A 144,179-nucleotide genomic window follows, 5' to 3' on the forward strand; every position below is an offset into this window, starting at 1 on the left:
CATGAGAGACAGTAAGAATATATGTCTAACAATAGCAGAAGTAGCAAGCAACTTGAAGGAGCGGGTATTTTGGCAGGATAATGGGAAGCTCTCTGCCTGAAAGAATTTTAAGGAAAAGAGAGGCAAACTCAGAAGTGATGAAGAGATATCCTTTGAGTTGGAACATCTTCCCCACCCTACCCCCATCCTTTTCTTCCCTCTGGCTTATCTAAATCAGGGAAAGTTGCTAGTTACTATTCATTCACTTAAGTGCCCTGGGCAGATCCCTGGGAAGCACCCTCACCCACCTAACACTACATATTCATAAAGTCACACCTAGACAATTTATCTCCCTTGAATTCATCTACTTTTCTCTTACCCCTTTCCACCATTTCAGAATGGGGTGTCATCATCTGCTCCCTTGCTCTGACCCCAGCCTCGCCAGCCCCGATCCATCCTCCCTTGCGCTCTCTTAGGTTTGGCCACATGAAACTCTTGGAAATCCACAAACACTTATGTTCTCATCTGAGCCTTCCAGTGTCTAGACAAGCTTTTCTCCACATCACTACATATTGCCAAAGGAGGGAATATCTTGCTAAATCTACCCTGTTATTCAAATCATCGTTTAGCTGTTACTTCTCATAAATTTTCAAAACAAAACAAAGTTAATTGTCCCTGCCCCCACGCCCCACGTAGGCTCTTCCTCACCACCAGGCTTGCCTCTGTTGTAGCAGGACTTAAATTAGAATGTTCTTTATGCTCACGCGCGCGTGCTCTCTCCCTCGCTCTCTCCCTCTCTCCCTCTGCCTCTTTCTCCCTCTCCTTCTTTCTCCCCTTTTTCTTTCCCTGCCTCTGTGCCTCTGTCTCCTTCTAAGTTATTTGGTGGAATAACCCTGTCTTGAGAAAACAAACAGTCTTCAAGATGCTGAAACCACATGGTAAGGTAAAGTTTGGTAGAAACTGGTAGGGAAGGAGGGCAATGAGGAAAAGTAAGGAAAATCAGATAAGAAAATAACGGTAGTAATATAGGAGAAAAAAGATGAGGCCGTTGAGTACCCTTGATCGACATAGACCGGAGCATATATGAACCACGTAGAAAAATATTGGTATGACTTGGTAAATCATGTAATTAAAGGTACGACTTGAAGGGCAAGTAATATGTGACTCCAAGTTTCCTTTCTTAGAACATTATGACTATTGAGTCCAGCATAGTGGAAATTTTCAAAAAGCAGGAAGGTTATATATAACTTATAAAATAAACTACAAAATTCTCAAACAAGTACAGTATATTAACAATTAACATTGTTTAATTGTTTTAAAGTGAGGTTGATATATAAAATGGTTTAAATGTGTGGGAATCTGAATGTTTAATTGAGGCTCGAAGACAAATATCCGCATTTCTTCCTCATGTCCTTTTAAAAGAAAATTCAGTGAACAGGTTTTGATTTCCATTGTAACATGGGAGCATACAGAGAAACTGGAAAAGCTAGCAGGAGTGTATTTGTCACTTAAGGTCCTCTGTTTGTTTCCTGACCCCTTTAAGGCCAGTTTCTATCGTAGTATTTGAATCAGCAAAAATGTGCATGTTTCACTTATCTGGTTTTTGTGACCAAAGAAAAAGCAAGTCCAGCAATCCTGTCATTTGTCTGACAAATCTTGGATAGATTCATCTAGGACCTACCTATAGGAAATGATGGTGTGGTTTACAGTGTCCATTTAAAACAGGAATATTCAAGAAAGCTTCCATCCCCAAGGCAAGCACACTTCTCTGTCAGCTAACAAGGTGACTTTCTTTCATGCTTTGGTTCCTTTTGAAGCCTGTTCCTCACTATGCCCTATCCTCTCTCTACATCTGAATTAAGAAGCAATTGACTCTGACTTTTAAGTTCTGTCCACACCTCCTAGGGGATTTTCTTTAAACAGAAGGAGATTGCCAGGAACTTAGGCGGTTTTTTTGTTTTGTTTTGTTTTGTTTTAAATAATGAAACAATGTAATGAAAAAGATATGCTTGTTATAAGCATGGAAAGACATGCTTAAAATAAGATTCCAACAATCTCCAAGTAAGTTTTTCTATTTGTTTTTTTTTAGATTCAATGTAATGCTGACCTTACAGGTTTATCCTCTCCCCCAAGAAAAACATACTTATCTTATATTCACATTTTAGATAGCAACCTTTTTTTCCTTAAGATTTGAGTAATGCAATATGTGGTATAATCCCACATTATACTACTTAATATCTAAAACAACATTGGATGCAATACAGTTTGATCTTTAAATTCATGGAGCATGATACTTCTCCTTTAAATATTATTTTCTCAAAGGTTTTTCATTTTCAACTCACTGCCAGAAATAAGCCAATGGCTGTGTCCATGATGACATTTAAATTAAAATAAATTAAATTTAAGTTACTTTAATTTCATACATTCATCAAAACTCTTAAAAGTCTTTAGATCCTTGTCTCTGTAAACATGAGAGCAGAAGATTACCAGAGGCTAAGTAGGGATATTTATAATAATTTAGAGCAAAAATTGATTTACATTTTTGATACTATAATAATCTTATCATGTAAAAGTTACATTTATCAATTGCTTAACTATGGATAGCAGCATGCAAGTTTTGAACAAAAAAAAGAGAGATCTTGATCTTAATGAAAGAATCACACAGAAAATAGAAAATGAGTTCATATTCTGAATGTATGAAGTTACACAAGGAAAAAGAAACTAGGAAGCAAAGTAAAACAGCATTCAGGTATCCATAAGCTACAAATAAAAGGAATAAATTTCTTTTTATTTTGTAGGGATTTATTTGTACTTTGCATCATTAAGAGTAATTCTATGGATCCCCTGCATTCTAACTGGTCATCTGGAACATTTTGGCACTTATGCTTGTCTGCCAAGATTCTAAACTAAATCAGATGTTGAGACCACTACAGACATTTTTCAGAATATTTTGATGTTTTAAAATGTATGGTCAATAATTTCAAGGAAACAATAAGCTTCTCATTCTTTTGAATTGGTCCTCAGGAGTTTAGATTGAAACAAAACTTTTCTTCTGTTACAAATTAGATTTTTTTTTCAGATGATAACAAATTAGAGCCACATTATAATTTGTAATTCGTACTTCAGACTTGGCATGTATACACATTTCTAAGGACATTTTGGAGAAATATTCCAACTGTAACTTTAAAGAATATTCTTAGGTCTGTACTGAGCATTCTACTATGTAAATGGACTGTGCTAATGTGTTTGACTAAGAGTTATGGTTGGAATCGTTCTTAGATCCGTTCTGCTACTGTGCAAATAGACAGAGCCTTAGGTACCTTTATGCTCCACTAAATATTACTAGTAAAATTCCTTGTGTTATTAACATATCATAAAATAATATTTGCTTTCAGGCCCAATATATTCAGAAAACATAAAAACTGCACTACTTCAGATTTAATTGACCACAGGGTTAGTCCACATTGATAAAATCTGAATTATGGAAGAGTTTAAAAGAAATGCTAGTTGTTCGCTCTAGTGAAGGCCCCTAATAGATTATTAAATGCAATGAATATGACTGATTTGTTAAGAACCTTGCTGCAGTAATGTCCTTGAGTTCATGCCATGGAACTACTTTAAAAGTAAGGTCATTGTAGAATAGATTGTTTTGGTGACTTAGCAATTAACTGCTCTAAATACTGTCTAAGACTAATGTACCTCATTTTCTATCTCTAGTTAATAAAATGACATTAAGTTTCCCACATATTTGACATCTGAAATTTCTCTTTCTTTTAAACAATTTTTATAATCTATTCAGTTTTCCCATGTAGATAAAAATTATTTCAACCTAGAGCTTATAAAATAATCACACATTAAAATTTGTGTTGTCTAGATTAAGCTGTACCCCATTTTAATGCATTAACCTTGACAAAAGAACATTTCAGACTCCTTTAAAAGCAATAAATTTTTAATATCAACTGATGTTTACCAAGATTCTTGTTCTCAATGAAATTTTATTTTCATTAACATCCAAGTATACTCTTTTAATTCCTTTTGTGTTTTTAAAATATTCATAATGCCATTCATGAATCACTCTACGGCATCATCATACATTAACTTTGTTTTTTAATACAATGCCAGTAAATTTCCTCGTGTGTATTGCTTTATTTCAGCATCAAACCCCCAAACAAAACCAACAATAGAGTCAGCATCTCACTTCACAAATGAAAGTGTGAGTCTCAGAATCTCCCCCAGCTCCTCGGCCAGCTTTGGCTCCGGTTCAGGGCCATCTTCTGATGTAAACGTCAGAACTCATTCTGTGCCATCCAGTTGCTGCTCTTTCTAAAGAAGAGAATACTGAGCATGAAGGATGAGATGCATCTTTTAACCACCCTCTCCTACCTTAATGCTAAGTCTTAACATTCTGAAAAATCCTTGCGATTGTGGAATTACTGTATCTTTCCTGGTATGATTTACAATGAAACACATCTTTGCTCTGCTAAAGCATTCAAATCACCCACTTCAAATTGGCCGTGCCCCACTCTTTCCGGGTTCAAGCACATAGTCTAAAAAAAAACAGGGCGTGTCAGTCTCCCATATAATATAAACTTTCCAAGAGTGAGTGAGGGACAGTCTCTCTTTCCCTGTTGCCCAAAACAGGTTGGGCAGAAGTTTTGCTTTAGTTTGTGCAGCTCCAATATGGTGTTATTTTAAACAGAATTTATCACTTATACTCCTGTGAGGGAGCAAAGATGTGATGAGATAAAAGAAATGAAGCTTCAAGTTATCCTTCTAATCCTCCTACCTGGGATTACTTTCAAAGAGTGTGTTTGCTCTTATCTCAGGGGAAATTCTCCTTCCTCTGGACTACAACATTCAGGTAAAGTATTTTAGAAAACATGGTATACTGTTTGTGAAGATAGCAAAAATATCTATCTTTTGAGAGTCTCTTACATAGAATACTATATCAAATATATTTATTCTTTTAGCTTATTTCTGGACCCTTACTCCTTTTCCAAAGACAAAGTGTCAATGGAGAACAAATAAATTTTTCTTCTGTATGCTCAAAAGATTGTCTGAGGTGGGCTTTTCATCACAGCTTTCAGATTCTAGTCTAAGCTTTAATTTTGTGTGTGAATAAGTGATTACCAATACAAATGCAGTTCTGCCATAGAACGACCAACAGCTAATCAGTTATTCCATTAAGCACATTTTTAAGCTTACTTTGCCTTGAAGTAAGAGTATTTTATAGAAAGAAACGAACACACAGGTTATCTGCAAACTATATATCTCAGACAAAAACCTATTTTTCCATGAAAGAAAGTGGTATCCAAAGGATTAAAATTATACATTAGTTTACTAATCTTAAAAGGAGGAAGGTTTAATGCAAATATCACACTATTCTAAATAGCAAGGAAGAAAAAAGGCAACAGTTTTTAAAATGCCAAAAACTTCCTATTTCCTCAACAACATGCAATCAGAGACAGAGTTTCAAGGACAAAAAGCATGTGTGTGTGCGTGCGTTTCAGCTCTTAAAAGAATAAAAGAAACTTCTCACAGCTGAAGCACAGTAGTGTTCTAATCAACAGAAGGACATGTAGGGAGTTGAAGTAGATTTTCATTTCTGAGAACGCACATTTATATTATTTTCAAGAGATTTTTAATTTAATTTCATGTACATTTGTAGAAGCCAGGATTCTTGCAAACTTTTTTTAAGGTTTCAGTATATACCAACTTACATCACAATTTCTAGATTTAACTGAAAACCTTAAAGGAATTGAGTGAGAATCAAACATCTAAATAAAGATTTCCCTTAATCTTCCACGTTTTCATAGAAACAGCAAAGAAAAAAGTTGCTTGTTTCTGTTAGAAGCAATTAGTGAGCCATCTCATCTCGTTGAGGGTGAGATTTATTACTTGGCAGTTAAGTGTACCTTTCTTATTCATAATAACAGCCACCTGAAATATCTTTAGTAACTTAACACATACTTTGATTATAGACCTGAATTTGACTTGCCACATCACAACCAAACAGAATCGCTTCTGTTAAATATAATTTGGAGATATTGGTGTGTTTGCGGGTGTTTTGTTTAGACTTCATTTTAGTACATTATTTAGTGCTGATTTCACATTAATAGGCATTTCATTTTACCCCTGGTTCTGAGGTTTTAAAAATCATGCTTCAGTTTATATGCAAATATTGAAACAAGAATGTAAAATAGTTCTAAACTCTAAATGTTTTCCCTTATCAAAGTTCCAGAAAAATGCATCACTCAAATTGTATATAGTAAAAAATATATAAAGTTGCTCTTTCTTTTTCAAATTAAGATTAACCAAATTATCTTAGATATCACTGATACAAAAGTGGGGGGAACCAAATAGAAATCATCAATGTATGTGTTCTCTAAAATATGTTACTTTCCATTCAGTAAATGTTACGTACTTCTTCCTTAGAAGTATATTTCATGCTATGGATAGAAAGGAAAAGAATGAGTTGACCCCAACTCTAAGAAGTTAATAGAACAGCTTCAGTTGATAAGTGAAAGACACACACACACACACACACACACACACACACAGAGAGAGAGAGATAGAAAGAGAGAGAAAGGTTACTAAGAATAAAAGAAACTGTTTTTCAAAATGAATTGGAAGGTAGGAAGCGCTTGTAAAGGGTAGACTAGAATAGGTTCAACTTGGGCCATATCGGTCGAGAGAGACCTGGAAAATGATTTGGCTATTAACTGATGGATGATGCAGGCAGAAGAGAAGATATAGAAGACCACTTGTTGTCAGTTGGGTTCTCTGGAAGCAGAGGCTTAGATGGGGTTTGGGGCTCAGGATGTTTATTTGGAATGTACACTTAAGCAGGATTGGGCAGTGGGAGGAGTCAAACCATGGTAGGAGCCTGACAAAGCCTCAGCCAACCCAGCAAGATGTCAGGAACCTGCATGTCCCATCATAGCATCTTGCATCAGGCCAAAGTGGATCTTCAGACTCTTCCTGGGTTGATCACCAGGAGTGTAAAGGACTTGACCTTGGCCTAGTTGGCCTTCTGCAGCTGAGGCTGTCCCTGAAGTTTTTGAGACCTGGAGACGGTCGCTGATCATATTAACCATGGATAGGGAGCAAGTCCTTACTTGAAGGAAGATATGGGTGGCCCAGCCTCACATCTGCCATACCAATGCATGAGCAATAGCACACATCAGACATTGGAGGAAAGCATGAGCAAGGTGTACTTAGGGCAGACAGTCGCTGGTGACGAAACCCTGGAGTTGAGGGTCATAGCAGACCACAATCTCAAGAAAACAGAGCACCATGCTGGGAAGGTATTTAAATGCCGGTGTGAGGATTTTGCTCTTCATAGGGGAAGAAGTGTAAATTAAATGAGAATGTGGCAAAGCAGCACTTGGGAAAAATTTTGTATGTGCTTTTGAAGGCCATGTATCTATTAGGAGAATAGGGAGAGGTGAGGGAAGCAGGATGATAGTGCTTGTTAAAAATGACTTCTGCTGCCGAGCGTGGTGGCTCACACCTATAATCCCAGCACTTTGGGAGTCCGAGACGGGCAGATCATTTGAGGTCAGGAGTTTGAGACCAGCCCGGCTAGCATGGTGAAACCCTGTCTCTACTAAAAATATAAAAATTAGCCAGGCGTGCTGTTGTGCAACTGTAATCCCAGCTACTTGGGAGGCTAAGGCAGTAGTAGACTCGTTTGAACCCAGGAGGTGGAGGCTTCAGTGAGTCATGATTGAGACCCTCCACTCCAGCCTGGGCGACAGAGCAAGACTTCGTCTCAAAAAAAAAGTTCGACCGTGCGCGGTGGCTCACGCCTGTAATCCCATCCCAGCACTTTAGGAGGCCGAGGCGGGCGGATCACAAGGTCAGGAGATGGAGAACATTCTGGATAACACGGTGAAACCCCGTCTCTACTAAAGATACAAAAATTAGCCGGGTGTGGTGGTGGGCGCCTGTAGTCCCAGCTACTTGGGAGGCTGAGGCAGGAGAATGGTGTGAACCCGGGAGGTGGAGCTTGCAGTGAGCCGAGATCGCGCTGCTGCACTCCAGACTGGGCGACAGAGAGAGACTCTGTCAAAAAACAAAAACAAAAAAACACTCCTGCACGAAGCTATGAAAGATAGCTACACACCTTAAACTACCAAAGTTAGAGCAAACACACCTTAAACTACCAAAGTATTTCAGGAAAATATGCTGTTTAAACAAGTAATTTTGGGCAAAAGAGACCTTCGACGAAACAGGTTGTTCAAAACTTTTTTTTTTTAAGTTCATGTCTGCCCTGCAACCAGAAGTTGGCACATATTTGACTCATTCCAATCAATCAACTGGCCCCTCATTTACCAAATGTTTACTGAATACCTACTAAGCGAATGAATTTTGTTCCCTGTTATGAGTAGCTCACAGTGTAATGAGGGAGATAAAATGAATAGATAATTTGTAATACAGCATTATCACCACTGGAAATGCGCGGTGAGGGTGGCAATAGTTTCACCTGGAAGTGACTCTCCAGCTAAGGGCTTTGTGTTCTATGATAAAACGATAAAGAAACATTAAAGGAGGTAATAAGACTACATTCATATTTTAGAGAGGTGACCTGTGATAGTTAGGAGTTGGAAAACCAAGTTGGAAAGCTGTTGCAAGAGCTCAGATAGTACAGAAAAGATGCTAATTAAGATTTATTGAGCACCTATAATGTGCCCCGCTGTGTTCTAATTATATATATATATAAAAATATATATATTTATATATATTTTTATATATATTTATATATATACAATTTAATCTTCACAATGGTGAAGTTTGAAATGAGTGATATGTTGTTTGGATTTTTCTTATAATTATATCAACTCAATGTTGGCTTCTAACATTGGCAAACTCAGGTGATTAAGAATTGTGGTTGATGTCATCAATAACAGTTTTTAAAAAGGAAAGATAAAATTTGGAAAAAAAATTAAGAGGACCATGGTGAAAGATAAGTATTGTTGCTTAAGAGAAAGAAAATGACGTTAATAGAACAGGAAATATTGTTTAAGAAGTAAAAGTTAATTCTCTTGTGCAAAATTCAACTAATTTATAAAAATCACAAACTACACACCTTCACATACACACACTAAAATATTGAGGGAGAAGTATCAGTAAACATGGAAAGGAGGATATAAAACTAGAGTATGCTTTTAAACTCAATATGCTTGAGCAACAATAAATAGAATGACAACATATTTACAGAGGAACAAAATTAGCCTAAGGAAAATACTCTTAAAATACAGTGAAACCCACTGAAATAGTCACAGTCAGCATCCAGCCTGTGGGTGTGCATGTATGTGTATTTAATCTCAGTTACAAGCCTTGGAAGAGAGAAATGAAAAGGAAAGGATAAAAGAAAACACAAAAAATATTAATATTTGTAGAGAATTTAAACATAGTTTGCAACACCCATGAATACCATCACTCTCATCACTGACTTCTTCATTACATTCATCTCTAACATTATAAATATGCGAATTATGTGTGTATATATACACATGCAGTATATATAAGTGTATGTGTATATACATATATACATATATATACACATATATATATACACACACACACACATATACATGCAGTCCCTCTCCCCGACATCATAAGTTCCATGAGGCGGGGTTTTGCCATGTTCAAAACTGTGTCAATAATTGTGTCTTGGCACATGCTAGATGTTAGCATTCGTTGAATGCTAAATGAATGAGATGTACATATTATTTCTTTTTATTTTATAATTAAGAAATAACATAGTATTTCTTAAATTTTAAGAAAAACTGAATAAACTTACATTCACTTGCTCAAGATTGCCAAAGTGTGGAGCCAAATTTTGAACCCAAGTTCAATTGGTCTAATGACCATATCTTTTGCTGTATAAGCACTGCCTTTTGAGGTGTTAAAGAACCATCTCCCATTAGACTTTTCTTTAATTTGCCTGATTTGATTTTGTGTGGTATATAAAACGTGGAGAAGGATGATGGTGAATTATATAGGCATGGTGGCGAGGCCCACCTTTAGTCCTAGCCACTTGGAAGGCTGAGGCAGGATGATCACTTGAGCCCAGGAGATTGTAGTGAGCTATGATCATGCCACTGCACTCCAGCTTGGGAAACACAGCTAGACCCTGTCTCTATAACAAATAATAATAATAAAAATTTTAAAATGAAAAGGAGTTATGATGGTGTATTTCTTAGTCCATTTGTGACTGCTATAACAAAATACCATAAACTGTGTGGCTTATAAATAAGCATAAATTTATTTCTCACAGTTCTGGACCTGGGAAATCCAAGTTTAGTATCCAGTAAAGGACCCACTTCCCAGTTGACAGACAGTGCCTTTTAGCTGTGTCCTCAGTAGAAGGGGTGATAGAGCTTCTTGGGGCTCTTTTATGAAAGCAGTAATCTCATTTAGGAGGGCCTCTAAAGACCTAATCACCCTCCCAAATGCCCCACCTCTTAACACAATCACCTTGAGAGTTAGGATTTCAACACATGAAATCTGGGGGGTTCCAGGGAGGGGACAAACATTGAGACTGTAGCAGATTACCACTGAAACATCTTTAAAGATTAAGTTCATGGTTCACAGCAGCTTTATAAAAGAAAAACGGATTCTTGAAAACTAATTGACAATATGCATCTTTTCACTTTGTGACAAATGATGATGTAAATAATATTCTATTTTAAAGTTGTAATATGTCTATCTGCACCAAACATTTTGTTATACTTTAATGGTTGTAGAAAACAATCAGTGAATTTTGAATTTGCATGAAGCCAATCTTATGTATTATCACTTTCATGATAAAACATAATCAAGTGGTAAGAAGCAGAGATCTGAGGAATTTTTTGTGGTCATTGTTTTTAACATGCTGGGCAAATCGGTTCATTAATTATCTCTTTTTCATAAGTAACACCAAAGTAAAAGCACTTAGCTGGCTCCTCTTGGATGTTAGAGAGTGAACACAACTCCTGTGGACTTAACGCAGGCTGATGAATCCATTAAGTTATGAGCTCTTTTGCTAAACACAAAAAGGGATGCCCAGATGTGTCTATATATGATCATCTTATTTTTGCCAGACTCCTGATTGGTAGTAATTACTTGAGCAGAATGAATGCTGAGATCACTGTTGTGTATATTAAGACAGGAATCAATACAATGAATCGTAGTTAATGTATTTTGCACATAAGATGTGAACTGAGCTTCTCACACCTTTCTTTTTATATTTACTTATATTTGTCACTGAAATTTTGGGGATCATTCTAATTTAGTAGTGATCGTATAAATATATTTATAATTTTCATAATTTAAAAAATCAATTTCACAGTTGTTAATGTGGCTGCTGTTTTATTCAAATGAAGCAGAAGAGGTAAAACTGCGTGGTGAATGCATACACTTAAAACATTTCTTGTATACTTCCCATTGCTCTAATAAAACGAAAGTTATATTCTCATTTGTTATCTATGTCTAATGTCTCACAAATACTTTTTTTTTTTTTTTTTGAGACGGAGTCTCGCTCTGTCACCCAGGCTGGAGTCCAGTGGTGCAATCTCGGCTCACTGCAACCTCTCCCTCAAGCTATTCTCCTGCCTCAGTCTCCCGAGTAGGTGGGACTACAGGCATGTGCTACCACACCTGGCTAATTTTTTGTATTTTTAGTAGTGTTGGGTTTTCACCATGTTAGCTAGGATGGTCTTGATCTCCTGACCTCGTGATCTGCCAACCTCGGCCTCCCAAAGTGCTGGGATTACAGGCGTGAACCACCACACCCGGCCCTCACAAATACTTTTATACAGCCACTAAAGAATACTTTAGTCCTTTAGTTCGTATTATGCAGCTGTCTTTCTACAGATTAGCTTTTATTATTACCCATTAATTCTGCTAGAGTCGTTCTGCCCTTTTTGGAGGTTTAGTTTTTCTTTATCTCTAAAAGCACCCTGGTCACACAGGCTCATGCGTGTGCATATGCAGAGCATAACTGCCATGTTTTCTCTTTCTTCTCCTCCTCCTCCACTTGCTTCTCTTTCTCCCTTGCTCGTTATTGGTTGTTGATTGCATCTAGTATCTCTCCCTGGGATATTTTGCTAACGTATGAAGTGGTGTTGGTATGTGCAGTGCTTGGCCCTGTAATTGGTTAACATTAACAACCTGAGCTTTGTTGTATTTGTAAACATGTCTGTTACCTATCTACATTTATAAAGGTATTACAAAATACTTGCTGAATTTTGATATCTTTTTTTAATATTCTAATATAATTTATATTTAACTAAGAAATTATTTGTTTTTTGATGGCACTTGCATGTTGAATCCAGTGTTGCTAATTATAATGCTTATTACATTCCTTACCTAATTTCTGCTTACATTTTCCGAAAGTGACACCTGCCTTCTCCCTCCCTCCCATGTTTCAGAATATTTAAATCCCAGTGAGTCTTTTTGTTGTTGCTGTTGTTTTATTTTAACCTGATGCATAATTGGTGATAGTGTTCTGCCGTTTGAAATTTCACAAAAAGTTTGCACGATGTGCATTTCTTCAAAGCCACTTGCAAGTATTCCACTTCATTGAGATCAAGATTTTTCATCTTTTAAAAGCAGATACTGTAATAAATATTGCCTATCTCAAAGGGTCGTTATGAGAATTTAATAAAGTCATATGTGGAAAATACCTAATAAAGTGCCTAGCCTGTTGCTAACATTAGTTTTTACTATTTTTCTGTATGATTGTTAGGATCTATAATTTTTCAAATACGTAAGTAATTTTCAACAAAAAGTCACAGTCTAACACTTAAGGCCATTGGCATTTGTCAAAATTCAGATCTTTCTGTTTGATTGAAAGAGGGAATAGTAATATATTTTTTCCTGGAATATTTTTGAGTAATGTTAAATATGTGAGTCATTATTACCAGAAACTATGATGCTAAACGTTTGTATTTTCAATGCCTTACCAACTTCTTTCCTCATGTCAAAAAAAATGATAACCTCTGAAATTGGTAGTTTTATCTGGTCTAATTAATTCCTTCTGTTAAACCATAGTAATTATTAGAAAGAGTAATTCGGTGGTAGAGGGAACAGAAAGAAAAGATGACTCTGTATTTCTGATTTACCTAAGAAACAGAAATAAAAGTGTTGGCGGGGGAAACACACCATAGTAAGTTTAACTTTCTGTTGAGCCCTAAAACAGCTCAGTCAGTGTAGATCAGGTACAATAGCACCTCTTTTATCCCCATCTTTCTTTTTTTTTCTCCAAAAGCAACAAAAATGTATGCTTAGCTCCAGGGGAGAACTGCTTTCCTCAAGCTGGAATCCTGTACAACTGTCATCTCCAATACACTTCTACACCTATTTTACAAAGAAACTTCTTGCATTTCTTGGGTTTGTGAATGGTTAGTTTCAAAGTCCCTTTTAAAACAGCTTTACAAGACCTTTAACTCTGCATAAACCCACAGTTTCCTTCTCCAAGTTTACAAAAGCTGATCCCTGAGCTATGGGATAAGAAATAAGTCACCGTTATCTTTGTGTGTGTGTGTGTGTGTGTGTGTGTGTGTGTGTGTTACTTTGAACCTATTAAATTGGTACTAAAGGACTAAAGGTCAGATGCAAAAGCATTGGAAAAAAATCAAAAATTTTCTTTGCATTTTGAGTATTAGTTATTTCCCTGTGATAACTTATCTCATAGTGATTTTATTACATTAAGTTGTTGTGTTTTATTTATTGTATTTGAATTCTAAAAGTGGCAGAAATTTTACATAGTAATTCCCAATTCAGTGCATGTTTTCATTAAAATAACCACTTAAAAATGACATGTATTACCTGCCCCCTGTTTTAAGACTGAAATCAGTAACAGGGTAATAATTTCAGTGAATGTTCTGGATTAGATTGGTTCTGTACTGGATTACATGGATACATGATCCTAGGATCCATGAATATCTAAGATACAATAGTGATAGGGACAGGAGGCAGGGAAATTCTGGGCCCTACACTCCAGCCTGGAACCGCAGCCCAAAGTGAGAACGTACATTCCTGTTTTCCCACTTGAATGCTGCCTTTTCCAAAACCACCCATGGTCCAGCCCATCCCCCATCCTGTGCCCATAAAAACCCCAGGCTCTGCTGGCAGAGAGAGGAGAAGAGGAGAAGCAGATGGATGTCAGAGACTATGGTTGGATGTTGGAGAGAAGTAGCTTGCCTTCAGAGGGACAGCTTGACAGCGTGACTTCGGATAAGAATCTGGCTGGAAACCGCTAAACTTCAGGGGAAGATCACCTTCCCACTCCATCTCCTTTCCAGCTCCCCTTCCTGCTGAGAGCCACTTCCATCAGCAATAAAATCCTCTGCATTCACCACCCTTCAATTTATTTGTGCAATCTGATTTTTCCTGGACACCGAACAAGAGCTCAAGTACCACGGGTGTGGATGCAAAAGGCTGTCACACTGACCCTCTGCCCTTGCTGGCAGAAAGTAGCCACCTCACACAAAAAGGCAGAGGGCCCACTGAGCTGTTAACACTTTAGCTGTCCATGGACGTGGCAGAGCTAAAAGAGCACTGTAACGTGCATTCTGGGACTTCAGGGGTCATGGCACCCCCTGGATGCTGCCACGAGGCCACTATGGAGTTCGTTTCTGCCAGCACCCAAAAGCGCTCTCCCTGGCTCCTGCACCTGCTCACCTGCATACTCCCTCCTGTCAGGGGTTGAGCACAGAGGGCTCAAGTGAATGGAGTTTGCCCCTGCCAGTGCCAAAGCAGCTGGCTAGCTCCAGCACTCGCATTCCAGTTCCCTCCCACGAAGGAGCCAAGGGAAATTTCCTGTTTCAGTAGATATGTAATATCCATGAATATGTAATAAGTAATAGATTAATTTATAGATGAATATTGCCACACTGTTAAGTGCAAAAATAAATACAGCAATTGTGGGAGAAAAAGTCAGCTTAGATTTGAGACACCTAATCCTATGTCTGTGCGACCACTTCCCCTAAAAATTTTATGCCTGAAACCACCAAGAATCACCTTGCTCCTTATATAAGCTGCCGACAGTTTTTCTGTCTAGCTTTATTCATTTAGCCACAATAACCTTCACTCCGCTTCAAGGTTGCCCTGAGGCGCCTTATATCCAGCTCATGTCAGGATGTCTTGATGAAGCTTCTAAGCATGAAGTCTTGCAGCCTCCTGGAAGCTCTGCAAAGACAGCCGCAGGTGATTAGATGAAACGGACAGCAATACCTATAGTAAGTGCTTGAATTCCATGCCTACTCCAAAATATGTGCCCTAGGCAAGAACCCAATTTACTCCCCCTGGGGCCAACTTTGAACCATCCCTTTCCTCTGTGTTTGGGTAGAAATGTTGGCACCACAGAATCTGCGGTAATGTCGCATCTTTTAGAAGATAATTTGCACTCATTAAACACGACTATAATTTGTAACTACTGTAAATTAGTCAAATTTCTCCCTTAAATAAAATCATCACATTATGTTGAGGCCGAATGCAAAGTTTCAGTTGCCCACATTTTAATGAGTGGTGAGTTACGTGAAGGAGAGTAAAGATTTTGTGTAGACTTAATTCTTTATTTTTAACTAGCATAGTTATGTTGGAAATATGTAAGCACCGAGGTTTCAACTATCTGCAACTCAAGATGCGATATAAAATGTATTCTATTTAATGAGCTCTGCATTCCATTGACTGTTGAACTATACATCAATTGCATGCCACTTCCTTTCAACATTCAAACTGTTTAGCTCACACTAATAGGTACATTAAAAAGAATCTTGCTACAAATATGAACGCAGACATCATAGCTATATGCATTTCTGCCTAGGCTCACACTTTTTTAAAAGCTCCTAAGAGAAATCTTCACAAAGATAAACTGTAACCCTTTTTGTGCAGTGTTTGCTAATGGAGAAAGATATGATGTGCATTTTTTCTGTACACAGCTGAACTAGTGTACAATGATATCAACTAGAAAAAATGAGAGAGTTGGAATAATCACTGTATCATTATAGACATAGGCAATTGATGAATTGTTTAGCTCTCTTTATGTCTTTGAGTACCTTTGGTGAAAAAGTGTGAAAATAACACTATTTAGAATTGTAAATTGAATCACGATGCTATCATAGTACTTTGAAAACAATGATGGATGTTTTTAAATAGAAAGTGGGCTAAATGAGTCCTGAAATATTACAAAGGTAATCTATACTCGTAAGTAAACAGTTAATAATCTCAAAAGAGAGATTTAGAAGGCACATTATTCATTTGCTAGTGTTACAAATGGCCTTTGACTAGTTACCTATTAAGAAAGAGAAAATTATCTGAACTCCAGAATAAAATTCACGTAAATACTGTCTGCTAAAAAAGAAAAAAAAATGAAAGAAAATTACTCGTTAAAAAGACACTTAAGAAAAAAAGCTTACTACTTGTGTTTCTAACAGAGAATGTGAAAATAGTCCTGCTTTTACGTTGTTTTTAACATGTTTGTGAAAATACAACTTTGTAAATCAGCTTAAATAGTAGGTTTAATAAAGAGCATCTTTAAGAAGTCAGTATGAATTGTATGTTATTATCTTCTTGGTTGTGGATCTTTAGAAAAAAATATTTAGGTGAATATTAATACTCATAGCTAGTCACAGAAGAAAATATTTTATTCTTGCTTTGTTTCTCTCTCTCTCTCTCTCTCTCTCACACACACACACACACACACACACACACACACCCATACATATATAGTTTCTCTTTATTGGAGAGCTTATTGGTTTAGATAAAAATTTCACACAAATAACAAAATATGATTTTAAAGATTGTTAGTGGCATGAAACTAATTTCTTTGCCATAAAATCATAAAAGCACCTCCATAATGGGAGTAAAATATAGGAATGAAATCAAACTCTGTATGCTTACTAAAGCGTTGATTTTTTTCTTCTATATTATTGCACTTTGGTGTTGTATGCTGTGGAATACTGTATTTTGGACTTTGGACATTTTTGGTAGAGAGTCGAATATTTTCTATAGACATTGTATTTTGAAATTTGTGGAAATATGACAGTGTGGAAAAATAACATATCAGAAAAATGTGTTTATAAATCTGCCAGTAACACATACTTTAAATGAGTTTATTCTGCAAATGGTAGAATTTGAGTTCTCCTAGAATTTAAAATAAGTACAGATTTAGTCATTAACATTAAATTCCCTGGTAACCATATATATAAATACAGTCATAGTGTTATTTTCTTAAAACATGGAGAGTGGTTACACAAATACCTCATGAAACATATAGGCTAACCATTTCCCTTCATTTTGCATAAATTGGCCATGGAATTTTGCTATATAAATGTAACCTTCAATGTAATTTGATACCCTTTCAAATGGTTTCTGCAGTCAAAAAAAATCTTGAATTATATCATGTATGTTACTAATATTGGCTTCTCTGCAAGGTTGAGTAAACAGAAAATAAAATGAAAACATCTGCAGAAAGTGATCCCAGTATGAACTACTGCCATAGCATTTCATTCCAATCAGAATCACTGTTTACTTTCAATATTAAGACCAGCAGTAGGTAAGACCACTGGCTGAAAATTAAAAGCTAATCTATGGAAAATTGTGGCCAAGGGATGTGTAGTCTACATTTGAACATTTGTTAAATAAATAATGAAACATAAGAAAGAGGCCAAAACCTTTCAGAAATCCTTGGATTTTATTTATACCCTGATGCCCACATCAGCACGCTGCAATTCTCACAGTGGGGCCATTTTGACCATCTGGGGCCTGGAGTGAGCCACAGCTCATCAGACAGTGTCCTTCTCATTTGCTTAGTCAATTGTTTTTAAAGAGCTTTGAGATTTCTTTTGCAGGAAAGTTGATTTTTTTTTGGAACATACTACTCATTTTTGTTTTTTGAACGTCTTCTTTCCAATAAAACTGCTATAAAACCTCTTCCAATTCACACTGCAATTTGATGAATTACCTTCTCAGGATTTCATTATAAATGTGTTTGAAAGTGCTACTGCAGAGAATGAGGTGTTTGGAAATAACAAATAGTTACAGGGCAAATGAAAAGCTGTACATTGAAATGCTTTGAGTTCTGAGTATACCAATAAGCAGTTCATTTAATTCCTTAGAGCATCTGTGTACTACATTATTATTATTAGGCAGGGTTATTTTATTAATATAAAATAGAATGCATCTGTGCTGGAGAAGAATCCCACACCACGTGTATGACAGGCCTGACCTATGAGCAAACCACAGAATCCAGTGGAGTCTGGTTTGTGATTAAGGGCAATGATACATGACATCTTCTAGCCATGCAGTGAAGTCAGGTGACCTTACTGAGCTATGTAACTTCATGATTTTGTAATCATTTCTTTTAAGGGTTTAAAAGTTCATTTTATATTGCAAATACACTCCAGAATAAATGTACAGCAAATCTGTGTGAGATAAGTTTATTCTCCATCTTAAAACCAGACTTATCAAGGTTCCGAATTCCTCCCCACCCAATTTATTGGCTATTCCTGGTATACTCATTTTAATGAAATCTGAAGTATTAGAATTATACAATCGCTCATCTGCAGGACATGTGAGGGTTTAACCTGACCAAAGAGAACAAGTCTGTTATCCCATAACAGAGATCGGAGACTTTAAGACTGATTGTTTACTGTTTTCAGCATTATTACCATCAATTTTTTTTTTTATTTTAGTAAAACAGCATTTCATCTCAACCTAAAAGGTTTCTAAACGTTTACCATTTTGTGATGGTGTTTTAATATTTTTGGAGTTCCAGCCAATTATTAAAATCAGATTGGCTGTATAAAATGAAACAAGGAATTCAACATCAGTTTTAATTTGACTGACTTATTGATAGGGTCAGCGACTGCAAACCCTGACTTACCTGTGTCACAGTTAAACCACTTGTTTCACAGATCTGCATAGAACATACTTCATCCCTGAAACCAGAACGTGTGGTGCAGTACATGCGTCTCTCACCTGGCTTCCCGTAAGTAAGGTGACAGCAGTAGCAATATCTAGTGGAATGACATGTTCCTTAGGATTTGGAGTAACATGAATACAATGGGTGCAAAGGAGTCAGTGTCTAGCCCTTTCCCCTACTTTTGATTTAGAAGAGATATAAAACCAGGGCCCAGGGTAGGGTAGGCCTTCTCAAATTCTTGCTGAACCAATAAAGCAATGAATTAACTAATGCTTTATTTCTGAAAAGGGCTTTGGAATAATTCATATTAGGTAAAATTTTACTTAATTTATTAGAGTTTAAGAAGCAGAAGTACATTAATAATTATTGCTATATTTTTTTTTCTTTTCTAAAAATGGGTAAAGATACTAAAGGTTAGACAAGTTTAGTGATCTGTCCAAGATTACAGGGCCAGAGAAAGTATAAACTAAAATGCAGGATCCTCTACTCACAGTTCAAAGTACTTTCCTTTCCACTACATCCTTTTTTTTTTTTTTTTTTTTTTTTTTGAGATGGAGTCTCGCTCTGTTGCCCAGGCTGGAGTGCAGTGGGGTGTGATCTCGGCTCACTGCAACCTCCACTTCCCGGGTTCAAGTGATTCTCATGCCACAGCCTCCCAAGTAGCTAGGATTACAGGTGCCCGCCATCATTCCTAGCTAATTTTGTATTTTTTAGTAGAGATGGGGTTTCACAATGTTTGCCAGGCTGGTCTCGAACTCTTGACCTCAAGTGATCGGCCTGCGTTGGCCTCTAAGTTCAAAATTATTTTAATCTTGATGATTATCGTGAAAGAGACAGAAGTTAAAATGTCCAGTCTTGGAATTACTGAAGATTAACAATAATTTTAAACAAATATATGTGTTTTTTATATATATATAATATTTTATATAATATAATATATAATGTTTTATATATAATATATAATATATAATGTTTTATATATAATATATATAATGTTTTATATATAATATATAATATATAATGTTTTATATATAATATATAATGTTTTATATATTATATATAATATATAATATTTTATATATATTATATATAATATATAATATTTTATATATATTATATATAATATATAATGTTTTATATATATATTATATATAATATATAATGTTTTATATATATATTATATATAATATATAATGTTTTATATATATATTATATATAATATATAATGTTTTATATATATAATATATAATATATAATGTTTTTATATATATATAAACAGTCTATCTGGTATACATTGATTCATTCATTCATTTGATAACAACTTGTTGAAAAGGCTGATAGACAGTAAGAAACTCAAGAAATACAGACCTGTATTCACTGTGACAGACACTAGAATCATGGTTAGAAGGATAAGTCACAGGAAAGATGATGATAAATAAATGAAGATATTCAGTATTATTTTGATTGCTAGAAGACGTAAATGTCTATTTACTTTTATTATGACCCATTATCTTTACCAAATGGCTTTTATTATAAAGAACCCGTGTAAAACATAGATATATTGGAAAGTAAATTACAAAAAGTACCAGCAGAATAAAATGTTAGGTAGAAAATTACCAAACTCCATCGTTTTCAGTTGTGATATAGACCTAGCTGATCTCTGGTTCTACACATTGTCCAAGTGAACACAAAATATGTCTCTCCAGTTGGAAAGAGGAAACTTAGTTTGATTCAGACATTTCTCATTTTCTGTTGTGACTTTTCCTGTTTTAGCAGAATTATATATTTTTTATTTTATCTCCAGCGGGTTAGTGATGTTTATTAAGTGGGAGAGCTCCATGAGTAAGTTATACTGCATTTTATTTATTCTTTTATGGTTATTCAAATAATTCAGGATGACATAATTTAAAGACAAAAAACTCATAAACATTGCATGCCTATATGTCTGTTTCACAAATTACAACATATATAAATAATAAAAACTCTTTTAGCACCAAGAAACGCAATATTCATCTATTGTTATTCTTTTCAACTAGCTATTTAAGGTAACTATCAGATACCTATAAATATATACAATTATTTTTAAGCACAATATTATAAAATGCATTATACTAGTATATACATATATATATTGTCTCTTTCCCTCTGTCTCTATATATAGAGAAAATATATAAATATAAATGTATAAAACATATAAATATATATGTTATAAATATATGTATATTTATATGTTTATATATCCCCACCATAATTGGCTGGGCATGGTGGATATATACACAGAATAGATATAGATATATGTGTGTATGTATACATATATACATATATAGAGAGATCCTAAATACAGAGAGATAGAATATATATAGTCTAGTATTTTGGTGTACATCGGTTCATTCATTCATTTGATAATGACTTGTTGAAAAGACTGATAGTAAGGAGCCAGGAAATACAGACCTGTACTCATTGTGACAGACAGTAGAATCATAGTTAGAAGGACAAGTCACTGGAGAGAAGATGAAAAATAAATGAATATATTCCTATATATCTAGCTGTATCACATATAATAATGGAATATAATATATAACCTATATAATACATATAATATAACCTATATAATAACTGAAAAAGATGGAGTTTGGTAATTTTCTGACATTTTTCATAATATGTATTTATATATATAACATTTTATACAATATATAACCTATATAATGACTGAAAATGATGGAGTTTGGTAATTTTCTGTCTGACATTTTATTCTGCTGGTACTTTTTGTAATTTACTTTCCAACAAATCTATGCTTTACATGGGCTCTTTATAATAAAAGTTATTTGGTAAAGATAATGGGTCATAATAAAAGTAAATAAACATTGACTTCTTCTAGCACAGGGCTTTCCCTAACAGTGATTGCATTTTAAATTTCTGCAGTTAGGGTAGCACAAGGCCCTTATACAAATGTATTTTATTTTTAAGGGTTTGTTTTTGAAAGAATGACTCACCCAGCCTTGAAACTGGGTGGTCCATCAGACCTCATTCCAGCTAGCACAGGGCTTTCCCTAACAGGGACCTGTTTCAGAACATAGATATTTGTTTGCTTGTGACAGCTGCCTTTGGGGTTTTCTAAATACAGAGAGAGAGAGATCTTTGGTTTCTCTCTCTCTCTTTCTACCTATGTATAGATAGATAGGGGTGTGTGTGTGTGTGTGTGTGTGTATATATATATATATATATATGTATATATATATATATATTCAATTGTATATATATACACAACTGAAATAGTGACTCTATATATATAGATATGTATAGATATAGATGTGTATATACATATATATATATATATATATATATATATATAGAGAGAGAGAGAGAGAGAGAGAGAGAGAGAGAGAGAGAGACACTATGCTGCCCAGGCTGATCTTGAACTCCTGGCCTTAAGCAATTCTCCCACTTCAGCGTCCCAAAATGTTGAGATAACAAGTGTGAGCCAGTGCTCCCAGGCTAGAATATTTTTTATCTTCAAATAAAAAGCAACATATAAGCTCTCTAGTTGAACAAAAGTAGCTGAAAATAGAATATAAGTTTATTATTATGGAACATTGTCTTTTGTAAGTTTTATTGCATTCTGTGCTGAAAGATTCTGTTTCTGAAACAGTTTTTACCTTATGTAGCCTTATATAAGAGCAATACTGGTATGAAACAAAAAGCCTAAATAGGTTTTTTAAACTTTAACTATAGATTAAGGAACATATTGGCCAGTCAAAATACCTAGCGAGGGGCCAATTGTAAATGATGCAGTGACGTATACACAATGTACACCAGCTCACAACGCTTTTCTCCATTCATGGACCTTTCATAAGCCACAGCTACACCAAGGCCGAGGCCTATAGATCTAAAGGAGCAACTTACTTTTATATTCCAGTTTCTATCTTATTATAATATGACTATAAACCGAGTCACTGGCAATCACACAAAGCCTTGTTTACAGAGTATCTGTACATCAATAGTATTACTACATACAGGCCCTCTCCACAAACATTAAGAATGGTATGGAAATGAAATATTACTATGTAATATTTTTGTTTTGCATTTCCAGATTATTTTGATCATTCTATGGAGACAGAAAATGTAAAACACTGAGAGAAGAATAGTTCCCTAAAAGAACTTTTCAAAAAAAGTAAATTTGAATGAGCATATATAAATATAGATGTAGGTAGGTCAAATGAAATTAGCTACTTAGTGAAATGAATTTTTTATTGTTTGCTCTAGCAAACATCCAGAAATGGCCAACAACTAAGCAGCCAGAGATTTTTTTGTTGAGCACCCAAATTTATCTATTTCATTTTAATTTACCATACACAATAAAGTAATTAAGGCAATCACTGTTTTATTGTCTGCCTATTTCAAGGATTTAAGGGAAGTTAAATGAGGCACAATGGCCCACCTGCTAAAACATCTTGAACTTATATTGCATTTCAGAGCATTTGTTCCAAAGACCTGGCGTGCTTGGCTTAGATATTAAACACCCCATGTGTTGTATGTCTTAGTATCTGAAGATAACTTCCAATAAATTTAAAGTATAAAACAATCCGGTTTGGTATAAAAGTAATAACATCCTTTACTATGAAGCATGCAGGCTCTCTCTAAATACCTATGGTTCATGCACATTTTACCCACTATTTCAAAAACAGTCAATGAAAATCTGGCCAGATATCAGTATTTAATTTTCCCCATGCTAAGTTTCAGACTCCATGTTGAGTTCAGCTGCTGAGAACTGGAAACGAATATGAGATTTTTTTTATTGTCTTGTTTTGGAGAATGGAGACCACAGGATTCTATGACGTGAGCTTGTTGAACCCTCATCTCACTAAATGTGCACAGCTCTCCCTCATGACTAAAACGCACTGTCTGTTGTGAATGGCTTTGTTTTAGCCTCAGTTTTAATAGAGCCAGAGGCAAATGTAACAGTATTTTAAGGTACGTTTGCCTGGTAACTGCTGTAAATGTTTTAGAGGTATTTATAAGACAACATTTTTTGTATGCAAATTTTTATACAATCCACATGGTAAATAAGTGCATTTCCACATGAAGTCTATGATAACACAGCATTTTGATGTTCTCTATGAGTAAGAATGTCATAGTTCACCACTGATAGGCGTGTATGTTTTTAATTTTCTTGTCTAGCCAACTATTTGCTTTCTGCGGTGTTAACTATTTCTTTCCTTAACTTTTTATTCAGTTGTGTTGCTTTAATTCTTCCCCAAAGAGTTTGAGTATTTTATGAACCTTCACATTTTGACCTGTAAATCATCAATCTTACAAGCTTTAATTTGGAAAAAAAAATTACAAAGAGCTGAAAACTGACTTTCTGAACCAAAATTGCTTTCTTAACATATATTTTTAAAGAGGGAAATTACTATGACAGGTTGATTGCAATTTAAAACATCATCTTCTGTGGATTACAAGTATTTTAAGGTTCATAATTTCCATAATTATTTTTTCTGCCTATAAAATGCTTCAAATTTAATTGAAAATAACATCTGTATTAATTTCTATCATTTAGGATGAAAGTTGATTGTTTCTAGAGTTTGTAATTCTCTGAAGTGTTGCATATCAAACTGTGTTCTCTACAGAATTTAAATCATAAAATAAAATGTGCATATTTTCCCCTGCAGGAATTCTATTTGAATCAAGCCCATCTTTAATTCTTGTCAGAATGCACCATTAATAATTTATTAACATTTATTGTAGTTTATACCATACACCTTAATACACCTTAAGCTGTTTTAAATACATATAAATTACAATTTGAATATTATTTTATACAGCTTCTTCAGTGCTTGATTCATCTGTTACAAATTTAAATAATCTCCTCATTGTACTGGGCATTTGGGGATACTACTTGCAGGAACAGGGTTTAAGTAGGAGAAACTGAAGTCAAACTGTTAAGTGCCTGATTGCAGTAGGATGTGCCACTCTGTGATTTTGTGTCTCTTCGTTTGCTTTAATTAAAAAATATCATTCTTTAAAATATTTTGGGGCTGCTAGAGTGAGTATGTGGGAGTCAATTTTTGAGTGATTACAGTTTAAAATCCAGAGATAGTATAAAATGTAATACATTCATTACAAACAGTATTAACAATAGCTTTTGCAAGAAAAGGATCTTGGAGTAAAAGTTAATTTCAAATGGTTCAAGTGTTTTCATTCTACAAAATTGGGAAATGGAAGTGTGTATTAAATAATTAACTGGGAAATGAAAATGTGTATTAAGTTTATGACATTGTCTTCTCCTAAAATGGTAAATGATTAGCTATAGAAAGAATGCAAATAAGACTTCCTTTCTCTTTTGATGTGGTACTCCAAGATATCAGAGCACCATTCAAACAGGGGAATACTAAGTTTAAAAAATTATTTTTGCAATCTATTCCTACATTACAGAGCATACTGCTCTAGTTAATATATTTCAAACCTGAAGGATTTGTTACACAGAAAACAGTCTAGAGCAAATATGTGTATGTAAGTGTGTATGTGTATTTATTGCACTTATTTACATATATATGACATAGGTACATTTATATATGTACATATATTTTTCTACACTATTTTCTGCATGCACACACACATATATATGCTGTATAGGAAGTATTCTGGATTCCTTTTGAATGCTTGCTGCATGTTACTTACATAATTAGGGCCATCTGCTCTGTTATTACAAACTTCCGAGAACTGGCATTCTGTGATATGACTGCAAATCATTAAGCAGCCTGTTAAAAGAATAAGCATGCGCCATACTACTAAGAGATCCTCAAAAATCTTGCACGGATATAATATATGATCCTGAAGAAGTAATGGATTAGTGAATGATAATTATAAAACATTCTTTTATTGGTGAATGTTGTTTAACATTTTATGTATAAATAATGCTTATTTTCCAAGAGTAAAGAAAAATTTAGAGGAAGCTGCAAAAATAACCTCCCTGTCCTAAGAAGTGCATATTTAAAGAATAATATCAACATCATGACAGCATAGTTAAAAATATCCCAAAATGAAATTGTCTCTATTTATTGCTAATGTTAAGGCACAGCAGCACCACTCACCCAACAAGATTTTAGAATCACATACTATATTAGAAACCAAATAAATTCCTTTGTTGTTGCCTTCTACAATAATTGGCTTTTATTACAGATTTAGCTGGTCATATAAATAGCTGAATTCTGAATTTTAAAACTGATAAGGTTGAGGCCGGGCACGGTGGCTCACACCTGTAATCCCAACACTTTGGAAGGCTGAGGCGGGCAGATCACTTGAGGTCAGGAGTTCGAGACCAGCCTGACCAACATGGTGAAACCCTGTCTCTACGAAAAATATAAAAGTTAGGCAGTTGTGGTGGTGGATGCCTGTAATCCCAGCTGCAGCAGGAGAATCACTTGAACCCAGGAGGTGGAGGATGCAGTGAACCTAGATCACACCACTGCACTCCAGCCTGGGTGACACAGTTAGACTCCATCTCAAAAATAAATACATAAAATAATAAAATGGATAAGTTTGAAATATCGTTACCAGGTTATTTTTTTTAAATTGCTCAAGAAGCAATAAAATATTTATCTTTGGTTTAACTTGTTTTTTGGTTTTTAACTTATCGCAGATCTCAATACTCTTGTGTACTCACATGCAATGTAGGTTTCCCATAATCAACTTTATGCATTCCCTCATAGTTTATAGAAAAGTAGTTGTATCTACTTTTTTTTTTTTTTTTTTTTTTTTTTTTTTTTTTTTTTTTTTTTGAGAGGGAGTGTAGCTCTGTCGCCCAGGCTGGAGCGCCATGGTGTGATCTCAGCTCACTGCAAGCTCCCCCTCCTGGGTTCACGCCATTCTCCTGCCTCAGCCTCCTGAGTAGCTGGGACTACAGGCGCCCGCCAACATGCCCGGCTAGTTTTTTGTATTTTTAGTAGAGATGGGATTTCACCGTGTTATCCAGGATGGTCTCGATCTCCTGACCTCGTGATCTGCCCACCTCGGCCTCCCAAAGTGCTGGGATTACAGGCGTGAGCCACCGCGCCCGGCCATATTTACATTATTTTAAGTGTTCCCTGTTCTTCATATCGATACCATTACATTCAGTTTTAAGATGTGTTAAAAGTTACTCTTTCCACATACTGATGTCTTCTCATTGAGGGTACATTCCTTGGTCATTCTCTTAAGCACATTGCCATTATCTCTTCCTTCTATAAGGTGATCTAAAAGATGATCTTAAGAAACAATTACCATTCTCATTTTAAGGATTTCAGTCTGTAAAGTTAAAGAACCAGATACACGTGTAATGTTCCCCTGTTTGGATGGTGTCTGAGATTGCAACGACATTCTGAGCCAATTTGCTGTGCAATTCCTGACCGCCAACTGCACTCGGACCCTGGCCAGGCATCTTGAAAGTGCAGGACTCTAGACTCCAGCAGACAAAATGTAAATGGATCAAAAACTGTTTCATCACATTCACTAAACTATCTCCATATTATTACTATAATTTTATAGAAGAAAAAAATGTTTTATTTAAAAAGTCTTGTCTAGTAATAACCTTGATCAAGAATAACAGGATTTCTTCATAACTTCAGCTCAAAACATATGTTGAACTTTACCAACAAAATTCCCAAAAAGTCACACTTAGATTCTGTGGATAAATACTTATCACTTCCTCTGAAATGTTATTTGTCTAGGATATTGGCGAAAACTTTTACCATGGTTTGTTTTTTTTTAAATTACTTAGAATACAGTAATTTTTGGATGACAATACCTAGGGATAAAATCTATTGTCTGTTTATGAAGCTACAAGCATGGTAAGAAATGTTAAGGATTGAACAAGCAGCTTTTAGACTTCATTCAGTTTACAGAGATCTACCTTATATTTCTGCCTTGAGTGTTAAATGTTAAAAGCAAATGATGATCTAAAAAAAAATGGTGCTGGATTCATAATAACAGTGAAAAGAGATATATAGCACAAATTATTAGGGATTGGCTGGCTGCAGTGGCTCACACCTGTAATCCCAGCACTTTGGGAGGTTGAGGTGGATGGATCACCTGAGGTCAGTTCGTGACCAGCCTGGCCAACATGGTGAAAACCCATCTCTACTAAAAATACAGAAATTAGCTGGGCATGGTGGCACACACCTGTGGTCCCAGCTACTAAGGAGGCTGAGGCAGGAGAATTGTTTGAACTCAAGAGGTGGAGGTTGCAGTGAGCCGAGATCGCACCACTGCACAGCGGCCTGGGTGACAGAGCAAGACCCTGTCTCAAAAATAAATAAGTAAATAAAATAAATAAATAGCGATTAATTTTGTTGGGGTGGGAGCAATGAGTCATTATCAAAATATCTTGCCAACTAAATATATTTATTCAATGTAACAAGACAATCATATCACATTTACTGTAGGAGAAGAGTGCAGCCTATATTGAATTGTACAAAACATACTTCTTTAACCCTGGCTATATTTTTATAAAGGCAGGAACATGTACTTGGCCAATTTTTGAATGTTGTAGGAAGGAATTTATTCTTTCATTGGTGGGGGGAGTTCGGCTGTTTACAAGTTGTGAAAAATGGAACCTCTCCTTTAAGCATTGTGCCATCTTCTTGAAGAGCACTTTTTGTGTATTAATCTTTCATTAGACCTAATTTTGAAATAAAGATTATTTTTGGTCTGATTTGGCAGGAGTTGAAATCGTTTGAGATAAAAATTTGTGTTGGCTTTTGTGTAGTAATATTCTATTCTAGACTGCGTGCCGTTTTAAGTGTATTTGCACTTGGTTTATGTTTCTGTGCCTGTCTCTATACTATACTTGAAATATATGCATGGTGTATTAGTTCTATATTGCTACATTTTAAAAAATGATGCCAAAACTTGGTTTCTGTGAGTCAGGAATCTGGATGTAGCTTAGCTGTGTTTTTCTGGCTCAAAATTCTTGTGAGGCTGCAATCAAAGTGTTGGCCAGGGCTGCAGTCATCTCAAGGTTTGAACAGGAGAGGATCCTCTTCCATGCCCACCTCATGCCTATTGGTCACCTTCAGGTTCACACTCGGTAATAGGTGTGTGGGATGGGAATCATTCCTTGCTATGTGAGTCTTCCCATAGGGCTAGTCACGACATGACATCTGGCTTCCTCCAGAGTTGCGGGGGGGGGGGGGGGGGGCGATAGAGAGAGAGAAGAATGCATACCTAAGAGAGAGAGAATGAGAGAGAGAATATGCATACCTAAAAGAGAGAGAGAGAGAATGCATATGAGAGAGAGAATAAGAGAGAGAATGCATACCTGAGAGAGAGAGAGAGACAGATGCATACCAGAGAGAGAGAGAGAATGTATACCACAGAGAGAGAAAGAGAGGGGCCGGGCGCGATGGCTCACGCCTATAATCCCAGCACTTTGAGAGGCCGAGGTGGGCGGATCACGAGGTCAGGAGATCGAGACCATCTTGGCTAACACAGTGAAACCCCATCTCTACTAAAAATACAAACAATTAGCCAGTTGTGGTGGCGGGCGCCTGTAGTCCCAGCTACTCGGGAAGCTGAGCCAGGAGAATGGCGTGAACCTGGGAGGCGGAGCTTGCAGTGAGCCGAGATAGCGCCACTGCAGTCCGGCCTGGGCGACAGAGCAAAACTCCGTCTCAAAAAAAAAAAAAAAAAAAAAAAGAAAGAAAGAAAATGCATACCAGAGAGAGAGAATGCATACGAGAGAGAGAGAGACAGACAGAGAGAGAATGCATACGTAAAATGGGAACCATGGTCCTTTATCAATATAATATTGGAAATGACATTCCATCACTTCTACCGTATTTTATTAGAAATGAGTGAATAAACCCAGTTCACGCCCAGGGGGAGATTATATAAAGGCATGAATAGCAAGAGACAGGGATCACTGGGAGCCATTTAGAGGCTGCTTGTCACACATGATCAAAACTTACTGGTGATGAATTAAATTTCCTGAAACATATTAATAATAGTAATACAATTCAATGAAGATAAATTAATCATTGAGAGTGAGGGTTTAATATTGTTCCTTCTACTAATTAAATATTTGAGAGTATGAAAATAGTTTCACTTTTTGGGGCCTCAGCTAAATACAGGTTTACTTGGGAGCTATTGGTCGTTTGGTTTCAGACCACTACAATAAAGTGAGTATCGAAATAAAGCAAGTCACATGAGTTTTTTTGGTTTACCAGTGCATATAAAAGTTATGTTTACACTATACTGCAGTCTATTAAGTATGCAATCGCATTATTTCTAAATATAACAGTATACATTATATACCTTAATCAAAAATACTTTATTGCTAAAAAATGCTAACAGTCACCTAAGCCTTCAGCAAGTGGTAATCTTTTTGCCGGTGGAAGGTCTCGCCTTCATGTTGATGGCTGCTGACCGATCGCAGTGGTGCTGCTCAAGGTTGGGGTGGCTGCGGCAATGTCTTAAAATAAGACAACAATGAGGTTTGTCACATCAGTTGACTCTTCCTTTCGTGGAAGATTTCTCTGTACCATGAGATGCTGTTTGATAGCATTTTACCCACAGTAGCACTTCTTTAAAAACTGGAATCGATCCTTTCAAATGCTGCCTCTGCTTTAACAACTAAGCTTAAATAATGTTCTAAATCCTTGCTGTCATCCCAACAATGTAACCGTCTTCACCAGGAATAGATTCCATCTCAAGAAACCACTTTCTTTGCTCATCCATAAGAAGCAACTTCTCGCCTGTTCAAGTTTGATCATGAGATTGCAGCAATTCAGTCACATCTTCAGGCTCCACTTCTAATTTTAGTTCTCTCGCTGTTCCCATCATATCTGCAGTAACTTCCTCCGCTGAAGTCTTGAACCCCTCAAAGTCGTCTAGGAGGGTTGGAAACAATTTCTTCCAAACACCTGTTAATGTTCATATTTTGACTTCCTCCCATGAATCATGAATATTTTTAATGGCATCTACAATGGTGAATCCTTTCCAGATTGTTTCAATTTACTTTGCCAACATCTATCAGAGGAATCACTATGCGTGGAAGCTATAGCTTTAAGAAATGTATTTCTTACATTGGAAGACTTGAAAGTCAAAATTATTCTTTGGTCCATGGGCTGCAGATGAATGTTGTATTAGCAGGCATGAGAATAATACTAATGTCCTTGTATATCTCCATCAGGTTCATTGTCAATGAGCAGTAATGTTTGGAAAGGATTGTATTTTTCTGAGTAGAAGGTTTCAACATTGGGCTTAAAATATTCAGTAAACTATGCTGTAAATAGATATGCTATTATCCAGGCTTTGTTCGTCCATTTATAGAGCACAAACAGAGTAGATTTAGCATAATTATTAAAGGCTCTGGGATTTTAGCATGATCTGAGCATTAGCTTCACTTTAAAGTCACCAACTGGCCAGGCGTGGTGGCTCACGCCTGTAATCCCAGCATTTTGGGAGGCCGAGGTGGGTGGATCACCTGAGGTCAGGAGTTCGAGACCAGCCTGGCCAACATGGCAAAACCCCATCTCTACTAAAAATACAAAAATTAGCCAGGAGTGGTGGCATGCACCTGTAGTCCCAGCTACTAGGGAGGCTGAGGCAGGAGAATCACTTGAACCTGGGAGGCGGAGGTTGCAGTGAGCTGAGATCTTACCACTGCACTCAAGCCTGACTGACAGAACGAGATTCTGTCTCAAAAATAAATACAGTCACCAACTGTGTCAGCCCCTAACAAGAGAGCCAGCCTGTACTTTGAAGCTTTAAATCAGGCGTTGACTTCTCCTCTCTAGCTACAGAAGGCCTAGACGGTGTTGTCTTCAATATAAGGCTTTTTCATCTACATTGAACATCGGTTGTTTAGTATCATCACCTTCATCAGTGCTCTTAGCTAGATTTTCTGGATAAAATGCTAGTTTCTAACATCAGCACCTGTTGCTTCACCTTGCACTTTTATGTTAAGGAGAAGGCTCTTTTTCTTATGTCCCATGAACTAACTTCTGCTACTTTCCAACTCTCCTTCCCTCTCTCAGCCTACATAGAATTAAGAGAGTTAGGACCTTGCTCTGGATTAGGCTTCAGCTTAGCGGAATGTTGAGGCTGGTTTGATCTTCCGTCCTGACCACTTAAACTTTCTCATCAGCAATAAAGGTGTTTCACTATATTATTCATATTTTCACTGGAGTAGTACTTTTAATTTATTTCAAAAATTTTTTATTTGCATTCACAACTTGGCTAACTGGTGCAAGAAGCCTAGCTTTCAAATTATCTAGCTTTTGACATGCCTTCCTCACTAAGCTTAATCATTCCAAACTCTTGATTCAAAGTGAGGCACATGCAACTGTTTCTTGTACTTAAACACTTAGGAGTCATTGTAGAGTTATTAATTAGTTAATTTCATTTTTTTTTTTTTTGAGACGGAGTCTTGCTCTGTCACCCAGGGCTGGAGGGCAGTGCCATGATCTCGGCTTACTGCAACCTCCACCTCCCGGGTTCAAGTGATTCTCCTGCCTCAGCCTCCTGAGTAGCTGGGACTACAGGTGCGTGCCACCACACCCAGCTAATTTTTTTATTTTTAGTAGAGATGGGGTTTCACCATGTTGGCCAGGATGGTCTCAATCTCTTGACCTTGTGATCTGCCTGCCTCGGCCTCCCAAAGTGCTGGGATTACAGGCATAAAACACTGTGCCCGGCCAATTTCAATATTATTGTGTCTCAGGAAATAGACAGGTTGGAGTAGAGGGAGATGGAGGAATGGCCAGTCAGGGGGGCAGTCACAACACACACATTTGTTGATGAAGTTTGCTGTCTTATATGGAAGCAGTTCATGGTGCCTCATAACAATTACAACAGCAACATCAAAGATCACTGATCACAAACCACCATAACAGACATAATAATAATGAAAACACTTGAAATCGTGCAAGAATTACCAAAATATAACACAGAGACGCAGAGTGAGCACGTGTTGTTGGAAAAGCAGCCCTGATAGACTTGCTGGATGCAAGATTGCCACAAACCTTCAATTTGTAAACAACGGGGTATCTGCGAAGTTCAGGAAAGCAAGGTACGCCTGTGCTCATTTTTTGTTAATGTAATAAGATGGCAATGATCACATATAACCTGCTCTATGATAGTATGTTGTTTAGGTCATAAGTTTTTTATTGTGCATTTTTTCAGTTTTAATATTTAAATAATCCATTGTATTTTCTGTTTACATATACAAATTATTTTGTAGTTTATGAATGTCCTGGTGGCTTAGGTATGAAGAGTGCCCATGCAAAGTAATAAGACTTGATTGTCCTGACAGCTCTGGCAAGTACTGACTGCATGCAAGTGACTTAGCATTTTGCCCTTGTGAAAATTTGCTGAGAATGATGGTTTCCAGCTTCATCCATGTCCCTACAAAGGACATGAACTCATCATTTTTTATGGCTGCATAGTATTCCATAGTGTATATGTGTTTTTTCGTCTGTAAAATGTAGATGATAGTCTTTTTTTTATTATTATACTTTAAGTTTTAGGGTACATGTGCACAACGTGCAGGTTAGTTACATATGTATACATATGCCATGCTGATGTGCTGCACCCAGTAACTTGTCATTTAACATTAGGTATATCTCCAAATGCTATCCCTCCCCCCTCCCCCCACCCCACAACAGACCCCAGTATGTGATGTTCCCCTTCCTGTGTCCATGTGTTCTCACTGTTCAATTCCCACCTATGAGTGAGAACATGCGGTGTTTGGTTTTTTGCCCTTGCGAAAGTTTGCTGAGAATGATGGTTTCCAGCTTCATCCTTGTCCCTACAAAGGACATGAACTCATCATTTTTTATGGCTGCATAGTATTCCATGGTGTATATGTGCCACATTTTCTTAATCCAGTCTATCATTGTTGGACATTTGGGTTGGTTCCAAGTCTTTGCTATTGTGAATAGTGCCGCAATAAACATGTGTGCATATGTCTTTATAGCAGCATGATTTATAATCCTTTGGGTATATACCCAGTAATGGGATTGCTGGGTCAAATACTATTTCTAGTTCTAGATCCCTGAGGAATCGCCACACTGACTTCCACAATGGTTGAACTAGTTTACAGTCCCACCAACAGTGTGAAAGTGTTCCTATTTCTCCACATCCTCTCCAGCACCTGTTGTTTCTTGACTTTTTAATGATTGCCATTCTAACTGGTGTGAGATGGTATCTCATTGTGGCTTTGATTTGCAGTTCTCTGATGGCCAGTGATGATGAGCATTTTTTCATGTGTCTTTTGGCTGCATAAATGTCTTCTTTTGAGAAGTGTCTGTTCATATCCTTCAACCACTTTTCGATGGGGTTGTTTGTTTTTTTCTTCTAAATTTGTTTGAGTTCATTGTAGATTCTGGATATTAGCCCTTTGTCATATGAGTAGATTGCAAAAATTTTCTCCCATTTTGTAGGTTGCCTATTCACTCTGATGGTAATTTCTTTTGCTGTGCAGAAGCTCTTTAGTTTAATTAGATCCCGTTTGTCAATTTTGGCTTTTGTTGCCATTGCTTTTGGTGTTTTAGACATGAAGTCCTTGCCCATGCCTATGTCCTGAATGGTATTGCCTAGGTTTTCTTCTAGGGTTTTTATAGTTTTAGGTCTAACATTTAAGTCTTTAATCCATCTTGAATTAATTTTTGTATAAGGCATAAGGAAGGGATCCAGTTTCAGCTTTCTATATATGGCTAGCCAGTTTTCCCGGCAGCATTTATTAAATAGAGAATCCTTTCCGCATTGCTTGTTTTTGTCAGGTTTGTCGAAGATCAGATGGTTGTAGATATGCGGCATTATTTCTGAGGGCTCTGTTCTGTTCCATTGGTCTATATCTCTGTTTTGGTACCAGTACCATGCTGTTTTGGTTACTGTAGCCTTGTAGTATAGTTTGAAGTCAGGTAGTGTGATGCCTCCAGCTTTGTTCTTTTGGCTTAGGATTGACTTGGCAATGCGGGCTCTTTTTTGGTTCCAAATGAACTTTAAAGTAGTTTTTTCCAATTCTGTGAAGAAAGTCATTGGTAGCATGATGGGGACGGCATTGAATCTATAAATGACCTTGGGCAGTTTGGCCATTTTCACGATATTGATTCTTCCTACCCATGAGCATGGAATGTTCTTCCATTTGTTTGTATCCTCTTTTATTTCATTGAGCAGTAGTTTGTAGTTCTCCTTGAAGAGGTCTTTCACGTCCCTTGTAAGTTGGATTCCTGGGTATTTTATTCTCTTTGAAGCAATTGTGAATGGGAGTTCACTCATGATTTGGCTCTCTGTCTGTTATTGGTGTATAAGAATGCTTGTGATTTTTGCACATTGATTTTGTATCCTGAGACTGCTGAAGTTGCTTATCAGCTTAAGGAGATTTTGGGCTGAGATGATGGGGTTTTCTAGATATACAATGATGTCATCTGCAAACAGGGACAATTTGACTTCCTTGGATAGTCTTAACCTCATAATATTCTTGTGAGAATTGAAGAGAATTGAAGGTCCTACTACATGTAAACATTTTGAAAAGTACTTATAGATTAAGTTCTCAAGTAGTATTTTTCTGTATTTTGTGGAAATTATGAAGTAGTAGTGTGGTAATAGTATTAGTAACAACACTTTGGGAAACATTTTGAAATAATAGAAGCTGTCAGTGTTCAGCTGATAAATGGACCATTGGCTTTTAAGAAGAAATGAGGTAAAGGCTCTCATGTACCTGACATGTTATTAATGAGTTCCTTGAAATAATTTTGACCTTTTCTCCCAGAAAATAAGTTTATATGGTTCAAAAGAAACTACTACTTAAAATATTAATTTTATGACAACTAAGTGTCAAGCAAAACAAAAGCCAGTGTGGGTGATCAAATTCAGTTGTGAGGTTTCATGTAGAAGAAAGCAAACCTCAAACTGAAATGCTCTGCACAAGAGGCCCATCCTGTAGAAACCCTGTGATAGGGAGATCAGAAAATTCCTCTCTACGGAGCTGAGTCTGTAACATCTACCGTAGCACAGTGATACCTTAGAGGAAAGGAAGTTTTATTTTTAGCTTTGGCGACATTTAATGAGAAGTTGGTGTTATTTTATATCAGATCAAACAGCATTTAATTGATTAATTTTACTCTGCAACGTGAGCAGTGTCTACAGTGGCTGGAGGGTTGGTAAGCAACACCTTCACACTTTCACTTGGATATTGCTCATTAAAAACTCTGTTTATGGCATTTCAGATGACAAAAGAACACAATCATGTAAAAAATTAACTTTTAAAACCCACGGTTTAAATATTGTATTACTAAAATAGTCATCATCATTTTCCAAATTCTACCTTGTGTCATTTTTTTTTGTAATTTATTTCATATGTATTCATGAAATCTCTGAGAGTATCCTTGGGTTGTCTCAATGGGCTATTCATCTAAGTGTCTATCGTGAGTAAAACTGTAATAATCTACAATTAAAGGAACTTCTTCAGTGTCACGGCTTTACCATGGTGTAACATAAAATTGTAAGCCTGGAAATACAGTGTTCACTAGCATACCTTAATGATCCAACCTCTCCACAGTACACTCCATCAACAATTTATTCCCTATCCACATTTTATCTAGGCCAGGTGTGAAACTATTTTTGGAGTAAATCTAACACTTTCTACCTGCTTTTTCTTTTCTTCTCAAATCTAATTAAATATACAAAGAATATTAACTTTGGTTGATGAAGTGACTCTGTGCATTATTGTCTAATCAACCAACACAATGTAACCAATGTACTGAGAATCCAAATTAATGCTGTCATTAAAGCCAAGGTTGAAGGCAAGGGAATTTGTCCCCTTTCACTGAGAGATAATTGAAAGAGAGCCTGAAAAAGTTACTTTGCAGATAGATGGGTGCAGTATTAACCTGAATCAGAATGGGATCCAGTTCAGCCTTACTCCATCGACTACCTCTGTTAATTTCTAGGGCTTTATTGCAGCTGAATTGCTTGTATCTGTGGGTGTGTTTTATAGATTTTATGGTTAAATAAGCACATAGTCATTACTGAGATATACCGAGTTGTAAATTGGTTCATTTCATAGTTAGGAATAACTTTAGAACTGATTGTTAACAAAAATATTACTTCTCATCAGTCGCCTTGAGAGTTTAATGGATATAAATGTCCCCTAGATGAAAGAGGGCCTGTGAGTGTTTTCTGTCTGTATCAGTATCCTCACCTCCACACACCACCATAAGCATAATGTATCTTGCACACAGCTCTCCATAGTTCAGTGTGATTATTTCTCAGTTGAGCTTTTTAACAGTTTTGTTGATTTCCAAAAAAAAAAAAAATCCACTTTCTATCTGGCGACAGATCAAGACTACTAAGAAAAATTTACAATTCAGCCTTAGTATGAAGAGTTTACAATTTCATTACATCTAAAATCGTCTTCTAAAGTTAGTCTAGATTGACTAAGGAAATGAGCTACATTTATCAAATACTCCCGTCATGTCTAGACTCTTGAATTCTTTGTGGTATTATAAGTGACACATCCAAGTGTGATCATTTCTGTCTAGGGGCTGTGTCTCTCTTGTGGGACTAGGGCCAGTCCTCTCCAATGACCGTTGTCCAAGTGCTGACAATACAGTAAAATACCACAAAGATAATGTCTCAAAAACTGTGCCACAAAGTATGGGTTTGGAAATGTTACCTAGAATGTTTCAACTGTATCCTTTGGTTATATTATGCCATTTAAAAATATTTAGAAGAATTACATATCAGAATATAAAATATATAATACAATGATTTTTTCCTAACACATGAATAGTCTATCATATTATAAAATTATACATTCATATTAATTATTTTATATATATATTTCAATTGACTAAATTATCATTAGTATATGACCAGTGACAAAACATTTCATCAATTACCTGAACCATAATGATAATCATAATGATAATAATAATAGTAAATGTCCCTGTTGTTTTGATAGAGTTTACTGGAGCCTGTGTGGGAATTAAATTCTTTATCATGATGATCAGGGAGTTTATTTAGACTACATCGTTTTCTTTCAATTTGGGAACATTAATTTTTTTCAAAATGTATAGGACATTTCTCATGTCACTGAGAAAATCACGATGTATCAGTATTTATTTCATTTGCAAGCTCCCTGTAATTACAGTGAAAACATGCCAGATATATAAATAAGCTATAGTAAATTAAAAAGAAATGCTTTTTTTTGCACCGTTGATTTTATGAAAGCACACTAATTCCATCATATTTTAACCTTTATGAACAGCTCTTTAAGCAGGTGAAGGGAAGTGATTATCAGGCTGTAGAAAATGAAGCTGAGGCCTAGGAAGGTCAATGCCTCAGATAACATGCTGAACACCCCTAGAGTCTAGACACAAGCCCAGCGTGTGTCCAGTGCCACCATTAGCACTCTAAAGCAGGAGACGCTATGGTAGTTTCCGGATATCCATCAAATATAAATGCAGGTTCACAAAATGAACTCATAATTTCATCAGTATCCAGGAAACTGAAGAAAGCACTCACAGCTAGAATACATAAAATATACTAATTTTTTCTCATTCAGACCTTCCTCAAATAAAATTAACATTATATCATGTGCAGAATAGTATTATCTATCCATCCATCCATCCATCTACAGAAGCTTACATTTTTATCTCAATAGTGATTTGCAAGCTATTCTGAGTTCTGAATTAGGGCACGTAGGTCAGAAACTTTTAAAAGTAAAGTCATATAGACAGCTGTTGAACATTTGGATAAAGTTCCAATCACACTCATACACTAAAATGAATGTCCTCTATGCATTACCACTTAACACAAAGCAAGGCAAATTTATAAGAATTTCATTTACATGATGGGCTATATCTAGATCTAGAAAATGTCCCTTTGGGTAAATCGAATTAGTTATACAGTGTTGATTACTACAAATGCAAAACATAGATTAAATGACATGGATTTATTTAATGTGTTGTTTTTTACCATACTAACCATAAAGTACATATTTATAGCATTTTCCAATGACTCACTCAATCTTTGAATCTCAACCTATTTTTTCTATTTTAACATAATGTTTTATACTTGTTTTGAATTTCCTTCTCCTTTAGGTTTCATGCTTAAATTATTCTCTTAGGAAAACTGGATATTTTGAATACTATATTAACTTTTTCCTGCTTACTGTGGGGTCAGGTCAGAAGCCAGACATTTTTCTCCCTTTCTGTTGACACAATGGGCCTACACAAAACCAGCTCACAGTGTTTGATTTTATGATCAGAACCAGAAAAGAAAAATGGGAGGCTAAGTAAAAAGGAACATCAATGGAAAGAAAGAAAGAAAGAGAGAAGAAAAGAGAGAAAAAAGGTAGAATGAAATTGAGTAAATAACAGCATATAATGGTGAGCGATAGGGTGCTGTTAAAAAACCTCCCTGATCTTCCTTCTTACCCCTTTCTGAATATGTCACGTGTTCTTTTTGACACTAAATGGATCTTTATGGCTTCAGTGTGATCATAGCCCAAATCTGGGATCACAAGTGTGTAGAATTTTCAGGAAGAAAGGAGGAAAGAAAGAGACAGGGGAGGGAGGGAGGAAAGAAGCATGTAAGCAGTGCTTGTTCCACACATTTTTGGGGGCCTATGGTCAGTTGAGGTCACCTGTGTCAATGGCGGCAAAAGTAACAGGGGAAAGCTAGGAGAAGCTTGCCTTTGTGAGGTGGGGCCCCTCACACATCCTCAACAGGGCAGGTTTTGAGGACCTGTATTCACAGGACTTTGCAGTAGACTGTCTCCATCTCTGGGTAAAGGCCATTCCTCTGGTCCAACTGCTTTTAAAAGTTGGAAAAAATTGTCCCTGTTTGGGATCTCAATGGGATCACTGGCACCCTCTCTACCTAGAGGGGACAGGTGCAGTACTGCATCCCAGATCCTAATGAAGGTCATGCATGCCTTTATCTTTATCTGAAATTAGGCTCATCTGTGGTCTTTTCAATAGAATATTTCAGGGACTTGTAAACAGAGAACAAGAGAGCTTGAAGGACTTAACTTGCGGTTGTACAAGTTGTCCTGAGTTTGTTGAGTTGAGGGGGGCCACTCTTCTCTTCCCCAGCTATAAGGCCCCACCTTGAGTATATATTTATAGGACACATGACTGTTAGGGCCACTGTCCCGGCCACAAGGCATTCCCCTCTTCCCTGAAATTAACATTCAAATATATTTATTTCTAATGGTTCCTTTTCTCACACCATCAAAGATATTCGTGACTTTTTAATTAATTTTTCCAGTTTATTTTGTATTTTTACATATTACTGTGTTATTGTTAGATGAAATATAAATGGATTTTTAACTCTGAAAAAGTGCTTTTTATTGAATATATTTTTAAATCCTACTAATTGCATTATTTTGATTAACTGGAAGAAAAGGACAATTGTAGTGTAGACAATCAAACAGAAATTCAAAATATTTCTAAAGCAAAATGGGTAGTCACTTAAATGAAATAGCCATATTATAAATGCAAATGATTCATTTTGCACTTATCACTAAAAACAACACTTGAACCTCACAATATGCATGAAGATTGTGTTTCCTGTGATTGAATTCAATGGCAAGAATAAAGTTGGAGAAAAAATATACAGGGGAAAGAATTTCTAGAAATAAAATTCGGGCTTTCGGAAACAATGCACATTGTAACCAATAGCATCTCAGCAAGTGTGCCATCTTTACTGACAAAATACAAAGTAATTTTAAATATTTAAGCAAATAGGCAAAAACGATTGATGAAAGCACATTTGCTAAATTGAAATAATGGCCATTACCAGTGATTGTGAAACAATGAATCTTTGCCTAAAGCAGTGAGTGCAATAAGGCTTTTCATAACTTTTTGTATGCATAGTAAAGACTAAATTTGTTGCAGCATCCACAGAGATTTAAATTAATTTCAGAAAGAAAATTATTACATTAATTTGTTTTCATCAAATATAATTTAGAATTAGTTATTCAATAAGGGTTTTCCCAGTAGCCTTTAATAAAATGATAGAGATGGGCTTAGGGGGAGAGAATCTTAATTGTTCAGCATTCCATTTCTGTTTGAATCATTTTGGAACTTAGTTATTAGTATGAAGCAGCTTCAGTAAACTGGTGTTTGTAAACTAGTGTCTCTGACTCCCAGCCCTGCTCTCGTATTATTATTATTGTTATTACCTTTAAAGAAACACACACATGCAGATTTGTTTTAGCCTGCATTGTTTGAAGAACATTCTCCTTGTTCTTCAAAGCATAGCATAACCAGAAGAATGGATTTCAAATGCCATCTCAGTCTGTTAAAATTTATAACTCATTGAGGCACATCCTATGGGTTCCCAAGCATCCCTACAAATACACAGTGGGCACCTGGCGAATGTCCATTAAGTCTTTAGATTGCCTGACTGCTGTTCAATAAGATATAGCTTCCATAGACTAGATAAATGTAGCCTTGAGCTTGATGGAGTTCACCCCAACAATGCGGGTCTGCATAAACCTGTTCAAAGGAAACCGGCACTAGATAGAGAGTCTAATTATAGCAAGGTTGTATTTTAGGTTCTTCCAGTGAAGAAGACTTACATTAGACTCTCTTCTCTTTTATTAGACTCTCCTTTAGGTTCTTCACTGGAAGATTGCACCAAGCATATACCCTTGTTCCTTCTGATTTGTTGATGTAAATAAAAATTTTTTAAAATAATACATGTAAAATCATTTGCAGAACATTAAGTCATTATAGAATGATAGCATAGTTTGCAACAGATTTGCATCTGAATTCCAGTTTCTTATCTAAATTAGCTGGAAAGTTGGAGTCTCATTTGGTCAACAATTAATACATGATGACTGTTAGCAGAGAATTGGAGAATTGTGATCCACACTCTGTGCACAGGCTGAAGGCTGCTACTGCATCTGTCTCGCATATTTTTCTTTAGTAGCTGTTGCCCTCATCCCTTCAAAACACTTACCTGCTTGCTACCACTTCTCCTTCCTCTCTGCAACAGCAGGCTATGCCATATCTTTCAGCAAGATTAACAGAAGACTAGAGCTTGAGCACTTGCTGTGCCATTAAAGTAAAGTGTGCTGACCCTTGGCAAAAAAAAAAAAAAAAAAAAAAAAACAGACAATAAATATTGGGTTTAACTGTCTCAAGGAATAAGTGATTGAATAAATAAATGAATAGTGTAAGTAGCAGTCTACATTTATTAGGTGTCTGCCGTATATATGGTATCATGTTTGATACCATCCTCTCTTAAAAAAGTAATGTTTCTGGTCTCAAGTGATGTGACTGGCAGAACAAAGGCATACAAATGAAGAGCTAGCAATAGTCAGCACATATTCATGGATAATTGAGAGAAACAGTTAAGGGTAGTGGCAATGTGTGTAAGGACTAGTAGAATAAAGAGGAAGGAGAGAGCACCCCAAGCTTAAATAACTAGTGAGGCTTCCTTAAATAGAGCTTGAGGAAAAGACACAGACCTGGTGAAATAGATGGGAAATAGAGAGAACTTGAGGAAAAGACACAGACCTGGTGAAATAGATGGGAAATAGAGAGAACTTGAGGAAAAGACACAGACCTGGTGAAATAGATGGGAAACAGAGAGAACTTGAGGAAAAGACACAGACCTGGTGAAATAGATGGGAACAAACCACCCATGCCAGGAAACATGGTGGGATTAGCAAAGGTGCAGGAGCTTGAAGAAGGCATAGGGTGTGGTCTCAGTTTACCAGAGCAGGGCTTTAGTGTGGGAGCCAGTGAATTAAAATACTAAGAAGGGGTTGGGTTGCCGATGTCTAGAGTTCCCAGATTTGCACATTTGTATTTGCTTCTACATTTGTGAAAGTCTTTGAAAATGAAGGAGCTGTGCAAAATAGCGCTTTATACACATGAAGCTAGGTGCGTGCCTGGACGATGACTTCAAGTCTGCGGCACTGAAACAGATGTAGGAAAGGATAGTTCCATGAACCATGTGTAACATGCTCAGGGTATGGATTCTGGATGGCATCAAAGAAAGCAAAGGCAAATAAGCCTTTTTCATGAGACAGGAAATAAATGTCAGCAAGCTTTAGAAACGGATTGTAGAGTTTTCAAAAATTATTTGTGAATCGTATTGCCCAAAATATTGAACTGTTAGCTAGCAGATACTGTATCTAGTCAAAAATTTGGGAATTGTGGTAAAACATATGATGTGAGCAGATTTTATGGGGGTTATTTATTTGCTTGTTTTTTGTTTGTTTGTTTGTTTTGTTTTAGGGATTTGTTTTGTTTTTATTAGTGGATTTCTCAGGACTCATGGTTTTGGCCTTATGAATCTACAAAAGAGGACTTACATGACATCCTTTCTCTTAACGCCACTGGACGCTAACACATTTGATTACAAAAAAAAAAACTTTAAAGAATTAGTGTTTCTTGGTAAACATAATAGTGGGATGCCTCCCGCTTGTTTCGGAAGAGCAGGTGTAGCCTTGGTATTGGGAGACACCAACAAAGCTTAAATAATCAATCTTTATATTTACCTTGAAAATCTTCATATATGGTTTGAGACATTATCTTTACATTTTAGGGTGATATTTAATTTATTACCATTATGCCCAGTTAAAAAATTCAACCAATTCCACAAAACTGTTTAAATAGCAACTATTTTAAAATACTAGAATTTCACTAGAACCTGGTTTCATATTGGTTAAAATCCAATACTCACCTGGCAAACAAATACTATATTTAGGGTAAGGTTAGTCTTTGAGTTAGTAGTTAGTCTGTGCTTTTTTCATTTTTTTTTTTTTTTAAATATCGTGCTATATGCAGATACCAAGATTTCTCTTGAAAAGGAGGCATTCCATATTGCAGAGAAAAACATTTAATTGTCCAGTTAAGCATGTCAGCTTAATCACAGGAATTTGTCATGGTTTAAAAAATTAAGCTATTTGAAAATTACTGAAACAGAATAATTTGGCATATCAGTGTACAGCCCCTATTCTTAAAAAGTCTTGTTGCTTCTCATTACTTAACCTGAAATTTTAAAATCAATTTGGTGCTACTGAAAATAAATATGGAATCCCTTTCATTATTTATATTGGAACTCTCTTTCATCAGCAGTTATACATATTTATACTAAATACTAAGAGATTACCTTGCAGCTACAAAGTTTTAAAGTGTTCTTTGACTTAAAAAATATTATGTCAATGTAGTTTATGATAAAAATATTTATTCTAATTTTAATGTTTAGTACATTTATTTTAGAGGTGGCACTATCCATTTACAGGATCCTTATCCATGTTTATCCATATCAATTCAGTTTTATGAATATTCATTAATTGTTCACAAAAAGTATTAAGTACGGCATGTAGCATTAGGCAGTATTAATAATGCATGCAGTATTAGAGTATCTATTAATATTTTTGAGACTAACTTAGCTATTTCAAATGATTTTAGATACAGGCAGTGTTCCAACTGACATAAAATTGGAATTCTCCCAATAAAAGAGAGACTGCAAATCTACTTAGCTAATTAAAGAAGCTTATGTTAGGCAGCAGGTTCAATTCAAAAGACTGAGGATCACACCAATATTTTAAAAATCATAATGTATAATTTAGAGGTCTACGTTTTGTTTCCACACAAAATTTTCAGTATATAAATTGCTTTAGTTAGAATATTGCCACTTTAGACTTTGAGGTTATTTGCCATGCAAGGAAAAATTAGTAAAACTTTCAAAGTTACGTATAATTGGACACTTTACATTCTGTTTCTTATATGTTTGAATTAAGTCTTTTCTTTGTTAGCTAATCATCAAAGATCACCATGTCTCTATCTATAATGTGATTACCATGAATTAGTTCAGAACCTTCACCCAAATAGTGACTGGGGCTAAGGTAAGAAGGGCAGTAAATGAGATGAGGGTGGAGCTTCAGTGTCTTCATTTAGGAGACTTCAAGAAAGGACAGAGAATAATTTCACCTTCCTAGGTACTTTGTAACAAGGTACAGATTTTCATGTCTGTCACATGTATATATTAATTTCTACCAAAGGATATGACACATATGCAAATTATCCTATTCACATATGTTTATATCTCACATTCGTATTTGCTGAAATAATTATGCTTACTTTTAGAATTTCAACCAGAACTATTTACTTCATAAACTGAGATAATTGAAAATTGTGACAAAAATAACCTCAAATCTTTTTATTACGTAAGCTAATTAAACCAGATATAAACTTAATTTGTTAAAAAAAAAAGCAAAGAAAAATATGCTTGCCTTTTCAATCAAGTTATTCTCTCGCTTGCTAATCTGGAAATGTGAGCATCCACAAAGGGCATTTTCCTCATTATCACAGATCCACCAGGTATACCACACAGGGCTGGGGCACTTGGCTGGCACAGGATGGCCAAGCCTCTGAAGAGTCTTTTCCTGTTTTTCTGGTAGTGATGTATGAAGGTTAATGGGTTTTGGTCAGAAGTACTTAAAGCAATTTAAAAAAATTACATTTCAAATATCCCACCTGACCTATTAGTTGTCCTATTAGACCTGAAGTAATGAGAATAAAAACTGGAAGTCATAACCCAGCTCCCAGCAGTTGCCAGGTGTGATGCTGTTCTAGAAAGAAATCTTTAAAAGCCTCCAGCATGAGACAATAATACCACCTGCCTAGAAACTCTTAATGATGTAGAAACTGCAGCAGAAAAACAAAAGCAAAATTACAAAGGCATTTATTCTTGGTTCCATTTTTAAAAAGATAGTCTGTGGCTGATTTGGTGTGAGAACCCTTGTTAAATCTTCAATATCAACCCTACTTTAAGTCTGCGTTACAACCACATTAATGGGATGATAGGGAATCTATTCAGTTTCATGAAGTAGACATTTTGTAATTGCATGCTGTAATTATATTGAACTGTATCTTTTAAAAGCTTGAGCCTTCTTATTAAAAACCATTTTTCTCATTGCCTTCTTTGCAAGCTTTATTTGCAAAGTTAAGTTATCATTACCTGACTTAAAAAGCAACAGCTAGCAAGATGTAGCTTTTAAGTAACTAAGAGTCAATCGATCAGTTAAAACTAATAAATAGCCCTAGATTCATGGCCCTGGTCCAGAAGTGAGATAATCAATGAAAAGTGGGAAATGTATTAGGATAATGTATTTGTTGTCAAATCATATGTCTACATGTGCATATACCAATAGAAAATCATGGTATCAAGTAAGTTCTTCAATGTAGACAAATCTACATCAAAATTTGTAGAAGTAAGCTGTTTATAAGGCTGATGGCCATTTTACAATATTTTTCTATGTAACAATTTCTACATGGTATGAAATATGCAAGGTTCAGAAGTGATTTGATTACTTTTCAATTCTGAATAAAATACATGAGTAGTGTTCTCATACTCTCTTTTGGAAAATTCAGTATTTTGATAAAAAAAACCAGAGAAAATATGACAGTGTACTATTGTGTCATGGCAACAGAAATGTAACACAGAGTCACTGGAACATGCCCTCTCAACAAACACAATGAGGTCGATCCCCTCTGCAGTTGTAATTATCCATGCTCTGTCACCAAGAGAGAGAAACTGTCACTCTGTGGGACATAACTGTATACACATACGCTCACACAAACATGTACTGATCTAATTTTTAATATACTGTACAGTGTATGCTCTAATTTGCTTTTTTTCACTTTCCAATATATTGTGTATACTGTTTCATCTAATTTGATCTTCCTTACTTATGAGATTCTTTTCCATTACATATTTTACACGACCATATTTTATTCAGTGGTTCTTGTGGATATTTTGCTATTTTAAAATGTTCTCTAGTGGAAATCTGAGTACACGTATCTTTATATATTTAGAATAATAATTAAGTAGATTTCTACAAGTGGAGTTACCTGGTCAAATAATATGCACGTTTTCAAGGTGATGTGGGTGAGTAGTGTCAGATTGTTCTCCAAGTAGTGTGACTCTTCTCATTGAAGTTCACACTTACGGTGGATGTGAGTGCTACTTTCCCAATATCTTTGACAACACTAGATATTAAAAGATATTTTATAACAGATCTGGGCTATAGGACACTTGGCCTACTGTTGTTATTATCTGAATCATAGACTTTGAAATTTTCTTGTTTCCGTTTATGTACATAGAATTGTTGCTCAATGCATTTTAATTAAAAAATAATTCTCGAACATAATTGTATTTCTGAGAATATATTATTAATGACATATTCAGGTATAAGGTGGAAGTTTTCCAAACATAGAAGAAATTTTTATGTATTAAAGAAATACAATGGACAAGGAGAAAATTTAAATATTGAGGAACAGTATAGCTTTTAAAATCCAAACACAGAATGATACAAAAACTCTGAAAGAGAGTGTAGGAGTGCTAAGTGGAGTCGGTGAAAGGAAAACACAGAGGAAAGCTTTTTCAGAGAGACATATTCAATATATTCTAAATAGTGTTTCCCTGTAGGAAATCACATTAAAATTTATATGACTTTGGAAAGCAGAAAATGGGATTAACTCTCCCTCCCTCCTTTTCATAGATCTTGGATGCTGGGACCACAGAGATAATTAAATTAGCTCTCCTTGGTTTATTTATTTTTAATGCAAAAAAATGCACATGAAACAAGCATTAATTACCTTGAATTTGTACTATGATCCTTTTTTCTACAAACTTAGAGAACCTCTAGTTACTCATGTTTATTTCCCAGCAATTCACATGGCATAATTATCAGTGGAATATATGTTAGAAAGGTGTTGCCCCCTGTAAGGTGCTCACACAGAACCAAACCCTGGCCTCCTGAGAGCCAGTTGTCTCTTCACTGGACTCTATTGAACTCCACTCTGCAAAATATTCTACCAGAAAAGCAGTGGAAGAGTGTTGGTGTGGAAAAATCGATGAAGAATGGACATTGGTGTCAAACAGACTTGTTTTACGTTGGCTATTTAAAAATGTTCAGAAGGAAATTCTTAACTGCCCGTGTGTGATATGTGTGTTCTAATCACCACATGACCCTGAGCAAGCCTCCGTTTCTTACATATAAAATGGGGAGAAAAATAGGCACAGTTCAAAGGTTTACATAATGAAGAGGGTTGATGAATCTGCTTAACACAGCATCTTGCACATGGCAGGTTCTCATGTATTAATACATGTCTTAGTCCATGTAAGCTGCTATCACAAAATTGCCATTGACTGGGTGGCTTATAAATGGCAAACATATATTTCTTACAGTTCTTGAGTCTGCACAGTCCAAGATCAAGGTGACAGCAGACTTGGTGTCTAGCGAAGGCCCATCTCCTGGTTCTCAGAGGGCCCTCTTCTTGCTGTGTTTTCACATGTCAGAAGGGACAAGAGAGCTCTCTGGGATCTCCTTTATAAAGGCACTAATCCCATTCATGAAGGCTGTTCCCTTGCCAAAGGCCCCGCCTCCAGATACTTTCACATTGGGGATTAGTTTTCAACATATGAATTGCAGGGGACACAAACATTAAACTTAAACACAAATTTTAAATGTTTTTCTCCAACTCTGACCTTTCCATAAGCTTCAGCTTTGTATTTCCACCTCACTGTCTCAAATTCAGGACGTAAATTTTCAACTTTACCAGAAACCAACTTACTTCGGTTTGCGTTTTATCTGTGACTTTTGTTTTTTGCCATTCGACTAAAAGCAATTTAATTTTGCCCCCTTATCATTTTCCTCACATTGAGTTAATACACAAATGCTTTGGGGACTTGTGATCTTTAAATATGCTTTTCTTGTTTTCATATTTATGTAGTTATAACTTCATCTTATTTTTGTAATTCATAGATTTCTATCAAATCTCGTTCACTGATCCATTAATTCTGCAAACATTTATTAAGCATATATTGTGCATCGGATTGGTCCTTCTACATAAGTTGGTGCTATCATTTTGAGTGTAGGTGATAACTCTCAAATTTTAAGGCTCAAAAGAATACCTGTAGTTACCCCCAGTCTCCTTCAAATAAATTGCTACTTCCAAATACACATAGGGAAAAGGGAGCTATTTCATTGCGGGGAATTGTTCTTTTTCTTCTATGAAAGTGTGGTTCCCAGATGTAGTGAGATTGCACTTAGAATTTTGCTCATCACCCTGTACAAGAAAAGGAAAATTTCAGAAAAATAGAAAAGAAACATCAGTGGAATAACTTGATATGTTTTTGATTACACAATAATGAAACCTGGGCAAGGAGAGAGGTAGAATTACAGGCAATATTCTCAGCAAGCGGCTCTGTGGCTCTGTCCTTCTTTAAATGATGGGGAATTTCACGCCATCACAGACAATGCCATTTGGTTTCAAGAGGCAGCTATCATTGGAGATTCCATGTTTTAATCTTTTTGATGAAATAAGTATGTGTAATTCAGTTTTTGATGCTGTATTCCAAAAATTTTAAGATAACTCTTGAGTTGGTTTTTACAAGATTTTTATTTTTACTATAATTCCACAGGTTCTCTTTCTGTTTTGCTACAAGGGCTGGAATATAGAAAAATGTGATTTATGTAGAAATCTCCTTGGCATTGGCAGCATAATCCTCTCTTGAGTTAATGAATCAATCCTACTTTGTTTCTAGTGACTTATTACAGGGTCATTTTACATCTGTCCAGTGGCATAGTCTAAATCAATGGTTCCCAAATGTTGGTGTGAAGAATCTCTTGGAAAGGTTGTTATAAAGATGGATTTGTAGGTCCCTTTCCAAACTCTGTAAACATGACTTCACAGGCATGTACACTGATATTTTTAACTGGTGGTCTTAATGAACTCCAATTTTGAAAATGCTATGAAAGATTCATCAAGATTGTTTTCCCAACAGAACAACCTGCTTTGCTGATTGATACGGTGTTTATAGACTTGTTAAAAGTTGCTAGGTCATTTCTAGGAAAGAAGGATATTTCAGTTATAATTTTTAAAAACTCTTATAATTTAAAAGCATGGCAGTTTATGAGTTAATAAAATGGTTGAACTTGTTTCAGAATCTGTTCTTTATATTTCACTTATTTAAATAGCTTTACATGTTTATGTAAGTAGAATCACCAATCAAGTAAATAAAAATAAACATTTTTTTTTTTTTTTTGGAGTTGGAGTCTCACTCTGTCTCCCAGGTTGGAGTGCAGTTGCGCTATCTCAGCTCACTGCAACCTCCGCCTCCAGGGTTCAAGCGATTCTCCTGCCTCAGCCTCCCAAGTAGCTGGGACTACAGGCTTGTACCACCACATCCAGCTAGTTTTTTGTATTTTTTTGTTTTAGTAGAGACAGGGTTTCACCGTTTAGCCAGGATCATCTTGATCTCCTGACATCATGTTCTACTCGCCTCGGCCTACCAAAGTGCTGGGATTATAGGCATGAGCCACCATGCCCGGCCGTAAATAAACTTTTTAAGTAAATACAGTTAATTAGGATTTCAGACAAATTACCAACCTCAAGCAACTGACCCATTCTTTCAGGAAAAAAGTCTGGGATATAATAAATACTTTTCAGGTAAAATGTCAGGGATATATTAAATATTACTGATTGGCTAGGGAACAAAAATTAGGCAATAAAAGACTTAGGGCACTTGGCATATAAGCATATGAGAAATTTAAAATAAATATTCAAGACTGTGGCTAACATGCTTTTTCCTAGAGGGAGAAGGGAGGTCTCAGGTGCAGAACGTGAAACCAATCCACTGTTTAAGTGATTTTAGCAGAAGACATCAAATGCATTTTATTGGGGGAAGTCTAACATAATTACTCAATCAAGAATATGAAAATGAGGGATTATATGCTGACAGAATAGCCATTCAATACATCCACCAGGAAAGTAAATGGCAAAAAAATATTTTGTGTGAATTATTGAACACTTGATGTCAGGGCCAGTCTCAGTAAAACGGATGAATAAAGGAAATGCATTGAGAGAAAGTTAGAAATGTAATTGGTATTGAAAGAAGGATTTTTTAAACTTAGTATCTGATTGGCTTAAAGCTCTGTTATTAAACAATAGAATTTAAAGAGTCTATTGGGGGCTAACAGCAAAAGTATTTCTGAAACTGATTATTAGTTATTCAAAAATTACTGTGAAGAGGCCTCGCTTTAGATTTAGGCTGATTTGATGGCCACCCCACTGAGAACTACATGTAGAGTAAGCACTAGAAGGTGCAGTAAAGAGAGAAAAGCACTAGAAGGTGGAGTATGGAAGGCAAGGAGCCTTGGAAAGTAGGAAGAGAGAGAGAACGTTGCCTGGAGTGACCTCTTAGGAGAGAATCAGGAAGAAGCCTCACCACAGACACAGCAAGGCAAAAGAGTTTGATTATGGTCTCATAGAGAAAGTTCAGAAAGTTGTCATTAGCATTGTTAACATGGCTTACTGCTGATTCAAGAAAAATGGTAGAGTAAGGATCATAATAAATGTGTAGCCTATTTCTAATTAAAAAGTGTTTATATTGGACTAAAATTGTATGAGGATTAGACGATGCCATATTCTTAGAAAATGGCTTAAGCCATTCTTGAGTCTCACTTTCATTAGAACTTCTAATGTGATGTCCAGTCAATTCCATTTCCAAATTATTTGTTGCCAAATCCGTCATTTGTTTTCTTCTCCATGTCTACTGCTACTACCCCAAGCTAACACACCACCCTCTCTTCCATGAACTATTGTGATTTTCTAATTCAGCTTCTCACTTCAATTCCAGCTTCCCTCCAACCCACTATCCACCCACTATGGAAGGATCTCTTTTAGCTGATCATGTTCCTGATTAAAATCTTTTCTTGGCTTTTGATTGCACTTAGAGTAAGTTAGAACCTGATTGCAAGGCTTTCATAGGTGACCCCCGCTGACCTGCCCTGTCATCCAGCCATACTTCCTTCCTTTTATACCTCACCCTTCCCAAACTCTATTCAAGAGCCCCTCTGCCTCCATACCTTCACACACGCCCTGGTGCATCATTTGCTTGGACCAATCTGTCTTACTTTTTTGTTAATAGTTGGATATTTCTCAGGCATCTTCTAAATATCTAATGTATGATAAATCACCATTGTCCCTTTTCATAGTATTTTGTCTTTTTCCGTTACTGAATATACCAATGTGTAATTAGATACATTTATCTGATGATATAACATACTATATACCCCATGAAGAAAACATTCCTATTCTATTCTATTCTATTCTATTCTATTCTATTCTATTCTATTCTATTCTATTCTATTCTATTCTTCTACACATTCTATCTAGCACTTAGAATGGAGCTTGGCATATAGTAGATACTCAGTAAACATTGATTGGATTAAGAAATGCATAAATTAAAAGTAGAAGAGATTGGGTCAAGAATTAACTAAAGCAATAAGCCATCACCAAGTACACTGACTTATTGCAGGTATCTCTTTTGCAGAGGGAGAAGTGAGTTACTGTTTCACAGATGAAAGTGTTAACCTCAAGTTTGGGGTTTGCCATAGACCTCTGCACTGTGGAAAACACATGTTCATTAACATAGCAGAAAGGCAGTATGAGTTTTAATGTGAAATTCATAATTCTTCAGGTCAACCAATTACATTGATATAATATTTCCAGTGGCTGTAGGCTATACCACTGCGTGGATTTTGTATGGGTCAGATTTTTTTTTTGCTTGTTGATGATGGCCTGTATTTAACATACCTGATTGCAGCAACACTGTATGAATATCTGAATTTTATTCTTGAAAAAATACCACATCAGTAGCAAAATGAAAAGCTCGTCCTCTAAACCGTAAAAACATGTGATTTATGCATTCATTTGATAATTCTCGTGCTTTACCATTTCCTATAGTTATTGTGCGCTTGTCTTATTCTAACTACTGGCTTAGCAAATAAGAAACATTGGGGATTGGGAACTACCTCTTATACATCTTTTTTTTTCTTTTTTTTTACTTTAAAGAGATTTTGTTAAATTTATGGATTAATTTTGGGAGAATCAACATGTTAACATATTCAATTTTTTTATCACATGACAAGGGATGTCTTCTCATTACTAATAGCTTTTTAAACTTTACCTTGTATGTCCTTGTAAGTTTTATTAAATAAGCTATGTACATTTCTTATTAAATGTACTCTATTTAATTTTTTATTTCAAATAAAATATGTTTTTATTATATTGTCTAACTATCACATGGACACAGGGAGGGGAACCTCATACACCGGGGCCTGTGGGGGCCGGTGGGAACAAGGGAAGGGAGAGCATTACGACAAATACCTAATGCATGTGGGGCTTAAAACCTAGATAATGGGTTGATAGGTGCAGCAAACCACCATGGCACATGTATAGCTATGTAATAAACCTGCACATTCTGTGCATATATCCCAGAACTCAAAATAAAAAATATGTAAGGAGTTTTCCTCTAGACCAGTAATAACTCTTACACATGTTTATATACAGAACATGATTTAGTATTTGTTGAATTAAATGGATCTGACCTATAATTTTAGTAAGATTCTGCTCTTTAAAAACCAAGCAACCATCAGCTCTTATTGAATTTGATAGAAGATTTCTGGATTGTTGAGCCTTTGACTTCTGCATGTCCCCTACCTTGTATTTGTTTGGGTGGTTGTCATCATCCCAAGAAATACCCAAGATAAGAAAAAAGGATGTAATTTGAATGAATGATTCTTTTACTTGAAAATCTTTTGAGAAATGTTCAGGAGGTTCAAAAACACTTAAAATATTGACTTTAAATGTCACTTGGGAACCATTGTTTAATTCCATTTAGTCATGCTTCTTTGTTAGTACAGATGACCAACTTTTGTTCTGAATAATTATAATCCCTAAGATTTTTCATAAGTAGGAAGATTGAGGGAGAAAAATACCTTGTATGATTGCTTGAATCCTAAGTATATAACCTAATCTCTCAGCTTGGACACTCTTGAAGTTGCAGAAGAAATGGGAAGACATTTAACAATCTATAATGAAGTGAGTAGAACAGGTATAAGCTTAGGATTTAAATATATCTAGGTGTGAATGCTTCCTCTGCCGTTTACTAGCTGTGTGACCTTGTGGAAATTATTTTACCCCTCTAAATTTCAGTAGGCCTACCTGAAAAAATGAGACATTTATATTTTCATCTCTAGATTGTAAGCCCTTTCTATGAATTGCCTGCTCATATCCTTTGCCAATTTTTCTATGTGATGATTGGTTTTCCTGCTGATTTATATATTCTAATCTGTTTTTCTGTATTTATTTCTTAGTTATGTGTGTAGAAAATATCTTCTGTGTTTAGATGTTTTTTACCTTTGTAATTTTAAATATATATTTTCAATTATACTTATTTAATTTACAAATTTGACTAAGTTTATAAGTATTTCCTTTCATGTCTAGTTAACAATTCCTTTTATATCTAGTTAACAATTCCTTTTATATCTAGTTAACAAACTCATTCCCACCCACAATACTATATTTTGTCTTATTTCTTCAGAAAGTATTATAACTCTTTGTAATCTTTAATCTACCTGTTTTAGGTTGGATTCTCCTAAAAGCAATGCCTGAGGCAATGATTAGATTAAAATAAGTTTATGTGGGAGCTGAAGCCAGAAAACACTTATAGGGAAATGAGAATGCTAAACAAGGAAAGGAAAGAAACCTATGAAAGAGGCATTATCAAGCCGGTTATCGCTGTGGGCCACTGAGGTTCAATCTCTCTGGGAAATCCTGGAAGAAAAGTGTAGAATCAGAGTTATCCTTCCTGAGGGGCAGAAAATGGAATGCCTCACGTCCATCTGTCATTGGCTGAGGGCTGCTCTCAGGGGTATTAACTTCCAGGCACTTCTGGTCTGGCCCAGTTAGGTGAACAAAAGCCCACAGGCAGAGTCCAGGTGCTTGAATAGGATGCATTGGCATGGATTGAAATCTGATGCCAAGGGAATATGGATGGGGTACCCATGGCATCTGCTAAGATATTTGAAATTCATTTTTATGTATTTTGTGAAATGGGGATCAAATTTTACTGTTTTTGTATGGATGAGCAAGGTTTTAGAGTTACTTACTGAACGGTTGTTCTTCTCTGCTGGCCATGCAGTTCCATTTCTGCCATAAACCAACTTTCCATACACATATGGATATGTTTCTAAGCCCTTGGATCTGTTCTTTTGGTCTATTTTTTCTAATCTTTTACCAATTCCACAGATTTCAGTTAATATATTCTTATAATTGAAATTTTAAATAATGAAACAATTCAAGCACAGACAAAATCAGAAAATACATGTAAAGCTGACAATTGCTTTTCCCCCCTCTTTTACAGTATTTTCCTGATTATATTTTCCAAGGATGAGTTTTAGGATCAGCTTGACCAGTCACATCTGCACACACACACACACACACAGTTAAATTTTTTATTGCACTTATGTTAATTATAAACAGTAATGGCCCTCTCATCCAATATAAAAGTTTTCTCTTTTTATGCTTTTCATAATCATCTATTGCTTTGTAACTATTGCTTACCTCTTATTTTAAAATTGATTCCTGCTTATTTTAGAAGGCTTTCCACTCTTGCTAATGAGATTTTCATAGTAAATTATCTATTGGGTTTTTCTTGGTCTAAAGGAATGGTTTTATGCCTGAGAACTGCACTAAACTCTATTATTAGTAGACAGTATAGATTTTCTTGGACTTTCATTAAAGATAATCATATAAACTGTAATTAATAAATATTTTTCTTGCATTTTATCCTCATAGCATATATTTTCTTGACTTACTACAAATATATATTATTTCTAACCCAATATTAAACAGAGTTAACAGTAGATATTCTAAAATCATCTCCATTTATCATGATTTTCATATTGACTTTTGCTGGACTCCCTGTAACAAATTTTAAAAGCTTATTTATTTTCCTTGTTTACTAACGGTTAATATGGAAATCATTAACATTATAAACATTTTTTATCTGCATCTCTGTAGATGATTGCATGTTTCTCTCCTTTTATCTGTTAATGTGTTTGCATGCATTAATATATTTTTGAATGTCAAAGAGTTCTTGAGTTTCTGGGAAAATCTTTACTTTGTGGTAGCATAAGTTTAATATCTTTTTTATTTCACTTGCTAATCAGAATTTTTAAAGCCATTACTAATAATTTTCCTTTGCTCGAATGTTCTTGGCTGATATATGACATTATTTCAGATTCAAAAACAGAGTTGAGTAATTCTGCCTTTTTATTCTCTGCAATAATGTGCAAAAGATGTATATCATCTGGTTTTTGAAATTTTTCTAATTATGTAGATATGCCTTTGGTTTAGAAATATTCAGAAATGGTTCAACTACAGTAATAGTTGTAGTTCTTGAATATTATAGTTATTTTTTAAATTCAGTAAATAAAATATCTTTTTCTAAAACGTTGTTTATTTTCTCTAAGTTTTAATTATTGGGATAAAATTATTTATGCTATTTATTCAGTGTTTATTCATTTCTACCAAATCAATAATTTTGACCTCTTGGCATTTCCTAAGAAGCTCGATTTTGTTTTATTTCTATTTAGTTTCCATAAATATGTCAAAATGTTTCTCTAATAAAACAGTATTTTTATATATGTAGTTTTTCCTTTTACTTATTTGCTCTCTATTTTTCTGTGCTTTCCCAAATTTTAAAAAAAATTATGATCTTATTGGTTGGTATTCTCCTCTACTCTCATGAGTTTGGTTTTTATTATCAACCTTCCTTTACACGTGAATTTGTGGCTTGGTAATTTTCAATCTATCATACTTTTATTGGGTGAATTATGAGCTATAAATTTTCTTTAGCTGCATTTCTGTGATTTTTGATATGCAGCAATTCAATGATTTCATTTCTATATATTCTTTAATTTTCATTATAGTTGATTCTTTGAACCATGAATTATATAGTTGAGATTTTTAAATTTCCATATGAATGATTATTTGGGTATTCCTTTTTGGTATTGATTTTAAGTACCATCATACTGCAGCCCAGTAGTGTGATCTCTCTGTAAATATTTGGTAAATATAGAGATTCTTTGGTAAATATAGATTATTTGGTAAATATATAGATTCTTTTTAAAAAATATGCATATAGGTAGTTTGTGAATGGTCTTTTGACAAACCTGTGAGTCATCTAAACGTTGTTTGCAAGACTCTATGTATGTTCAGTAGTTCAATTTGCCAGCTTTGTTCAAACCTTCCATAGCTTCATGAGTTTTGTTTTTACTATGCTGTATTTACCAGCTGGAAATTCCTAAATTGTTATGTTTGTGGTTTTATCAATTTCTGTGTCAATTTGTGACAACTTTGGCTCTACAGACGTTGAGACACTGCTTTTAGGATCTAGATTGTTATATTTTCTCTGTGAACTGATTGTTTTAATAATCAATAAAGACTCTCTCTAGTCTAAAAATGTATTTTTTCATAAGTCAGTTTGCCTTTTATTAATATCATTGCACCTTTTTCTTTCAGTTGGTGTTTCTCTCACATATTTTTGTGTATGTCTTTAGATTGATTTTGCACGTGTCACTGTTTTGTAGTTTGTTTCCTTTAGCTAACATATATTTTAACATTATCCTTGATGTTTTTCTTTTCAAAAAATTCAACCTCAAAACACATGTTTCTTAAATAAATGACATAGTCTTTTTTTCACTTGTTTCTATTACCAATTTTACCATTTTATTACAGATTTTTATTTATTGTGCTTTTCGTTTGTCTTTTCTATTGTATATCAGTTATTTCATTGATTTAATTTATTCAGTTCTCTTTTTCTAATTCTGGAAGTTAGCAATATTATCATTACTCTTCAGTGGTTTCTCTTAAAATTGTAACTTTCTCCCTTGACTTGAGTAAAGTGTTAATCATTATTTCTATTATTTTCCTCAACAAGGCAAAGGTCTTAAAATGATTTGATTTTGATCCTATCCTTCTGTTTTATGGAGTTTTTAAAATATCTCAGTCTTTTGGAGATTGAATATCTTTGTCTTCTGGTCTCTGTAGTTGTTGTTGATAGGTCTGCTGTCAGTTATTTTTTTATTCCTTTGTGTGTAGCCTCTTTAAACTTCTGGTTGCTTTAAACATTTTCTCTTCATTTTAAATGATGTACAGTTTTATTAAAAAGGTCTAAGAATTAATTTTAATATAGATCAGTGTGTTTCTTTAAACCTGGAATCCAGCTTTCCCTTAGTTATAAGAAATTCTCAGCGAATATATCCTAGGATGTTACTTTTCTGTAGTCTGATAATAGCCTGTGTCTGGAACACTTATTAGATATACATTGGACCCTTCCTTTCACTTACATGGCTCTAGCTCATATTTTCCATTTCTTTTTCAAAATGGGCTCCATTCTGAGGACTCTTATCAGAGCTGTCTTCGAATTCATTACTTTCTCCAAAGTTCTATTTATGTGTTTAAAAACTTATTCATTGTATTGTGAATTTAAATATTTATCCTATCTATAAATTGTTTCTTTTTCACATTTGCCTATTTAAATTTATAATTGTCTTTATTGAGTCTATTGTTCTGTATATGCAGTCACTTGAAGCACAAATACTTTGTATGTCTTAAAGGATTATGCTGCCATCTCAGGTTCACTTAGGTTTGAATTCATTTGACTGTGTGTTGGTATACTGTACCCCGTAGTGATTTGTTTACCTGTATGGTTAAACGGTTTTTGTGACCTAATCTCCAGTGAGGTTTTCTTCCCCTCTCTTGTAGAAGTCCCATACTCTTTCAGTTGTAAAAGTGTATACAGAGAAATTCTGTACTTGTTGCTCTCAAGATCCCAGTGATTTCACCAATCTGGGACAAGTTTTATAACTTAATTTATCAATTTAGCATCTATTACTCCATAGTTCCTATAAAGTAGATTTTAATCTGTGCATAGCTGAGGTTTCAATTTCCAGCCAGAGGCAGGGCAGATGAAAGTCCTCCCTGATGCTTCCCAGAGTCTGACGGAGGAGAGCTTCTATTTCCCTTTAAGGGACCTCTAGGGATTTCAGCTTTGTGCAGGGGTCTTTCTTCCAGCTCCCTGTCTGGTGCAGAGAGAGAACAGTTTTATCTCTGTGTGGACATTAACATCTAGCTCTCAGCCAGTAGGGGCCATATTTGAGTCCATACCATTTGCACCCTTACCTCTGAGGCATCAACTCATATGTTTACAGCTCTGCCTTGGAGTTTATTCCTTCATTTTCAGCACCTAGATATTTTTCATTCTTTCTTTGATTATATCTATGTACAGAAAATAAGTGTTTATTATATTTTATTTAAAACGTCTACGTATTGTGAGTAAGTCGGCCTCATCTCAGTCTGCCATGTTTCTATAAGTTCTAAAACAATTTTTTTTAGGGCTGTCTGCCACATATCTGGAGGCCCTGCTGTGAAGAGAAAGGCAGAGGTTTTATTTTTTCTGGTAACTCAGGCAACAGGAGTTATGCTAGAATTTCCGGAATTTCTTTTCTCTCTTTACAGAGTTTTAAAAAGAGACAGAATGGAAGCATCTTGTGTTTTTGCTATTCTGAAAAATTCTTAACTTCAGGAGCCAATATGAGACCCCAGTGCCCTGAGTGAAAGAAATGAACCCAGGTCACAGATGCTGGGTCCCTCTCTCTTGCTTCAACAAAAAGCAATGTGGAAAATAAGCACACTCATCGTATCTAATATGATATGTGCTAAAAGAAAATCTTCCTATTTTTTCCTGTGCTAATTAGCCTGTATCTTTCAAATGGGGGAAACTTTTTCCTCTAAATGTGAGAAACAGCGATAAACATGTCCTGATCTACTGCTAAGGGGCGCAGGAATGAATCCTCACTAGTTTAGAAGATTACTATGTATGGCTTATTCAATTGTTGGCTATGGGGCATTTTTTACCTAGTCTTGGATTTTCCTCCCTCCAAAAAGGACTTGTCTAGTCTCTTCACACACACAGTAGCCTACATTCACGTACACACACGCGGCCTTGGACATACAAGCAAGCACACCCAGAATGAGAAAAGGAAAGAGCATTTCTATATTGTTGAAATGGGGGGAGTAATTTTGTTTTCATCTGAGTTCTGGTATAAAATTGAGATTATAAGAGATGGGGGAGCATGAAGATAGGGCATGAAAGAGAGAAAGGGGCAGACATAATTCTGGGTTGGACTTAACAGTGTCTAATAGAGGGAAGCTCATGGTGGAAAAGAATACAGCTGATGATGGATTGGGAAAAATACAGAAAATAAGTGATGCGAAATAAGCTGACCCAGCTTTAGTTTTAAAAACCATTTTGATAGGCTGTGCCACACACATGTCATGACCAAGGTCCACTACAATGTAGTGAGCCCCTAAGAGTCCCCAGCATGTTGTGTGAAACATACTGATTTAAGAAGCGTGAAGTAGCATATTGACAGAAGCTCATTTTTCTTTTTTTTTTTTTATTCCTGAAGTGCATCTCCAGTGAACACTGCTTTGAGGTGTTGTCCAGTTAAAGATACTATTTTTTTTTTTGACAGTCTCACTCTCTGTTGCCTAGGCTGGAGTGCAATGGTGCAATCTCAGCTCACTGCAACCTCTGCCTCCCAGGTTCAAGCGATTCTCCTGCCTCAGCTTCCCAAGTAGCTGGGATCACAGGTGCCCGCCACCACATCCGGCTACTTTTTTCTTTTTTTAGTAGAGACGGGGTTTTGCCATTTTGGCCAGGATGGTCTCGATCTCTTGACCTCTGTTGATCCACCCACCTCAGCCTCCCAAAATGCAGGGATTATAGGTGTGAGCCACAGCACCCGGCCAAGGATACATTTAACACAGGGTGATTCCATTATAAATGAAAATACATAGTATAGAAAGGAAGAAACATTAATATACCCTCTGATTATGACCGATGTGTGATTATTCACAAAGAGAAAAGGAAAATGGCATTTAATGAACAACTGCTATGTGTAAGGCATCATCCTAGGTCATTTATAACAAGACAGGTCATTTGTAACAAACTGCTTTTTAAGTAGTACTTAGAAAGATGGAGTTTCCCCCTCACAATCTGGCCTCAATGATCTGAAAAACACTATGTCTTGGAGATTCATATCACCTTCTGTTGAAATACCCATTGGATAAAAATAAATCAAAGATATCTGATTATAGTAGATTTTGCCCTTTTGCTTATTCACACGTTTATTCATGTGCGTCTAGCATAGTATGTGCAATAACTACATTTAAAATATTTGAAAAGAATGTCAATTCCATCACACTAACACTACTATGAAAGAAGTTTGGTTTATCTATATGAGATATATATCTCTAATATTAAAGACATGAACATATTTTTAGTAGAATATGTATCAGGTACTCAGATTTTTTTAAAAGTCCACATTTGTCTCTTGCATTGATGCGTATGTGAAATCGACTAGTACAGCAGTCATTTGCAAGGTTCACATGTGGTTCTTGGAAAATCTAGGTCATCTCTCAATTTCGGGATGCTAAATTGCGTATAAAGCAGGTCAGCTGTCCTGCACTGCTGATTTACAGCACCATGACAGCCTGCTATTTGCCTTTTAAGAGTTAAATTGTATCTGCTAATCCTAGCTTTTAAGCAGCTAAAACTGACATTGCTTAATTTACTTGTAACCCTTATAACAGACTTTTAGCAGAGGGTATTGGTCTTTGTACTGGATTGAAAACTGGAAGTCCCATAGGAAATTGACTAAAACTATTATCATAGTTAAGGTTGCCTATCATTCTAATTATAATTCACATCCAATAATGAACACCTTGTTCAATAATATTTAATTCAAATCATGATGCCGAGTATAAAATTACATATCGAGAGAATTCATTAGAAGTTTCAAAAGTAAGCTGAGTAAATGTGCCTCGGAGAATGTATTTGATGAATTTGTAAAAGTATTTAAATTAGATCTGTAAAGTATTATGAAAAATCCACAAGGGATGCACAATTAGGCGAATAAGCTCTTCAAGGCCAGGAGCTGCTGGGCATTCACTGCAAAATGCTTTCTGATATATTGTTTACGCAAAGCAGAGATATGGGAGGGGGAAGCCATAATATACAACAAAGCAGAAACGCAGCAGAGGTGACGCCAAAAGTAATTGAATAAAAAATAAGTAATTCCCTCATAATTAGTTCTTTACCCTTTGCCTACATATTATTCATATGTCACCAAAGTATGTTTAATATGGGACAAATGGTTATTTAATTTATGCATGTTTTATAAAGTCCATAATGTATGAGCTTCATGAAAAGCTCATTCATAACAAGGTCTCCTTCAAGCTGTAGTGTGTAGGTTACACAATGCTGAATGTATAATTATGTAATTTATAACACTTAAACTGGTTATATCTATAGTGATTGTATATTAATATTCTGATGATGGATGAAAATGTTGTCCACTTTAATTTATGTTGTGCTCATTACCATATAGCTAGGGTAATTTCAAAATTTAATAAATGTACCTATTGGTTCATTCATTCATTCTTTTGCATATGTATTTACTTTGTTCGATGTTTATTGAACGGTAACTAGATTCCAGATGTTGTGCTTGATTCGTGGTGAAGAACCAACCAGTAAAGATCAAGAAGATACATGGTTCATCTTATAGTGGAGCTTACATCCCAACAGGGGAGAGTCATTTCATAAATAGCCTCACACATAGTGCAACATTGAAAAATAAATAATTATCTAAAGCAGGAGACAACAAGCTTTTTCTGTAAAGAGCCAGATAATAAATACTTTGGGTGATGTCAGCCATACAATCTCTGCTGTGTCTACTCATCTCTGCAGTGGTGGGGCAAAAGCAGTCATAGATAACACATAAATAGATGAGTATGGCTTTGTCCTAATACAACTTTGTTTACCAAAAACAGGTGACAGTCTAGACTTGGGCCATAGGTTGTAGTTTGCCAACCCCTGCTCTAGATACGAGATAGAGAGTCCCAGGGCAGTATAGAAAAAAATTTTCCTCTAGAGTAAGCAAGGGGTAGCTAGTGAAACTTTTACTGAAGAGTGACATGTAGGGCAAGATTAGTGGAAAATATCTAGATGATAAGTGGAAAGTAGTTGGTGTAGAGGACAGTTTTAAAGAAGATCTAGATAGCCATATTGCCAGAAGTGAACGCCTAACCCTTGAGGTAACTAATGCTCAAGGAAAGCAAGTGGCTTACCCAGTGGTTCAGTTCAGATTCCAGTCAATGTGACTCTAATTCCAAAACCTTATCTCCTTTCAGTCTTACCACACTGCCTCATTGTGAAACGCAGAGACATATGGAAACATAATCTCTTTTCTCTTAGGAGTTTGCAATCCATTATAAACTCTTTCGGACTTACATTTATAAGGTCATATAAAAATTTAAACTTATCTGTGGCAAACTTTTATAATATCTGGATGTGACAAAGACCAGGAATGGATTCATGAGGGAATGTTCACAGGAAACTTTCTAAAACACATTTGTTATATCCCAAACCAGCAGCTTCTATACACACAATATATCACAAAGCAAACTTCATGGCAGGACAGAACCCCGTTGGTTATTTTAGAACGGACCTTGAGCCCTAATGTCTGGGTTGTGATTTATGGATTGCTATGAGGCAGAGCAATGAGAGGTTTACAGGCTTGATGTGAAAAGAGAAAAATAAGTATCTTATGGCTAGCAGCAGGGTTAATATACTAGAAAAAATATACTTTTTTCCCTCCATGAATAATTAAGTGTGTTTTATAAGCATAAAGATACACAGGTGGAAGTGTGCTTGTTACTATTTAATGTTACTTTCTCTTCTTAACACTGAATCTAAAAAATGCCTTTATGTGCACTGATTGGTCCTATCCCTGATGGACTAAATGCCTTTTTATAGCATCCAAACTCTCTGTGATCTCTTTTCAAACTGCTAGGTAAGATTTTATTTCAAAACATAGTTAAATGAAATACAAAGCCTAAAAAATGCAATAAAGCAGCAAGTGATTTGTAAATATTTATTTTCTGTAAGAGTTAGATGGCATTTTAATATAGTGTCTTTAGCTGACACACTGAAAAAGAAGCATTGTCTCTTGACAGAATCAAGAAAAATCTGATTTTCATAATTAAAGAAATGGAAAAGAAGACAAGAAAATGCCTTTTTCCTTTTATAATGTACAAGCTGGCCTAAATACATGCCTTGAGTGAAGTAAGATTGACTTTAAAGCACACACTTTTATTCAACTCGATCAGAAAGAACTTTGATGGGTTTGGATACAAACTAAGAAAAGAGCCATAAATTCCAAGAATTGTCATTTTCTAGTAATTCTATTCTGAAATGAGATTTTTCTTAGCTGTTAGGAAAGAAAAGGGCTATTAACTAGGCATTAACAAGCAATTTCCGGTTCAATTTTGCAGATAAAAATGTTTGATTAAAGATAGTGTCTGTAGATATTTAGAGGTGTTACTAAAACCAAATGTGAGACTTAAAGGGAATTTCCTGTTAGCAGTTTTTCCCTTGTCCTCCATACTTTATTATTTCACAATATAGTTGGACCTTCTTTTAGACAGGTACTGAAGAAGAGAAATGAATTGGTAAAGTATTTAATGAGTGTTGATTAATAAAGAAAAATAAGTTGAAATCTACATTTCCATGATAAGTACTTTCCTTTCAATCAAGAAGGGATGTTCTCAAAGGTCATATATGTATAAAGTACAAACGTATAATGAAATAACACCACAACATTTGTTTATATAAGAGAAATGTATCTTACTCATTTTTTCACATATTTGCCACTTTAGATCAAATATTTGGTTCAGACTGTTAATAAAGACACTTGTTTTAAACATAGTGTTTTCTTTACAAAGATTGTTTTATTAACCTATTGGCTGTCCAGTAACCACCTTGAGATATTTCTACTTGTGACGATAGAATGCTAATAATTCTCTAAATGTCTCTACATTGTCCAGAAATTCTGACACAATCATGTTTCAAGAAGCCAAACTGGCTTTGGAAAACAAAAAAACAGAAAGTTACAAGTGGCATTTTTGGTCTTTAAGCATTTCCCCAGCAACTCGTGAGTTCCATAAAAATTGTGAGAAATAGAACGAAATACCCATGGCAAAATCTTTTGTGACTTGAAATATATAAAGCATTAATCTAGCTGTTTTTAAAAAACCTCTCAATAGGTTTTATCCCTCTATATTTTCATTCTTGATACTTCTCTGATAGGTTTATTTAATTGTATAAAGTTGGATTCGAGACAAGTGTCACAGAAGAATTAAAAGAGACAGTGAGCTCCTTGGAAAATGAGCCCATAGCCTGCTCATCTGTAAATAGGGCTCCATGTCTCACACCAAATGTGAGACTTGTTTTTCACTGTGCCAGGCACACAACTAACATCAAACCACTTGCCACAGAATGGATGAATGAATGAACAATAGATAAGCATCCTTCATGATGTGTTGTTGAGGCATTTAATTTTTTCTCAAGGAGGCTGAAACCTGAACTCCGTTCCAGGAGAACTGCAGGGTTGTGTGTTTGCTTGTTTGTTTATTTTTAGTTTTAGGTTTATTTTATTTTATTTTATTTTATTTTATTTTATTTTATTTTATTTTATTTTATTTTATTTTATTTTATTTTATTTTGAGATGGAGTTTCACTTTTGTCACCCAGGCTGGAGTGCAATGGTATGATCTCAGCTCACCACAACCTCTGTCTCCGGGTTCAAATGATTCTCCTGCCTCAGCCTCCCTAGTAGCTGGGATTACAGGTGTGCACCACCACGCCTGGCTAATCTTTTTGTATTTTTAGTAGAGACAGTTTCACCACATTGGCCAGACTGGTCTGGAACTCCTGACCTCAGGTGATCCGCCAGCCTCGGCCTCCGAAAGTATTGGGATTACAGGCCTGAGCCACCGCACCCAGCTGGTTTATTTTTCTTCTTGTTGCACTGGTTGCTCTTGCTAACTGGCATGATAATAATAATGATGAAGACACCAGTACCAATAATAATTATAATGATGACAGTAACATACCTTGTGTTTCCTAGAAATGGACACTGATCATCCCTCAATATTACAGTGAAGATTTTAATAGGCATAGTTGAAAATGTTTAAGAGACTATCTTTAATCAAACATTTTAGTCTTTGTTTAAATTATAGTTGAAAACAGTCGAATAAACTTTCCTTTGGAAATGTGACCATTTGCTAATTATGTGTACAATGTCAATATCTCTAACTTTATAGATTTTGTAGAAAAGTTGGTAAACAAAACAATAAAGTGACTCATTTCTTCCCTCCAAATCAAATCTTTATTCCCCAAGATCAAAACACATGCTGTGATTATTGGATTTCCTTATCTTTTCTCTCCCATATGGAAGCTGTAATAAGTCAATAAATCAATTTCAAATTTGTTCCTGTTACTTTCTATATTGTCAGGCTAGGTAAACCTTCCAACCCCTTAAATAACAGCTAATTCCATTAGGGTGTACTGCAAGAATCAGGTACATTGGTGACTCCAATGAGCCACATTTCTACATATCCACATCCTTGTATAGTCTCTACAACATGCCTTCACCAACTGAATATGTCAGACATGACAATGTGCCACTTCTGATGCTAGCCTTAAAGAGTTCTGGCAGCTTCTGCTTTTGCCCTCTTGGGCTCCCTGAACTGCCATGTCAAATGTCCTACTATCTTGCTGGAGAGACCACTTCGGTAAACCATGTGGAAGTAGCACATGGAAAGGCATAGGATAGAAAGGGAAAGGTTTCACATGCCAGCGGACTCATCAGCTAAATACGGACACATGAGCAGTCACCTGCATGATCAGCAGAAGAATCACTTGGCTGAGTTCAGCACAGATTAATGATTTGTAATTAAATAAATTGAATTTTGTTTTAAGCCACTACGTTTTGGCATGGTTTGTTATGCATCAATAGATAGTCCTAAACGAGTCTTAAGAAAGACTTGACAGATGAGGAGATAGCTAAGGAGTTGTGGGAATTAAAGACAGGGACATTATATTTTATTCAAAGGAAACAATGTATACATCATTCCTGGGTAAGAAAAGAGATCTATGTGCTTCAATAAATGAGAAAGGAAGGGAGGGAGGGAGGGAGGGAGGGAGGGGGGGAAGAGTAAGGGGGTGGGGGAAGAGAGAGAAGAAGACAAAAGAGAGAATGCACCACAAGAACAAGCAAATTGAATGTAGTGACAAACAGAGTGGCTCAAGATCAAGCTGGGGAAATAGACAGGGGCTAGATCATAAACGGTTCTGTAGACCATGTGATGGATTTTGAATTCACAAGCAACTGAAGGGTCTTAAGCAAAGGAAGGAATGTAATGCATTTAGCATTTTAAAAATATGACTTTAGTTGTTACTGTGTGGAGAATGGATGGAAGGGGGCCAAGGGTAAAAACAGACAAGTAAAAAGGATATCACAATATATCAGATGGGAGATGACAGTGACTTGGCATAGGGTTAGAGCTGTGCAGGTGGAGTGAAGTAGACAGATATGAAACAGATGTTTTGGAGAAGTAATCAAGTATGTGTTTTTTTAAATAGATTAAATACAGATGATGAGAGCGAGTGAGAAGTATCAATGATGACTCCATAATTTCTCATGTGAGCAAATAGTTGCCTAAAGGTAGCACTTATTGAAATGCAAGGCCCTGAAATAGAATAGATTTGGGATAAGTTTTGTCAGGAGGATGATTCTGGGTTGAGCTTTAGACCTGCTACATTTATTTGAGATGTCGGTCAGATATCAAGTGGAGATGTCAAAAAGGCAGTTGGATGTATTTTTCTGTGGCTCAGAGAAGAGGTCTGTGATGGAAATGGTATTTAAAGCTACTGGAGCTGAAATAATGCCCTAGTGGAGTGTTTAGAGTACAAATCAAAGAGAATCCAAGCTTATGCCCTGTGGAGCTCCATTTGCTGGTGATTGAGGAGGAGGAAGAAAAACAAAGTAAACCCAGGAGTAGTGATCTGAGAGGGTGAGAAGAACTAGCAGAGTGTGATATAGTGAAAGCCAGGATAAAAATATTCAGAAATAGAGGAGTTGCTTCTGATGGGCCAAGTAAATTGAAAGCAGGCGTGTCCACCATATTTAAAATATGAAATTCATGGGAAACTTTTGAAAGAGCAACTTTAGTAGGGTAGTGGAGAAATACTGACACATTCAATCATGTTTCAAGAAGCTAAACTGGATTTAGTAGAGAAAAGAGTGGGTGAGAGACTGAGGGTTGGGGAAGAAGCAGCAGCTTGAGCAGATACATCTTTGAGAAACCTAGCTGTGGAGGAAGTAGAAGAGTTATGTCAGAAACTGGAAAAGGGAATAGGGTTGAAGGATAAACATTAGAACATTCAATATACTAGTTTTAACATCAATGGAAAGAATCCAGTTGAGAGGAAGAGGTTGAAGATGCAGGATGGGGAAGGGAGGAAATGGAATAAACAATGCAGAACACTTGCAGAGAGACTGACCTGCAATCTGGTTGTTACCTGATTCAGGAACCTTCTATGACTTCCAAAGGCCACATAGGATCTTGCCTTAGACTTGTGTACTGATCATGTCGGTGACCTGGAAGGCTTTTCTCTCTCAGACACCTGCAGGGCTAATTCTTTCCTCGCCCTCCAATCCTTATCCAAATCTTTTCTTCTCAGGAAGGCCACCCCGTGTAAAATTCCCAACTGCTCTCCTCAAGATTTCTAGGCTCTCACCTTGATCTGTTTTTTAATTTTCTCATTATATTTATGACAAAACTGTGAAGTAATTAATTATATATAATTCATAATAGTTATACAGTTTGTTGCTTATGTAATATCTCCTCCACAACTAGAATTTAACCTTTACCAGTACAGGGAAGTTTGTCTGTTTTCTTCACCGATATGATCAGTTTCTGACATATTTCTCTACTCCTTCCATAGCTTAGGAGACCCTTCTGCTGGGCATTCAGGAGTGTGTTTTTCTGGTGTGAGTTGAAGGAGGTGGTGACATGTTTACACATCGCATGCTATTTAACATGACTTGTTCAAACCCTTACTCACCGTTCTCTGCACAGCCCATGTTCCATTTCAGTTCTTTGACCTTATGCCTGTGATCCCTACACAGCCCACACACCCACACAGCTGAAGCAGTCTCCTTTATTCCCTCCACCCATCCTAATCCATCTCCACAGCCTCCCAAGGGTAACATAGCCCACCTTACTCACCAATATCTTCTGTGGACCATTTTGCACAGAAAATTGGAACTGCAGCATATTAGTCTGTTTTCACACTGCTATAAAAAATACTACCCAAGACTGGGTAATTTATAAACAAAGGAGATTTAATTGACTCACAGTTTCCCATGGCTGGGAAGGATAGTCACGGTGGAAGGAGAAGCAGGCACTTTCTTCACAAGGCGGCAGGAAAGACAGCGGGAGCAAAGGGGGAAGAGCCCCTTACAAAACCATCACATCTCATGAGAATTCACTCACTCTCATGAGAACAGCATGGGGGAATGCTGGGGTAATTGGACCCAACATCAGGTCATGGGGGCAACAAAGTCAGGTGGAGTCAAAGGAATGAGAAAAGACAGTTTGAGAGAGAAAGTGGGATCAGGGGGCCATCGCTAAGTATGGAGGCTGAGAAGTCCCTGAGTTCTGGAAGCCCGGACTATTTATTACTGATCAAACAATGAAACAGGTGGAGAGAATGTGGGGGGTCGAAAGGGAGCATTGCATTAATCACATGATTTACAGCTGTGATGGTTTAGCATTTATATGGCCAACTGTAAGACACAATCAATCTAGGAGCCTGGGAGGGCTAGAAGCAAGGAGCCAGCAAGTCTAGACACATTCCAGAGCCAGGAGCCTGGGATTTCATCCAAGCCACGAGGGGTTTTCTGCCCTGGGCTTAGATTATGGTGCGTCAGGGTAGACTTCCACCCTTTAGCACAGAGTTTGGTGTTCCAAAGGCCACAAGGGGTTTAAGACCCTGGACCCCGGACATGTTCTAAGACTCTTTTACATTACGTCAGACATGCAAGCCCTGCCTCAGCTTCTCCCAACACTCAGCTTTTCGCAACAGGGGAAACTGTCCCTATGATCTAATCACCACCTATCTGGGGAACCAGCCCCCAGTATTTCAACATAGGTTCTTTTCTATTTTCCCTAAGTGTCGGCTGGTCTGAGAAATAAAGAGTACAAAAGCAAGAAATTTTACAGCTGTGTCTCCGGGGGTGACGTCACATGTCGGCAGGTTCCGTGATGACCCCCTGAGCTGCAAAACCAGCAAGTTTTTATTACGGGTCTCAAAAAGGGGAGGGGGTGTACGAATAGGGTGTGGGTCACAGAGATCACGTGCTTCAAAGGCAATACGATATCACAAGGGCAGAGAGGCAGAGTGAGATCACAAGGCCAGGGTGAAACTAGAATTACTGATGAAGGTCCATGTCCTTCTGGGCACACATTGTCATTGACAAACATCTTAACAGGAAACAGGGTTCGAGAGCAGACAATCGGTCTGACTAGAATTCGCCAGGCTGGAATGTCCTAATCCTAATAAGCCTGGGAGCGCTGCAGGAGACCAGGGTGTATTTCACCCCTTATCTATAACTGCATAAGACATAAGACAGACACTCCCAGAGCGGCCATTTTAGAGACCTCCCCCTGGGAATGCATTCGTTTTCCCAGGGTTATTCTTTGCTGAGAAAAGAATTCAGTGATATTTCTCCTATTTGCTTTCTGAAAGAAGAGAAATATGACTCTGTTCTGCCCGGCCTAGCAGGCAGTCAGACTTTATGGTTATCTCCCTTGCTCCCTGAAAATCGCTGTTATCCTGTTCAAGGTGCCCAGATTTCATATTGTTCAAACACACAGGCTTCACAAACAATTTGTACAGATAACACAATCATCACAGGGTTCTGAGGTGACATACATCCTCAGCTTATAAGGATGACAGGATTAAGAGATTAAAGACAGGAGTAAGAAATTATAAAAGTATTAATTTGGGGAACTAACAAATGTCCATGAAATCTTCACAATTTATGTTCTTCTGCCATGGTTTCAGCCATTCCCTCTGTTCGGGTTCCCTGACTTCCCGCAACAACCACCCACCAGGTCTTTCCCTTAACACCTGGGGATTACAATTCGAGATGAGATTTGCGTGGGGACACAAAGCCAAACCATATCCTATCGGATGTATTGCCCCATTAGTGTCATGTGGGCCTTGACATACTGTCCACATCTTATCTGCTACATCACCTGGCAGGGTGCCTTCATTTGGGAGCAGAATCTTAAAATACAGGTCTTACCTATTATTAAGTACCTCAATAAAATGGTGTTAATTCGTTTAAAAGGCCCTTCCATTACAACTATAATAAGTGTTTATTAAGAGTGTGTGTATGTGTGTGTGTGCATTTTAGAAAAACTGATGGTCATGTTAACCAAGTTTTTAGTAGAACTCTGAGAGCCAAAAGTATCGTGAGACTCTCAAAAGCCACAGAAGAAATCGTAATTTGTCTTCCCTCACCTGAGAAAGAGACAATTCCAAAAACATCTCTCTTGACTCAATTGATTTCCATAGGCCTTAAATCTTTTGCTTATTTCTCTAATATATGCATTAGTTTATCTCCAAAATAACAAAAACTGAGGACCTAATAATGTTGGATCTTGGATCATACCACTTTCCTCATCTTGGCTGACCTCATTTTTTCTGACAGTGTAGGTTGGAAAGACAATAAGCAATGCCTATTTCAGTGTTGCCCTAAAATTTGTGTGTGTAGCCAAAGGGAGGCAGAGAGAGAGTAATCATTATAAAGACTCTCTCACAGTGCATGTAGCCCAATCTAAAAGCAGATGATGTCTTTCCAGACAGTGGTCAAGAGAAGAACCAACCAACGGACAGAAAGTCACAGCTGCTCTTTTTAATTTTTTTTTAATTTTTGTGATTACGTAGTAGGTATGTCTTGCTCTTGACCTAATGCTGAGGGAAATACACAGCAAGAACCTGGCCTCCCTTTGCCTGAGCCCAGCTGATTAATTGGAACAGGCATGCCCACATTCATTTAAGCAACTTTGTTCAAAATTAAAGGAGTATAGGTAGAAATAATTTATTTGGAGCCTTTCTTCTGGGAAAATACAAAGGCTAAGTGTAATAAAAAGAAGGAAAGGGAAATGAACTGGTGTGGGGACAAACTTCCAGGGAATCATTTATAAAAGTAAAAGTGGAAATTAGAAAATATGTGTAAAGTGTGAAACTCTGTGGAGTCCTATACAACCTAAAAGCAGAAACTGGGGAGGGGCAAACCTAAAATCGTACTCACAGGCATGTGGGAGATTCTGAATACACCCGTTTCCAAGGAGGGGCCAAACAGTCACAGAGAAGGACAGCCTCTCTCTTCCGACTTGACTAGATTTGTTGTCTAACAAAACTTTTTCGGCACCTTGTCAAGGAATACATTTTCTCAGAGTTGAGAATTTAATTCTTTTTAAAGAGCACAATAATACAGCATGGAAGCCTTTAGGGTGAATTTGCTCTTTGCAGGAAGAGCTCCAGTGGCAACCAGGGGCCATGGTGTTCTGTATCCCCAAGTGGGGTCCGGCTCTGTGTTGAGGGTTCAATGAAGGCGTCTTCTGAAGGGCCAGAGGAAAGGGCTGTTGATAGTCTTTTGGCAATGGTGAAGTGCCACTTGGGAATAGTGTTCCTGGGAGAGGGGACCTGTGGTCCTCACGTTAAGTAGAGCTAATGAAAAATAGACTCCAGCCCAAAGAGAGCTCTGGGAGTGAGCTTTCAATAAATCCAAAGAGCGGCTAAGAGAGGGCCATCTTGCCTGGGCCCTGGGGTAGGGAGTGTTCAAAAGAAGGGAAGGAATGTCTGTTCCTTTTCTTTGACAGTCTTTGTTCTGTTGGTGAAATAAAATGATCAAGTAATCTGTGAACATCTGTGTCTATTTTACTGGAAGAGCCAGACTTGGTAGGGTACAAAGCAGGAAACCACTGAATTACGCTCATCACTGACCGTGTAAACCCACTCTATTAACTCATTCTTCCTCATCCCTGGACAGAACCTGAGCCAAGTATTTTGGTTCTTCTGGCCACATTTAGGTTAAAAACAAACAGTGTTATGTCTGATCTAAAGCAAACTTTAACTTCTCATTCAGTTTAAAATTTCTCCCATTCCCAGCTTTGGCCCAACTCAGGCTCTCAGGGATGTGTAGTGGGCATGGGTACCACAGCGGAGTTTTGTCCATCACCTTCTTCAACCCTTTCTCCTCCTTGCTCTACCTGGGACACTTTCTGCACTGGAGGTGGGAGAGGAAAGAAGCAGTGGTGCCCTCCCACTGCGCTGTCCCCTGGTTTGGACAATGCCCGCTCTGGCAGGCTGGCTGTGGCCCCTTCCTCAGCCTTTTTGCATGTGGCTCACCCCATGTCGGCTCTTGCCATTGGAGTCTCCAGCTTCTGAAAGAGGGGGAGTCTTTTTGAACAGTTTCCTCTCAGGGCAGAACAAATCCAGCCTCCTCCCATGGTATCCACTTGACCTTGACATATTTGGGGAGTGTGAGCTGCTGCCATTCCAGTACTCTTTTCTTTGTGCTAAGGTAGGGAACTCCAGCACACCCTTTGCCCATGCAAGCTTTTCTAGGAAGCACCAGCCCCTGGGCCCTGTAAACTTCTGGAAAAACAGGCCAACATCTCCAATAGCTCTCTCCTGAGCTCTGTGCGGGGCTTTTTGAAGTGAGAAAGCAGAAAACGCATCCAGGGCAGCAAGGGTCCTGCTTGGGGAAGGAGCAACTTCCTCTTCTGACAAGTGCTCCTAGTCTTGAATTCCCTCTCATTTGATGGGAGGTGAAGCCAGATATATAAGATATTTCCCCAACCCCATTTACGTGCGTGAAATGCAGTGATGCACACTGTAGCAACTCTTTGCAGAGAAGTCCCCTATTCCTACCATCTTAGTCCCTCTACTGCTTTAGCTTGAAGTGAGAGGTGGACTGGGTTGCCAGATCATTTCATACCCAGCTTTGGATCTTTAGTCAAAATTCCCAAGAACGAAAAGGCCACCTCTCTCTATTTTTCTGCTATGTTGTCAAACACATATGGCATGCACAGAAGGGAAAGATGAGCACAGCTCACAGCCTTCGAGGGCTTTGTGGAAGGGGTGAAGCTTAAACTTACAATTTGAGTCTGGGTGCGTGGAAATATAAAGGGAGGGTGTGTGGTGCATGGGATCTAGCTTGAGAAATGGCCCAGATAAATGAATGGGCTGAGAAGATTGAATGGATGTAGTGAGGACAGAAGAAAGATAATTCTTCAAGGCCAAGACAGGATGGCTAGTGTCAAGGGAAAGGCTGCTGCACTTTGTTTGGCAGGAAAGTAACACCAGAGCAACAGTGGCTTAGGAAGATGATGGAGAGCTATGCAAGGGAAGATAGATATTGATGTTTCTCACCCTGCACCTTATCACAATCACTTGTGCAATGTTTAAAAGCAGATATAAGGCCAGGCATGGTGGCTCACGCCTGTAATCCCAGCACTTTGGGAGGCCAAGGTGGGTGGATCACGAGGTCAGGAGTTCAAGACCAGCCTGACCAACATGGTGAAACCCCATCTCTACTAAAAATACAAAAATTAGCTGGACGTGGTGACATGTGCCTGGGAGCCTGTAATCCCGGCTACTCGGGAGGCTGAGGCAGGAGAATTGTTTGAACACAGGAGGCAGAGGTTGCAGTGAGCCAAGACTGTGCCACAGCACTCCAGCAGACTCTAAACAACAACAACAAAAAAGAAAAGCAGCTATAAAAAAGAGGCTCCAAATGAAAGAGCTTCAGGTGACTGTGAGGTGTAGCCTTGATGAGAGGCATGGTGTGGGACCAAGAGAGCCTTGAAGTGGGGACCTTGTCTGTCTTGTTTGCAGACGTCTCCCAGGGACCTTGAACAATGCGTAGACAATAATAGATATTCAATGAATATTGATTGTATTAAAGTGAATGGATTTCAGGTCTGGAGGCTGGAGGCATGAACATTAATTAAAAGGCTATGACAGGATTCAAGGGGCAAGTGTTGAAGCTCTCAAAGCAAGATTGGAGGAATATTGGAGAAGCAATTGAAGCATAGAAATAGTTTCATTCTTCAAACACTTATGCTATTCAAAGAAAGTTGGGAAGGAAGATTAATGTAAGAGTTTATGACAGAAATAGAAATAGCACAGACAATATTGAAGCAGGTATGTTTTATAGGTAGAAACGTGATTAGATTATAAATGAGATAATTCAGGCTTAAATACGAAGACTGAGGAGACACGAATACAGAAGTCCTTGAAACCAAGATTTAAAAAAAAAAAAGTTATGAAAGATTGAGCCTAAAGAAAAAAGAACAAAAAGCTAAGAAAAAGTCAGCTTTTATTTGTCTAGCTGTGTACATCGAACATTTGCTGTGCATCAATGTGTAATGCTTTTTAAATACACTGGCTAATTTCACCCTCATAATAAATGTGTGGTAATGATGAATATTATCCCTCATGTTCAAATAAGGCAGTATTTTGCCCAAGGTCATATGGCTAGTAGTGTTTGGCCCCAGCCAGTCTGACTGAACTTGGCCACACTTGGCAGGTGGAAGAAGTAAGGAAGAGGTGGAGAAGGCCCAGTCATAGCAGAAGGAAAACATGGAATAATTCAAATCGTGTTCACTGGGACTTGAAAGGAATAAATGATGAGAGGATTCAAGTCACATGTTCAAAGAAGCTTAGAGAGAACGAATAAAAAGAAAAAGACCTGCTATGTCAGGAAGGTCACTCAGAAGAGCCACTTCAGGAATTCTGGGAGAGAGGGTGGGATTTTTTTGAGACTGTGCCGTGTTCATCCTTGAAGAGAAACGGGGAGATTGGAAGGTTCTGTCCAGAAGGCATAGCAGAATGAAGGGGGAATTTTTAGATTTGTGAAGTAAAATATGTTTGAAATTCCCAGAGATGGAGTCTACAGGGAAGAAAAGATTCAAAATGCTAAAGGAGAAAAAAAGTAGTTGAAGGGACAGGTCTTTGAAGGGATGGGGTGTGGTAGAATCCTAAGCGTTGATGGACATTGGAAGAAACTGTGTAAAAACTCTTAGGATACTTTAGAAACAAGTTCAAATGGTTCACACAAGGGTAACCTTAAGAAAAAACCTATATCAAAAGCAATTTCTCACAGAAAGGAAACCAAACTGGAACCACGGACATCCATGTAAACAGGAATAGCCTAGCCTGCCTGAGAGCCTCAGGTGGAAGATGCTGGATCTGAGGTAGCCTTGGATTTTACTATGCCAGCCAATAATGCATCCATGTAAGTCCAGCACAAGGTCTCTTACACAACCTCCACTTAAGCTCATTAAGTGAACAAGCATTCTCTATTTCCTCTGAAAATGTGTAGTGACTGATGCTCATTCTTCTTGAATGTTCTGGGCTCGTAGGCTACATTCAAGTATGCCCTCTCACTTGAACTTCCACATGGCAGATGAAATATTTAGCAAGAGTCGGTTATTAATTTCTCAAATCTGTTTCTATCAGTCATTCTCTATTGCAACTGGGTCATTTAGTTAACTATTATATAACAGACTAAGTATGCACGTGAAAACAATTGTTTCCACTAAAGTCAATTTGGAAGACTATATAAAGATTATTGGAGTTGTGGATTCTTTACTTCCCAAATTAGGACACAGGAGTTAGGCAGATGGGGATTAAAATGTCGGTGTTACCACTAATAAAACCAAGGTAGGCATATGGAATCCAGTGGTGACACCATTGGGTTCCATACACCTATCATGGTTTTATTAGTAATAACAGTGGTGCATCATTCCAGAATTTCAGAGGCATGCTTGTGGAATAATAGATAGCTCTGGGCAACTGGTAGCCTTCACCACAGAGTTGGAAAACGTATTGCTGTGAAGAGGCAGGAGATGTGTCAATCCTGTGGAAAGGTTGGGTTCACAAGAGAGAAAGAAATTATCTTGTCTGAGTCAGTTCAGCTGCTTCTCCCCAGTTCAACCATGCCTTTCCTTCTGCTACCTAATGGTAAAGGTCGTCAGTAGGGCTGACTGTAACTTATTTCACATGGAAACACGACCACGGAAGTGGAGACCCTGCTGGTAAATCCAGGTCACATGCACAGACATATATAAACTCTAACATTAGGTATAGGCAAGACAACTACCAAATACTTAGGGAAAATTATTGAAATCTGGATGGAATTTAGACTTAGATTGAAGTTCCAGTTCAACTCTAAAGGAATCACAACCACAAATTACAGGCAATTTATGAGAGTGTGTTTAATGCAGGAAAAGAAGAACACTAGAAGCCAATTCAGTGAACTCCACTCAGAGAAAAGCTCTTGACTCTATGAAACATTGACAAATAGATGCATATGAATATGTTTTGAGTGGTAATAAAATATTAAGATGTGAATCACTTTTATGATTTCTCCTTTTTAACTGACTTTCTAAAGTTAACCTCACTACTGCTTCCAATCACATTGGACAAGACAGCTTCTCAGTGATCAAAAAGCTCATTGCTTCTCAAGTTTTTTGTTGCATTCATAAAAAAATTAGCATGGTTAATATATCACCTTGAACTATAAAGGGAAAACATTGTCACGTGATCAACACTAGGCTCATTTATTCTTTTTGTCATTCTTCCAAAACCATGGGGCTATCTTCTTTTGCCAGGTACTGGGATAAAAATGAGAATTAATAAGACTTAACCTTAATTTCGAGTCATCCATAATTTTGTATTTTTATAGGGAGTATTTATTTGATAAACCATACTGTGCCAGTATAGTAGCGCAAGTCTTCTGAGAAGCAGATGCCAATATGTGACGTTATGTGCAGGGACTTTATTAGGGGGAATACCTATGAGTGAAAATGGGGAGGGAGCAGAGAGGTTGGGAGAGTTTCAGACTGTGATATTTTGGTCTAACTCAAAGTGAAGAAGGGAGAGGAAATGGCATTTTGCAGTCTAAAGAAGGTGCGGCAAGCCAGACGCTGTGGCTCACGCCTGTAATCCCAACACTTTGGAAGGCTGAGGCAGGCGGATCACCTGAGGTCGGGAGTTCAAGACCAGCCTGACCAACATGGAGAAACCCCATCTCTACTAAAAATACAAAATTATCCGGGTATGGTGGCACATGCCTGTAATCCCAGCTACTCGGGAGGCTGAGGCAGGAGAATTGTTGAACTCGGGAGGCGGAGTTTGCGGTGAGCTAAGATTGTGCCACTGCACTCCAGCCTGGGCAACAAGAGCAAAACGCAGTCTTAAAAAAAAAAAAAAAAAAAAAAAAAAAAAGAAGGTGCAGCAAGGCTGCTGGGAGTTACGAGTCACGGTGCTCCAAGAGGGGAAGCCAGGCTCCCAGGAAATGACTTGTCTGTGTATGCTGCCATGCTCAGTCATTGGCTGGGAGTCACCAGTGGGAAGCCCGGCCTTGGAGCTGAGGCTGTGATGAATTTCAGAGCCCAGTAGCTGGGGCCCTTTGTCAATTACATTCTTGTAGTTGATCTAAGAGGTGCATTCTCACGGCCACTGCAACCAGGTCCTGAACATTAAAATTTAAAGAGTCTAGATAATGGATGCTCATTGTGGGAAATCAGAAACATACAAGTAAACAATATGTTTCCTTTGTTTCTTCCTCCCCTTTCATCCATTCACCTCTGAATTATCTTTGTAGAATGCAAAGCTAATCATTTTTCAGATGCCAACTATCTTCAACAAAAATTCCCTGATTGCTGCTTTCTCTCCTGCCTTTGGCCCTTTCCTTTGCCAGAAGTTGCCGTATCCAGTTCCTTTACTCTTCCATTTCCTCTATCAATGGGTTTCTCATCCTTGAAATGTCAAAAGGATTAAACAGCTGACACCTCCTCTAAGAAGGCTTCTGTTCTTCTCTGCAACCCCCACCCCCCTTCTTCTTTTAATCAGGTTCTTTTCTATGCATTTCTGCATCACCCTGTAATTATTTGCCAGATGTGTCTGTTGGCTTACTTGGTGTTCCCTCACTTAAGACGGTGAGCTCCTTGAGAGTAAAGATATGTTGTATTTACCAGGATTTCCAGCATCCAGCAGTGTTTGAAACTTGGTAGGCGCTAAATCACTGGATGACAACTAAACAAATGAATGAACATGCACATGTACACTCCTCGGCAGTTTCAGAAGACAAGACATTGTTGCATGGAACATAGGGAAAATATATCATTTAGTGATGGTGGTGATGATTCCCATTTTGTCTGTGAAATAAGTTATTCTGGCTACTACAGCTTATAGTAAGAGTGGCTCTTCCCTAAAGAAAAGCAATGTGGATATACCACTCTGCACTTTATTTCTGTAAAATGCTTTGCTATAACATTCCATCCAAATCCTCCCAGCATCCCTTTGATGACTTACACCTCTTCCAGCTGAGACCCTGTGAGTCCAAGCTCCCCTGTCATGGTGAGTGGTGGTTCCTACTGTGCTGGGGAGGACACTGAAGCAGATGGCAGTTAGGCGACTTTCTACATAAGTGCCATCGTTGCAAACGGCAGAGTCAGTAGTGGAGTTCATGACCCCCGATAGTCCTCCCTACTCTACCTGTCAGGTCATAATTTTCCTACAAGCCCTGGATGTTAGGCAATGAGAACTAATGATATGAATGTTTCCTACTGACCAGAGTATTCCTGGGCCTCATACACTGAGCCCATCACCATCAGGTAAGAAAAAGATTGGGGGCAGGGGAGGTCAGGCAGATCGAAGCACAGTTCTGTTGATGTGATTCCCATAGAAAGTCGGCTATATTTATGGAGGTTTGTATTTAGGACCTTTCAAGGAATTTTCAATTACTTAAGAAATAGAGCACCTTATTTATTTTAAATCCATTTGGCAAGTATTAATGGCTCTATTTGATTGCCTGAGTCCCCCATCCTGCTCCACTCCACCCCATTCCAAAATAAAGCATAGCCAATCATATCTCTGTGTTAAAAAAAAAAATACCTCCTTGATTCTTTAAAATATTGACTGTATGGGTAATTGTGGTATAAATGTGTTCAATAGGCAAATAATTTTCTTTAGGAGGGAAATTAATGATACAACATTGCGGTATGTTGAGTAAATTTAATTTATTCATTCTATTACTTTCCCTCTTAACAGGGATAATTTAAAGTCAATAGTAGTCTCATTTTAAAACCTGTGAATTCTCAAATCTTCTAATTTAATTATGGAATTGAAAGAGATGTCAAATCATTTTGAGTTTACATTTGTATAAAGTAAATAATGTGCACACGACTTGGGTAATAAATGACGTATCTCTCAAGTATTTCTAATTGACTTCATTCACACATTTTAATTCTTTATTCTCAGACTGTGCAATCATTAATATCATATTTCCAGGATAATAGTGTCTGTGAGCTCATGTACATTTCCTCCACCTCTGTTCCTAAAGCTAGACCAGCCAGGCTGTTCTGTTGTAAACTTTTATTGGCAGGGGTTCATAATTCAGCTGTAACATTTCATGCTGGGCTGCAATTCACTGCACAAACCCTTTGCCCTGAAGAGCTTATGTTACTACAAAAACAATCGTAAAAATCCATTTTTTCTCTTTTTAAGTAGGCCAGAAAAATGGTATCGTAAGAAACGCTATTCTTAAAAAAAATAAAAAAGACACTTTCTAAAAATAAAAGTTGGTGAATGAAACGATCTGTTTAGTACTGAGCTTTCATCACCCCTCACCCATCGAAATAACTTTCATATTGTAACAATGGAAAATTTACACTTAAACAGGTGCAACTTGCTCCATGGTGCTCAGGGTGCATAAAAAGTCACCTTTTTTCTTATTTTTCTAAGTCAGATTAAATCCAGCGTGAGGTCACTGTCATCAAGGTTGACAAGAAGTCCAATAACAGTCAATTTGGAGTGCCCTCTCCTACCCTTGGGCTGTGGTAGCACGCCAGGGCTTATGCAGTCCAGAAAAAGAGTAAAGGGCCCAGAGCTAGGTGCATGCTTGCCTTTGATCCTTGCCCAGGCAGCTTGTTTTATTGGCAATATCACCGCCACCTTTGCCATCCATGCCAAGCTCAGTAATGGGCTCTTTGAGAAGGCTCCATAGGTCACAATGCTTATGATGCCAACCGCGTTGGAGGTCCCTGACCCTCAAGGATCCCAAAACACCAGCATGCACCCACACATCCATGCACACTTCTTTCACATCCAAAACATCTCTCTCACTCCCTGCCCCTCAATTTCCTCTTTACCCAGTTTCCAGTCTGCAAGGAACGAGCAATACTTTGATAGATAGTGATTTTTGGAGTATATGAGTTTATTCTCCTCTGACTCTGAACCACAAAACCATTCTTTATTTTTTACCCTCTCACTGTTATTAAATGTGTTGAGAAGAAGGAGGTAGAAGATGATTTCAATCTTCCTATTTTTTTCTACTTCAGAAAAAGAACACCAACACATGTTTTGTATTAGTAGAATCACCCTTGCACATAATCAAGTCCTATTTTACTTTAACATTCTCAGCACTGGGTGAGGACTCATGCTATGTAGGTTATGGTTTTAAATTTGCAACTACTTAGCCCCTGTCTTTGACTGTGTGAGGGAACTCCTGATCTCATTTTCTTCATTTATAAAATGCAAGGCATGAATGATCTAATTCTATAAAAGTAGAATGATGTGTATTCTACAAAATTTCTTCCCACCTAAAAATCTCAAATTATGAAATACTTGTAGCCTAATAATTTCTGAGTCACTTCCTGTGTTCAGTTTTGTTTTCATATCTAGAGATTTTTAATTATCACCCAAAAATTTGAATGTGGCATAATCGATATTATTTGTTATTTTGATGGTAATCATGAAGCACTTCTTCTTAACAAAACCAAATCAACAAGTAACAAATGAATAAAGGAATTTCATAAGACCTTTTGGAAAACTTAAAGATCTAGGTGTAATGAATAGGATATGTGGTCTCTTCAAAGAAAGACCATAATTAGGATAAGATTTCATTGTTCAGGTTACTGCACTGTGTGTCAAAAATCGTGAGCTGCTCCAAGACATATGTGAAAGTCAACACAGACTTTCTCAAATGCTTTGAAGTAGCCCTTTCCTTCTACTTCAGCAGATTCCTGCAGATTCATGTCAGCATATCTATGAAGGCTGCATATTAATTTTGCAAGTTCCCTTCACTTTGGGACTGATATACCAACCTGCAAATGCAACCTCCCCCAAAGACCAGGCTGCTCGTTGCTGTTTTGAACTTAAAAGTTGTTGCTATGTATCCCCTACTTAATTAGACAGCGAGGGCACCTTTCAAAGATACCCCAATTTCAAAAGAGACAGAGAGATGCAAGGGAGAGTGAGTGGGAGAGAAAGAATGTACTCGGTGAAGTCTGAGATGCCCTTCAAAAAATGAAAGATGGGACATGAACATGGCAGACATTCATTAACATTAATTTATTACATTGAATCCTCAAGTTTCTGGTCCATGATAAGTGATAAATGACAATAGGTCCCTACTAGCAGAACCTGAAGCATAGCTGCTATTAACATACCCTAGCACACCTTTAAACAAGGCAAATGCTGAGGTATAGCAGCACTGAATGAAGGAAGTTAGAGGTAGCTAAGAATGGGTAGATAGCAGTCTGAGAGGAAAGACAAGTTATAAATCTTGGAAAATTGTGATTTGTTCCATCATTTAGTCTTTCAATATAATGGTTTGTATCTATATTTAATCTTTTGATCTTCTATCTATAAATGCATTATCATCCATGGGTGACCGTGATGATGGGGGAGGGATTCAGGCTGGGGACAGTGGTGGATGCCTTCTGTTAACCACCCTACACCTCCTATCAATGCCTTTCTCTCCATGGCCCATGCCTCCAGGGGCAAAGGGGACTGGCTTCCCTTGATCTCAGGTTTGCTGTTGGGATTGGCCAATGAGGAGCATCCATAGGAGATAGGAAGACCTGGACCCTCCACAGAGGTCACCTGCCTGTCAGACCACTCGCTCCCCAGAGCCACTGTCCCTTTGCGCCTTTAGAACTAGGTAGTAGGGGCACTGGTTACTACTCTTGGAATTCTGCAATATCATTTGTGGGTTCCTTCTATCCTGCCCATACTTCCGTCAGCGCTTTTTAGAATTATTAACTCTTCTCCAATAATCCAGTTTTAATGTGCTGTCTGTTTCTCTTGGAATCTTGAAACACACAGGACCAGGAAGGCTTTCTGAAGGAACTACATAAAGAGTTACATCTTGAAGGTGTTAGGAGTGTATGGGAGAACACGTTGGAATAAGATGCAAAGGAAAAACGAGATTTCAGTCAGAAATAGCAAGGTGTGAAAAAAAAGGGAAACGGCTGGGTTTAGGTAACAATAAAAGGGAAGAATGTACTATTTACTGTTTTTAAGGTGTATTACAGACTCCAGACTTATGGCAATTATTTCAAGACGTTTGCCTACTAGTAAGCTCTTTGCGTGGTGAAAAGAAAAATCCAACTCCCATACTTTACCTTTATGTGATATTACATTGCGCAACCTACAAAACTGCCACCAGGTGGCGCTCACGCAGTAACTTTGGAGCAGCAGCAAGCAGTGAATGTTAAAGACGCTGAATTGGAAATATTACTGTCGAACAGATGTTCTTGTCTTTGATGCTGTATCTAAGTTAAGGTAGGAATGATGAGGTCAAAAAGGCTAATAAATTTATTATGTGGTGGAAAAGTTATTTCTCCTTGCCTATGAGACAGAAAAGCCATTATTTTTAAAGCATAATGCTAGCTGAGCTTTGTTCACTGTGACACAAAATTCTCCTAATCCTCCTCCTACTTTTATTATTCTTTGTGTGATATGTGTCTTTGGTTGTGAGTAAAGAAGAAGAGATTATAGTAGTTGCTGTAAGCTGACTGCTTAAGAGTTCAGTAAATTTAAATAAATCTGTTGCAGAGAAAAACATGCCTTGCACTGATCATCCAACGGTGAATAAAAAATGTAGACAGAGCATTTATGCAAAGAGGCAAATGATGTGCGAGAATGGCACTGCCCGTAAACAAAGCAGACAGTTTGACAAAAGTGTTTTTCCCCCACTTTGATCAAATAGACTACAGCATCTTTGCATCCCACTTGTCAAAGTGCGGAATCTGTTTTCCATCTCTCTTTATTCCTACCTTCACCCAATCCCCACCATGCTTTCATTCAGGTCTCCTCCCTGAAATGAAATAGGCTGTTAGTAGACTGCAGTTGATAGCATCCAACTGCAGATAATGAGCGATGCAACAGAAATGTCTTGGGTTCTTCTTCTTTCTCCCACCTTCTTCCCCAGCGACAAGGTCTGCAGACTTTCATGGGTAAATTCTGTTACAGGGAGAGTGAGGAGGCCAGATAATTGCCCAAGCTGCCTCTTCCATAGATTGATATTAGGGACCTTGTCCTCACCATTGCACACCTGGAGACCTGCTGACTTATCCAGTATCAGATGAAGGATTTATGCACACAACTGTGAGTGTGGGGAATTCTCAGGAAGTGAATTGTTTACACCAGAAGATTCACACTCAGGATGTCAGTAAATATTACCCCAATTACTTTTGCACCAACCTAATACTAATCAACCCCAGAGATGAGGTTTAGCATCCCCATTTTACGATGACAAGAACGAATGGACAGAGAGTTCAAGGGATTTACACAAGATGTGCAGCTACAAGGAGACGGAGGCCAAATGTGCATGCGAATTAAAATCTCAAATGACTAGTGTGGAAATTGAAAGAGGATTGAATAAAATTGAGCTCTTCTTTTCCAACAATCACCCTTCTGGTAAAAAGGTACCAGAGTTTGTGACCCATATGTATCTTATTTCAGAAAAGATTTATTGGGAAGGAGGATATTTTTGTCCAGCTTTTGGATTAGGCCAGTGATCTAAATGGGCTGACGAGAAGTAGTGACAATAATCACATCTACTGGACAGAGCATCTGTAAGGGCATGAAACCTGGGCAGTTGCTGCGCTTACTGGGGCCCTGTGCTTGGCTTAATGCTGTGCTGTCACTGTCTTGAAATTCTTAATAATTTTTTTATTATACTTCAAGTTTTAGGGTACATGTACACAATGTGCAGGTTACATATGTATACATGTGCCATGTTGGTGTGCTGCACCCATTAACTCATCATTTAGCATTAGGTATATCTCCTAATGCTAGCCCTCCCCCCGCCACCCCACAACAGGCCCCGATGTGTGATGTCCCCCTTCCTGTGTCCATGTGTTCTCATTGTTCAATCCCCACCTATGAGTGAGAACATAATAATTTTTGAACAAGAGACCCTACATTTTCTTATTGTACTGGGTGCTGCAAATTATGTAGCTGGTTCTGCCGATGGTATTTTTCTCTTTTGACCATTGCTGGATAAACATAAATACTTTCTCTTCCTCCTTGGCTCCCTCTGGAACCTTTCAGACAGCCCCCAGAAAATTCCGTTAGCAAGTTATTTCCTCAGACAGATAGGCTGGAATGCAACAATTAGGTTGTAGCTTACATTGCTGTTCTTGAAATAGCTGCTTCCTTTTTGCATTTGACAAATCCACGGTGAGCACCCACTCTGTGCCAGGCACTTGCCAAGTCGAAGGTGGTTTCCCAGTTGTTCCTAGCACTGCTTTCTTCAGCCTTCTCTAACGGAAGGGAAGCTCTCGTAGCTTACTACTCTAAGCCATGCTATGCTCCTACTAGATTTCCCTCTCAGAGAATGACCTTTCCTGATCTTGTCCCTCAGCGCTGAAGACATCCTATTAATTCCCCTTTGCACTGCCTACAATTACTACCAATGGCAGCTACTGCGCAGCCAACTGAGAAATGAACCCCCATGGAAATTGCCATCCTTGCCCAAGGCTAACAGAGGTCTCTGGCAGGTCCTGGTGGACTTGTGAAATATTAAATATGTTCCATATTCTTTGTACATTAAAAAGTCAAATCTGAGAAATCTCCTTATGCATTAAGTATCTGTGTCTACATGATATTACACTCAGCACTCAGCACTGTAAGAAGAGATTTAGTTATAGTCTTATTTCCGTAGAATCTGTCAAAAGTAGACCATGAGCCTAAACAAATCTGAATATAAAGACAATCTATATAAGGGCAAAAAATGCAGACAATTGAGCAATGCAAAACATTGGTTAATGTAACTTGCTGTCCATTTCAAGAACAAGTGCATTAGCAGAGCAGTGAGGAGTGAGAGAGCCTTAAGTGGCTAATGCTCACACCCGATGGTGCAGAGGGAAGCTATTAGACCTTTTCCAAATAGTTCTGGAAGACTGTGTACAGGAGCTGGGATTTCATGAGCTATTTGGATGCTAGAAGAGAGATAGCTTGGCAGACAGAAAGAGAGAGCATTCCAAGAATATGGCACAGTTTGGAAAAGGCTTGTGTGGAATGACTAGGTGATGGAGATATTAAGCCAATTGGCTTGAACTGAGTGGGGGCTCCTTCCAAGGAAGGATTTCAAATTTGATTCAAAACAAAATAATGGCTTTCTGTAACATTATTATGACAACTAACAATATATTTTTGAATCCAGTGTGTGCTACACAAATCCAGACTCAGGTCCTGGAGTTCCTAGGATAAGAAGTCTCCTGAGTAATGATGGGAGAATAAGACACGGGAAATAACAGCATCAGCTACCCTCAGGCATAAGCATGGCTACCCCCACTCCACCTACTCCAATCCATGGAGCCCAAGAAGCAAACCGGCAGGACAGCTACTATAGAAGGAGAAAGGGTTGTCCTCAACCCATTGCTGGGAGGAAAGAGAAATGGGGCCTCAGTCTTGGCATCCCTGCTCCTGTCTTTGGTGTTGTGTTCATGAGCACTGAAGTTCTGAACACAGGGCTCAGGGGCCCTGGGCCTTGAGAGGAAGGCCACGGTCTATACCTGCCTTGTGTTTCACTTCAAAACCTAAGTAAGAAGGTATTTATCGACTGCCATGCTTTTGAAAATTCTAAGAATATTTGTCGCTTTAAAGAAGCTTATCAGCTAAATGAAGAGAGAACTCATATCCATTTGAGAAGTTACAGAAGGACAATAAAATTAAGAACTGTCACAAAGAGACACTCTTGCCTGTCAAATGATGGGATCTGACAAGTGTGGAGGAAGGCAGTATTACTTTAGGTTGGAAAGACCATTAGGCGGAGCTAGAATATGAGTGTGTCTTCAAGAATGAGTCAAATTTAAACAACCAGGTAGGGCAGAGCATTGTGGGAAGGCACAAAACCTCAGAGGAAAAACATGGTGGCCAGAAAGGCAGGTCAAGATGGAAGGGCACTACCATGCTGTCCAAAGCAGAAGGGCCTAGAGGACGTCAGAGGGAGAGGAGGCAGGAGAGGAGGTGAGGGCTTCATCCACGACAGGAAATTGAGCTCATTTCCTCTGTTGTTGCAAGGAATGAACTCATCAGAGATCAGCACTTTTTGCCCAAGTTCTGCGAAAGAAAAGTTTATATTTTGAAAACCTTTAATAAGTTATTTTTTCCCTTTCCTAATACAGTGTTGAATTGCCAGTGCATAGCGGAGGTAAATCATCCACCCAATGAGATGATTTTGCTAGCACCATCTGAAGAGCTACCAGATAATTTGTCTTTGTGAAGGGCCGTAAGCATATTCTTGAGCTCTGCTACTGCTCCCAGAGCAAGCACCTTGCGGAAGGGCTCTGGAGTGCAGCATTTGGCACGTCCCGCTGCTCCGGCCATCTGCTGCACCTTACAACGTGGTCTGGCAATTCAGAAGATGGCACGGGCGGCCCGCAATATATCCATATGTTATTCTCCTCCTCCTCGCTTGAGAAACAGAACAGCCATCTTCAAGACACCACCAGGAATTCCAAGTCACGTGACTTCCTTTGTTTCCTCCAGACCAAAGATATCAACATTTATTTTAAAAGGGCAAAAACACACAGCCAGTCAGTCTGAACAAAAACCCTGTGAAGGTGTTATTACCTTACTAGTTAGCCTCAGAGTATGGGAGAGGGAATTCCCGCTCTCCTCACCCCCCACAAAAAAATGCCAACTAATGTTGAGTGCCCTTACCTGACTTGGGAGGAGTGGTTCCCGGGTATAGTAAGGGTTTCTGTGAAGTTATGATCAGCATCACTACTTTTTGTAGTTGTGTACGAGATTTTGTAACCTAAAGCCTTGCGACTCAACGTTGGTCCATGGACTAGAAGATTCTGCGTCGCCTAGGAGCGGGTTAAAAATTCAGAATCTAAGACCCACCCAGATCCTCTGAATCAGAAGCCGTATTTTCACAATGCCCCCAGGTGATTCGGGGGCACATTAAAGCTTGGAATGTACTGATCTGGAAGAGGATACTCAGAAAAACTTCCGCCCATGTAGTTTTGAAGATTCTGGGAAAAATAAACTTGATATAATAAATGAAGTAGGACTACTATGCCATCTAGGAATTTGTACAGAATGCTTACAGAGATTTTTTAACTCATAAACTTTATTCCCCAAATAAAGTTTTTCTTGTTTTTGTTTTTGTTTTGTTGTTGTTGTTAATAATAAGTGAGTCCATAGCATTTATCCGAGGAATCCATACCCACAGAAGTAAAAGGACATCCCAGGGTTATGTTATCAGCCCCCCTCCCTCCTTAGGAAGCATTCACTGGAGAACTTCTCTGGAGCCTTGTTTCAATCTGAGATCTGCACTGAACTGACCACTTCTTGATTCAGGACACTGAAATCTCTGCATATGGGTTTATTTAGAGGAGAGGCTGCGAACGCTAAAGATTTGCTTGTTAACCTTATCAGCAGCTGCTGTGTGCTGTGGTCCAGTGCTCTAATCTGGGTGTCAGGCCTGGGCACGGCATCCTCCACGCTGGTGGCTGCCTTTTCTTCTCCTGCTGGCCGAGTCTGCTGTGGACTCTATTAATGAGGGGTTTGAAACCCCCTTTGGCAGGGAAGAGTGTCTTCCTGCTTGCAGTTTGAATTGAAAATGAATTCCCTATTTGCACAGTACCATGACACTTCGTATAATATCATTTACTGTCCCCCAGGCAGGAGTAGTTCTGGACAATACTTCTTAAACACTTTATGCCCAATATCATGTGGGTTACAGTCGCTCATATGGAAAAGAAAAGGACAGTTTAAAGCTTGAACAAGAAGAACAAAAATGCCTCCTAGGCCTCCAAAATGTCCACCTAAGATTCCAGCTTTTAAGGCAGAAAAATGACTAACAGGGACCATATTTTGAAATCATTAAAAGTGGATGTGTTTAGCCGAGAAAATGAAAGAAGACATAGGAAAAATTAATTCCATCTCTTACAGAGTGATTAAAAACAGAGATAACAAATTGTCAGTTAATGAAGCATACAGACTGGAGAGGTGATGTAGATAATAAAAAGTGGATTATTCAGCGTACTATTTTTAATTGAAATATATATAGGAAGAATGTTAGCATAAGTCATTTTGTACTAGTATTGTTGCTAAAATGAAAAACTAAGTGATTCGCTTTCTTCGAGTTGATCACACATGATGGTCCTGAAAGAGCGGAGAAGTACAACCCAAGGATTAAATCCCTCTGGATTCAAAATTTGCACTTGATGATCTACAGGTAGAAGCATGAACACTGACTTTTTTTTTTTAACCATCTAATCATATATATATATATATATATATATATATTTTTTTTTTTTTTTTTTTTTAAAGACAGGATCTTTCTCTGTCACCTAGGCTGTAGTGCAGTGGTGTGATCTCAGCTGACTGCAGCCTCCGCCTCCTGGGGTCAGGGGATCTTCTCACCTCAGCCTCCCAAGTAGCTGGGACTACAGGTGCCCGCCACCATGCCCGGCTAATTTTTGTACTTTTTTGTAGAGATGGGGTTTCACCTCGTTGCCCAGGCTGGTCTTGAACTCCTGAGCTCAAGCGATCCACCTGCCTTGGCCTCCCAAATTGCTGGGATTACAGGCATTAGCTGCCACACCCAGCCCATTCATAATCTTTTTAAGCATTCTGGTTTCATAGCCTCCATAAAACAGGAAAATTAAGGGTACATTTTTCGCTTATTTATTCAAATGACAAGTATTTATTGGGCACACAGCCACCTCAGGCACTGTTTTGGGGCTATGAAGTTGTAATCACTGAACAAAAACACATTCCCTACCCTCGTGGAGCTTACCTTTTAGTAAAATATACATGCAAATAAATAACCAGAAAGATAATTGCCTTACAATTCTGACAGAGATAATTGGCAAAAGAAAAATTAGCTGCACACAAAAATACATTAACATCTGGAGAATAATGAAATTATGAGCAACAAGCATCAATGAAATCATGCCAAATTCAAATGATGGCAGCTCTTGGTAGGCTTCCAGAATTAACTATTAAAAGAACATATTAGCCTTAAACCCAGTGTGTCTTCTGTGACGACTGTGGGGGGGTTATGTCAGGCTGCATTCATGGAGGATGGACAGATGCCAGGATATTTCACAGGAACCTAATTGTTCTTCCCTGCCAGGAAATCACTGTAGCGTGACATGATCCCAAGGATCAAAGTGCCTGAAGACCAGAACTCCTGGAGCAAGCTTGCATTGCTTTCAGGTGATGCTATAGATCACCCAGAATGCCCTGCAGTGGCCAGTGCCCCTGAACGAGGACTGGACCCCTACATTTACATGGGTTGATTCTGTGCCCTCGAGCAAGTTACTAATGTCTTTGAACCTCAGTTTTCTCATTTGAAAAATGAAAATCATAATACATCAACATAAGATCAGTGAAAAGAATAAATGATATCCCATATATATACACACACACGTATAGTCAATATGTACAATGCTTGCTGCACAGTTAAGTGTGCAACAAATGTTAGTAACCTGCTCCAATCTTATAACTGCTCAACAATAAGATTTATAAAGGCCACACATATTTGACAAGACAGCCCAAACTTTCACACTTTACCTCTCAAGCACTTTTGCCCATTAGACCTTACCCCTCTAAGCTGCATTTCTTGTGCATATTTGGGATTCGGTTCCTGAAATGATTAACAATCATTCAAAATATCACTTGCTTGCTCTTGCCAGACACTAGTTCCGTTTCATCAACACACCCATACTTAGCTATACAGCAGTTCCTGTTTGTAAAATTACTTGAAGATTGAGTTAGATTTTTGTCCTTATATAAGAAGTAGGAGTGGAAAGCTGAAATATGAAAGAGTAGAGACTAGCAATAGGAATGTCTGTTTTTATAAGCACAACACAATCAACAGAAATGTTTAGGTGTGTTTCTAGCAGGAAACTCTGAGTCAGCCTCTCATTGGACTAATGAGGGCTCAATGTGAATTACAGGTTGGGAAAAACTACATTGGAGAGAATATACAAGATACTAGATCAATATTGGAATTAGATCTAAAAGTGAGATCAAATTAGGAAATAAATGTGTGTGTGTAGTGTGTGTGTGTGTTTCAATATTGGAATTAGATTTAAAGGCGAGATTAGATTGGGAAATAAATCTACGTGTGTGTGTGTGCCTCTGTGTGTGTGTGTGTGTGTGTGTGTGTGTTTCAATATTGGAATTAGATTTAAAGGAGAGATCGAATTGAGAAGTAAATCGTGTGCATGTACCTGTGTGTGTGCGTGTGAGTGTGGTTAACTTTACTGAAAAAGAACTCCCTTTCTAGTCTGTGAATCTGTTGATCTATTGTTTGTCTTTCATGTATGTATTCTAGAAAGCATTACATGTAGAAGTACGGACTTGCCTCTATCTAGTTGCCTTTTTTATTTGTTTATTTCCAGCCTCCTGCAAAAAGGAGGTGATCAAGTAGCAAGTTTCTCTAATCTCAGTATTCTTCTCCTCTGAGCAATCTGACCAGGAGACTACAAATATTTGTTGGTCACCTACTATGTTCCAGGCATCATGTCCCCAAGGGTATGTCCCCTGCTAGAGTTAGCAGAAAGATCTGGCATGGATTCAAACAGATTGAAAAATGAGTAAGACAGGAGACCACTGGATCTGCAAATCTGATGAGAAAGCTTCCTTTTTAAGCACTTCGGCCTAATTCTCTCTCAAAATATGTATGGGCTTAGGCTTTCATAGCAGCATACTTAAAGGAACTAAGGCTCTGCTTCTCAAGGTAAAGCCATGCAACTCTGTGTACACTGGCAGGGACTGCGAACCTTGGAAGGGAAGCGTGGCCCAGTGCCGCTGGAGGCTCAGGCTGTTTCTAGTTGCCAGGGATAAACCCCTTTCCAGCTCCGGAAAGCTGACACTGTGGCAGGCTTCTCCTCTACAGCCGGGACCTAAATTAGATCCTTCTATACTCCAGCTACTTGATCCTCAAATCTTTAAGATTTGGCCACCTTTAGACGTTTCTCCTTAGGCCCTTTTCTATAAGTCCTTTGAATATTTGCATATACTGATTTCTTTTTTTTTTTTTAAGTGCAAAGAGAGAAAAACTTTATTTTTTAATTTTTTTTCTACTTTTATTTAAGTTCAATGGATACACATGCAGGTTTGTTACATGGTGTATTAGTCTGTTCTCACGTTGCTGTAAAGAACTACCTGAGACTGGGTAATTTATAAAGGAAAGAGGTTTGACTCACAGTTTTGCATGGCTGGGGAAGAAGCCTCAGGAAATTTACAATCACGTGGAAGGTGAAGAAGGAGCAAGCACCTTCTTCACAAGGTTGCAGGAGAGAGGGAGAGCATGAAAGGGGAAGATCCCCTTGTGAAACCATCACATCTCATGAGAACTCACTATCATGAGAACAGCATGGGGGAAACTGCCACTATGATCCAATCACCTCCCACCAGGTTCCACCCTTGGCACTTGAGGATTACAATTTCAGATGAGATTTGGATGGAGACAAAGACAAACCATATCACATGGGCGCATTGCATGCCGCTGAGGCTTGGTGTACAAAATGACCTCGTCACTAAGGTAGTGAGCATAGTGCCCAATGGGTAGCCTTCCAACCCTCTCCTTCCTCCCCTCTCAAGCAGTCCCCAGGATCTATTGTTCCCATTTTTGTGTGTAGGAGTACCCAGTGCTTAGCTCCCACTTGTAAGTGAGAACCTGTGCTGTTTGGTTTTCTGTTCCTGCATTAGTTTGTTCAGGCTAATGGTTTCCAGCTGTATCCATGTTGCTGCAAAGGACATGATTTCCTTCTTTTTCATGGCTATGCAATATTCGATGGTGTTTATATACCATTTATTAATGACACTTCAAACTTGGTAGGCTAAGACTAAAATTTTGTTGTTAGAGCTGAAATCATAGATTACTGCAGCTAAATGGGTCTCAGATTCTAATTCTTCATTTTTGTGTGTGTGATTAAACTGAAGTCAAGAGCGACTGTCAGAGAGAAGAGAGAATGAATAAATGGCACAAACCTCCTTAGCAGCACGGGCCGGGCTACAGTGTTCTCACCCCAAATTCATTGTTGATTGGGCCCTCTTTGCTGCATCAGTTAATGACATCACCAAAACTCCACTCACCTTTAGTTGCAAATGCCTTCCCATTTCCTACTGTATATCCAAGAAGTTAATAAATCCTATCAAACCTCCAAAATACTTTGTTCAATCTTTGCTTTTTATGATTTATTTCAACTGCTAAGGCTTTAGTGCCTCCTTTCTTCATCTCTCCCCTGAGGTGTTATGACAGCAACTCAGCTGGCTTCGCTGCACTCATCTTCTCTTCTGAAACTCCAGCCAATAAACTGGAACTAGAGATACCTTCCTGAGATCAGATGGTTTCACTATCCTGTTCTAAACTGTCCGTGCCATACCTCCACATGCAGGAAAAACACCTAGACTCCATAGTGTGGCCTCTTCTCTCACCCAGGGTTTCCACTCCTCCAAGGACACCTCTCCTTTTGTCATCTAACACCATTGCTCTAGGTGCTGTTCTTCATGCTAGCATATCTTGACCTTTCCACCAGTAACTTTTTTTCTCAAAAAATTCAATTTAACAGAAACACTGCTCCTTCCAGGAAATCTACCTGTCAAAGTTCTGTTCAAAGTTTAGGACCAGTTTCGTCTCATCTCCTCTAAGAAGCCTTCCTTAGCCTATCCTAGTAGGATGGCTAGTAGTATCAGAAGACATTTATCCCATATCTGTCTCCAACTCCTATGCTTCCTTTTTCTATAGAACAAGGGAAACATTAGGTTTTGACCCCACCACTCCCCAGGCCCTCCTAGGCCAAGTCTCTAATACCCATTTCTTTGCAAAATGGATTGTGCAACCCACAGTTCTCATCTTACTCTTTATGAGCAACATTCGACACAGGTGGTCAATTTCTCCTTCTCTTGATATTTTCTGCACTTGGTATTTTGAGCGCCACTCATTCATGATTTTCCTCCTCCTACCTCATAGCCTCTTCTTCCCAGTCTGCTACGCTGTTTCTTCCTCATCTCCCTGATGTCTACACTGTAGATTGTCCCAGAGCTCAATCCATGGATTCCTTCTCTGTATTGCATGACTTTCCAGGTGAGAGTATCCAGTTTCATGGCTAAATTACATTTGAAGTTGATGAGTCCCAACGTTACAGCTGTAGTCTGAAACTCTTCCCTGAACTCCAGATTCCTGTATCCAATGGCCTACCTGACATATCCAATTGGAAGATGCCAGTGGGTATCTCTTTAGTTGTTCTCAGTCACATCCCAAATCCTTGTCACCAGCCAGTTCTGTTGGCCCTCCCTTCAAAATGGATCTAACACCCTACCACTGCTAAACATTGCCATCACGACCTCTCTGGCCCAAGCTACCATCAACTTTTGCCTGAATTGCAATAACATTTCAATTAGACTTTTTGCTTCTTTGTTTGCATTTCTACAGTCTATTTCACCAAAGCCAGAGTGATCCCTGTAAAATGTAGGTGCTGTGGTTTGCATATCTCCCCGGAAGCCCATGCGTTGCGTGACTCTCTTACTCTTTCCTCAGTCATCTTCTTGGAGAGTCCCTACCACTGAAGCCTATTCTGAGCACCCATAAAAAAAAGCAACCCCACTCCTTAAGCTCCCTAACTCCCTGCCTGGTTTATTTTTCTCCACAGAGTTGTCAAGTTACCACCATTTGACATTTTTAATCTCTCTCTATCATCTATCTCTGTCTCTTATCTATCTATCATCTATCCCTCTCATCTTTTTCATCTGCTTATCTATTATCTATCATCTATCTCTCTCTTATTTCTCTTTCATTATTTTCTACTTATATACCTATTATCTATAAATCATCCATCTCTCACATATCTCTATGTATGTATGTATGTATGATCTGTCTGTCTATCTATCTATCTATCTATCTATCTATCTATTAGCTGTCTGTCTGTCTCTCCCTGTGAAAATGTGGAATCCATGAATACAGTGTTCTTGTCCATTGCTATATGCCTGATATTTAGAACAGTGTCTGGTAAACAATAGGTGCTCAATAAATATTTATTGAAATAATGATTAAATGGATAATTGAAATCAAAATCTGGTTACCAGCCTTGCCACAGACACCCTCCTGTGACAGGTTCCCTCCACCTCCGCCAAGTCTTGCAGTGGGGAGTTCAGTTGTGAAGCACAAAAGACAAAGGGCCCTCCGAGGAAAATCCGTGGGGCTCTAATGCCACACAGTGGGGTCCGGCCTGTTTCTTGTAGTAATAAACACTAGAAAGCCCTTGAGAACACGAGGCTATCAGATGGTGTGGTATAAAAGAAAGAACAATGCACCAGCAAGCAGAAGATACATATTTGGATTCTGAGTCTTATTACCTGTGGAGTCCTGAGCAAGTTGCTAATCCTATTTGGCCTCCATTTCTTATCTGTACAGTAACAGTGATGGATTCGCTTGTCTGAGATCCTTTCCACACCTTCGATTTCTGTTAAATTCTGTGGGTGTCTGAGGAAAGATGGAGACAGGGAGGGAGGAAAAAGGGAGGAAGACGGTTTTTGATTATTCCTATACCTGCTAAGAGATAGAAAGAAGGAGATAACTTGTAGTATAAAGAATATTGCATAGAAGAGATTATTTTGGCATGACTGCACTACATAGAAAGAACTTAGTTTTATAATTAGGCATCTAAGCATTCTAAAAGAACACTCAATTTACACTAAGTTCCACATTTTCTGTGTTTTGGACCCCAATGCTTACACCTTTTGTCCAGACCTGGAGGTCTGTTTTCATCTCTCTCATCATGATGAGAGAGTTGTTTCATCAACTCTCATCATAGTTGAGAGTTTTGGGTTTTTACAGACCATATTGAATGTAATTATTCATTTGTAGGTAATTACTAAAATAAAAACTATTCTGAGTTTTCTTAAAATGACACAATACCTTTCTCCTCTAAACATTTTAATATATTATTTGAGCAAGATTTATTCATTTTTATATTACCACATATGGAGATTTTAATTTAGTGATTAGTAAAATTATTTAAGAAATATAAACCCATGCTCAGTAATATTTTCCAATACGTTGAAAGGTTTTAACATACTGGAGATGGTGGTTTTCTTTTTCATTATGTCTTTGAAATTTAATATAAAAATATGATATTCCATGCCAAGTGTGTGTGGCATTTTAGTTTATTTTAAATGAGTTCTCATGAAAGGTTGCACTCTTTATGACCATAGAAAGTTCATCATTATACTTAACTAGCCATTCTGTGCACAGTGTTTTATCAGGCAAAAACAAAAAAGACACTTGATGTTTCAGATGTTTTACTAAGGCTGAATATGAATTTCTAACTGTACCGAAATGGAACATAACATTGCGGTTTTTTTTTTTTTTTTTTTTTTGAGACGGAGTCTGGCTCTGTCGCCCAGGCTGGAGTGCAGTGGCGCGATCTCGGCTCACTGCAAGCTCCGCCTCCTGGGTTCACGCCATTCTCCTGCCTCAGCCTCCCGAGTGGCTGGGACTACAGGCGCCCGCCACTACGCCCGGCTAATTTTTTGTATTTTTAGTAGAGATGGGGTTTCACCATGTTAGCCAGGATGGTCTCGATCTCCTGACCTCATAATCTGCCCGCCTCGGCCTCCCAAAGTGTTGGGATTACAGGCGTGAGCCACTGCGCCCGGCCGACATTGTGTTTCTTAAAAGCACAACCCCTTACGGTGTCAAGCTAACAACCCAAAACTATGGTCCAATTAATTGAGGACACTGTGGAGGAGGTCAAAGATCCCATAAAAAGTTAGTAAAGACATTAGATTTTAGACAATCAAAAGAATCTGGAGAAATGATCTGTGGTCATAACGATTACCTCCAGGGCTGAAGAGAGCACTCAAGAAGATATTTACTGGGCACAGTGATTCACACCTGAAATCCCAACACTATGGGAGGCCGAGGCGGGTGGACCACCTGAGGTCAGGAGTTCGAGATCAGCCTGGCCAACATGGCGAAACCCTGTCTCTACTAAAAATACAAAAATTAGCTGGGCCTGGGGGCATGTGCCTATAGTCCCAGCTACGCAGAAGGCTGAGACATGAGAATCCCTTGAACCCGGGAGGCGGAGATTGCAATGAGCCGAGATCCCGCCACTGCACTCCAGCCTGGGTGATACAGTGAGACTCTTTCAAAAAAAAAAAAAGGAAGGAAGGAAGGAATAAGCTAAAGTTTAAATTGTCATGTGTAAAGCATCTAAGCATCTCACCCAGTCTAGTTACAAAGAAGAATTTAGACTTGTAAAATCTACCACAACATTTCATTCTTTATCTGTAGGAAATTTTTATTTTTCAGAAGCCAGGTAAATGGGAGTTGCAGATGGTGTGTTTCTGTTGATTATTTTTTGAAATTGGAAAACAGAGATTGTAGTTCTTTTTTTCAGTTGCTTTAAAGCGAACCCACATGTAACTACAGCCATTCCATTTAAGTGAAAGCTGAACCATTCGACACACCATAGTAAAGACAGTGTATAAAGTACATTCAGCAAAAAGGATGTGGATGGAATATGAGACACATGGCTGAAACTACTATTAATACCTTGAGGTTTAAAATTGCTGAAGGGGTAGGCTCCATTTCTGCGGTTCACTAAAGGACAGAGACCTGTATTTGAACTGAGGGCTCATTTCTCTTGACCTAAATGTGTCACGGTAACAAACAACTCTCAGAGAAGTGGTAAATCATAGTCATTAAACAAACAAATCATTGTGGACTGTCAGTTCCTACTTTGAAGAACTTAAGCCATCTTCAGTATTATACAGCCAAAAAGCATCCCGTCCCTTTGAAAAGCTGCACAGGCTCTTCACTTCCAAGTCATCTATTTCTTGGAGGCTTTACTTTTGCATGTGATTTCTAAATTTTTTATAAAATGTATCTGTTTCTTCTGTGCTGCTCTGCTTCTCTTTTCTACCACCTAATTCTTAGATTATAATCAGTTTCAAAAGCACACTAAAAACACCATCACAGATGTTCACTCCATCTTCAGGAATTTGGTGTTGCCACCCATTTTCCCAGGGGCAATATCATGCGAAACGCCTTCTGCTGCAGTTTGTTTCTTTATTTCTGTTCCGAGTGACCTGCGGCAAGAATTGCGCTGCCCTCGCTATAGAAAGTGGCAATCCCCCACTGCTTATGATTATTGAGGTTCTTTGAGGCAGGGCTCACAATCTCAGATAAACTGTGCCCCTCAATTATAAGGGCTAGCTGAATATGATCCTTGCCTTACAAGTACCTTATTTTCCAATACGCACTGTCTACATTCAATTATCAGACATTATTGGAAACACAAAGGTCACTGCTTACATCTCAAAAGCTCTTAAAGCAAACATGTTATTGCCTCCTGTACATTTGGGCTTTAAAACCTCAGAATTCACTTCAGGACACTATTACCCTCATCTCTGTTCTTTTTGAACATCATAGCATGATGGAAAATTTCCTAGTCCAAATACCGAATCAGCCAACAAAGCAATTCAAAAGGAAAAACGCCGAGCTTTAAAAATTGCAATACAAAATGACTGCTTTCGTTCTCTGTCGCCTTTGTCCCCACCCTTCACTCCAATGTGAAAGCCAAAGCATCCCTTTGCTAGCATGACAATTTGAGCTAAGAATAAAAGCCAGTCATTATTTTATCATTTAATATTAATTATAATAGTATTAGTCATGATGAACTCCTGTTGCATTATGTGGCTTTCAAATGTATTCCCAAAGGACTTTGATTATAATTTGCCATTTTATTCATGTTCAATTATTTTAAAGTGTTGCTGAATTAACGAGATCCACTTAGCCTTAATCACTACTTACCTCATCAGTTTATAGCACTGAAATGTCTGGCTTATAAAGACGATCTGTGACAGAATGAGACGGAGCCATCATGGCCACGGCTGACATCCAGGCTCAGTTCTGAGGGGTGATGGTTCTATGGGACAGGCACTATTTCAGCACTGGTGGCTAGATGCAAGCCCGCAGACAGGAGGACGGCGTGGGAGGTGGTGGCTACTGAGAACTCTCGGTGCTTCATTAAATACCTTGCCAACCCCTGGAATTATAAATAGAGTGTTCTGTATGTTTTCCTTCTGATGCACACTAATAGTCCTGGCTTTACATCCCTTATGTCTTGAAAATATAGCTGCATTGAGATTGTGTTGTTGGTGGTGATGTTTTAAATGGAATACAGCTCTGCCTGACTGCTCATCGGCTCTGGTTCATTCTTCATGACATTATTACGTGTTATTTCCATGAGTTCCTTTGTCTGTTATGCCCAAATTTTATTTTCTTTCACATTCTCCTTGGGCTGTCTTCTAGATTCTACCAATATACTTCATTTTTCCACTTGAGATTTATAAGATCTCTTATAATTCACACTAAGTTTTCTCATCTTCTCATTTTGTTGTGTCTTAAGTAATTATAGCAATCATCTACCAGGTAATTAAAAATTACCAAGAACCCTGGAGTGGCTATTTACCTTGCCATGGCATGGGTTAATACTATGTAAGTATTATGCCCCTACTCATGTGTCCAGCACCAATGTCAGACACTACAGTAGATCCAGAAAACTAATATAAACAGCTTCTGACAATTCAACTGGACAGGGCTGATTAAGGTCACTGGAAGAGTAGTTATATTCAAAATATAATAGATGCTAGCCATCAGAAACCCCTAGATTTTATCAAACACCACCTCAGCAAATTAAATGACTTTAATCAGAGTCCTAGTAACCAGTTTGGGGTAGCATTGATAAAGATTTCTACAGTTTCAGGTGGGAATTCTATATGTGAGCCTTTTAACTCGTTGACATTATAACTGAGAATTTCCCAACCATTCCATCTTCTGCTTTCTGACTCAAGGATTTAATTCAAAGGAAAAATGAATTAAGATGGCCTGCAGCAACGTTCTCCCTTTTATCTAGCCTATCCATATTGTGCTATTTAAATTTACTATTCTCATACCAAGAACTTGCTTAGCGACTGGGACTGTGGCCTTTAATATTGCTCTGAAAACTGATAATGAACAACTTGAACAGGGGTTTTTAGATTTTTTTGTAATTAAAAGTATGATGCGTTCAATCATGACATGAAAATACATGTGCAAGCCCCACTCAAAGCAATGGCATTTTTAAAAAAACTGTCAGAATAAGAGTTTTATATGTTATCATTATACATTATATTGCTATGCTGTATGCATATGTACACAGCATATATATACACACATGCTAACTTTCTTCATTGTTGGTGATAATAGGAATAAAAATCAGAGTTGATGCTGAATCGTGGTTTGAATTACAAAGTTATTAATGCCTAATAGATGATATTAAGTGTTACTACAAGCTGAGTGCAATTCCAACGGTGTTGTTGGTATTAACTTCTTTAATTCTCACAATGACTAAATTATGCAGAATTCTATCCTCATTTTACATCTGAACAACTGAAGCAGTGAGTAATTTAAGTGACTTCATGCCACTCAACTAGAAATTGATGGGGCCAAGATTTACCTCCAACTTTAGGGTGGCCCATGCTCTGAACTTTGACACTCCACTGCCTGGTTCTACCTCACAAATTATAAACTGAATTGGCCTTTATGTAGCCACAGCCATGTCCTGTGTTTTGTTTTCTTTTCTCCTTCAATAAGGAGTTTCTTACAAAATATTTTGTGCAAGTTATTTTTTGAGAAACACTAAAAGAAAAAGATATCCCTATGATCTTTTTTTCATAGTTCTAAAGCTGATGGAGGTGTGCCTTTGAAATATTCTGTTCATGAATTTGTAATATATTAAATCTGTGGGTTAAACTTCCTGCCAAGGCTCATGACAAAATTTGCGTCCATCCAGAAGGAATTTGGAAATACTCCATAAATAAAAAGAAATCACGAAATTTCCAGGCTCCGGTGGCACACCCCATGTTGCTTCCACTTTAGTGAATTCTTCCTTGTAAGAATTATTGAATGGCAGTTCGATACCGATCTTATCTGCTCCCTGGCTTCCCCTTCCATCATCTCGCTCCAGGATGTGGCTGCTGAGATGATTTTCCGTTCTCGCTTTCCTAATGCTGCCTTTCCGCCTCCTTGAATCTCTTCATTGCTTGTCCTTTTTGATATGACCTTCTTGTACCTTGAAATATCTCCTCTGGTTCAAAAACCTCTGTTAATTCTATTTTCCCTTCCTCTGTCCAGGCTGCCAGTCGGATTCTCCCTTTCCTCATCTTCATTGAGAGGGCGTCTCTCTCACCGGCCCTGCTGCTTGAACAGCATGCCTCTTAGCAAATATGAAGCTCTTCATTTCATTAAAAAACAAAAACTAGAGATGCGTTTTCAGGAGAGTTCTTGAGTTGCTGTGATGAAGTCGCATAAATAGGATCCTCGTTAATTTTAACTCTAAATGCGGCAGCCCTCTCAATAGTGTTCAAATTGATCCAACATCTTCTACCCCACTTATCGCAACTTGACCTTGGAAAAACTGCACTGAACAGAAATATTTTAAACAAGCCTTTGACTGGTGTTATAATTACAGTCTTACAAAGAGCAAATGCCAATGGTAATCAGATTACGCATGTTTGTACCACAGGAGGGAGAATAACACGTTAAGGAGAGTCACCATTAGTCACTGAAAGGCTCCAGGAAGTAGCTTCAACACCAAGTATTGTGCACAAGTGAGTGCTCTATGTTGTGGATGAGAGTCAGCACAGTTGGAGTACGTAGTCTTTTAAATTGGGCCATACACTACCAAATTAATGCATAAACATTATTCACAAAAGTGGATTGTTTTCAAAACATCAAATCCCTAAGGTTTCACAGGGTACAACTGAAAAATTATTACTTACACTGATCACAATTGTTCTTTTGATTTAATGTACTTAGTTTGTTTTCGATTATTGGAAATTTAACTGATATTCTTTGATGATAGGGATGCAGAAACAATATTACATTTTAAAATAAACTTTAAGAACAATATTTATAAATTGAACATCTCCAACGTAGTTCTTAAGCTATTTGCTTGTTCATCTATGCAATGATACAGTTTTCTCTGTATTATTGCAATGATAAGTATACCTGCCTCACTTTCTATATCAGTCAATCTCTGATGGGGACAATTTTTAAAGTCACGTATTAAAAGCACCCTTTACAAATTGCATATGTGATAGAAACTTTTCAAGGTGCAATTATCTCATTAACAAATTACTCATTTAACAAGCTGACTCATCAAGATAATAAGGAGGAAGACTCAATGCTGATTCTTTTTAGAGAAAGAAGCTCGTATTATGTGAAAGATATTTTCATAATTTAAGTGAACCTTATAAACATATCCTTTGCAACTATAGTCATTTAGGTACTGGATATGATTTTGTATTTCTAATCATTTAACATAAATGAAAAAAATGAGAAGCAGTAGAATTAATGTTCTTCATGATCAAAACGATTCCGACAGAAGTGGAGATTATATTTAAAAAAGTTCACATGGTATAGTGATGCAAACCTTCCAGATTATTAGCATTTTTAGTGAAAGTAATGTCACCGTCATGCTGTTCATATTAACTGTGGTAGCATTCAGGGCAATACGCTTCCCCCAGCTTCCTCTGCAGCCTCTAGTCCCTGGCCATCTGGAATCTCTTAGCAAGGGTTGATTTGGTGCTATATTAAGCTTCGCTGATCTTTCAGATACAGTAAACTATTGTTTTATTTTGTTCTGGTATAAACACAAATAATAATTATTAACTTGAAGGGACTTTGGCTCAACATAAAGATTCCTGGACTCTCTTTTGCCCTGTCGAAAAACAAAGTTAGTTTCCACACATCCCAAAGTGTAAAGTGTAGACTCCAGTGTAAAAAGAATCATATGCTAGCCTTTTCCCAATTTGTATCTTAAAATGACAAAAGAGCATATTCAAGTAAGAATTAGAAGTAAAATTTAACTTTAAGTCCATCTTCCTTCTAATTTAGCAATTAATCTTGTGAGTTTTATTGCCTTTGCTGATGTCTCCAAATTAAAGTCTTAATGAATGACTATAAAATGCCTTAAACCATGCAAAAGCATGCTGGAACTATTTACTGCGGTTCTCCTTTTTGGTCATAGGTGAAAGAAATATGTACACACGCACACACACACACATATACATACACACATTTGCATACTCCTGTGTTAAGTTGTCATAGTAACATGCACAGGGATCTAGGCTCCAGGGCGTCAGAAAAAAATGAGTTCTCATCCTAGAAATGCTCATAAGCCTGGTTTGTAGGAGAATTCGCTGGGCCTCAGTTTTCTCATCTCTGAAATGGGGTGCCCTGTCTTCCTCCTTACCTCAAAAGACTTTGCCAAGATTAAATGCACTAATGCCCAAAAACGCACTTTGTAAACTGAAAAGTAGTATAGCAGTATACAATATTATTCCTAGGTTTATTATGTTAGTCAGCTGAGAAAGTTTTACAGGTAAAGCATTAACACAAAAGTACTTGTGAGTCAAGTTCAGGCTGATGTATTTGGTCTTGAAATTAATTTTTGCATAGCATTCATATAAAGATAGTGATGATTTCAGGACTCGTTTATTTCTTATCAACGCAGACCAAATTATAAAAACTTATAAAAGTTATGATGCCGGGCACAGTGGCTCACACCTGTAATCCCAGCACTTTGGGAGGCCGAGGTGGGCAGATCACTTGAGGTCAGGGGTTTGAGACCAGCTTGGCCAACATGGTGAAACCCTGTCCCTACTAAAAATACAAAATTAGTTCGGCATGATGGTGCACTCCTGTAATCCCGGCTCCTCAGGGGGCTAAGGCAGGAGAATCACTTGAACCCAGGAGGTGGAGGTTGCAGTGAGCCAAGATCGTGCCATCGCACCCCAGCCTGGGCAACACGAGTGAAACTCCATTTAAAAAAAATAAAATAAAATAACTTAAGTCCAAACTAAGCAGATTCAAGGAAAGCTGTAATCACACTGAATAGTTAAAGTAATAATAATATTGATCCACACTTCCTCTAATAATAACATCATCAAACATTTTGTAAAAATTAATTAAGTCTCACATGTTCCTTATTTGAAAATAAATTAATAATTTATGGCATAATGAGACCTGAACAATCAGCACCATTAACTGTTCTTAGGATGAGTTTAATCCCTTAGTCATTTAATTTAATCACTAAAAATACTTTCATCTTTTATTGATTTGTATTTCAACTGTCCCCGTTTCAATTTTTAGAAATACATCTTGCTTAGTCTTTAACAATTTATAATATAAACTTTAAAAATAATCTGACTTCTATGAGTCTATGAAATTAAAAGGGAGAGGATTAGATATAGTGTCTTTCCACAAGAAATCACATAAACAAGGAAGTTTATTTGGTTTATTTTGAAGAAGGTAGAATTATTTCTAAAAACTTGAGAGAGATTTAAAAAAAACCTTTTAGGTGACATAAAATCAGAATCTAAAATATTTCATTACTTTCATGAAAACTTACACGTTTCACCTCTTATTATGTAAAACTCTAGCTAGGTTCATCTTTTTTGGAAGATATGAAATGGACCTATGAAAGGAAACCTTTTTTTCCAAGGTAGAATGGTACAAAGTTTTCCAGAAGTTTAGCAGATTATTTTTGACTTAGTTATCAATGTAGAAGAAGAATGAAAAGATGGTGAAAATGTTACTTGTTGGCAAATATCTCTATTTCTTTAAAAATAATATACTTTTGCCAGGTTAATTAGCAATAATTACTTTTAATAAATAACCAGGACGGGGCCCAGTGGCTCACTTTTGTAATCCCAGCACTTTGCGAGTTTGAGATTAGCCTGGGCAACATAGCAAGACCCTATCTCCAAAAATAATGAAATGTTTGAAGAATATGTCAAGCCTGATGGTCTGCACCTGTAGTCCTAGCTACTCAGGAGGCTGAGGCAGGAGGATTGCTTGAGCCCAGAAGTTTGAGGCTACAGGGAACTAGGATTGGGCCACTGCACTCCAGCCTGGGCAACAGAGTGAGACCCTGTCTCAAAAATATATCCATATATATATATATATATATATATATACGTGTATATATATATAGCCAATTCCTTAACTCCTTGTATTACCTCTGAAGCCTCAAAAAAGATAATACTCAAATAAGCAATTTTTCTCAATGGACAAAGCAGAAAGCTGCCTGCCTCTTGTGCTATTAGGAATGTCTTGTGATATCAGGAAAGCACTCTACCCTAAAACTTCTGTTCTCCTAACCTCAAGGCATAGCACAATCACTATTACAATTGTAAGAGCAACAATAACATCATAATACATATAGCCTCATTTATGAGTACTTACTATGTGCCAGGCACTCTACGAAGCATTCAGTATGGACACAATTGATTTTAATTCTCGTATCAACACTGTAATCTAGGTATTATTATCTCTGTTGCAAAGATGAGAATGCTGAGGTATAGAGTGGTTGAGAAGCTTGTCCAAAGTCACACAGCTAGTAAGCGGTAGGACTGTTTTTTTAAAACAAAGTCTGCTTAAATTCAAATCTTTTGAAATTCATTTCTGTGGATTTTTGAAGCCTTATTATTCCCTATAAGAATGCAAATATCTTGTCACTATGACCTCACTGCTGGAAAAAAGGAAGCAGTGAATTTCTTAGTAATTTTCCTATCCAATAGTTATAACTGGGAGACTGTAGCGTTCTTTGGAGAGTGGATTTTAGGATAGGTTTGTTTTACTATACTTTGCTTTTGGGTGGAGGGTGAAGAGATAAGTGCAGAGGATGAAGTCTTGTCAATATAGACAGTGCTTTAATAATACGCTACCTTGAGAGAGTACCTGATAACAAGCGGATAGGCAGTAGATGACAGAGACAGAAGAACGATACGGGTACATCCAAAAAAGCTTCACCCACTTTATAAATTTGCTCAGAGGGAACCTAGGCAGAAAGCCAATTCTCTACTTATTTTCTGGATCCAGTCTCATTACATTAAATGTATACACACATCCTTCTGCTCATAGTCCATTGGTCAAAGCGAGCCACGTGGACACATCCAGTTCCAAAGAGCACTCCTATCCTCTCGTGGGCCCAGAGAGAAGAGAACTAGAGGAGTAATGAACATTCGTACTAACTACCGTCATAGTAACTAACATAGTTACACATATGGAAAAATGAAATAAACCTAGCCCCTTTTTTCAAATATAAGTTATATTTTTGATGAGTTAAAGACATAAATATTAAAAATCAAATTTTAATACATTTAGAAAATAGAGCAGAATGTCTTATGACATTGAGGTAAGTGATAATTTCCTTAAAAATGAAGAATACAGACTCCTAACCAACAATATTAGTAACTATCATTGCATTGAAATGAAATACCTTTTGCAGGACAACAGTATGTTTTTAAAAAGGAAAAAATATAAGCCACACACAGAGACAAAAGCAACCCATATGGGCAATAACAAATTAATTTCCAGAGCACATAAAACATCTGAAAATCAATATGAAAAAGACAGCTAACTTAATATACAAATAGACAATAAATACAAACAGATAAGCCATGAGAAATGAAGAGACCGTCATTACACAGTGAATGCTCAACCTCACCTAGAATCAACAAAATGCAAATGCCACTGAAGTACCATTACAGACCCATCTGGAGGCGAAAGTTCAGAAGTTTAACAAGACCCCTGTTGGGGGAATATGAATAGATGGGAGTTCCCTTATATCCCGGATGGGCATGTAAATTTAGCTTACTCACTTTACATAACAAGTTGGCCTCAGGGACAAACCCCGTATCCCACTTCTTTTATTTCCCCTCTTAAATAATACACAAGTGATTGTGTTTAGGGTTGTTTGCAGTAGCACTGTTTGTAATGATAAAAACTTGAAAGCATCCACAGAAGAACAGATGCATCCGTTGGAATCCACTCCCTAAGAAGTAAGCTTTCCAATAGCAGCCACTTTTTCTATTTTGTTGGCTGTTAAGTCTTCATCACCTAGAAGAATGCCTGGAATGTAGTAGGTGCTCAATAAATATTTAATTAACTGAAGAAACAAATGATGAGATAATTGAAATACTATAAAGAATCTAAAATGAATGAACCAGAGTTACACGTATCAATATTGATATTCCTCAAATTAATGTTGAGTGAGAAAAGCAAGTTGAAGGATATGTAACTAAGAAATCATTTTTATAAATTATAAAACACGTAAAATACTCTCTATTGCTTATAGAGAGGATAAACATATATACAAATATCAAAACCCGACAAGAAGGACAAATTCAGGAAAGCATTTGGGGTCTAGCAGAGTGTTTATGAGATCAGAGAAACTAAAGGCAACCATAATCTTATTCGTATTTTTTTCTACAAAAGCTGATATGACAAGTTAGTATTTTTTAAGCCTGCATATTGCAAAGTATCTCAAGTTTTGAAAATATTGGTTTCTGTACCTCTTTTTGTATAAAATATGCAATGACAACATTATTTACTGAGAGTACTCAGCATACCCATATTAAATTCATGAAGCAACTGAGTAGGCAATTTTGTTTCTTAATAGAGTATTGTAATTTATTATACTTTGATATTCAGTAGCTTGGCAACTTATTTTAATAATTTACTAATTTCAACTATTCTATTCAAATTTCACCGGTTTAAAATATCGGTATAATTTTGTGGCTAGAGAGCACTGAACTATGTTGCAGAAGTTCATTACTGTCTTCTAGAATCTCATACGGACTGTTACATTTATATCTAACAGTAATTAATTAATAAATGCCCATGTGTAAATTACAGTATTCTGGCTAGAGTACAAAATTCTTCTAGTCTTGTCCCTGCCTTTTAGAAGCTTACCACTGAAAGTCTTTAAATGTAGAAAAGATTTCGTAATACACAAAAAGAAAAGCTACATTCGTTCAAGACATTATTTCTCAACATTTCTGTGGCTTGATATTTGCTCTTTGTTCTTCTGCATTTATAGCTCAATCCTTCTGGGCAAAGATGGAACCCTCTTAAATATTTTCTGCACTCCCAAGCATTACTATTCACACTTCATAAATAATAAAAAAAATCACGATATTTAACCTTTCATTACATTTGCTCTTAGCTATTCCATTCGTCTCTTTATGATTTGCCTCTGATTCATCTTAATGTCTTTAATGACCATTTTAATTAAACGAAAGAATTCCGCATGGCTATAGTTATGGATTACGCTAAAAGGAATATACATGTATAGCAAAATTACATATATTTGTGACCTTACGACAATCAAGGCTGTTTAATCCTTATCAGTGACATCAGTGTGGACCCAATTAGCACAGTTTGCAGCCACTTCATAATTCAAAAGAATGTGATCATTCAGCTGGAAGCACATTTGACAGAAACTCCATAGTCATGAAGGGAAAAGCTTGCAAGATCACTCACTAGGATGGAGAAGCTGTCATTCTTTCATCAGTGCTGTTGAATACTAATGTCAAGGTCAGGATGGTGTAATTTTAGGCTGCCAAAATATTGCTGGAATTGATATACCAGAAGATGTTTAAGAAAGTAAAGAAATACAACTTTGGAAAACTTTCCCAAGGTAGGGTTTGATATGACTCCTTGCTGCCTGGAGACAATTCTCCATTTTATCATTGTTTTACAAGAAAATCTTCTGCTAGTCCTGCGCATAACGATTCCAATATTCTTCCCTTCCTTTGTCCCTTATATTATTAAATTTATATCTTGGCTAAGAATTGTAACTATTGTAAAAATCTATTCCTTTGAGATTCTAATTTTAAAAGAAAGCCTGCTTTTCTTAAGCTTACCGTTCACCCCTTCACCCTCCTTCTACCCCAGGTGGAGCGAGAATATAAGATACATCAAATTCAAGTATGATTTTCTAAAAATGTCATTTCAAATAGGTGTTTCTCTTCTCCTCAGAGTGTAGAAAATAAGAATATAATAAATTGAAATAAAAGTTCAAGTTACATGGAATTTCCGAGACAATAGCTTGTTCTAATTAAATAATAATTGCTTTACATTGTTAACCTTAATTCCATTTGTCTATGGTACTCTTGTGATGGTGGTTGTGGTGTTTTCCAATGCTTTTATATACGTTATGTATGTTATAGGATCCTCATGACCGTTCTGGGAAGCAGAGAACTGTGTTTCTTGCCATCATTTTAGAAGAGACATGTGAGGGTCTAATAGCTGTTGACTTTCTGAAAATTCACAGCATGTAGGATGAAAATCTGGTCCTGGAACCAGCTTCTGGGATATGTTTCAGTATCCTTATATTGTTACACATTGGCCACTTATTACGGTATCTTTGGATCCCTAAATCATTCTCCTAATTTCTCCCTTTTTCTGTCTTTTTTTTTCTTAATTTTAAGGGCAACATAATAGGCAAAATGCATTGCACATTTCTTTTATTTTTACTTTTACTGAAATCTCCAAGACTCCATTCTCTCAAACAGGAAAAAAAAAAAAACCCAAAACTCACAGTTGCCCTGATCTGATTGATTTTGCAAACATAAATATGTCAATGAGCTATGCCAAACAATAGCTCAGTAGGACTGTTTTCCATATTCCAGATACATTTTGAAAGATGTCTAAAATGACATGTTTGCAGTAAAATATACATGGCCGGGTGAACTTTCCTACTCTTATCTTGCGCCTCAGTAACTCTAAAGAGAAAGTGAAATCTTCTCTTCTGCATCAGACATGTTTTAAAAATATTTAAATATTGCTTTCAAATATCCCTTACCCTTCATAAACATACTGCATACTTTTAACAAATTCTAATTTTAACTTACTACTCAGGACTGCTACTTAGGGCTTAGGGGCAGAAAGCCATCACCTTTTTAAATGTTTTCCTGGTGGATGTTTTAACTGAATTGATTCAGTCTACATTAGACCATGCTTATGCTTAGCTTTAAACAGAATTTATCAGCTTCCTCTGGTGCTTTAAATCTTCTGAGATGATTATGGAGACACCACTACAAGCCTGCTTGACTGCTTGACTTTAAGCAATCTTTTATGATTTGGGTATAAAATAAAAATGGATGCCCTATTTTAAGTGACTAACAACTTGGCCTTGGAAATCGTGGAATAAATACACAATGAGCCCAGCTAGCCCCTGAAATACACAGTGCCACGGCGTCAAAGACAGATCTTACTCAAAGGTCACCCTCTTACAGTTGGAGTTTGAAGAATAGGAAGCAGCATGTGGAAGGTTGAAGAAAGGTTGTGAAAACCTCAGCTGGCCAGGCACAGCGGTTCACGCCTGTAATCCCAGCACTTTGGGAGGTCGAGGTGGGCAGATCTCTTGAGGTCAGGAGTTCGAGACCAGCATAGCCAACATGGTGAAACTCTATCTTTACTAAAAATGCAAAAATTAGCTGGACGTGGTGGCACAGGCCTGTAATCCCAGCTACTTGGGAAACTGAGGTGGGAGAATCCCTTGAACCCAGGAGGAGGAGGTTGCAATGAGCCAAGATTGTACTGCTTCACTATAGCCTGGGCAACAGAGCAAGACTTCATCACAAAAAAAAAAAAAAGTTCAGCCCAGGGCATTAACTGAAATATATGCAGAAACAGTGTATATATATATATTTTTCTAGCCCATCTCATCTTAGTCTAATAGATATCCTCTGTCTTTTCATATACAGCATTTGTGTTCAGCCTGAATGGTGTTAATCCAACAAATATTTATACAGGGTCAACAGGTTCTGTGAACAGTCCTGGGGATTCATTAATAAATAAAGGAAGTCCCTTCTCTCAAGAAGCTCAAAGTCCAGAGGCAATGCAGTTTTTTTCTTTAAGGAAAATACAGACATTGTCAATGCTAAGATGGGTACTACAATGACCGTATGAGAAAAACACAGCAAATAGAGGCAAAGGAAGGGGAGAGCACGTGCGTCTCAGAGTCCACATGGTATCGGCCCTGTCTAATGCCTGGGTAGGATGAAGGAGCTGAGTGCCAAAGCTTTGTAAAACCAGTGGGCTGGCTCCTGTGGAGTGAGTTGCCATAGGCCATGTCTATGGCTGTCCTCTCCTGGCCCTGCCATACTCCAGTAGGCAAAAGTGCTTTCAACATTTAAACATCCATCCTCTTCCTGGTGCTCCTCCCCAGCATAGGGTCTTATGACATCAGCTATGCTTCCTGTCTTTGAGGAAGGTCCTTGGCTCAGCCTGTTCCCAAGAGTGCCAGGCAATGGCAATAGGGGTCTGCCAGGCCTGTGAACTCAGGGATTTGCACATAGGATTCTATTGTTTGACAACTCACTTGCAGATCATAGAGACTTGATGGAATTATGTAACCTTAGCATGCTTCTATTTTCTTAGTTTTAACATGGGAAAAATAAACACACCACCCTTAAAGGTTACAATGAGAATTAAGAGAAATGAAGCCTGGGTCTTCCCTCCTAGAAGGCAGTTGATAAAGCAGTTTATCTTTCTTCTTTCTTCCCACCTTCCCTCTTCTTTCTTTTATTTCTTCATCATCTTCTTAGCCATCTTGTTTGCAAATTGCAGCTCAGTATGAACCAGACCTCCATGAGGTGGAGAAGTGAATACAACTGACCATGTTCTCCAAATAAATCACAAAGAACTAAAATCATCTGTGCTTACAAGACCAGAGGGTTGGAGTGAAGATTAAATGAGATAATGCAAGGAATGCATTTAGCACATAGTAAATGCTCAATATGTATCAGCTGCTGATAGCCGTAATATAGCCTAGTTTCACTGTGGCAATGGAGCGGAATTGCTAATTGTGCAAGAGTTGGATGAAATAATCCAAGCAAAGCACTTAGCATATAGTAAGTACTCAATAACTATTAGCTACTATTAGCTGCTACTAGCTGAGTTTTTACTGCATGAGTGGGAGTGGAATTGACAAAATTATCCTAGGATGAGGGTTCTGCTGTTATTCCATACCCTGCAGACAGCCTTTGATGGTAGCTGAGGAAATTGCTTTATTTTGTACCTGCTATGAAGCAAGCAACTGGTGTGATCATAATACTGGCAGAGAAACGGCAGCTGGTAGAGAAAAGAGAAGACAAACTCCTTTTTTTTCTCTTAGCCCAACAGAGCAATTATCCTAGTCCCCACAACCAGAAAGAGAAAACAAGACAAAACAGTACTTAAATTCTATACTATATTCAAGTCTTAATGAGAACGATTTTCTCCCGAAGGCTCTTCTAATCCACTGGTTTGGCCAGAGTTTCAAAGGGTTGCATGAATTCACATTAAAATATTAAAGTTAATATTTCAAAACTTTATAATGCCTTCCAAAATATTTTTGCATATATCACCTTCTACATTAAGTAAACATTTATTTGGTACATTATGTATGTAACATTATAGCTTTCAAAAATTATATAAGAAATTGCAAGGAAAATGTCAAATATGATGGGAGAAACAGTCTTATTTTAAATGTTTGCTTCTAGGGCTTTGACTTAAAAATATTAACCTTAAATTTGAAAGGCCAAGGTTCATACTAAGTTTTCCAGAAACACATTAAAATTGTCACTATGAATATCAATAAACTAAACATCACTTTGAGTTTCGGCTTTCATCTTCAACTCAAACTTAAGCACACATTTCAAGGTTGCTTATGTATGTTAAAATATTCCATAGAAAAGTTTGCAAAAAGCCTGTTTGTGAGCCTAAAAGTCCTGGTTATCTTCTTAACAAAGACCTTCAGTTGAACAGCTCAGCACAAAAGCAAGCCTTTCCAAGGCAACAAAAAAGACTGCTAAGTCCAAAAAAAGAAAAAAGGCTCTAATACTACATAATTTGATTTGGGATCCAAATAAATTAAGAACAAGCCCCTCTTTCATTAAAGCAGTGACCCATTTTATGGCAGTGGATTGTGGCTTGTTCACCTCTTTATTCAAATGTGACTTATGCTAACTAATGGAATTCAGGCCCCACCATTTCTAAAGGGGGCACAATTGTGGCAGTTGGAAGATGGAGCTGTTTCCTTTCCATTCGAGCCTGATGTTTCCTCCTTGAATTATAAAACTTGAGAAATACATGTTGACGTTCTGTATTCGCAATGTGGGCATTGGCTGGGCATCACCATAATTGTCAGTGACAGACATTCTTTTACAAAGATAAGTTCTCACCTAATTTGTGTGAAGCAGTCCCCAAAGAATGTCGCGGTAACAGCCAGCACATGTGCAATATTGCTTTCAAATAACATGCATGTGCCAAATGCCAAAATGAAAATTTGTGGAAATGACATCTGCAATTGCAGGAAAAAAAAATGTCTCAAAGAAATCATGGGAGATTCTGTGTTTCTGGGAGTTGTTTAGGTCAGTGCTCTTTTCATAAAAAATGACTGCTTTGTCACTCTTCTTGTGAGCTTCTCTGTGAACTTTAGCAAGAGGCAGGAAAGGGGTTAGGTCATTCAAGGGGCATCAACAAAAGCAGCAAGTTCAGAGTCACAACTACAGTACGGTGTAAAGGATGGATACGAAAGCTCGTGGTTTCTCAGAAATTCCTATGTCTAATGTCTAATTTGATTTACTTGTATATGTCAAGCAAGGTTTAGCAAATCCAATGACAGGGCTTCTTTTAAGGAAAAATAGCAATAGCTACAGTTTATATGATGCTTGCTGTGCGCCAGGCACCCTTCTAAGCTCTTTATGTATATTAACTCATTAAATTCTCACAGCAGCCCCATGAGGTCTGTATAGTTGTTATTCCCATTTTACAGATGAAGAGGTCGAGGCATAAAGATTAAAGACGAGGCTGGATGATGGCTCACGCCTGTAATCCCAACACATTTGGAGGCTGAAGCGGGTGGAATGACTTGAGGACAGGAGTTTGAGACCAGCTTGGGGAACACAGCAAGACCCCGTTTCTACAAAAAAATTTAAAAAATAGCCAATTGTGGTGGTGCATGCCTGTAGTCCCAGTTACTCAGGAGGCTGAGGTGGGAGGATCTCTAGAGCCCAGGAGTTGGAGGCTGCAGTGAGCTATGATGATTAAGTAAAGGTTAAAGTTGGAAAGCAAACACTGCCTGGTTCCAGGTTCTGTGTGCTTAACTACTAGATTATACAAGAAAGGAATGCTTATTTAATTAAATAATGAAGTTAAAGCACTTGACATAGTGAACATTCAAGCAATGTAATCTAATGTTATTGTTTTTATTATCATTCTCATTATATTTGCACTGTAGACTCTCTAGCCAATACTCCCATAAAGCCATTATCTGGATAATTTGATCAGTATACACAGCAGCTCTGGTCTTCGGAGCACCCCAACAGAAATCATTCTCCATTTCAAGGCATTCAGAGATAAAGTGTGTGAACAATTTCTTTAGAAACCAACTTACTTTTTCCCATGCACATTATTATTTGGTAAAAATATTTGTAGTTGTATAATTATATTAATGATACAGATAGTTGTTTATTTTTAAGCTTCAACTCAAAAACATTGCTTCCCTTCCTCTACTATGCTTAATGCTTAATTCATTTTGACAGCTTTACTGAAAATGCAAAACTTACAAGTGCCCCCTTTTCCGACTTTGCCTCTCAGGGAGTAGGAGGTGTGGAAACTCCCCTTGACCGTATCAGCATCTGTGCAGGTGATGAAAATTCATGAGCTGCCTCTTGCCTTGAAAGTGAGCAGGATCTTCCAACTCCTTTATGAGGGTAACAGTGAGAAGAAACCTTCCCTGGAGTCCGGGGTAGAGGACACAGTCACCTGCATAAGGCAGGAGAGAAGTGGTGCTCTGCTCGCAGGAGGGGCAGTGCCTGATCTGCAGCAGCCCTGACCAGGCCCAGTTCTGGGTACTGGTTACATTGTCTGCACCGTATGATCTCCAAAAGAGCCACTGAAATGCTTGTGAGCTCTACCGTGTTCAGCTACCTCTCATTAATCATACCCGAAATGATTTTCTTTTCAGTCTCATACTTTAAAAAATTTAATATTTTCATTAAGAAAATCTAGACCCCCACTTTGGAATGAACTGATAATTGTAACTGTGATATAAATATAGTCAAGAAACAAAATAACATAAAGGAATAATGGTAGAATTGCTCTGGCGTGGATGAAAAAAGTTTTTTCTTCAAAAGCCATTGATTGAAACTCTAAGATAATCCAAGGCATAGGTTATCTTTTAAAAAAATAATTTATGGAGATGAAATCTACATGATATAACATTAAGCACTTTGAAGTGAACAACTGAGGGCCATTTTGCCTATTCACAATGTGCAAGACCAACTTCTATTTAGTTCTAAAACATGCCCATCACCCCAAAGTGAAACCGATTGCTTATTGAACAGTTTCTCCCCATTTCCCCCAGCCCCTGGATACCACCAGTCGGCATTATTTTCCTATGAATTTACCTATTCTGAGTCTGTCACATAAATGAAATAATACCATAGGTGACCTTCGATGTTGGGCTTATTTCACTCAGCATAATATTTTTAAGGTTCATTCACATTGTAACATTTATCCACACTTTATTCCTTTTCATGGCTAAATATTATTCCCTTGTACATGTATGGAATATACCACATGGAACTACCACGGTTTGTTTCTCCGTTGCTCCACGGATGGGCATTTGGGTTGTTTCCACCTTTTGGCTCTTGTGACTGAGGCAGCTCTGAAAACATATGTGCATGGGTTTATTTGAGTATCTCTTTTCAATGTTTGAGGGTATATACACAAGAGTAGAATTGTGGAGTCATTAGATTATCTGTTTACTTAATTATTCAAGTTCTAGGTCATCCTTGGATCAACTAGTATCATCCTTGCTGGTCCACATCCCATGCATGAGTAATTTTTATTGTTATTTTTCCATCTCCTTTCCTACCCATTCTTTCCAATTCAGCTTATTATCACTTTGTAAGCCTCAGAAGTTCTGGGTATGCTCTGCACTCTCATAGTCTCTTATGATGCCATTCTGCAGAAGAAAGAGAGACAAGATGCTTCCAGTGAGAAATGTGGCATTAAAAAGCATGATATTAACTCAGCCATTCAGCAAACATTTGTAAGTCCCTGTGACCTGGACTTCCTGTTACATGCTTGGAATATAGATGGAATAAACATGGGCCCTGCCCTCATAGAGTTTTCCATTTTAAAAACAAACATAGGGTATGAGTGTCGATTCATATGATTTAGATCACAATTTGATTTCTAAAAGCCATAAATGATATGGTGGCATTTTTCAAAGAAGAAATGTTTGTATCTATTTTTGAATCATGAGTGCATCTTTTCTTGCTCTATCTTGCTCATTCTCTGAATAGTTCCAACGTTCAGTCACAGCCCTGTAGTAAGCGGAAGATCCCTTTGAGATGATTCGTGGTTTCGTATCTGTCCTGTGACACATTGGCAGACTGAATGTCAAAAACGCCCTCCTGAAAAGCTAAATTTCAGTCACAGAATGAATCTGTATGTGTACTTCTGGCATCCCCATGTTTCCCCAAAACTTTAGCAAGAGTGCATTTCAGTTTTAAAACAATAGAGCATTCATTTGCATCTGAAGGGCATGAGACTCTAAAAAATATAACAAGTTTAACAATTCATGTAAATGCTTCAAAACTCATTTCTTTTTTTTTTCTTTTTTCTTTTTTTTTTTTTTTTTTGAGAGACAGAGTCTTGCTCTGTTGCCCAGGCTGGAGTGCAGTGGTGTGATCTCGGCTCACTGCAACCTCCGACTACCAGGTTCAAGCGATTCTCCTGCCTCAGATTCCCAAGTGGCTGGGACTACAGGCATGCTGCACCATGCCCAGTTAATTTTTGTATTTTTTAGCAGAGACGGGGTTTCACTATAAGTTGGCCAGGCTGGTCTTGAACTCATGACCTCAGGTGATCCGCCCGTCTCAGCCTCCTTAAGTTCTGGGATTACCGGCATGAGCCACCATGCCCGGCCATCAAAATTCATTCCTAATCAAAGTGGTAATTTCATAAATTATAAAATAAAGAGTGAGATTTTTGAAGTCAGGAGCATCTGAGAGAGCTAGATGCAGATACAGAGGGATATATTAGAATACAGACTAAATGGATCCCCAAATTGAGTGAATTTAAAAAATAGAAATGTATCAGTCTCTCATGTAACAGCCATATGCTACAAGGAAAAAGAGGCTTTCATCTCTAGGTTCAAGATGGCAGCAGCAGCTCCAGACAAGACATCTGCATCCCAGCCAGTGGGAATGAGCCAGTGCAGGACAGCCTGTTCGTTTTAGGAGTGCATCCTGTGAATAGCACACATCATTTCCACTTGGATAGTCCTAGTCATAACTTTGTCATACGGTCACATTTTCAAGGGAGGTTTGGAAAGGTAATCATATAGTTTAAAACTTTGGAGCTCTAATAGAAAAAAAGAAAAGAATGTGTCTGAAGAGATCCAGCAAGCTTTGCCAGATAGTGAATTCTCTGATGTGACGAATGTTCCATTTGATTCAAGTAGATACCAAGCTAATAAAGATGTAATCTAGCTGAGATTCTAGATTCTAGAATGAATTCTTAACTATTTTCCAATAATAAAGTCAGGGGGATTTAGAGTAGCCATCTAGAAATAACCTTGTAACCATGGTTTTAGTCAGTACTTATATCTTTATTGATTTTGATTCGATTTCAACAATATAAAAAATATAGCAAAGTTTGGTTAAAACCCAACATTTCTTCAGTAATAAAGCTCTTCTCATTTTATGGCCTGTTGTAGGTAGAAAACACCAAATATATATGTACATCTATTCTCCATTTATGGGTCACCTCATAATTTTGCTTAACAAATGATACACCAACACATTTTTGTGTGTTGTAGATAAATTATTTAAAAATCTGATTCAATAAACAAATCTAAATTAATATGAAAGGACAGATTCTGTTTCTATGAGAAATCTGCCAGAAAGATACATTTTACACTTGAAGTTAAACTTTTCAATAATTTATTCTCTCTCTAGGCTGCCTGAAATTCTAAATTGTTCAGATTACTGCTTGGGTGCATGGATGACCTAGTACCAGGGTACACCTGATGGCAATTGTTTATATATAGAACACAATCCTGATCAGTCTCTGACACTTACTACTGACTTCCTGCTGCTCAAAAATGTGTACTCTAATAGCATTTGTATGTTTTCTTTTCCCTCAAGGTTTCAGATTCCTTCTCTACAAGAACATGGAAAATTAGAATGAACATTACAGACACTATAATAGAAGCAGTCCAAGCAATTTCACTGTACTCTGAGATACCATATGGTACTTGCTAAATAAAAATATATTATCTATGTGTAGAGATATATCTATATAGATATAGGCGTGTACAAAGACTGATTTAAACATTTGTCTTTTGCAGATTTCAAACTTAAGAATTCCAAACATCATTAACCCCTAATATGCAACATCTTTAATATTTCAACTTACAATAACTTTTAAAAAGAGATAAATGAGTAATTAAAAACAAATTTCTAAAAATGGACAGAACTATAAGTTTAAAACTATAACCCTTTTGAAAATGACTTCTCCAGACATTTGGAATTCCCATAAAATAACAACTCTAATACGGCTAGGGTGTTCAAATTATTAATCAGCAATTCAATGTATGCTAAACTGTTAATTGAATTTTTTTAAAGAAAATAGATTGTAAAGTTTTTATCAGTTTTATCACACATCTGTTTAAACAAACAGCTTTTGAAAGAATTTGTATGGTGGAGATTGAGATAAGTTTGTGTTTTTTCTTTTTTAATTTTTTCAAGGCTAACAGGAGTCCCTTCTGCCCCTGAGGCAGAAGGAAGCAAAATGTTCTGTGATCCCTAGTGGTTTCACTGCTATGACACAGAGGAGTTAAATGTAGAGAGACTCCTGAGAACATAGACAAGTGTGGGAAAAAAAAAAACAAAAAACTTTTCTGAGGCCTAAAAAAAAAAGAGAGAGATCAGCAAGACGATAAGGAGACTGGTAGGAAATCTAACCTGAAGATGAGAGAATCTCTGTGCACCCCCAGATGGCTGACTTCCTGCCACTCAGGTGACTCAGGTGTTCCTGGGACATGCCTTTCCTGACACCTGATCAGAAGTGGTGTCTTGCTGCTCCACTTCTTGGCACTCTGTGAAATCATCCTGTCCTATTTGCTTATTGCCTGTCCACCAGAATACAAATTCCGTTAGATCTGGCTTCATCTGTGTCCTCAGCGCCTTGGCCACATTTACTTGCCTAGTAATTGGTACTCAGTAAATATTTGTTTTAAGGGTCAAGGAATCACTGAACATCCTAATTAAAATTATTTACGTGTTTCGACAAATATTAGTCAATATTTAAATATGTAGTAGGCGTTTACACTTTCCATTTTACCTTCTAAGTCTCTTTCAAATCTGTCCATCTCTCTTCAGCTTCACTGCCATCCCCGACTTCAAGCTACCCTCTTCTGTTGATTGAACAAGTGCCCTAGACTCCTGTCCTAGCATCCACTGAAGTACCAACCTCCAATCCGCAGCCTTTCATGGGGCAGAGTAATTTGTATTTTGAAATGAGAACCCTTTCATAGTAAAGTCCTACTTAACCCACTTCAAATTGTCTCATCTCCCTTAGAACTCTGTTTTGACTTGTTCTCCACAGTATTGCAAGGACTGGCCGCCACCTCTTTTTTCTAGAGCCACTACAACTGTATTTCCCTTATTCTCTGCAGTTCAGCCACCAGGACCATTTTGCAGGGTCCCTTTCTCCGAGAAGCCTTTTTATTCTGCTGTTTTGACTACCTGGCACGCCCCACCCATTCCTTCCACTTTAGCTAGTTACTAACCATCTGACTACAAATCAAGCATTCACATCATTGCCATTCAGCTTCCCATTGGCACAGAAAGAGGCTACAGGGGCTAAGTTAAGGAATGCGAAGTACCCTCCTCGTTACTCCTCAAAAAGGAAAGAAAGTGAGCTTTTTCTTAGAGAGCCTCCACCTCCATGCCCGTGGTGGTCGCCATGGCAGAGGGACTCAAGCTAAAAATCCCTGGAAGCAGCATGCAATCAGCCACAAGGTTTTCCTCTTCTGACACCTAAACACCCATACTTTGAGATGTGAGAGAGAGATTGCAGACAAGTCTTCAGACACATATTCATTCACTCATTCAAAGACACGTATTAGAGTTAATCATGTGCCAGGGACTGAGCCTTGAACTTTCTTGAACCCTTGTTCATGCTGATCCTTCTACTTGTGGTATACTTTCCCTCTTTCCCTTCCATCCTTTCAACGTCCTTAAGTCCCTGGTGAAGCCCCACTCTTCTTTCAAGGCCCAGTTGAAATGTGACCTCTTATCTGAAGCTTCCCTGAACTACTTCAGGCTGAATTAATTGCTCCTCTCTCTCTGTTCCCAAAGGAGTTAGTTCATACGTTTTGTAAAAGCACTTATCACATTGCATTATAACTATTTGCATATCTGTGTCCTTTCTGGACTTTCTTCTTTGTAGCAGGGACCATATCTTACTCATCTTTAAGTCTCTCATCTTATACTCAGATATCACGCTTACATCCCTGGCTCTCATCACAGGGCTTGGCAGGTGACAGGCACTATTTAAATATTGGTTTTTGCTTAAATGCTGAGGGTTCCTCAGACATCCTTGGACACTGCCATGAATGTTGAGATGTAAATAGTCATAGGATATATTTTACAATCTTTCTGGATGATTTGTTAAATAAATTCTCTCGGCATTGTTACTTTTTGAGGGAAACTTTTATGATAGCCCAAATTCCCAATGCATAGAAAGACAAAGACAATAGAAAAATACAAACTTTGCAAAAATCAGGGCAATAAGAAATCTGAAAAGCAAGTGGGAATGCAACCATCCTTGGAAATTAGGCTAGGTCACTGAGGAAAGGATCCAAAGAAATAGCACAAGAGTGTAGGGACATATTCAGAGGGACAAAACACAAAAGAAACAGAAATATGTTATTATAGAAAGGCAACATAAAAATATTCCTAAATAATATATATCAAGTAGACTTTTTTCCACAATGAAAAAATACAGGAATACGTGTAAAATAACATTTAAGAGGAAGGATTTGGAAACCAGCCCCAACCACATTGTGTTACTGTACCTCCCTTGACGTTAGTCACATTACCTTTGAGGTTTAGTTAAATTTGTGGCTTGCTCGTGCCTGAGGGATAGTTAAGAATAGACAGGTTTAAGTCTACTACCAAATATCAACTCTCTCCAGGGAACATTGCAATTATCTAGCTTGATCTGAGACCCCTAAATGGTAAGAAACCTCTTTGTAAATCTCAGATTTAGACATCTTGCTGCATACACGTGGAAAAAAGGATCCAACCTAACTTGGAACCATCAGATAGCTTGAATCAGCTTTGGCCTGGAGCAGGATGACTAGTTTTCAGTTGTGCAATGGAGGCAGCTTTGATTACACTCTCCAGGCCCCCTGACATTCCTGTTTCAGGATAGTCCTTGGCATAAATCCATGCTGTTGGTGTATGGAGTTGGCTATGAATGTCCCCAAACCTGGACTCTGTAAAGGGACACTGATGAAGCAGGCTAGAGGCAGCAGTTTATTGACAGTCTGAATGGATAATCATGGGCTTAAGTCTTGCTCCTCATTGTCCCTATTAATTCTGCCTTTGGTTCACTTTCACATACTCCTCACCCAGACTGGAGAATGTTGTCCTTCATATGAAAAGCAAACAAAAATGGATTGCATTCAGTCAACCCCTACCTTGATGGTGGCCTGATGGGAGGTTTTGAACTCAAAGTAGGCCACTGAAGGAGATGAATATTTTGAAAATAGCTTATGCACATCAATAGGATTAGAGGATGGAAACCTTTGTTGACTTAAGGGGGAGGCAGATTGTATTTCAGCACTATTTCTAGTTATTACATTATTCAGCCCTTGTGAATAATGAAAAGATTGTTTGAACTCTAAACAAGAAAAAATACTGTATTCAGCTTTAAAGAGAGAGAAAACAATGAAACTTTTGAATAGATCAGCTGGTTTAACCTTAGTATGTGGCTAGGTATGGAAACGTGGTATTAATCTGTGAAAACCTCCAGGAGAGTAGCAGATGTGAGAAAAAGCACTATGACTAGGAATGTCAGCCCAGTTTGTTTATTTGGCAGATTGTATATTTAACAAGGAAGCAATGGATGAAAGACTTTGACTCTGTTTTGTGTAAGCCTCACTCTACCTGGAATCCATCCTTTCTCCCTTCCCCTAACACATATGCAATCTCTGTGGAAATCTGTTTATCATACAAGATACCACCAACATCATCTCATGTGAAGTCTTCTTGGGCCGCCTTAAGTTCCTCTGACTCTGTGGTAGAAAGAATAATGTCCCCTTCCCCAAGATGTCCCCATCCTAATTCCCGGAACCTATGAATATGCCACCTTGCACTGCAAAAGGAAGAGACTTTGCAGGTGTGAATAAAGATCTCGAGACGGGAAGGTTTTCTGGGATTAGCTTCTTGGACCCAAGGACTCACAAGGGTCCTCATGAGTGAAAAAGGTGGCAGGAGACTCCCATTCAGAGGGATGTGGCATGAAAAAGACTCAGTTGGTCATTGCTGGCTTTGAAGACAAAAGGGGTCCATGAGCCAAAGGAGGCAGGCACCCTCTGGTAGCTGGAAAATTCATGGAAACTGATCCTCACCTAGAGTCTCCGGCAGGAACACAGCTCTGCCAACATGTTGGTTTTAGCCCAGGAAGACCCATTTCTGACCCCTCACCCAGAACTGTAATAAACGTGTGTTCTTTTCAGCTTCTAAGTTTGTTACAGTAGCAATAGGAAGCTGGCACAGATGTCCTGGCACAATTTTCCACTCCTTTCCTCTGCATCCCTGTCATTTTTTACACATCAAGCAGTGCCTTCCTCAGTGTGTCCCCGCTACTTATTTGTGGGTTGTCTTCCCATATGTTTCTTCCTCAGACACTAAACTGAAACCAGTGTCTTATTCATCCTTGTTTCCCTTGTGGGATCAGGTACTCCACCAACCTGCTTAAGAAACATGGAAAAGATTCACTGCAGGTTCATTTGTATCAAGGATTTGCTCAGATATCCTTCTATGCGCAAGCCACTCTTTCATTCATTTTTCATCCTCTTGGCTCCTGACTCGCTCTCTGAATTCCAGAATCTTATTCTAATGAAATATGGGACACAAGTCTCTGGCTCTGACTTTGACACCGTCTCACCCTTCCCAGCGCAAGCCACTCCCTTGACATCCCTATTAGTAGGGACAGCTCTCCTGGCTCTGCCAATCACTGCCCTAATTCTCCATTTCCTGGAATTAAACCTGGCACAACAAATGTTAAATGAATCCTGATTAAATACATAGGCCAATGCAAAATAGTATACAAATGACTTATTTTACTAGGTGGTAGGGAAAATAGCCACAGGCATCAATGTAGGAGGCTACAACACGCAAGGGACAGCTCCAGGGTCGTCTCTGGTTTCCTACTCTTAATGATTTTGCCAATGACATAGATGGGACTTGGTGGTAAGCAAGTTTGTAAATCAAGTACATTTACTAAAACTTGTAGGGAATTATGCATAGTGATTATAATACTATATTCTTTGTGGTTTTCAGTAAATGTTAATAGAGACTATCTATTTTCTTTTTTATCAGATATGTGAGAGACATGGCTTTGTCTTTCACAGGAAAATGGCTTTATTTATCAGAAAGCACATCACATCAACACTGGCACAAGGAATCAATATTTATTTGGTGGAAATTTGATATCAATAAATTACCCAATGATAAATATTTATCATATGCATATATGCATTGCATTTATTCGAACTGTTATCATAGGTGAGGGTAGGCTATAATAGAAGAAAAATTAAGTAATGATTCAAAAAGTCTTTATGGTATTTTCAGTTCTGTTATTAACTTTGAGAATATCATTTAGTTCCTTTAAGCCTCAGTTTTCTCATCTCAACATGAAATATTTAGAATTTACTTCCAATTCTAACATTCTTTGATCTTTAATAACATCCAAGACAGGCTGGTTGGTGGCTCAAGCCTGTAATCCCAGCATTTTGAGAAGCTGAGGCAGGCGGATCACTTGAGCTCCGTCATTCGAGACCAGCCTGTGTAACACAGAGAAACCCAATCTCTACAAAAACAATACAAAAAAATTAGCGAGGCATAGTATCACATGCTTGTGGTCTCCCCTCTTCAGAAGGCTGAGGTGGGAGGACCACTTGAGCCCAGAAGGTCAAGGGTGGAGCGAGCTGCGATTATGCAGCTGCACTCCAGCCTGGGTGTACTGGTCCGTTTTCATGCTGCTGATAAAGACATACTGGAGACTAGGCAATTTACAAAAGAAAGAGGTTTACTGGACTCACAGTTCTATGTCGCTAGGGAGGCCTCACAATCATGGCAGAAGGTGAAAGGCACATCTCACCATGGCAGCAGACAAGAGAAAAGAATGAGGAAGAAGTGAAAGTGGAAACCCCTTAAAAAACCATCTGATTTCTCGAGACTTATTTACTACCATGAAAACAGTATGGGGAGAACCACCTCCATGATTCAATTCTTTCCCACCAGGTCCCTCCCACAACACGTGGGAATTATGGGAGCTATAAGATGAGTTTTGGGTGGGGACACAGAACTAAACCACGTCATTCCACCACCCCCCCCAGTAAATCTCATGTCCTCACATTTCAAAACCAATCATGCCTTCCCAACATGTTTAATTCATTTCAGCATCAACTCAAAAGTCCGTAGTCCAACATCTCATCTGAGATAAGACAAGTCCCTTCTGCCTACGAGCCTGTAAAATCAAAAGCAAGTTAGTTCCTAGATACATTGGCAGTACAGGCATTGGATAAATACAGCAATTCTCAATGGGAGAAATTGGCCAAAACAAAGGAGATACAGGCCGCATGCAAGTCCGAAATCCAGCAGGGCAGTCAAATCTTAAAGCTCCAAAATGATCTTCTTTTACTCCATGTGTTGCTTGTGGGTCAAACTGAAGCAAGAGGTGGATTCCCACAGAGCCCCATGACTCTGTGGCTCTGCAGGGTATAGCCTCCCCCCCTGGCTGCTTTCACAGGCTGGTGTTGAGTGTGGCTTTTCCAGGCATGTGGTACAAGCTGTTGGTGGATCTACCATTCTGGGGCTGGAGGGCAGTGGCCCTCTTCTCACAGCTTCACTAAGGGATGCCCCAGTAGGGACTCTGTGTGGTGGCTCCGACCCCACATTTCCTTTCCTCACTGCTCTAGCAGAGGTTCTCCATGAGAGCCCTGCCCCTGCAGCAAACTTCTGTCTGGACTTCCAGGCATTACCATACATCCTCTGAAATCTAGGCAGAGGCTTCCAAGCCTCAGTTCTTGACATCTGTGCACCTGCAGGCTGCTAGAAACGCTAGACCATATGGAAGATGCCAAGGCTTGGAGCTTGTATCCTCTGAAGCCATGGCCCAAGCTGTACCTTGGCCCCGTTTAGTCATGGCTGGAGTGGCCGGGACAGAGAGCACCAAGTCCCTAGACTGCACACAGCAGAAGGAGCCTGGGCTCAGTCCACAAAACAATTTTTTCCTCCTAGGCCTCCAGGCTTGTGATGGGAAGCCCTGCCGTGAAGACCTCTGACATGCCCTGAAGACATTTACCCCATTGTCTTGGGGATGAACATTCAGCCCTTCATTACTTATACAAATCTCTGCAGCCAGCTTGAATTTCCCCTCAGAAAATGGGATTTTCTTTACTATTTTATTGTCAGGCTGCAAATTTTCTGAACTTTTATGCTCCGCTTCATTTATAAAACTGAATGCATTTGACAGCATCCAAGTCACTTCTTGAATGCTTTGCTGCTTAGAAATTTCTTCTACCAGATACCCTAAGTCATCTCTCTCAAGTTTGAAGTCCCACAAATCTCCATGGCAGGGGCAAAATGCTACCAGTTTCTTTGCTGAAACTTAACAAGAGTCACTTTTGTTCCAGTTCCCCACAAGTTCCTCATCTCCATCTGAGACCACCTCAGCCTGGACTTTATTGTCCATATCACTATCAGCATTTTGGGCAAAGCCATTCAACAAGTCTCTAGGAAGTTCCAAGGTTTCCCACATTTTCCTATCTTCTTCTGAGCCATCCAGACTATTTCCAACCTCTGCCTGTTACCCAGTTCCAAAGTCACTTCCATGTATTCGGGTATAATTTCAGCAGCATCCCACTCTACTGGGACCAATTTGCTGTATGTTTTCATGCTGCTGATAAAGGCATACCTGAGACTGGGAAGAAAAATAGGTTTAATGGACTTACGGTTTCATCTGGCTGGGGAGGCCTTACAATCATGTCAGAAGGCAAGGAGGAGCAATTCATGTCTTACAGGGATGGTAGCAGGCAAAGAGAGCCAAATGAAAGGGGTTTCTCCTTATAAAACCATCACATCTTATGAGACGTATTTACCACCACAGGAACAGTATGGGGAGAACTGCCCCCATGATTCAATTATCTTCCCCCGGTCCCTCCAAAAACATGTGGGAATTATGGGAGCCGCAGGATGAGATTTGGGTGGGGACACAGAGCTAAACCATATCACTGGGTTACAGAATGAGATCCAGTCTCAAACAAAACACATGCAGAATATAGCATGCCACAATTAGGAGAAGTCTTCCCACTAGTCTTCATATTAGTCCCAAGGTTGCATTTATGTATGTTCATGCTCAAAACTGATTGGAAACCCTTGAAAGAGCCCAGAAAACAAATACAATGAAAAACCGAATTATTGGAAAATAAACTTTATACAGGAGACTAAAGAAATCGGTGTTACTTTGTTATTAAAATATATTCAGAGTAGACTATAACCACCTCCAGCTCCATAAGAATTCAACAGAGAAGATGAAAGGAAGAGTCTCAGAAACCTGAAGAAGCAAGAGCTCTGTTAGGAATCCACTAGCTTTTGAAGCTGTAATTGTGAGTGTGGGTCATTGTGACTTCTTCTCCAAATATCTACTGCAAGTCTGGGCAAACCTATGCAGCAAATGATATGATCTTTTTGTATTATTATTATTCATGTGCTTATTTGACAGGCAAGGCGTGGGTCTGCACATGTGTGTGTGAGAAATCTGTCAATGGGATACATTTCTTTCTGAAACCTAGAAATTATCTTTGTGGAGTCAAATATTCCTTCTCTATGTGAGTTAGAAAAAAAGATCCTAATGGGTGTTTTAGCTGGGTGCCTCGCCTCTCCCAAATACCTGAATCTGTATACACACATAGATTTCAATTACTTTTTACCCTTTAGATTATCGGAAACAAATACTGGTTGCATGTGAGTAAAATCTTGCACTAGATATGTGTATTGTACTTCTAGAAAACTGAAGGTGTAGCTCTCTATTTTGGATATGTAAATATAATAACGTTGAATGTCTACACTGACCTGCAACAGGATTTTGGGAGAGATTGCAATCCTTACACATGGAAATATGGAATAAGATAAACATCTCTTCTGTATTATCTTAAGGAATTTTTCTCACAAATAAAGACTTTGATTGCTCCCTAAATAGTAATTAAAATTAAAAACTGAGACTATATTAAAGTGTGGGTTAAATGAGAGCCCATGCAGAAGGCTAGGGCACACATTTGCTTATGTCTGGAGGTTATGATGGGGTTACTTTTACATTTGAGCACAAGGTAGATCTGTTCTCTATTCTAATAGGCCTGTTGGCCATAATATTTTACTCATTTTCAGCTGTAATAAGCTTTTGAATATCTGAAGCTACAAGGTTTGTGTTTTCTCATCCAATTTGTTTTAGACCAAGGACACTCTGATGGGGAAAGGTATAAAACAGTTCACAGGAGACTTTCAATATTAGTTTCCTCGCACCTGCAGTTTTTGAAAAATAATCTTTTTTTCTAAAAATAAAAGTGAAAAGTTTATAAAGACCTTAGGAACTGATTTTTTCCCCACCTCAACCAATTTATAGGATTGAACTGAGCACTCTGGAAGTAGGGGGTAAAGCAAAAACTTGCTTTAGGAGATTTAACAAGCATTTGTCAATGAAAACATATTTTTGTACATTTTTCCCCTCTTCAATGGTTTATTGAAAAGCCCATTGGGTTGAGTATATAAATGCTTATAGTAAATGTTTTTCTTTGCTACTCCAATCATATCCCTCAAAGTTTAAGCATTACATTTAACCCTTTCTCTGGTTCTATGCTTGCTTTGGATTTAGTTCTATACTGTTTTCTTTATATTATCTTAATTGGTGAATGGGAACACAACTGACCAAGGACATGCCACATAGCCTTGACTTACCCCCCTTTATATAGAATTTAGATCTTCTGTAATCTTACAACCTAGAGTCTGGATATGTTTCTGAGCATCATCAGCCCAGGACTTTGGTACCCATCCTGCAGTTTGTTTTGTGATTCCTTGAAAAATCTGCCATGGCACCCTGGAAATTCTGAGGATCCAAAGGACCAAACAAGGCCCAGTTCCCCAAACCTGTATGTGTGCATATAGTTCAATACTCTTATTAGGATTATTGGCATGCCCCTTGCCTGTCAAAGAAAGACTCTTAGGACTACAAGGTGAAGTTGATTTATGTGTTCATACATCATCTGTCTGAAAATCTCGGCATTTACTTCATCCTACCATGATGCAGAAACAAAATACTTTATTCCTGACTACCTATCTGCAATCCTTTAAAAAGAATGAGTGTGTTATTTTTCTGTATGTATTTCTAATTGGCTTAGAAATAATACTGACATGAAATCCTTAGTGTAATGAGAAAGCATGAAGTGGATAGTTTCATGTATGATGCTCAGTGCCTAGATATTGTGCAAGTTAGGACAGAAAAGTGCATTAATCAGTTCCTCAAAAATTCACAGTCTACTTAGGGAGATTAAAAAAATGCATATGCTCAAAAGCAAGAAATGGCATCTTTTAGCTTTCTACTCTTTGATTTGAGCCAGTCCTTTATTGTATCATTGAAACTGTTTAAATTTACCTTAATGTAGGGGAGCAAAAGCCCCACATTCTTCACTACCTACATATTAGATCTCAAGCATTGATTCTCATGATATCTGTAGGAAATGTGCCATGTATTTGCCATTAGAACAAAATGATGCAGAGGCATTTTACACTATTTGGGTGAGGGCTTAAAAATATTCTAAAGTAGCAAAGTAACGAGGTACTGGGAACCATATATTTCATTTGATATGTAACAAAAGAAAAGAAAAGCACGTGTTATAAAACTCCAACCTAAATCAGTAATTATGACTAATTAGTGATGCTTAGTAACACGATAAATTGCAATAGCCAAACACAGAGTAGGTAGACAAATATTATTTTGATCTTCTTGAGATTGTAGCAGTGCGGAATTTGTAATAAGGGTTTTATGTCAGTGACTGAAAGAAAAACAGGAAGAAAAAAGAGGAAAAGTGTGCAAATGATTACAGGAGAGCAAAGGAGGGGAGAGAAGTACAAACTCCCCGTGGCTTGAAACCTGTTAGGGTGAGAAATTGTTATCTGTGGAAGGTTGAGTAGTTTGGAATCTGCTATCCTAATACCAAGCCTTTTGTAGTTAGAATTTATCCACTGGTAAATGAGCTATTTCATTTAAAGTTGGTTTGCCCTACTTTATTAAACAGTGTTTTCCACGGACATTAAGTTATTGTCATAAAAGCCTTCGAGTGCCTCTCTTTTGGCGTTTCTAGCAGGACTGTTGTCTAAGTTTGGGGCCCGCGGGAGGCAAATTCAGCAGAGATGTCCAAATACAACTTTACGTACAGAGCATAGCTACCAAATTCCTCCTGGATTTGCCTATTGTTACAGAGAAAGACTTTGTAATTACCAAGGGATTATAGCAGAATATGAAAGGGCCTGAAAGCAGCTTTCTTGCAAATCAAGAATGTATTCAGCACAAACTTAGGAAGAGTCAGCTGAGAAGTGAGGCAGAAGTGTCTGAAAATGTTAAGGGTTCAAGCAGAAGGGCCTGCCTGAAACTCCTAATTAAAGAAGTAAAAATGACTTTTTAAAGAATGTCAACGTCTGTCATTTGTATTCTTCACCAATAAAAGGGTCTTCTGAGGATTGTAAATGAGGTGATGGCACTGCCCAAATACCCTGGGTTTGTCCTTCTTTTATACTCCCGAAGTAGTGAAAATGGAGCTTAATGGTACATAAATAAAAATAATTAAATAGAAGATAGTGGTACTGGTGCATTACCTGAATTAATATACAAGATTAAGAGGCCAATAACCCAAAAACAACTTTGTTATTTTGGTGTTTTCTATAAATTAGATGACGCTCTCAGAGTAGAATGAAATATAGCTTTCACTCTACCATTTTGATTCCAAATTTAAAAACAAAACATTTCTTATGGGTGATGTTTCTGGTATTCTCTTTGACATATGGTTTCAGCACATGTTCATGTTGAAACAAGCCAGATTATCAGTTACACCTCTTCTGGGTATGTCTTTTTTAATTTAAGTTTAAAAATTGAGCTATTTTTCTTATTGATTTCATAACCAAAACTAGAAACAGTGATTAATTAGCACGTGTTAATTTTTGTATCCTTAGGTTATCTCTTGTAGAAATTTTGACAAATGCTTGGAGCAATGAGCCATATCACATTGAGAGCCCATAACAATTTGCAAAGCTGTTTCAGATAGGGTGATTTTGTTGGGGGGACAGTGGCAGGGAATTGGATAAATTGAATTTGAAAGAGAGAACCAGGCAGAGAGAACTCCACTTGTGGCTAACAAATATGATTTCTTTTAAGGAATAAAAGGCATGTGCCACAGGGCCTCCTAAAATGTTGCATATTTTACTTGCCACCATTTGATTAATAGGGATTTAGAGAGAAAACCAGAAAAAAAAACCTCTCATTCCTTGGTAGTAATTACCCTTCCTGTGATCATTGGAGAGCCAGGGTTCTAATCATCCTATTACCATTTGGTCTTCTTTTCCTTTCCTTGGCTGGGCACTGCCAGTGGTCCCATCCCCTCCCTTTACTGATCCCATTCAAAGCTCACTTGCAACCCTCAATGTCTGACTTTCCCCCAAGTACTGCAAACCACAATGGTCTCCCGCTTGTTAGAGCTTATTCAGAAATGCTGTTTTCTTTTACCAATCACTTGTCACTTAAGCAGATACAACCTGCCCCCCGTCACTGTTTCACATATATAAACCTTGTCTGTCTTCTATTGAGGACAAAACCATGTCTTAGCTCTGATATTCTCTAGGGCACTATTGCCCTATAGAAATATACTATAAATTGCATGTGTAATTTTAAATTTCCTAGTAGCCACATTTTAACAAGAAAAAACAAGTGAAATTAATTTTAATATATATACTTAATACCTCTAAAATATTATTTTAAAATGTAATCAACATAGAAATTGTTAATGAGATAGTTTACATTCTTTTTTATGATGTCTTCAAAAGCTGGTACTTTTTTTTTTTTTTTTTGAGATAGAGTCTTGCTCTGTCTCCCAGGCTGGAGTGCAATGGCGTGATCTCGGCTCACTGCAAGCTCCTCAGCTCCGCCTCCTGGGTTCATGCCACCCTCCTGCCTCAGCCTCCCAAGTAGCTGGGACTACAGGTTCCCGCCACCACGCCCGGCTAACTTTTTGTATTTTTAGTAGAGATGGGGTTTCACCATGTTAGCCAGGATGGTCTCGATCTTCTGACCTCATGATGGAACCACCCGCCTCAGACTCTGAAAGTGCTGGGATTACAGGCGTGAGCCACTGCGCCTGGCCAAAAGCTGGTATGTATTTTATATTCACAGAATATCTCAATTCAGACTAGCCAAATTTCAAGTGCTCAAAAATCATATGTGGGTCTGGGCACGGTGGCTCATGCCTGTAATCCCAGCACTTTGGGAGCCCAAGGTGGGCAGATCACTTGAGGCCAGGAGTTCAAGCCAGCCTGGCCAAGATGGAGAAACCCCGTCTCTACTAAAAATAGAAAATTAGCTGGTCATGGTGGCGCATGCCTGTAATCCCAGCTACTCGGGAGGCTAAGGTAGAAGAATCGCTTGAACCCGGGAGGTGGAGGTTGCGGTGAGTCGAGATTGTGCCATTGCACTCCAGCCTGGGCAAACAAGAGTGAAACTCCATCTCAAAAATAAATAAATAAATAAATAAATAAACATTAAATTAACAAAAAATGCCAGGAGAAACAGACACAGAGCTACAGTGAACACTGGGAAGAAGGTGACCCAGAACAGTGAGGAGATTAGTCAGATGATTTGCAACTCAGCCCCATCCCTACCACTATTTTAATATTTGTGGCCTAAGTATTTGAACTCTTTGAGCCTTGGTCTCCTCCTTTGCAAATGGAGGGTAAGAATTCCCAAGGCTGTTGTGATTATTAACATGCAGAAGTAACATAAATTGAAAGCATCAGACAAGGGGATAATATTATTACTGTATATATTTGTTATTATTTTTATATAGAGATGAGGTTTCGCAGTGTTGCCCAGGCTGGTTTTGAACTACTGGCCTCAAAGGATCCTCCTGCCTCTGTCTCCCAATTTGCTGGGATTACAGGCATGAGCCACTGTGCCTGGCCCTATTTCTGCATTTAGATACTAATATAGCCAAACATGATGAAGAGATCATTGAGTCATGGATGGTAACAGAGTCTTCTGCCCATTTTTGAAGGATACTTTTTTTAACTTTTCCCATATTAAAGGAAAAGTGATTCCATATCAATGCACTGTTACATTCAAACTTAAATATCACCACATCACCACGTGTATGAATCCTCATTGATATATAGGGTTGTAAAAATAATAGTATAGGAAAACTACAGAAGTTGTGTATTAATTAGCAAATTATGATATAATTGTGGAAATTTTAAAATATAACTTCACCTGGCCTCTTAAAACTGTGTGTGTAAAGTTCTTTTGAAAGCTTTGTTAAGACGTTAGCAAGAGCATTTCTGATTTTTCAAAAAACAAACTAGTCCACATGTATTTGGCAGGTTTACAGCATTATTAATAACTTTACTGTTTGGCAGGGAGGCATCCTAATGAAAAATAATTTCTAAATGGTATAAGACTCCATGATTCCCATCCAATTATTGGTCTGGACCTAAGTATGCTTCTAACTTAGAAAGTGACACTGGGCTTAGTACAACTTCATTCTGTTGTTTGGGTTAAGCGACTTGCTCTCCCTTGGAAGATATCCAGAAGCTACAGCCGGGGCAGAATGTGGGGTCGTTTGGCTACTGTGGATGGAGCTGCAGGGAGCACATTCCATCAGTACTGTGCATTCAATACCGCCTGCCTATTTGCTTCTGAGTGCAATAGTCTATGGTCTATAAAGCACTAAATGGTTGGGTCTTCACCACTGAGAGATCAGTCTTCCTTCCTGGGCAACTTCAGGGCAATTGAGATCAGCTGGTGGTCTGCTGCTCCTAGCTTCCAGCTTCCATCTACAGGGAACCAGAGGCAGGGACTCTTCCAAGGAAAGCCCTCACTTAGGAAACGCCTTGCCTTCCATTAGCCAACAAAGAACTAATCTGGGAATATTTAGAGCATGGCAGGGAGCCCATCTTTTAAGCAGAGTTGAAAAGCAGAAATTTCTGCTCTTTCAAAAGAACAATGCATTCAATGAGAACGCTCTCACATTCATTAAAGCCTCATATTCAAATAATCCAAACAGTACATTTTCTCCTTTCTTCCCTTCAAATCTTGAGTACTTACTGGCTTACTTCTCTAGTTCCTTTGTTTGGCCATTTTCTCACTGCTCTCCTCCCTTGTAGAGGCTAAAAGATTGAATGAGAAAAAGATTTTAATGCTTGTTACTGTTTTTGAAGTTTACAACTTTAGATTTGACCTAATATGAACACCCTTATACATATTCATTTATTTATATATTCACCCTGCAAATATGAATCAAAGCCTGCTATATGCCAGCACATAGATCGATGTTTCAGATATAGTAGAAAACAAATAAACAAAACCCTGGCCTTTGAAGAGGATATGGCTTATTTAGAAAAAGAGAAAATAAACAAATACATATATGTAACATCAAAAGTGTGTAAGCGCTATGAAGAAAAATAAAACAAGAAGGAATGAGAAATTTGACTTTTATATAAAATGATCTGGGATGATGTCCCTGGAGAGGTGATATTTGGCCAGACAGCTAAATGACGTCAGAGGCGTGAGCAATACAAGTATATGGGTGGTCACCAAGTGCAAAGGTGCTAAGGCTGACTCATGCTTGGTATGCTATAGTGAAAAGAAAAGAAGTAGGATTGGTGAGGAATGCAGCCAGGGTTAGGTCACTGAAGACTTTTAGGCGTAGGAACCACATTTCATTTTACTCTAAATGTGATGGGAGATGTTATACGGTTTCCAGTAGGAATGCTGCTCTGATCTGTGATGAAAATGATCTCTGAAGAATAGTCTCTAAAGGTGAGACAGAACTATAGCCCATCAGGGTCAACAAGGTGAGAAGGAATGGTCCCGTTGGTCCTGGGTGCTGAGTAGTGAGATTCCGGATGTATTTTAAAGGAATACTCAACTAGATTTGCTGATGGATAGGATGCAAGATTTGAGGGAAAGGAAAGAATAAAGGATGACTCCAAACGTTTTGTCAGAAAGTTAATTAATAGATATTCTTTGGAGAACTGTTAGGCAGTTTTACATAGATGTACTAGGAGCTAAGTAATTTCAACCTATAACAATGCTTACAAAAGAGAAATTAGGAGTTACCATTATCCAATTTGCAATAGGAATGACCATACAGTTTCTTTTAATAGCAAGATCCTTTAGTACAGTTAAAGTGTGATTCAATTATTATAAAATCCATATAGAAAGAATTATTTGGGAACATAAGTAAAATCCACCTGCATTTAGTGTTGGGAGAGAATGGCCCAAGGCGTGGCCTCCCCTGCCATCTAAGGGCACAACATTAAGGTGATCACGCATAACTGTTGGCCGAAGGACAAGATGTCTACTGCCTTGGCACAAGTGACACTCACACTTCTTTGCATTCTTGAAAGTGTCTTAGTTTGGACAGTAAATTACATGCTTACCCCTACAACATAATCTAAATATGAGAAATCAACTCAGCAGCTTAAATTATTTACCATGCAAAAAGTTAGAAAACCTGGAGACATTAATCTAAGAAGAAATTGGAGGCAAACCATCCCTCCCTGCAGAACTTGATGCCACCAATGAAGATAGCAGGATGACAAAGAATGGCATCTCATGTCTACGTGTGTTTATAGCTGATATAAATTTTACCCTATACTACGTGCTGGATATTCAGATCCGAGTCTACAGTACATGGTTTATATTCCTGATGACTTCAGATTCCTCCTCCAAATCACCCCAGTCACCCTAGAATATATTCTTCTATTTTCCACCGGCTACCACTGGATCCCAAACAAATGAGGTAATTCTATCCAATAAGAACAATATAGTTGTATTAACAAGGGCAGAAAATTTAAGCCTCTTGGAGATTTTACCTAAGGGGCAAGACCACCAAGATAGGCCTACTGGACCTTTAAGTTGTTAAAAATAATTAACAAACAAGCAAACAAATAAATAAAATCACTGGCCCTGGTCTGTGAAGGGCAGTAACCGGTGCCCATGTACTCTGTGGGTTTTCAAACCCTAGTCTCATTACCTGCATTCCTGCTTCAGACTCTGGCTTCTCTGAACGTAGCCAAGTCTAATGCTACCCTTCCTTGATGCTGAGCTGTGCTTTGAGCCCCGTCAGTAAACCATGAATGACATCCCCTTGCTCAATAATTCCCAGAAAAGGGAGTGGTGTATGCCAAGACACGAATGATTATATTATTATTATTATTACTACCACCACTACTATTACAACTACTGCTTACAGGATGATGATGATGGTAAGATTGTAGTCATAGCTACAATAATCCTATCATCATCAACAACAATTTTGATAGCTGTATACAGTGGAAGAAATAAAAAGAAGTGAGTGATTCAGTTTTTGGCCCTAAAAAGCTATAATGTGCAAATTAGTCACTGCTCATTATATTTGATTGATTCCCATTCTTTAATGTAAGGGAATTAAAAATTATAATTAAGGCTTAGAAAGGTCTCGTTTTTAGACCAGTAATATTACGTGACATTTTGCCTTTCAGCTTGGGATTTCGGGAAGTTTATAAATATTACCTTGATAAACTTCACAAAAACTCTCTCAGGTTGTATGCATAAAACTAATTTACTGATAGTTAATGAAGAAAAAAAGCATACATCAAGATCAAATGATCGGCCCCAGTCAAAAATGGCTTTTCTACTCTTGTCTTTCCTCTTGAGTATAATGGAAAAATTCACCAACACACACAAGATTCTGTGAAGTTTTTCATAAGCATTACACTATTTATCTCAACATAAAAGGGTAAAGCAAGCACAATGTGTTCTAGTAAATAGCTTTCAGGTTAAAATAGTTAGGCTTACAAAATTCAAAGCACTTTCCTCTAGTCTTCCAACTATTTTATCACCAAGCACAGTATTCTTTCTACTGTTGGAGGGAGAGCAAACCATGGGGTATACAAGAGAGACAACTCAACACAACTGTTCTAACATAAAGAAGGTTTTCTACGACTCTCAGTCTAACAAGAAACTAATCATCTATTGTAACTAATTTTCAATAGTGAAGGTTATCTGGAAGGCAGTCCATGCATTTTATTTTTGGCCATTGAATTTTATTCTAAAGTAGCATTGGGAAATTCCATAAGTAAAAGCACCCTGAGGTTAATCCATTTTGTATAACGTGGGAGACTTTTAATAAGGCAAACACTGGTTCCCAACTTTATCAGCTTCAATAGTGGGTTTTTATATACTCAGTTGTCCACAAAACAGAGTGTACTTGTCCACCTGTACTTTATTTATTTTGATACTATTTCAACTCATTCAGAATAAGTCCCTTTCATAGTGTATATTACCCACAGCACAGGTAGCAGAAGATAAAACGACCATGTTGCAATTGATTATAGACTCATTTTCCCTTTCCATGTGGCACTCCTTCTAGGCCTGTTCATACTCCAGACCATCTGCTCCCCTTCCCTGCTACCAAATCCCAGGCCTCATCTGCCTTTAGAAGCAATGGGGTAAAACATCCCTTCTAATTTATTGATATCTGTGGATGCTCAGAGGGTGACCTCTTATCAAGATAGGTGGGGTTTCATGACACATTTCTAAAAGCCTAAAATTAACTCAGATGTCTTGGTCTCCAGTTAGCCTCATGTTCTATGTGAGCTTCAACGAGCATCTAGGTTTCTAGAGCATCCTTGATATTTCGCCTGTTAACAGTAGAGGGTACCCCTCAGCAGGGATGCAACTTGTGTCAGATACTGCTGTAACCATTTTACATAGATCACCTCGTTTACAGTCACAATCCAGAGTAGCAGTATTACTATTTTATCAATGAGTATTAGATAAGTAATTTGCCCAAAGCCACCCAGGTAGTAATTGGTGAAGCTGAGATTTAAAACCTAGTTTATCTGGCTGGATGCGGTGACTCATGCCTATAATCCCAGCATTTTGGGAGGCTGAGGCAGGCGAATCACGAGGTCAGGAGTTCAAGGCCAGCCTGGCCAACATGGTGAAACCCCATCTCTACTAAAAATACAGAAATTAGCCAGGCATGGTGGCACGCACCTTAGCTCCAGCTACTTGGGAGGCTGAGGCAGAAGAATCACTTGAACCCAGGAGGCAGAGGTTGCAGTGAGCCGAGATCACACCACTGCACCCCAGCCTTGGTGACAGAGCAAGATTGCATCAAAAAAAAAAAAAAAAGAACCTAGTTTATCTGACTTCATGCTTTTAAACACTGGCTGGTCCATAAGTTTTATCTACTATATTATATTCTCTCACGGAAAATAATTTCCTACTTCTTAAAAGTTATTTTAAAAGCAATTATACTTATAAGAAAAATTGGAAACCATTAGGTTTCACCAAGGAAAGTGAACATTTTATTTCTAATTATTGTCCTGTAACAAAAATAATAGTGCTACACGTTTGAATGGTGCTTTGCAGTATATACAGCTCTTCCATGTTTACTACCTTGTTCAACTATTACAGCCATATGAAGTAAGGTATATTGACTCCATTTTACAGATGAGAAATTGAGGCTAGGAGAGATGGATTGACTTCAATAAGGACCCCCAACCAGTGTTCTGTAGAATCAGAATGCAAACTCTCAACCTCTAAAATGTAACTAATATGAATTCCAATATACTACAGTTGACTTCCATTAAGCAACCTAAAAATATTGGAATTACAAAATAGGGGATTTATACTCTGCAAATCTTTCCAAAATGGAAGATGGTACTTTTTAAAGATTGCTTAATGGACAGGGGAATTTCCAATTTGACACCAACTCATGACTAATTTCCATAAATTATAGCCTTCATTTGATACTTACCAAGTATTAGCAAGTATACGAGTCTTGACCAACAGAGTCAAATGCTTTGCTATTTTAACATTACAATTTGTGCTACAATATAATAGATATAGGAGACGGGAATCATAAATGCATTCTGGACAACTTCTTTTCCATGTCCTGCCTCCAGAGTTAGGTAACAAACAGCAACTTTTCCTAGTGGTGCGGACTTGTATGAAAAGCTGATGCTTCCCATTAGAATGAAGCATCCCCGGCATTTATGAGGCACGTGATCCACATGTCTGAGGACCGCCTTACCCACCAACCCAGTTCTTCGTGACCTCTCCTCCTTCCTCCACACCCCAGTCTGGACCACCTGCTGCACTTTCAGGCAGAGTTGCTCCAGAAGAGGCTGATGTCCTTCCTGCCCACTGATGTTGTTGTTTCATTCCCTAACCCCTTCCTAATCGTCCGCCTCCCTGAGAGGCCAGCCTCAGGCTTCGGCACTGCTTTTGACATGCTCACAGAGGCAGGAGTTGTGGCAGTGCCTGCTCCCAGATTCACCCCATTCTGAAACATAACCCCAGTCCCTGGCCTGTCCTACAGATTGGTAGCATCCTTCCTAGGAAAGAGTCCTCCCTCTGCAGTGTTTTATACCAATGTAAAATGAGAAGGCACAGAAGCAATTCAGAAACACTGAAATACCGAGAGGAGTTCCTATCCATGGGAATTTCGCAAATGAAGTGGAATGAGCGGAGAGAAAGTTTAGTCCACATAAAATAATGCACAGTTCCCATCCTAAAAGGCGTCATTCTAACGACTTTAGAGAAATAAGAGAACACAATTGAGTAAATGGGAGAGGTGAGAAAATGGGTTGAATGAAGCAAAGAAGAGAGAAGAGATCAAATGTGTGCAGCGTATGATTATTGTCATGTTTGCTATGTGCAGGCAGTGTGCTAGGTTTATGTATAAATATATGTATATTGTCATGTCATTGTCATCCCCCATGAGGGTAGTTACTACTGTTTAGTGCATTTTGAAGACAAGGAAATCAAAGCATAGAGAACTTTAAAACCTTTAGGAAGAGGCAGAGTCTGGGTCAAACCTGGCAGTCTGGCACCCAACTGTGGTCACACCACTCAATGAAGCCTCTCCAGGAAGAGTCTGAGAAAAAGCAAAGGATAGTGTCATGTTGGGGGCCACAGAGAGATGGAACAGACTGCGACAGATAGTGACGTGGCAGAGGAGGCTTTAAAGGCAAAATAAGGCCATGCCACGAGGTGCTTCAGAGCCAAACAGATGAGGGGACTAGATTTTAAAAGCTGCTGGGAAACTCACTTTAAGTGCATAGTGTAGTGATCTGATCCAAGGAATCTTTGGGGAGATTAACTGTTCAGAGATTGAAATAGAAGCCTGAGGGGGTAATCCTGATTTTAGATATTTTTTAAGCATAAGGAGTTAACTGGGCTTTTGTATTTCCATATCACAGAGCAATGTGTGTAGATGCCAGTGATCTTAAGATTGTTAAAAGCTGCTGAAGTTCATTCCTTCCTCTTCCCTTCTCTCTATCCTTTTTTTCCTTTAAGAATCCACTGGCAGCATGAAAAGATAATTCTGTGTCTCTTACCATAACTAATTTCTGAAGTAGTTCAGAATAATTTTCTTCTCCCACCGGGGCACATACGGAATTCTGTCACTCTGATAACCCCCGTCTCCTGCCCTGTGGATCTCAGTGTTGTCACGTAACTCGTCTGGCTACCTCAAGCTTCTTAGCAACTGAATCATCCTCCTTACTGACTCTTCTCCCAATTGCACAGATGCAAAGCTCTAAGTCATCTATGATACATATGATATCCAAACATGAAATCATTTCCACATTTCTCCCACAACATATAGCTCCTTTTCCTTCTGGCAGTCACTTGTCTCAGGAGACCTATATTACTCTGTGTCTGAATTATTGTGTTATCTTTCCATCAGATCTCCCTATCTCTACTGTCTTCCTTCCTTTCATTCTACACATTAGACCAGAATATTCTTTATTAAACAGATTTTGCTCATATTTATCTTATTTGGAATTCCTATGGCCAAAAGTGTCACAATTCTAACTCAAGTTCACTTAAGGAAAATAAAAATGTGAGAAGGCAGTACAGTTTCACTTGGGGCTTAAAAAATGAGAATTACTGGTAGAGATTTGGCTTACTGTGCATCTGAATGCAGGTGTTCAAGTGTTATCATAAAAATTTTGATTGCCTCCTTCTCTAGGTTCCTTGAGCTTGATTCTCAGGTCTGCTATCTTCCAGGTGACAGCAAGATAACTACCAAAATCCCAGGTTTAATTTCTACTAGTTCATCAACTTCTGTGAAAAGAGAAATTCTGTTTTAAATAATTTCTGTAAAATCCCGATTGCATCTTATTATCCTGGTTTGATTCATGTGGACATTCCTGGTACAATTGTAGCAAAAGAAACAAAAATGCAGGATGATCAATATGGGTCACATACATGCTCTCCTCTAGATGCGATGGGTGCCATTATTATACTACATTAACTGAGTAGCAGAGGAGTGCTTCCCCAGTGGGAAATGAGGGTGCTTTCACCAGAATGTGAGGGAATGGGTGCTAGAATTATTGTTTTTTATCCAGACAAAACCCAACAAATATCAATTATAATATGCACACCATACAACTCAAAAACCTACAAGAATTTTTATTGCCATAGAGTAAGTTAAGTAATATCATAAAATTGCAAAGCTAAAAAGGACTTTGAAGTTCATCTTATCCAGTCAACTTCAGAGAAATACACTGAAAACAAGTAACAGAGCCAAGCCTGGGACTCATATTTTACATCCTAAAGCATTCTTTTAACAGTTTCCTGAGTGGAAATTCAAGCTGCTCTTCAAGTACTCTTCATAAACTGCATACATTTTACCTACCTTCCTTACCTTTCATTGGTTCCCGAGAATTCTAGGCCAGGTGAACTTACCTTCTCAATATCCCTGAAGGTGCTTTGCTTATTTTTACCTTTGTACCTTTGCTTCTATTTTCTAGTCATTGTTAACTCATGTCTTTTTCATTTATCCCAACCCAAGGCATATCTAAGACCCAACTCAAGTTTTACTTCTCCATTAGCCATCACTGGGCTTGTTTTCCATTGCACCGAGAAAACTGAAGGAATCAGATGGGAGTTTACACACGCTCCAATCACATCGCCTTTTCACCTACTTACATTTGCCCCCTCGTGTGCCATGTTTTTTCCCATTTCTACAGATCCAAGCTCCCAGTTGAAGCCAAGCCCTCCACTCATACACAGAATTCCATCCTTTCATCTACTCAAAGACATATCTTAGCAATTCTCCTTTATCATTAGTATTTGTCTTTCTAGAGGATTACCACCATCCTTATCAAAATTGTCATTATTTCTTCAATCTTATAATACCTCTTTGACCTCATTTTCCTCTTCTCTTATTCTGTAAGAAAAACTCAACCTGACAGTTGTCTGTCTACACTGGCTATCTCTAGTTCCTCTTCTCCCATTCTAACTTTGCCAATCCCAGTAAGCTTTGTGCTTCCACCATGCCAGCAAAAATGGTCTTATCAAGGTTGCAGTGTAAGGTAGAATAACCTAGGCTGCAGTGAAAAATAAACCTGAATATGTAAGTCCATGTTTTTCACTGTTGTTATTACAAGTCCAGTTTGAGTGGGGGAACAGGTTGCCAAAGTATTTTCTCTCCTTTTGATCATTCAAGGACCCAAGCAGCTGAAGACTGTGTCATCTGACATGTTTTCCAAGGTCACCGGTGGCATTTTACCCCTATCATCTGGATGTAGGAAAGACAGGGGAGTTACAGCTGGGTGGTTTGTATGGGCGAGGCCTGGAATGAGTACACAGTACATCCATTCATTTCATTGTTCAAAGCACAAGCTGACGGCCACACTGAAGCCCCAGGGAAGGCTGAGGACTATAGTCTAGCTCTGTATCCAGGAAAAAGAGGAAGTGCACTTGGTTGACTACATTTGCTTTGTTAAATAGAAGAGACTGCTTTCATCACCCGTGTTCCTTGAACTCTCAGCAGCATTTGACACTTTAGAGCAGGCTTACTTATTTAAATCTCTTTCTGCTCTTGGCTTCCAGGACATCACACCCACACAGCGTGCCTCCTGCCTCTCCAAATGCTCTTTCCAAGGCCCTTTGCTTATTCCTCCACCATTCTCACTTTCAGACATTGGATTGTTTGCTATGCTCAATGTTGGATCTCTATTCTTGTCAGTCTATTTTCCCATTCCTGTTGGTTTTATCCAGTGGCATGGGTTCTAAATGCTGACAACTCCCGGCTGATTGATAAGATTGGTTGTATTGCAATCCTAGGCCTCTTCTAGTCCAGTCTTGTATGTCCAGCTACCTATTCAACATGTCCACTTGAACAGCTAGCTGACAACCTTAGCAGAGGCAAAACTGAAATCTGAAAACCCTTACCCCTGCTGCATTCAACCTGCTCCTTCCCCAGTCTTCCCTAATTGGTTAAAGATATCTTGATTTATCTAGTTTTCTAGTTGCCTAGATCAAAAATCTTGGCTTCATCCTTGATACTTCTTTTTCTCTCATCCTACAAGCAATTAGTCAGCAAAATATTTTGGTTCTATGTTCCAAAATACATTCAGAATCTGAAAACTTCTCATCACTTCACAGCTACCACCCTACTCCAAACCACCATCATCAGTTCCCTGGCGTAACAGTGTAGCTTCTTGGTTGGTCTTCCTGGATTGTGTTTTCTTGAACCCAATGTCATTCTCAACACACCACCCAGAGTAATCCTGCCAAAGTAGGAGTCAGTGCATGCCACTTTTCTGCTTAAATCCCTCCAAAGACATCTAGTTTTAAGTAAAAGTCAACATTTGTACTAGAACCAGCACGCCACTCCATGATAAGCACCAATATTCTCTGCCCTCATCTTCAAATAGTCTCTCCCTTGTTCACTCACTGCCATTTTAGTTTGTTTTGTTTTTTTAGTTTGTTAGTTTTATTTTCTTTTGTTTTTTAGCACTCCAGGGAAGCCTCCATCTCAAGGCTTCTGTGTGTGCTCTGAGCCCCACCTATTCATGTGGCTCACTCTGTCACTTCATGTAGGTCTTTTGTCAAATAATGCCTTCTCAGGGAAAACTTTCCTAGCCATCCGTCGAAAAATCATATTTCTCCCTAACTATTTTTATTACCCTTGCCTGCATTATATTCTTTTCTTGGCAAGTATTGCTATCTAACATTATACATACATACATACATATATATATATATATATATATATATATATATATATATATCCCTTCAACTGAAAACTATATATGGCTTGGCTTTTTTTTTAACTTCAGTATTCCCAGCATCTAGACAAGTGCCAGATACAATTTACATTTGTGCTGACTGAATGAGTGAATGAACTACTCTAAATCACAGTGATTCCTACTTCCTCTGAACTTCTGTAGCGCCGTATCATTCATTTGGAATTTACTCATAGTCTGCCTTTTTTTAACTTTTCATGAGAAAATATCTTGGATTCACAATTAGATCATAAACTCATTATATACAGAAAGTATGGATATGACTTTTTTCAGCCCGCATGCCTAATTCAGAGGTGAATGAATAAATGAATGAATGAATTATAGGAAGTTCACCAGATGGGTACAGTACAATTGGTGGATGATGGACTGTGGAGGCCAAGATGTAAAGGGGACTGAAATCTAAAAAGGATAACTTAAAATTGCAGATTCAGGTAAAGGTGTTAGAGGCACTCAATAAGGCGAGGCAAGCTGAGAAGTGCACTATGTCATTGGAATGAAATGTAGCTGGCCCTGACGAAACCAGTACTGAATCCACGTGCCAGCTTCTCTCACT

At 37.9% G+C, this 144,179-nt stretch overlaps 1 long non-coding RNA gene across 1 annotated transcript, besides 2 other annotated features; it reads right to left on the reverse strand.

Moving 5' to 3' along the window:
• Positions 1-3,910: 3,910 nt before the first annotated feature.
• Positions 3,911-98,971, reverse strand: LINC00290 (long intergenic non-protein coding RNA 290). The gene is made up of 3 exons (NR_033918.1): positions 98,898-98,971; positions 95,435-95,561; positions 3,911-4,302 (listed from the first exon to the last, which is right to left on the reverse strand). It is a non-coding gene; the product is annotated as a long intergenic non-protein coding RNA 290 (long non-coding RNA).
• Positions 86,623-87,822: an enhancer, noted in NCBI's record as "BRD4-independent group 4 enhancer chr4:182067954-182069153 (GRCh37/hg19 assembly coordinates)". NCBI's record gives its function as "activates an origin of replication core promoter dependent on BRD2, P300/CBP, MED14 and CDK7 cofactors, and independent of BRD4, by STARR-seq in HCT116 cells {active_cell/tissue: HCT116}" and the evidence as "EXISTENCE:reporter gene assay evidence [ECO:0000049][PMID:35650434]".
• Positions 106,433-107,264: an enhancer, noted in NCBI's record as "OCT4-NANOG hESC enhancer chr4:182087764-182088595 (GRCh37/hg19 assembly coordinates)". NCBI's record gives its function as "activates a minimal SCP1, AML or CMV promoter by ChIP-STARR-seq in primed H9 embryonic stem cells {active_cell/tissue: H9 hESC(primed)}" and the evidence as "EXISTENCE:reporter gene assay evidence [ECO:0000049][PMID:30033119]".

The sequence above is a fragment of the Homo sapiens genome, chromosome 4, assembly GCF_000001405.40.
Source record: "Homo sapiens chromosome 4, GRCh38.p14 Primary Assembly".
Taxonomy (NCBI): Eukaryota; Metazoa; Chordata; class Mammalia; order Primates; family Hominidae; genus Homo; species Homo sapiens.